Below are 144,179 nucleotides of genomic sequence, written 5' to 3'. Positions count from 1 at the left end.
TGACACCTGAGATGTCATGTTACAATTGTAGTGAGCCAGCCTAATGGCTAATGCATTCTATTGATGACAGAAAAAAAACCTCTCTCTGTGTTAATCACCAACATATGTTGTAATCAATTATCTCAATAAATATGTACCAAAATAGTAGGTTGTGTAAAAAAACAAGTACGCCTACCTAATTTGTAGCTGATTCGTTTCTAATAAGAATAATATGTTCTTAATTGAATGGACATCCATTTCAAATGGTTGAATTGATAGACCTCTTTAAATTGAGGTGCACTCAAGGGCACTCAAAGAGAAGACTGGCATTTTTACCTCCTTGGTTTTTAAAATAGATGAAACTGTACAAGTTAGGTCCTGCATGGATATAGAGTCATTTTCTACCCAAAACACAGTGTTTTCAATGATATGATGGAAGTGATTAGTGTGGTTTGTGAGAACCAGGCCCAATATGGAGTAGAGCTACATGAGGGGTTGAATAAGGCTCAATAGTAAGGTACAGAAAGACCCTGAAGTTTGCTTTTTAAAGTCTGTGTTGTGCTTTTTCATCTGCCATGGCAACGCCTTGCATCACAATGATGATGTCATGAAGGATATTGTTCACGAAATGATAAGAACAGCCAAAATCGATTCATTTGAACTTGGTCGCTTTTCCAGTAGCCAACTTTTTACTAGTAATTCAGATAGGCCTATTGCCTAAACATATCTGGATCAGGATTCTCACTTGATTAATTGTAAGTAGCTGGGAAGAAAACGTGTGCACATTGTAAAGAGATGCATTATTATTTGGTTAGCAACACCCACTTACTACAACGTTGTGTATTTTCCAGAGTTATTGTTAGCTAAGAGGAAGACATGGAGGGTTCAACGCTGACACAGAGGAGGGGTGAGTGTCGGTTGGAGGAAAGGGCGATCTAGACAGACTACGTGATGGAGCTGGGAGCCAGGTTGGCTCTGGTTTTGCAGATCCAGAAGGATCAGGAGAAGAAGATGAAGAGGATTTGGTTCAAGACGAGGAAAATGCCAAGACTGATTGAGGAGGTAACAAGACCAACTTTGACAAAGTCGACAAGAGTTCTGTTTAACAATATTAATTAAAGCAAATATAAGTTATTGTAAGGGCAAAATGTTCCATATGCCATGGAATGTAAGCTAACAATGTTTTGTCCTTATTTCTTTTTGTATTAGGCTACACCATGGCAATGCTTATAACTGTTCTTGTCTAAATGTGTTGTATCGTGTCTGTCTGTTTCAGTGAATTTATGTCCTCAGTTCTTATGGTTGTCTGGTCATAAAAAATAAACAACCGTTCTATCATAGACGCTCATATCAGGATTATGTGGTTGTCTCACCTAGCTACCTTAAGTTGAATGCACTAACTAACTATAAGTCGTTCTGGATAAAAGCGTCTGATAAATGGCTAAAATGTCAAATGTTATGCTGGGTGTGGGGCATGTATTTTTACACTTAGCTGGCCCATTGGCTAGGGGACCAAGGGTTGGGACAGACTGGTGCAGAGCATCTTAGAGGACACTATATATATATATATATATATATATGTGATGTATAAGTAAGTAGTGCTGACTCATACAGTATGTATGTATGTACTGAATGTGATCACTTTCATCATGTCTGTTTCTTTTCTCATGCAGAATGTGTGAGATGTGAGCAACTGTCCTCTCACTGAGTTCATGGCTCCCTGTATTGACTCCCTCCCACCACTGGCTTTCACCAATCAGAGGCCTATACCTACCATGTTGCATCCCCCCTCTCCATTTGCCATACGCGCTCAGGATCCACAGCGGTTCATTGTATTTTCATACTTTGTCCCTGAAACCTGCCAGTCTGCTGAATGCCCAGTTGCCACAGAGGCCACTGCAGACGTATCTACAGGTATACGAGAGGACCTATGGACAGATATACATCTTTCCTCAATGCTGCATCGATACCTGCCACACTTCTTTGACGAAGACTCCATGCAGCCACATCAGGCAGTAGAGGGCACCACTGAGGTCTCAGTTGCTCCAGTGGCAATATCTAATGTTGAGGAAGAGGACAGATTCTATCATTACTCCCTCCCACCCCTGGCTCAGCGGTTCATTGGCAATTCATTCAATTTCCTCGAAACCTCTAAGCCTGCTGTTTCAACCACAGAGTGCCCAGTTGCCACAGAGACCACTGCTACCACAGCCACTGTCAAGGGAGAGAATCGATGGGCAGCTAGAAGTCTTCCTTCAGTGCTGCCTACATGCCTGCCAACAGTCTTTGACGATGACTTCATGCCATCAGAGCAGACAGTAGAGGATACCTATGAGGTCTCAGTTGCTACAGAGACCACTGCAGGCACAGCTACTGTTGATTTTGGAGTGTACAGATCAGCAGCTAAATGCCCTGTCCCAATGCTGCCTCCAAGTCTGCCACTTGTCTTTGAAGTTGACTACAAACTGCCAGGGGAGGCAGTAGAGGACACCACCAAGTGTCCAGTTATCAGTGAAACAAACAATGATGTGTCCACTCACCTCAAAGAGGACATGGCAGCTGATCAAAGCCCTCCTGACCCTGCAGCACTGCCTCCAAGCTCGCCATGTATCCGAGACTCTGACCACAAACTGACAGAGGAGACAAAAGAGGATGCCACCGAGTCCTCCGTTACCACAGCGATCACTGCAGGCACATCCATTGTCCAGGGAGAGAACCTGTTGGGTGATAAAAGCCCGGCTCCAATGCTGCCTTCAAAGTTGCCACACATTCTAGACAATGGCCACAAGCAGCCAGAGGAGGCAGTAGAGGACACCACCAAGAGTCAAGTGTCCAGGGAAGCGGCCGTTTCCGTCTCCACTGTCCACACTCTGCCAGGGGAGGCAGTAGAGGACACCAACAAGTGTCCAGTTGCCAGGGAAGCAGCCGTTTCTGTGTCCACTGTCCACACGGAGGAGTGTTTGGCTGATAAAGGTCCTCCTGCACCTGCAACACTGCCTCTAATCCTGACCTGCACCCACAACAATGACCACAAACCGCTATGGAAGACAGTTGAGTGCACTACAAAGTGCTCAGTCGACACAGAGGCAACTGTTGCTATTTACACCTGGGATGATAAAAGTCCTCCAGGTCTGCAATGCATTCACAACAACAATGACCACAAGCAGCCAGAGGAGACAGTTGAGGACACCACATAGTGCTCAGTTAACACAGAGGCAAGTGCAGTTGCATCCACTGTCAAGAGAGAGGAGCTGATGAGTGATAAAAGCCCTGTCCTAGCACTTCCTCCAAGCCTGGCATGCATCCATGACAAGGACCACAAGCAGCCAGAGCAGAAAGGGAAGGGCACTAGTGAAGAGGTGGATCGCTGCCCTCATGCTCACCAGCTGGTCCCAGATGCTAACTTAACTCTGGCAACCCCTCTGCTCTGCATGGCCACTAAGACGCCGGTTAGAGTGAGAGCCTCCATATGCAGGTCAGAGGATGAGGAACCCAGGCCCTGGACGCTGAAAAAGGCAAAGGTAGGGGTCCTATTTTACACTTCTACTCTACAGGGTTGGGGGTCTGTTCCATTTCAATTCAAAGCATTGAATTAAGTACTTCCTGAATTGACTGGAATTGAAATTGAATTGACCCCAACCCTGCTAATCTATGCTCATAGTATAAAACATCACCCCTTACTAGGGTTAACATTTGTATTACGTTTGGTGTGGACCCAGGAAGAACATCTATGGCTATTACAAAATCGGTTTGGGATACAAATAAACAAGTTACCTCAATTACTGTCCTCTAAATTGTGTGCCCCATGAGGCCATCAATGTATGTTGATCACTCAAATGTGTATTGAATGTGCCACATTGGAACAATATTACATCTAGAGTCAATGTCTTCCTGTTAGGATTATTGGACAGGCATTGACATTGAGAGTGAAGAGAGGAGCGTCAAGGAGGAGGTGAGCCCGAGGGAGGGTTTGAAGAGTGAGGCGGACCGTGCCCATTCCAAGAGCTCCAATGGGACGGTTTCATCAGAGAGAGCAGAGACCATCCTGGGAAGAGTGGGCTTTCTGGCCATGAACCTCAAGCAGAAAGTCACATTTTTAAAGATGGAGGAAAAAGAGAAAAATAAGGAACTGAATAAGAAGTTGAAAGATGACGAGAAAGAGAGAAAGGTCTCTTGCCTCGAGGTTGTCGGGAGAGGTTGTGTTTTCTCTAGCAGGAGATAAGCTGGCTTCTTATATGTTCTTGAGTAAAGCTTAAACCATGTATTTAGATTGTATGTAGGTATTGTAGTCAGGTATTATAGGTAGTTTACTTAGGTAGTTATTGTAGGTTATTGTAGGTAATTATTGTAGGTAAGTATTCTATTCGGTGGACCCCGGCGAAGCACGAGTGCTAGCTAACCCACCACTTGGACCAACAAAGCTAGCTAGCTAGTGGGTAGCTACTGGTAACTTTTAGCAACTGTGGTTAGTTGTTTCCAATGTTATTTCACGCTTAAGAGTACCTGTAATTGAGCCAGCTAGCTACCGACCATTCAGCTGTTCTTCTAACCTCATTATCCGAGGCATTAACGTTAGATGGTTGGTGGCTGCTGTACTTAATTACAGCTACTGATTGCAGCCTGCCACCCAGTTAGCTGGCAAAATATGATTAGACAAATAATAATATTTATTTGAATGATACAGTATGTTACTAAATTGAAATTAAAATGAAATGTTTTTGTAATTATAACATTTTACGAAATGTAAAAAGAAAAGTTTAAAAAATAATAATAATAACAAAAGCAAGGTAAAAAGAAAAGGAAACCGATCCAGATTCCTATTACCAGTGTAAAAACAAAGGGGGGAGGTGTCAATGTAAATAGTCCGGGTGGCCATTTGATTAATTGTTCAGCAGTCTTATGAATTGGGGATAGAAGCTGTTAAGGGGCCTTTTGGACCTAGACTTGGCACTCTGGTACCGCTTGCTGTGCGGTAGCAGAGAGAACAGTCTATGACTTGGGTGACTGGAGTCTTTGTCAATTTTTTGGGCCTCCCTCTTACACCTCCAAGTATATAGGTCCTGGATGGCAGGAAGCTTGGCTCCAGTGATGTACTGGGCCGTACGCACTACCCTCTGTAGCGCCTTACGGTCGGATGCCGAGCAGTTGCCATACCAGGCGGTGATGCAACTGGTCAGGAAGCTCTCGATGGTGCAGCTGTAGAACTTTTTGAGGATCTTGGGACCAATGCCAAATCTTTTCAGTCTCCTGAGGTGGAAAAGGCGTTGTCGTGCCCTCTTCCCGACTGTCTTGGTGTGTTTGAACCATGATAGTTTATTGGTGATGTGGACACCAAGGAACTTGAAACTCTCGACCTGCTCCACTACAGCCCCGTCGATGTGAATGGGGCGTGTTCCCAGTCCCTGTCCCTGAAAATCCTCCCCGGAGCATGATGCTGCCACCACCATGCTTCACCGTAGGGATGGTGCCAGGTTTCCTCCAAACGTGATCTCATCCCAGGTAAGAGGGGGAGTGGCAGCAGCAGCAGGTTCTCCCCATGTGAGCTGAGTCCAGTGGACCAGTCCTGTATCCCCCCACCCAGACAGCGACAGTGGTCTAAACCATGGCTAGCTATCCACAATCTGGCTCGACTAAACAAGGTTTACCAAGAGGGAAGGAGGGAGAGGAAGGTAGAGGAAGAGAAAGAGGGAGGAGAGGAAGGAGGAAAGGGAGAATATGACTGTAAGAAGGACTGTAAGACTGTAAGAAGGAAAGGAGGGAGAAGGCCGAGCAAGAGGAAGAGGAAGAGGTGGAAGATAACAAGGAGAGTTGATCTGTCCATCACTACCATAAGGAGATCTCTTCTGGGGCCTCTTGTTCTCTCCTCTTTCCCACAGAGGAGCACCTTTCGCAGGCAGCCCAGAGCAGACTCTCCGCTGAGAGAAGGCTAGCCCCTGGAGGTTTCACCTTGGATTTATACAGAGAACCCCCCAGTACTCAAACTGCTTTACATTGTAGAGGGTGATCTAATCTCATTGGAGGCGACCCAATGACCCAGAAATGCTCCATGGACAGACTTCCTCCCTGCTCCCCGTCTCGCTGGCAGGGGGCTCGTAGGAACACCCTCCCTTCCTTGACTCCAACAACACCCCTTCTTCACCTGCCCCCCTTATCATGTTATGAGTCTCACCTACAGGTCCCGCCCCCTGGCCTACCTGTTGCAGGTGTAAGTATGGTGTGTCGGACACAGCTGTCCTCCCCCTCCTCCCCCTCCTTCCCTCTTTCTCCCACCCCCCATCTCTCGCGCTCTCTCCTCCTCCCCCTCTCTTCCCTTTAAAGCAATAGTTTAAACCTACACACTTCCTTAAACCTAAAATAAGTCAAGAAGTAATTTTGTGTGGAAGTCAAACATTTGTTCAGAACGACAAAATCGAGACCTTTACATAGCCCATCTCTCATTGTCTATAGGAGTGATGTACACTGGTCAAATTGCCCAAATGTTAATTTAGACATTCACAAATTTGACAGATTTTGACTCTCACTAATGTCATGAAATGTTTGGCAAAGTAGTAAAGAAGGTTGTATTATACTTTTCTTGTGTACTAGATCATATGGTTTGGAAAGTGTTTTTTTTCTCAGACATAAATGAACAATTCCAGGTGAAAGCTAAAGGTCGTAGCTTCCTGGGGGGAGGGACACCACTACATTAATAAAATATTTCCCTCTTGCTAGATTGATGACTAAAGCCCTAGTGAAACAGTGCAAAATGGTTGTCAGCTCAACTGGTTAAATACAAGACCTGTTCATTGTGAAATGTATGTGTTCAAGTCTAATAATTTTGCTCTATATATTTTCTACTCTGTATGTAATTTTATCTGTTTAAGCTGTTTGGATTGTTAATTGATATAACACAGGGCACCATTGAAAAAGAGACACTGGTCTCAATTGGGATTCCCTGTAAAAATAAAGAGGAATATGATAGAGGGAATATGATAGCGAGTATTATGATGGAGTGGAATATGATGGAGAGAAATATAATAGAGAGAATATGATGGAGGGAATATGATAGAGGAATTTGATGGAGGGGAATATGATAGAGAATGAATGGAGGAATGTGTGACGCTCTTGAGCAACAAAGGTTGTCTGTTTGGTTATATCAACTGGAAAGACACGGATAAGAAAATGTTCAAACATAATTTTAAACAATACTTTTCTATAGTCAGCTGATATTGATTTCTTTATTTAATTATTTATTAAACTTAAATGCTAAACATCAATGACACCTACTCTTCAATTACATTTTTTGGGCCTATATAATTACACATCCAGCTAATTTTATCCCTCTATGAGCATGCGTACCGTAAAGATACCGTAAGGATCACTCGACTGCAACAGCTCTCGTTGATTTAATCGATCAATGGCTCAGATCACTTGACCAAGATAAACTTGTGGATGAGCTGCTTCTTGATTTTAGTGCTGCAGTTGACCTTGTTGATCATATGGCTAATAGCTGAGGCCATTGAAGAGAGATGTTTTCTTGAACCCTCATTTCTTTTTTGGAACTTTGTTACTGAGGTGACATAGACTATGGAAGACTTGTTTTACTGTAGTAAGGTAGCCTATGTATTTCATTGATGATGATGATGATGATGATGAAAAATATTGGCATTAGTGGTAGGCTGAGATCGAACAAACAACCTAAGTAAGCCTGGCTGCTATTTATGATATCTAAAACATATAGACTTTTAATTAGGCAAAACACATGTCGTTTGAATGGTCAACCATTTTACATGAGTTACAGCATTTTATTTTAATAAAAAATTAGGTTATATGGATTCATTGTATATATTAGGTATGACTGTGCTGCATAGGTACAAAAAATCTAAAATAAATAAACTAAATTGTGCCAGCATTTGATAACACATGAAAGCTGCTGTGGGTAACCATGGCAATGGGGACTCCATTGTGACATCACAAGATTCCGATTCTGGAAGGTTACCTGTTGCACAGACAAACTGAACAGTGCAAAGAGACTGATTCAACTAACCACTGACAAATTATTAATGTCCTATTTCATTAGTGAGAGAACACACTGCTTACTTCAGAGGTAGGTTGTAATATAACTTATTGTGAATGTGTTTCAGTAGTATAACTTATTTTCAAATTACTTGTGAATGAATGTGACATTTTAAGTAGACCTAACATGACTAGTGAAACTGTTGAAGAGAGATAGTTTGCTTGAGTCCTCTTTTTGTGAGAAAATGCTTCATCCTGACACCTGAGATGTCATGTTACAATTGTAGTGAGCCAGCCTAATGGCTAATGCATTCTATTGATGACAGAAAAAAAACCTCTCTCTGTGTTAATCACCAACATATGTTGTAATCAATTATCTCAATAAATATGTACCAAAAGAGTAGGTTGTGTAAAAAAACAAGTACGCCTACCTAATTTGTAGCTGATTCATTTCTAATAAGAATAATATGTTCTTAATTGAATGGACATCCATTTCAAATGGTTGAATTGATAGACCTCTTTAAATTGAGGTGCACTCAAGGGCACTCAAAGAGAAGACTGGCATTTTTACCTCCTTGGTTTTTAAAATAGATGAAACTGTACAAGTTAGGTCCTGCATGGATATAGAGTCATTTTCTACCCAAAACACAGTGTTTTCAATGATATGATGGAAGTGATTAGTGTGGTTTGTGAGAACCAGGCCCAATATGGAGTAGAGCTACATGAGGGGTTGAATAAGGCTCAATAGTAAGGTACAGAAAGACCCTGAAGTTTGCTTTTTAAAGTCTGTGTTGTGCTTTTTCATCTGCCATGGCAACGCCTTGCATCACAATGATGATGTCATGAAGGATATTGTTCACGAAATGATAAGAACAGCCAAAATCGATTCATTTGAACTTGGTCGCTTTTCCAGTAGCCAACTTTTTACTAGTAATTCAGATAGGCCTATTGCCTAAACATATCTGGATCAGGATTCTCACTTGATTAATTGTAAGTAGCTGGGAAGAAAACGTGTGCACATTGTAAAGAGATGCATTATTATTTGGTTAGCAACACCCACTTACTACAATGTTGTGTATTTTCCAGAGTTATTGTTAGCTAAGAGGAAGACATGGAGGGTTCAACGCTGACACAGAGGAGGGGTGAGTGTCGGTTGGAGGAAAGGGCGATCTAGACAGACTACGTGATGGAGCTGGGAGCCAGGTTGGCTCTGGTTTTGCAGAATCAGAAGGATCAGGAGAAGAAGATGAAGAGGATTTGGTTCAAGACGAGGAAAATGCCAAGACTGATTGAGGAGGTAACAAGACCAACTTTGACAAAGTCGACAAGAGTTCTGTTTAACAATATTAAATTAAAGCAAATATAAGTTATTGTAAGGGCAAAATGTTCCATATGCCATGGAATGTAAGCTAACAATGTTTTGTCCTTATTTCTTTTTGTATTAGGCTACACCATGGCAATGCTTATAACTGTTCTTGTCTAAATGTGTTGTATCGTGTCTGTCTGTTTCAGTGAATTTATGTCCTCAGTTCTTATGGTTGTCTGGTCATAAAAAATAAACAACCGTTCTATCATAGACGCTCATATCAGGATTATGTGGTTGTCTCACCTAGCTACCTTAAGTTGAATGCACTAACTAACTATAAGTCGTTCTGGATAAAAGCGTCTGATAAATGGCTAAAATGTCAAATGTTATGCTGGGTGTGGGGCATGTATTTTTACACTTAGCTGGCCCATTGGCTAGGGGACCAAGGGTTGGGACAGACTGGTGCAGAGCATCTTAGAGGACACTATATATATATATATATATATATATATATATATATATATATATATATATATATATATATATATATATATGATGTATAAGTAAGTAGTGCTGACTCATACAGTATGTATGTATGTACTGAATGTGATCACTTTCATCACGTCTGTTTCTTTTCTCACGCAGAATGTGTGAGATGTGAGCAACTGTCCTCTCACTGAGTTCATGGCTCCCTGTATTGACTCCCTCCCACCACTGGCTTTCACCAATCAGAGGCCTATACCTACCATGTTGCATCCCCCCTCTCCATTTGCCATACGCGCTCAGGATGCACAGCGGTTCATTGTATTTTCATACTTTGTCCCTGAAACCTGCCAGTCTGCTGAATGCCCAGTTGCCACAGAGGCCACTGCAGATGTATCTACAGGTATACGAGAGGACCTATGGACAGATATATATCTTTCCTCAATGCTGCATCGATACCTGCCACACTTCTTTGACGAAGACTCCATGCAGCCACATCAGGCAGTAGAGGGCACCACTGAGGTCTCAGTTGCTCCAGTGGCAATATCTAATGTTGAGGAAGAGGACAGATTCTATCATTACTCCCTCCCACCCCTGGCTCAGCGGTTCATTGGCAATTCATTCAATTTCCTCGAAACCTCTAAGCCTGCTGTTTCAGCCACAGAGTGCCCAGTTGCCACAGAGACCACTGCTACCTGACAGCCACTGTCAAGGGAGAGAATCGATGGGCAGCTAGAAGTCTTCCTTCAGTGCTGCCTACATGCCTGCCAACAGTCTTTGACGATGACTTCATGCCATCAGAGCAGACAGTAGAGGATACCTATGAGGTCTCAGTTGCTACAGAGACCACTGCAGGCACAGCTACTGTTGATTTTGGAGTGTACAGATCAGCAGCTAAATGCCCTGTCCCAATGCTGCCTCCAAGTCTGCCACTTGTCTTTGAAGTTGACTACAAACTGCCAGGGGAGGCAGTAGAGGACACCACCAAGTGTCCAGTTATCAGTGAAACAAACAATGATGTGTCCACTCACCTCAAAGAGGACATGGCAGCTGATCAAAGCCCTCCTGAGCCTGCAGCACTGCCTCCAAGCTCACCATGTATCCGAGACTCTGACCACAAACTGACAGAGGAGACAAAAGAGGATGCCACCGAGTCCTCCGTTACCACAGCGATCACTGCAGGCACATCCATTGTCCAGGGAGAGAACCTGTTGGGTGATAAAAGCCCGGCTCCAATGCTGCCTTCAAAGTTGCCACACATTCTAGACAATGGCCACAAGCAGCCAGAGGAGGCAGTAGAGGACACCACCAAGAGTCAAGTGTCCAGGGAAGCGGCCGTTTCCGTCTCCACTGTCCACACTCTGCCAGGGGAGGCAGTAGAGGACACCAACAAGTGTCCAGTTGCCAGGGAAGCAGCCGTTTCTGTGTCCACTGTCCACACAGAGGAGTGTTTGGCTGATAAAAGTCCTCCTGCACCTGCAACACTGCCTCTAATCCTGACCTGCACCCACAACAATGACCACAAACCGCTATGGAAGACAGTTGAGTGCACTACAAAGTGCTCAGTCGACACAGAGGAAACTGTTGCTATTTACACCTGGGATGATAAAAGTCCTCCAGGTCTGCAATGCATTCACAACAACAATGACCACAAGCAGCCAGAGGAGACAGTTGAGGACACCACATAGTGCTCAGTTAACACAGAGGCAAGTGCAGTTGCATCCACTGTCAAGAGAGAGGAACTGATGAGTGATAAAAGCCCTGTCCTAGCACTTCCTCCAAGCCTGGCATGCATCCATGACAAGGACCACAAGCAGCCAGAGCAGAAAGGGAAGGGCACTAGTGAAGAGGTGGATCGCTGCCCTCATGCTCACCAGCTGGTCCCAGATGCTAACTTAACTCTGGCAACCCCTCTGCTCTGCATGGCCACTAAGACGCCTGTTAGAGTGAGAGCCTCCATATGCAGGTCAGAGGATGAGGAACCCAGGCCCTGGACGCTGAAAAAGGCAAAGGTAGGTGTCCTATTTTACACTTCTACTCTACAGGGTTGGGGGTCTGTTCCATTTCAATTCAAAGCATTGAATTAAGTACTTCCTGAATTGACTGGAATTGAAATTGAATTGACCCCAACCCTGCTAATCTATGCTCATAGTATAAAACATCACCCCTTACTAGGGTTAACATTTGTATTACGTTTGGTGTGGACCCAGGAAGAACATCTATGGCTATTACAAAATCGGTTTGGGATACAAATAAACAAGTTACCTCAATTACTGTCCTCTAAATTGTGTGCCCCATGAGGCCATCAATGTATGTTGATCACTCAAATGTGTATTGAATGTGCCACATTGGAACAATATTACATCTAGAGTCAATGTCTTCCTGTTAGGATTATTGGACAGGCATTGACATTGAGAGTGAAGAGAGGAGCGTCAAGGAGGAGGTGAGCCCGAGGGAGGGTTTGAAGAGTGAGGCGGACCGTGCCCATTCCAAGAGCTCCAATGGGACGGTTTCATCAGAGAGAGCAGAGACCATCCTGGGAAGAGTGGGCTTTCTGGCCATGAACCTCAAGCAGAAAGTCACATTTTTAAAGATGGAGGAAAAAGAGAAAAATAAGGAACTGAATAAGAAGTTGAAAGATGACGAGAAAGAGAGAAAGGTCTCTTGCCTCGAGGTTGTCGGGAGAGGTTGTGTTTTCTCTAGCAGGAGATAAGCTGGCTTCTTATATATTGTTGAGTAAAGCTTAAACCATGTATTTAGATTGTATGTAGGTATTGTAGTCAGGTATTATAGGTAGTTTACTTAGGTAGTTATTGTAGGTTATTGTAGGTAATTATTGTAGGTAAGTATTCTATTCGGTGGACCCCGGCGAAGCACGAGTGCTAGCTAACCCACCACTTGGACCAACAAAGCTAGCTAGCTAGTGGATAGCTACTGGTAACTTTTAGCAACTGTGGTTAGTTGTTTCCAATGTTATTTCACGCTTAAGAGTACCTGTAATTGAGCCAGCTAGCTACCGACCATTCAGCTGTTCTTCTAACCTCATTATCCGAGGCATTAACGTTAGATGGTTGGTGGCTGCTGTACTTAATTACAGCTACTGATTGCAGCCTGCCACCCAGTTAGCTGGCAAAATATGATTAGACAAATAATAATATTTATTTGAATGATACAGTATGTTACTAAATTGAAATTAAAATGAAATGTTTTTGTAATTATAACATTTTACGAAATGTAAAAAGAAAACTTTAAAAAATAATAATAATAACAAAAGCAAGGTAAAAAGAAAAGGAAACCGATCCAGATTCCTATTACCAGTGTAAAAACAAAGGGGGGAGGTGTCAATGTAAATAGTCCGGGTGGCCATTTGATTAATTGTTCAGCAGTCTTATGAATTGGGGATAGAAGCTGTTAAGGAGCCTTTTGGACCGAGACTTGGCACTCTGGTACCGCTTGCTGTGCGGTAGCAGAGAGAACAGTCTATGACTTGGGTGACTGGAGTCTTTGTCAATTTTTTGGGCCTCCCTCTTACACCTCCAAGTATATAGGTCCTGGATGGCAGGAAGCTTGGCTCCAGTGATGTACTGGGCCGTACGCACTACCCTCTGTAGCGCCTTACGGTCGGATGCCGAGCAGTTGCCATACCAGGCGGTGATGCAACTGGTCAGGAAGCTCTCGATGGTGCAGCTGTAGAACTTTTTGAGGATCTTGGGACCAATGCCAAATCTTTTCAGTCTCCTGAGGTGGAAAAGGCGTTGTCGTGCCCTCTTCACGACTGTCTTGGTGTGTTTGAACCATGATAGTTTGTTGGTGATGTGGACACCAAGGAACTTGAAACTCTCGACCTGCTCCACTACAGCCCCGTCGATGTGAATGGGGCGTGTTCCCAGTCCCTGTCCCTGAAAATCCTCCCCGGAGCATGATGCTGCCACCACCATGCTTCACCGTAGGGATGGTGCCAGGTTTCCTCCAAACGTGATCTCATCCCAGGTAAGAGGGGGAGTGGCAGCAGCAGCAGGTTCTCCCCATGTGAGCTGAGTCCAGTGGACCAGTCCTGTATCCCCCCACCCAGACAGCGACAGTGGTCTAAACCATGGCTAGCTATCCACAATCTGGCTCGACTAAACAAGGTTTACCAAGAGGGAAGGAGGGAGAGGAAGGTAGAGGAAGAGAAAGAGGGAGGAGAGGAAGGAGGAAAGGGAGAAAATGACTGTAAGAAGGACTGTAAGACTGTAAGAAGGAAAGGAGGGAGAAGGCCGAGCAAGAGGAAGAGGAAGAGGTGGAAGATAACAAGGAGAGTTGATCTGTCCATCACTACCATAAGGAGATCTCTTCTGGGGCCTCTTGTTCTCTCCTCTTTCCCACAGAGGAGCACCTTTCGCAGGCAGCCCAGAGCAGACTCTCCGCTGAGAGAAGGCTAGCCCCTGGAGGTTTCACCTTGGATTTATACAGAGAACCCCCCAGTACTCAAACTACTTTACATTGTAGAGGGTGATCAAATCTCATGGAGGCGACCCAATAACCCAGAAATGCTCCATGGACAGACTTCCTCCCTGCTCCCCGTCTCGCTGGCAGGGGGCTCGTAGGAACACCCTCCCTTCCTTGACTCCAGCAACACCCCTTCTTCACCTGCCCCCCTTATCATGTTATGAGTCTCACCTACAGGTCCCGCCCCCTGGCCTACCTGTTGCAGGTGTAAGTATGGTGTGTCGGACACAGCTGCCCTCCACCTCCTCCCCCTCCTCCCCCTCCTCCCCCTCCTTCCCTCTTTCTCCCACTCCCCCCATCTCTAGCGCTCTCTCCTCCTCCCCCTCTCTTCCCTTTAAAGCAATAGTTTAAACCTACACACTTCCTTAAACCTAAAATAAGTCAAGAAGTAATTTTGTGTGGAAGTCAAACATTTGTTCAGAACGACAAAATCGAGACCTTTACATAGCCCATCTCTCATTGTCTATAGGAGTGATGTACACTGGTCAAATTGCCCAAATGTTAATTTAGACATTCACAAATTTTACAGATTTTGACTCTCACTAATGTCATGAAATGTTTGGCAAAGTAGTAAAGAAGGTTGTATTATACTTTTCTTGTGTACTAGATCATATGGTTTGGAAAGTGTTTTTTTTCTCAGACATAAATGAACAATTCCAGGTGAAAGCTAAAGGTCGTAGCTTCCTGGGGGGAGGGACACCACTACATTAATAAAATATTTCCCTCTTGCTAGATTGATGACTAAAGCCCTAGTGAAACAGTGCAAAATGGTTGTCAGCTCAACTGGTTAAATACAAGACCTGTTCATTGTGAAATGTATGTGTTCAAGTCTAATAATTTTGCTCTATATATTTTCTACTCTGTATGTAATTTTATCTGTTTAAGCTGTTTGGATTGTTAATTGATATAACACAGGGCACCATTGAAAAAGAGACACTGGTCTCAATTGGGATTCCCTGTAAAAATAAAGAGGAATATGATAGAGGGAATATGATAGCGAGTATTATGATGGAGTGGAATATGATGGAGAGAAATATAATAGAGAGAATATGATGGAGGGAATATGATAGAGGAATTTGATGGAGGGGAATATGATAGAGAATGAATGGAGGAATGTGTGACGCTCTTGAGCAACAAAGGTTGTCTGTTTGGTTATATCAACTGGAAAGACACGGATAAGAAAATGTTCAAACATAATTTTAAACAATACTTTTCTATAGTCAGCTGATATTGATTTCTTTATTTAATTATTTATTAAACTTAAATGCTAAACATCAATGACACCTACTCTTCAATTACATTTTTTGGGCCTATATAATTACACATCCAGCTAATTTTATCCCTCTATGAGCATGCGTACCGTAAAGATACCGTAAGGATCACTCGACTGCAACAGCTCTCGTTGATTTAATCGATCAATGGCTCAGATCACTTGACCAAGATAAACTTGTGGATGAGCTGCTTCTTGATTTTAGTGCTGCAGTTGACCTTGTTGATCATATGGCTAATAGCTGAGGCCATTGAAGAGAGATGTTTTCTTGAACCCTCATTTCTTTTTTGGAACTTTGTTACTGAGGTGACATAGACTATGGAAGACTTGTTTTACTGTAGTAAGGTAGCCTATGTATTTCATTGATGATGATGATGATGATGATGATGAAAAATATTGGCATTAGTGGTAGGCTGAGATCGAACAAACAACCTAAGTAAGCCTGGCTGCTATTTATGATATCTAAAACATATAGACTTTTAATTAGGCAAAACACATGTCGTTTGAATGGTCAACCATTTTACATGAGTTACAGCATTTTATTTTAATAAAAAATTAGGTTATATGGATTCATTGTATATATTAGGTATGACTGTGCTGCATAGGTACAAAAAATCTAAAATAAATAAACTAAATTGTGCCAGCATTTGATAACACATGAAAGCTGCTGTGGGTAACCATGGCAATGGGGACTCCATTGTGACATCACAAGAGTCCGATTCTGGAAGGTTACCTGTTGCACAGACAAACTGAACAGTGCAAAGAGACTGATTCAACTAACCACTGACAAATTATTAATGTCCTATTTCATTAGTGAGAGAACACACTGCTTACTTCAGAGGTAGGTTGTAATATAACTTATTGTGAATGTGTTTCAGTAGTATAACTTATTTTCAAATTACTTGTGAATGAATGTGACATTTTAAGTAGACCTAACATAACTAGTGAAACTGTTGAAGAGAGATAGTTTGCTTGAGTCCTCTTTTTGTGAGAAAATGCTTCATCCTGACACCTGAGATGTCATGTTACAATTGTAGTGAGCCAGCCTAATGGCTAATGCATTCTATTGATGACAGAAAAAAAAACCTCTCTCTGTGTTAATCACCAACATATGTTGTAATCAATTATCTCAATAAATATGTACCAAAAGAGTAGGTTGTGTAAAAAAACAAGTACGCCTACCTAATTTGTAGCTGATTCATTTCTAATAAGAATAATATGTTCTTAATTGAATGGACATCCATTTCAAATGGTTGAATTGATAGACCTCTTTAAATTGAGGTGCACTCAAGGGCACTCAAAGAGAAGACTGGCATTTTTACCTCCTTGGTTTTTAAAATAGATGAAACTGTACAAGTTAGGTCCTGCATGGATATAGAGTCATTTTCTACCCAAAACACAGTGTTTTCAATGATATGATGGAAGTGATTAGTGTGGTTTGTGAGAACCAGGCCCAATATGGAGTAGAGCTACATGAGGGGTTGAATAAGGCTCAATAGTAAGGTACAGAAAGACCCTGAAGTTTGCTTTTTAAAGTCTGTGTTGTGCTTTTTCATCTGCCATGGCAACGCCTTGCATCACAATGATGATGTCATGAAGGATATTGTTCACGAAATGATAAGAACAGCCAAAATCGATTCATTTGAACTTGGTCGCTTTTCCAGTAGCCAACTTTTTACTAGTAATTCAGATAGGCCTATTGCCTAAACATATCTGGATCAGGATTCTCACTTGATTAATTGTAAGTAGCTGGGAAGAAAACGTGTGCACATTGTAAAGAGGTGCATTATTATTTGGTTAGCAACACCCACTTACTACAACGTTGTGTATTTTCCAGAGTTATTGTTAGCTAAGAGGAAGACATGGAGGGTTCAACGCTGACACAGAGGAGGGGTGAGTGTCGGTTGGAGGAAAGGGCGATCTAGACAGACTACGTGATGGAGCTGGGAGCCAGGTTGGCTCTGGTTTTGCAGATCCAGAAGGATCAGGAGAAGAAGATGAAGAGGATTTGGTTCAAGACGAGGAAAATGCCAAGACTGATTGAGGAGGTAACAAGACCAACTTTGACAAAGTCGACAAGAGTTCTGTTTAACAATATTAATTAAAGCAAATATAAGTTATTGTAAGGGCAAAATGTTCCATATGCCATGGAATGTAAGCTAACAATGTCTTGTCCTTATTTCTTTTTGTATTAGGCTACACCATGGCAATGCTTATAACTGTTCTTGTCTAAATGTGTTGTATCGTGTCTGTCTGTTTCAGTGAATTTATGTCCTCAGTTCTTATGGTTGTCTGGTCATAAAAAATAAACAACCGTTCTATCATAGACACTCATATCAGGATTATGTGGTTGTCTCACCTAGCTACCTTAAGTTGAATGCACTAACTAACTATAAGTCATTCTGTATAAAAGCGTCTGATAAATGGCTAAAATGTCAAATGTTATGCTGGGTGTGGGGCATGTATTTTTACACTTAGCTGGCCCATTGGCTAGGGGACCAAGGGTTGGGACAGACTGGTGCAGAGCATCTTAGAGGACACTATATATATATATATATATATATATATATATATATATATATATATATATATATATATATATATATATATATATATATATATATATATATATATATATGATGTATAAGTAAGTAGTGCTGACTCATACAGTATGTATGTATGTACTGAATGTGATCACTTTCATCATGTCTGTTTCTTTTCTCACGCAGAATGTGTGAGATGTGAGCAACTGTCCTCTCACTGAGTTCATGGCTCCCTGTATTGACTCCCTCCCACCACTGGCTTTCACCAATCAGAGGCCTATACCTACCATGTTGCATCCCCCCTCTCCATTTGCCATACGCGCTCAGGATGCACAGCGGTTCATTGTATTTTCATACTTTGTCCCTGAAACCTGCCAGTCTGCTGAATGCCCAGTTGCCACAGAGGCCACTGCAGATGTATCTACAGGTATACGAGAGGACCTATGGACAGATATACATCTTTCCTCAATGCTGCATCGATTCCTGCCACACTTCTTTGACGAAGACTCCATGCAGCTGTCGTATATGATGAGTGGTGGCAATTATTGCTGTCAACAAAAAGTCCGCTATGCTGCATCGTGTTAGAGGCTTTTATTAAAATCACGAATTTACAGCATAGGTACAGACTCGCGATGTCCGGAGAACGGCTCCCCAGATTGCTATGGCCGTTCTGCCGTCTCATCGTTTAACCCCTATTTATAAACAATGCAAAAAGAGGGGCGACTCCCTCTTCTGGCCAATCACCAGTCTCCCCTGGGGCATCACCCTCCCAACGCTACATTTGAACTAAGATCATAAAACAACATTCTTTGTTCCTCCAAAACATTTAACAAAGGCATAATCTTCAGATACGATATTCCCCCCTTTCGAGACGAAATAAACGTCTCGAAAACAAACAGAATAAGATTATGACTATTAACCATTTATCTTATTGAGTATCTTTAACAGTAAACCAAACACATTCTCCTCTAGAGTGTAAATACCTTTCTATGAAATACCTGTTTATGAAGTGTGAATACATTACTATGACATATGAAGAAATCTCTATGGAGTGTAAGAGCGAAAAACTGTCCAGCAGCCATCCATCCATATCAATCAAGACAGTAAAATTCTCTCACGGTCCCTCTGCCCCAGGCAACCACCGTCGGTACTCCAGATAACCTCATAACTCATGTAAATGCATTTGAAAGTATGATGCAACTAAATACACATGTAAACAAAATCCTATCCATAAACATCCATTGTACGGCTGGTCAACCCATAGGACCGTACAAGTGGAACTCTCCCTGCCTAGACCTTCTGTCCCTAAACATTCACCGAAATAAACAAAAACATCTAAGATCCTTACATGTATTCAATAACATCAAACATCATTCTACAAAATTAATCCCTGAGGCTATTACACAATTATGTATTACACATGTCTATATTTCATTGCCGACACTGGAATGTAGTCCACTACACTTCATCTCCCCGTAGTCTCCTCTTCCAATGGACTTGTTGATGATGGAATCAGCCACACCCTCCTTGTTTCATCTCCTCCAGTCATATTGTCCCTTCATATTGTCTTTGTCTGAATATTCCAATCTCCCCATGTTCTCCCAAATGCCTCTGGAATGAAAAGAAAAGAAACGACCAAACAGTATCTTTTGCAAAACAGCCACTTTCAAATTAAACCTCAATTTCACCTAAGAATTTAAAAAATGATATATAAATGATGTATGAATCACATAAACCTATCCCCCCCTTGATTCATAAAATCATTCTAAAATTATACTAAAATCACCCTAAAAAATGTTTTCCTTGAAACAATAAAAATAAAATGATCAAATAATCAAAAAGGATATTTATCCATCAGTAGGCCACTTGTCCCTCTTCGTCCAGATCCGGAACAGTCAACAATGGCATCTGAGTGTTGCCTCCAGGCACCACTTCTCCAACCTATCTCAATCTCATAACTTTCTCAAAAGTCAGTAACATATTACACAGTGCTGTCAAAGCTGTGATTAAAATGTAACCCATCACTGCCCCCTACTGGCCTAACTGATCTTGCAACCAAATGCATCCCTGATATTTTCCAAATGTTACACCCTACCATGGAAAACGTCCCCTTCTCCCTTAGACTTAAAGACTATTAAATGTCACCATATCTCTCTTTACCCAATTTCTAAACCTAACTTCAGATTGCTCTGTGTTGGTATCACTCCTCTTTTAATGGTAAAAGCCTCATATGGAAGCTTCAACATTGACATGTAACAACATCCTATCCCTCCATAGGGTCAGAATATACTCTATCATCACAAACCCACCAAATATCTCTAAAATTCCCCATAGTCACATTGTCAGTCAAAAGCTAATCATTTAACCATCCAAGTCCTGCTTTTCTACTACCTGGTACATAAAAAGTAACCTATATTCCCATAAACATACCCCTACCTCATATGTTTTATTAGAACAACAACAACTTTTATCCTCACTGGTTCACCTGAATACTTCAGGTTTCCACTGTTACCTGACTTTACTTTCCATCTAACAATTCCCATAGGGTAATCCCTTTACCCAAGAACACTTAAACCCTACTGTTCTGACAACTACATTATTTTATCTGTCAATGACTGTTGCCGATACCACAGTTATGACAAAGCATAAGACTTACCCACACCTGATAGAGGCCGCGCGACCGTCTAACACGTCTTGGGCTGGCATCCCCAACAGACATCAACCCTCAAGATTCCTCACTGACCTTACAGAATGAGTTAATCTATCTCTAATTTTCACAACAGAGGAACGAGCAGTACTGATCAGATACCCCCCCCCCCCCCCTCTGTCATCAAAATCAAAAGACCCCATCCTGCAGCTTCCATGATGAATCTATATTCTCCATTTCAGATTAATCTATATTGTTTCTATCTGCTCTCCTATTTTAACCCCATTCGTACCATAACCTCCTGAGTCCCTCTTGCTACCTCTAATTTCAGAACAGTTGTTGTCGGTGTCATCCTTCCTACATTTGCTATTACCATCGTATCATTAATCCCTTCCCAAAGTTACCATTAACGTTGTTGATTTAGTTGATGAATTAAAACCCTTAATTCCCTCTAGTGGGAAACTACCAACATCCTATTCGATTATTCCCTGTTGGAGTGACTACTGTAATAAACTTATCCTTAACTCCCTCTGTGACTGTGGAACGTTCTACAGACTTCAAATCTTCCATTATAAGCGTCACTTTACGAATTACATAGCCCTTTAACCAATAATTCTTAACCGGAACAAATTTCTATGCTTTCACTAGATAAGTACACATATTTTCCCTGATCTTCTCTCTCTCTCTCTCTGTGAAAGAAACGTCATCATCCTAAATGGCATATTATTATTATTATTCTAACCCTAATAACAGTATTTTCCCCCTATAATTGGTGCTGGACCCTTATAATCAACCTAGTTTTCCCCTAAGCTCTGAACTCTTTCCTTGTACTTCCATCCATCACCACTAGTGTCACTTTTTCCCCCTTTCAGTTCTACCTCTAAACCTTAAACCTTTTGATTATAACAAAAGGTACCCACAATTACCTTGATCTTCCTATTCTAAAGTGTCATTCATCATTGTTCTCTCTCTCTCTCTCACTACTAACTTTGAAACTTAGCTTACTGTCTTAGAGTCCCTTCAACCTAGCCTACTCCTAACTTATTTTAATCTAATCTTTTCTCTCATAACATTTAAAACCTTTTCCCCTGATTTATTGACAAAATCTCTTACCACCAAATTTGTAGAATATGTGATTGGGAAAGTTCCCCACCTGCTTCTGACTCATTACACACAGACTTGGCAAACGTCTAAACACCTTTTAGCCTAGCCTGAAATCTCTTAGTGTAAGAATGTAACCCAGAATAAACAGTCACCCCTTTTAACTTTGTAGATGTTTAACCTCTTTAGGCTGAACCCAGATAAGTTTTCCCCTATTCACTATCCCTTCTAATGGTCGGTTGTTTCAACTGTTAGCTATTTTCTCTTCTTCTCTAATCGATGCTCTCAGCAATGCACCCCCCCTCATCTCTTCTAGAACAGGTGATCTTCACTTTCTCCTTCATCTTCTTCATCTCTGTTGTTTTCTCCTGTTCTTGGGATTCTCTCAGCAGTTTTCTTGGTCCTGTTCCTTCTCGTCGTTGACATATCAGTATTCTTCAACCTTAGTTCCAAGTTCTGTCCTCGAAATATCATCTTCCATCATCTTCTTACTAGTGAGCTCTTCTTGACCTCAATGTGTTCTTCTCCTTCCATTCTTGAATTCTTCATCCAATCGTGTTACTTCTTATTCGATTTATCCAGGCATGATAAGCAATCTGCCTATATCTCCATTTCTTCTTTGCTCTTGTACCCTTCTTTCTTCAACCTTCATCAGAGATCAAGTCTCCAGTATCCTTCTTTCCTCTCTTGCCACTTCCTTCTGATCACAGAGTCACCTCCACCCATGGCCTCTCATCAATCACTCTCATCTTCATCATCCTCATCTCCTTAAGTTCCCAGACATCCCGGTTTTCCTTCCTTCTGGAGTTTTGAATTCATCTTCATCGTCGTTTCTGCTCGTATTCGTCTTCATCTCTGATGCCATAATCACCATGCTAGATGATCACTGAAAGCTTCCTTCTCGTAAGGTGGGTGTCTTTCTGCTGAATCCGTATGTGAGAAAGGTGTACTAACATCTGCCATTTGTCTTTCTAACACTACTCTCTAATCCTACTTAGATTAAAAAATGACTATTTTAATCAATTTTCCCCTATATCAAGCCTTTTATATTCCTTTATTGTGAACTATGTTATTCTAGACTGTATAGCCTAAGGCTTACCCCCTTAAATTATTAATATAACCCTAAACAACTCCAAATAAATTCAAATAAATCAATTAAAAATCATGAATAATTAAAACCAATTTTTATTCCTATGTCACCCATTTATCAATTAGTGTTGGCTATCTTACCACAACCCATCAACTGCAAGTAAATGCAAGTTAGTCATCTTCAGACTAAAATACCCATAAACAAAGCCTTCTAACCTTACAACCCTTCAATACTCCAATTCCCATAACCCCTTGCTCTATTAGCTCTAATTATCTTAAATTGACAGAACAATCCTCAATCCATCCTTGATTCCCAACACATCTGTAATCAAACCCCAGTGATACACAGAGCCACCAAAATACAATTTTTAATGAAATAGTATTTGCCAAGCCTATGTAAAATTGTCATAACATCACATATTCTGTTAGGATGATTTTGTGTACTAGCCTGATCCGATCCTCTCGTCTGCCTCGTCACACCTTGTTCGTGACGCACACGTCAGCCCCTTCTCTCTCTCTCCTCTCGTTCCATGTTCCTCTCATATTTCACAAAAACATAGAAACACACACGATTTCAGTAGTTAATGCAATCACTGAGTATTTCCAACCATTCAATATTCATTCGTTCTACATTATTCACTCTAAGACTAAACTCAGAACTAAATAGATCGCTCAAAAACATTTTTTTATTTTAATCCGTCTTTTAATTATTTAATTCAATTTATTATAATCCGCTACCATATATCTAATTTATAAATTCAATAGGCTACAAAACAAGTTTCATCTTTAACCAATCGCAGTTTAAACTAGAATCATCGTGTTAAAATTTCTCCTCTGTCTATTTTCCTTGCAGGGTAACGCCAAATGGGACCTATGACCTGTACCCCACCATTTTGTTTTGTAGGCTTAGCTCACCCTCATTTCGTAGTTTTTAGCCCCGTAAAATCAACACGTGTCCTAATCTCGTGTCATAAACTCCCCCTTTCTGTAGGGTAGTATCGCAAAATTAAACACATGCCCATACATTTATTAAATAGATCGCTCCAAAACATTTCATTTAATTTTAATCGTCTTTTAATTTAATTAATTATACTCCGTCAACATATATTTGATTTATAACTTTACTACATCTCGCCAAATAGTTTCACGTTCGAACAACAGCCGTTTAACACCTAGGAGATTTTTCCCAAAATCTCTCTATTCTGTGACTATTGTCCCTTCCGACCCCCCACATGGGACCTATGACCCTTACCCATAATGCCGTGCTTTGTAGGCTTAGCACATAACCACATGTTGTAGTTTTAGCCCTGTAAAATCATGCGCATGCGCACATCCAATCAAAAACACGTTTTCACCTCCACTAAACGGATAACAGTCCAGCTGTACCTTCCGTTCCCCTCCTAGTCAAACAACATTTAACAGCGCTCACAAAACATACAACCTGACTTACAGACAGTGACAAGTTTAAGAGACTTTAACCCATCGCAATGGAATCTCTAAGGATATCCGTTAGCATGTAGCACGCAACACAATTAGCATGTAGCATTAGCATTTAGCTTAGCTAAGGTACACTGTGACACAAAACACAATTAGCATGTAGCATTAGCATTTAGCCACGATGTACCACGTGACCCGTAACAATCCAGCCTTAGCCTTAGCCTCCAGCTAACTGCGGCCTACTAGCTATACAAATCAATATCCTGCACCGTGGCCCAATCATTGTCCATTCTTATCAATATCTCCACCTAACTTTATGCTGCCGTAAGTTCTGGATAATCATAGAGAGGTTACCCCATGCATTACAATTCGTCAACCATACGATGAGTATATAACATGCATATAATCCGTCCAGCTTAATAATTCCCAGAATTAACCCTACACCACCTAACGCGTTGCAAGGATTTTATGGCCCATTCATAAAGAATCGCCTCCTCGAGGTCTTTTCCAGATTCACGGTGCCCTAACTATGCAGACATCTTCCAACATTTATTCTCTACCAATCCATTGTCACCCGTTACCAATGAAATATACACTTTTAATACTTAAATCCTACCGTTTAATGCTCTACATTCCAATTAACTGCCGTTTTTGATGGAATAAATTTTAGCAGACTCCAGTCGACCGCAATAACACCACCGAGGCCAGGTCATATGGAACATCTCTTCATTGTACACAAGTCATATCCAATCTAACCAACTCCGAAGCGGTAAGAACACTCACCCTTCTTTTCGGCCATGCTTCAGAGAGAGTTAGGCCGGCGGTTGACTGAAACAAGGAAGAGACGCAAACCCCGCCCCACGTTGGGCGCCATTATGTCGTATATGATGAGTGGTGGCAATTATTGCTGTCAACAAAAAGTCCGCTATGCTGCATCGTGTTAGAGGCTTTTATTAAAATCACGAATTTACAGCATAGGTACAGACTCGCGATGTCCGGAGAACGGCTCCCCAGATTGCTATGGCCGTTCTGCCGTCTCATCGTTTAACCCCTATTTATAAACAATGCAAAAAGAGGGGCGACTCCCTCTTCTGGCCAATCACCAGTCTCCCCTGGGGCATCACCCTCCCAACGCTACATTTGAACTAAGATCATAAAACAACATTCTTTGTTCCTCCAAAACATTTAACAAAGGCATAATCTTCAGATACGATACAGCCACATCAGGCAGTAGAGGGCACCACTGAGGTCTCAGTTGCTCCAGTGGCAATATCTAATGTTGAGGAAGAGGACAGATTCTATCATTACTCCCTCCCACCCCTGGCTCAGCGGTTCATTGGCAATTCATTAAATTTCCTCGAAACATCTAAGCCTGCTGTTTCAGCCACAGAGTGCCCAGTTGCCACAGAGACCACTGCTACCACAGCCACTGTCAAGGGAGAGAATCGATGGGCAGCTAGAAGTCTTCCTTCAGTGCTGCCTACATGCCTGCCAACAGTCTTTGACGATGACTTCATGCCATCAGAGCAGACAGTAGAGGATACCTATGAGGTCTCAGTTGCTACAGAGACCACTGCAGGCACAGCTACTGTTGATTTTGGAGTGTACAGATCAGCAGCTAAATGCCCTGTCCCAATGCTGCCTCCAAGTCTGCCACTTGTCTTTGAAGTTGACTACAAACTGCCAGGGGAGGCAGTAGAGGACACCACCAAGTGTCCAGTTATCAGTGAAACAAACAATGATGTGTCCACTCACCTCAAAGAGGACATGGCAGCTGATCAAAGCCCTCCTGACCCTGCAGCACTGCCTCCAAGCTCACCATGTATCCGAGACTCTGACCACAAACTGACAGAGGAGACAAAAGAGGATGCCACCGAGTCCTCTGTTACCACAGCGATCACTGCAGGCACATCCATTGTCCAGGGAGAGAACCTGTTGGGTGATAAAAGCCCGGCTCCAATGCTGCCTTCAAAGTTGCCACACATTCTAGACAATGGCCACAAGCAGCCAGAGGAGGCAGTAGAGGACACCACCAAGAGTCAAGTGTCCAGGGAAGCGGCCGTTTCCGTCTCCACTGTCCACACTCTGCCAGGGGAGGCAGTAGAGGACACCAACAAGTGTCCAGTTGCCAGGGAAGCAGCCGTTTCTGTGTCCACTGTCCACACAGAGGAGTGTTTGGCTGATAAAAGTCCTCCTGCACCTGCAACACTGCCTCTAATCCTGACCTGCACCCACAACAATGACCACAAACCGCTATGGAAGACAGTTGAGTGCACTACAAAGTGCTCAGTCGACACAGAGGAAACTGTTGCTATTTACACCTGGGATGATAAAAGTCCTCCAGGTCTGCAATGCATTCACAACAACAATGACCACAAGCAGCCAGAGGAGACAGTTGAGGACACCACATAGTGCTCAGTTAACACAGAGGCAAGTGCAGTTGCATCCACTGTCAAGAGAGAGGAACTGATGAGTGATAAAAGCCCTGTCCTAGCACTTCCTCCAAGCCTGGCATGCATCCATGACAAGGACCACAAGCAGCCAGAGCAGAAAGGGAAGGGCACTAGTGAAGAGGTGGATCGCTGCCCTCATGCTCACCAGCTGGTCCCAGATGCTAACTTAACTCTGGCAACCCCTCTGCTCTGCATGGCCACTAAGACGCCTGTTAGAGTGAGAGCCTCCATATGCAGGTCAGAGGATGAGGAACCCAGGCCCTGGACGCTGAAAAAGGCAAAGGTAGGTGTCCTATTTTACACTTCTACTCTACAGGGTTGGGGGTCTGTTCCATTTCAATTCAAAGCATTGAATTAAGTACTTCCTGAATTGACTGGAATTGAAATTGAATTGACCCCAACCCTGCTAATCTATGCTCATAGTATAAAACATCACCCCTTACTAGGGTTAACATTTGTATTACGTTTGGTGTGGACCCAGGAAGAACATCTATGGCTATTACAAAATCGGTTTGGGATACAAATAAACAAGTTACCTCAATTACTGTCCTCTAAATTGTGTGCCCCATGAGGCCATCAATGTATGTTGATCACTCAAATGTGTATTGAATGTGCCACATTGGAACAATATTACATCTAGAGTCAATGTCTTCCTGTTAGGATTATTGGACAGGCATTGACATTGAGAGTGAAGAGAGGAGCGTCAAGGAGGAGGTGAGCCCGAGGGAGGGTTTGAAGAGTGAGGCGGACCGTGCCCATTCCAAGAGCTCCAATGGGACGGTTTCATCAGAGAGAGCAGAGACCATCCTGGGAAGAGTGGGCTTTCTGGCCATGAACCTCAAGCAGAAAGTCACATTTTTAAAGATGGAGGAAAAAGAGAAAAATAAGGAACTGAATAAGAAGTTGAAAGATGACGAGAAAGAGAGAAAGGTCTCTTGCCTCGAGGTTGTCGGGAGAGGTTGTGTTTTCTCTAGCAGGAGATAAGCTGGCTTCTTATATGTTGTTGAGTAAAGCTTAAACCATGTATTTAGATTGTATGTAGGTATTGTAGTCAGGTATTATAGGTAGTTTACTTAGGTAGTTATTGTAGGTTATTGTAGGTAATTATTGTAGGTAAGTATTCTATTCGGTGGACCCCGGCGAAGCACGAGTGCTAGCTAACCCACCACTTGGACCAACAAAGCTAGCTAGCTAGTAACTGCTACTGGTAACTTTTAGCAACTGTGGTTAGTTGTTTCCAATGTTATTTCACGCTTAAGAGTACCTGTAATTGAGCCAGCTAGCTACCGACCATTCAGCTGTTCTTCTAACCTCATTATCCGAGGCATTAACGTTAGATGGTTGGTGGCTGCTGTACTTAATTACAGCTACTGATTGCAGCCTGCCACCCAGTTAGCTGGCAAAATATGATTAGACAAATAATAATATTTATTTGAATGATACAGTATGTTACTAAATTGAAATTAAAATGAAATGTTTTTGTAATTATAACATTTTACGAAATGTAAAAAGAAAACTTTAAAAAATAATAATAATAACAAAAGCAAGGTAAAAAGAAAAGGAAACCGATCCAGATTCCTATTACCAGTGTAAAAACAAAGGGGGGAGGTGTCAATGTAAATAGTCCGGGTGGCCATTTGATTAATTGTTTAGCAGTCTTATGAATTGGGGATAGAAGCTGTTAAGGGGCCTTTTGGACCTAGACTTGGCACTCTGGTACCGCTTGCTGTGCGGTAGCAGAGAGAACAGTCTATGACTTGGGTGACTGGAGTCTTTGTCAATTTTTTGGGCCTCCCTCTTACACCTCCAAGTATATAGGTCCTGGATGGCAGGAAGCTTGGCTCCAGTGATGTACTGGGCCGTACGCACTACCCTCTGTAGCGCCTTACGGTCGGATGCCGAGCAGTTGCCATACCAGGCGGTGATGCAACTGGTCAGGAAGCTCTCGATGGTGCAGCTGTATAACTTTTTGAGGATCTTGGGACCAATGCCAAATCTTTTCAGTCTCCTGAGGTGGAAAAGGCGTTGTCGTGCCCTCTTCCCGACTGTCTTGGTGTGTTTGAACCATGATAGTTTGTTGGTGATGTGGACACCAAGGAACTTGAAACTCTCGACCTGCTCCACTACAGCCCCGTCGATGTGAATGGGGCGTGTTCCCAGTCCCTGTCCCTGAAAATCCTCCCCGGAGTATGATGCTGCCACCACCATGCTTCACCGTAGGGATGGTGCCAGGTTTCCTCCAAACGTGATCTCATCCCAGGTAAGAGGGGGAGTGGCAGCAGCAGCAGGTTCTCCCCATGTGAGCTGAGTCCAGTGGACCAGTCCTGTATCCCCCCACCCAGACAGCGACAGTGGTCTAAACCATGGCTAGCTATCCACAATCTGGCTCGACTAAACAAGGTTTACCAAGAGGGAAGGAGGGAGAGGAAGGTAGAGGAAGAGAAAGAGGGAGGAGAGGAAGGAGGAAAGGGAGAAAATGACTGTAAGAAGGACTGTAAGACTGTAAGAAGGAAAGGAGGGAGAAGGCCGAGCAACAGGAAGAGGAAGAGGTGGAAGATAACAAGGAGAGTTGATCTGTCCATCACTACCATAAGGAGATCTCTTCTGGGGCCTCTTGTTCTCTCCTCTTTCCCACAGAGGAGCACCTTTCGCAGGCAGCCCAGAGCAGACTCTCCGCTGAGAGAAGGCTAGCCCCTGGAGGTTTCACCTTGGATTTATACAGAGAACCCCCCAGTACTCAAACTGCTTTACATTGTAGAGGGTGATCTAATCTCATTGGAGGCGACCCAATGACCCAGAAATGCTCCATGGACAGACTTCCTCCCTGCTCCCCGTCTCGCTGGCAGGGGGCTCGTAGGAACACCCTCCCTTCCTTGACTCCAGCAACACCCCTTCTTCACCTGCCCCCCTTATCATGTTATGAGTCTCACCTACAGGTCCCGCCCCCTGGCCTACCTGTTGCAGGTGTAAGTATGGTGTGTCGGACACAGCTGCCCTCCACCTCCTCCCCCTCCTCCCCCTCCTTCCCTCTTTCTCCCACTCCGCCCATCTCTCGCGCTCTCTCCTCCTCCCCCTCTCTTCCCTTTAAAGCAATAGTTTAAACCTACACACTTCCTTAAACCTAAAATAAGTCAAGAAGTAATTTTGTGTGGAAGTCAAACATTTGTTCAGAACGACAAAATCGAGACCTTTACATAGCCCATCTCTCATTGTCTATAGGAGTGATGTACACTGGTCAAATTGCCCAAATGTTAATTTAGACATTCACAAATTTTACAGATTTTGACTCTCACTAATGTCATGAAATGTTTGGCAAAGTAGTAAAGAAGGTTGTATTATACTTTTCTTGTGTACTAGATCATTTGGTTTGGAAAGTGTTTTTTTTCTCAGACATAAATGAACAATTCCAGGTGAAAGCTAAAGGTCGTAGCTTCCTGGGGGGAGGGACACCACTACATTAATAAAATATTTCCCTCTTGCTAGATTGATGACTAAAGCCCTAGTGAAACAGTGCAAAATGGTTGTCAGCTCAACTGGTTAAATACAAGACCTGTTCATTGTGAAATGTATGTGTTCAAGTCTAATAATTTTGCTCTATATATTTTCTACTCTGTATGTAATTTTATCTGTTTAAGCTGTTTGGATTGTTAATTGATATAACACAGGGCACCATTGAAAAAGAGACACTGGTCTCAATTGGGATTCCCTGTAAAAATAAAGAGGAATATGATAGAGGGAATATGATAGTGAGTATTATGATGGAGTGGAATATGATGGAGAGAAATATAATAGAGAGAATATGATGGAGGGAATATGATAGAGGAATTTGATGGAGGGGAATATGATAGAGAATGAATGGAGGAATGTGTGACGCTCTTGAGCAACAAAGGTTGTCTGTTTGGGTATGTCAACTGGAAAGACACGGATAAGAAAATGTTCAAACATAATTTTAAACAATACTTTTCTATAGTCAGCTGATATTGATTTCTTTATTTAATTATTTATTAAACTTAAATGCTAAACATCAATGACACCTACTCTTCAATTACATTTTTTGGGCCTATATAATTACACATCCAGCTAATTTTATCCCTCTATGAGCATGCGTACCGTAAAGATACCGTAAGGATCACTCGACTGCAACAGCTCTCGTTGATTTAATCGATCAATGGCTCAGATCACTTGACCAAGATAAACTTGTGGATGAGCTGCTTCTTGATTTTAGTGCTGCAGTTGACCTTGTTGATCATATGGCTAATAGCTGAGGCCATTGAAGAGAGATGTTTTCTTGAACCCTCATTTCTTTTTTGGAACTTTGTTACTGAGGTGACATAGACTATGGAAGACTTGTTTTACTGTAGTAAGGTAGCCTATGTATTTCATTGATGATGATGATGATGAAAAATATTGGCATTAGTGGTAGGCTGAGATCGAACAAACAACCTAAGTAAGCCTGGCTGCTATTTATGATATCTAAAACATATAGACTTTTAATTAGGCAAAACACATGTCGTTTGAATGGTCAACCATTTTACATGAGTTACAGCATTTTATTTTAATAAAAAATTAGGTTATATGGATTCATTGTATATATTAGGTATGACTGTGCTGCATAGGTACAAAAAATCTAAAATAAATAAACTAAATTGTGCCAGCATTTGATAACACATGAAAGCTGCTGTGGGTAACCATGGCAATGGGGACTCCATTGTGACATCACAAGATTCCGATTCTGGAAGGTTACCTGTTGCACAGACAAACTGAACAGTGCAAAGAGACTGATTCAACTAACCACTGACAAATTATTAATGTCCTATTTCATTAGTGAGAGAACACACTGCTTACTTCAGAGGTAGTTTGTAATATAACTTATTGTGAATGTGTTTCAGTAGTATAACTTATTTTCAAATTACTTGTGTATGAATGTGACATTTTAAGTAGACCTAACATGACTAGTGAAACTGTTGAAGAGAGATAGTTTGCTTGAGTCCTCTTTTTGTGAGAAAATGCTTCATCCTGACACCTGAGATGTCATGTTACAATTGTAGTGAGCCAGCCTAATGGCTAATGCATTCTATTGATGACAGAAAAAAAACCTCTCTCTGTGTTAATCACCAACATATGTTGTAATCAATTATCTCAATAAATATGTACCAAAAGAGTAGGTTGTGTAAAAAAACAAGTACGCCTACCTAATTTGTAGCTGATTCATTTCTAATAAGAATAATATGTTCTTAATTGAATGGACATCCATTTCAAATGGTTGAATTGATAGACCTCTTTAAATTGAGGTGCACTCAAGGGCACTCAAAGAGAAGACTGGCATTTTTACCTCCTTGGTTTTTAAAATAGATGAAACTGTACAAGTTAGGTCCTGCATGGATATAGAGTCATTTTCTACCCAAAACACAGTGTTTTCAATGATATGATGGAAGTGATTAGTGTGGTTTGTGAGAACCAGGCCCAATATGGAGTAGAGCTACATGAGGGGTTGAATAAGGCTCAATAGTAAGGTACAGAAAGACCCTGAAGTTTGCTTTTTAAAGTCTGTGTTGTGCTTTTTCATCTGCCATGGCAACGCCTTGCATCACAATGATGATGTCATGAAGGATATTGTTCACGAAATGATAAGAACAGCCAAAATCGATTCATTTGAACTTGGTCGCTTTTCCAGTAGCCAACTTTTTACTAGTAATTCAGATAGGCCTATTGCCTAAACATATCTGGATCAGGATTCTCACTTGATTAATTGTAAGTAGCTGGGAAGAAAACGTGTGCACATTGTAAAGAGATGCATTATTATTTGGTTAGCAACACCCACTTACTACAACGTTGTGTATTTTCCAGAGTTATTGTTAGCTAAGAGGAAGACATGGAGGGTTCAACGCTGACACAGAGGAGGGGTGAGTGTCGGTTGGAGGAAAGGGCGATCTAGACAGACTACGTGATGGAGCTGGGAGCCAGGTTGGCTCTGGTTTTGCAGATCCAGAAGGATCAGGAGAAGAAGATGAAGAGGATTTGGTTCAAGACGAGGAAAATGCCAAGACTGATTGAGGAGGTAACAAGACCAACTTTGACAAAGTCGACAAGAGTTCTGTTTAACAATATTAATTAAAGCAAATATAAGTTATTGTAAGGGCAAAATGTTCCATATGCCATGGAATGTAAGCTAACAATGTTTTGTCCTTATTTCTTTTTGTATTAGGCTACACCATGGCAATGCTTATAACTGTTCTTGTCTAAATGTGTTGTATCGTGTCTGTCTGTTTCAGTGAATTTATGTCCTCAGTTCTTATGGTTGTCTGGTCATAAAAAATAAACAACCGTTCTATCATAGACGCTCATATCAGGATTATGTGGTTGTCTCACCTAGCTACCTTAAGTTGAATGCACTAACTAACTATAAGTCGTTCTGGATAAAAGCGTCTGATAAATGGCTAAAATGTCAAATGTTATGCTGGGTGTGGGGCATGTATTTTTACACTTAGCTGGCCCATTGGCTAGGGGACCAAGGGTTGGGACAGACTGGTGCAGAGCATCTTAGAGGACACTATATATATATATATATATGTGATGTATAAGTAAGTAGTGCTGACTCATACAGTATGTATGTATGTATGTACTGAATGTGATCACTTTCATTATGTCTGTTTCTTTTCTCACGCAGAATGTGTGAGATGTGAGCAACTGTCCTCTCACTGAGTTCATGGCTCCCTGTATTGACTCCCTCCCACCACTGGCTTTCACCAATCAGAGGCCTATACCTACCATGTTGCATCCCCCCTCTCCATTTGCCATACGCGCTCAGGATGCACAGCGGTTCATTGTATTTTCATACTTTGTCCCTGAAACCTGCCAGTCTGCTGAATGCCCAGTTGCCACAGAGGCCACTGCAGATGTATCTACAGGTATACGAGAGGACCTATGGACAGATATACATCTTTCCTCAATGCTGCATCGATACCTGCCACACTTCTTTGACGAAGACTCCAGGCAGCCACATCAGGCAGTAGAGGGCACCACTGAGGTCTCAGTTGCTCCAGTGGCAATATCTAATGTTGAGGAAGAGGACAGATTCTATTACTCCCTCCCACCCCTGGCTCAGCGGTTCATTGGCAATTCATTCAATTTCCTCGAAACCTCTAAGCCTGCTGTTTCAGCCACAGAGTGCCCAGTTGCCACAGAGACCACTGCTACCACAGCCACTGTCAAGGGAGAGAATCGATGGGCAGCTAGAAGTCTTCCTTCAGTGCTGCCTACATGCCTGCCAACAGTCTTTGACGATGACTTCATGCCATCAGAGCAGACAGTAGAGGATACCTATGAGGTCTCAGTTGCTACAGAGACCACTGCAGGCACAGCTACTGTTGATTTTGGAGTGTACAGATCAGCAGCTAAATGCCCTGTCCCAATGCTGCCTCCAAGTCTGCCACTTGTCTTTGAAGTTGACTACAAACTGCCAGGGGAGGCAGTAGAGGACACCACCAAGTGTCCAGTTATCAGTGAAACAAACAATGATGTGTCCACTCACCTCAAAGAGGACATGGCAGCTGATCAAAGCCCTCCTGACCCTGCAGCACTGCCTCCAAGCTCGCCATGTATCCGAGACTCTGACCACAAACTGACAGAGGAGACAAAAGAGGATGCCACCGAGTCCTCCGTTACCACAGCGATCACTGCAGGCACATCCATTGTCCAGGGAGAGAACCTGTTGGGTGATAAAAGCCAGGCTCCAATGCTGCCTTCAAAGTTGCCACACATTCTAGACAATGGCCACAAGCAGCCAGAGGAGGCAGTAGAGGACACCACCAAGAGTCAAGTGTCCAGGGAAGCGGCCGTTTCCGTCTCCACTGTCCACACTCTGCCAGGGGAGGCAGTAGAGGACACGAACAAGTGTCCAGTTGCCAGGGAAGCAGCCGTTTCTGTGTCCACTGTCCACACGGAGGAGTGTTTGGCTGAAAAAAGTCCTCCTGCACCTGCAACACTGCCTCTAATCCTGACCTGCACCCACAACAATGACCACAAACCGCTATGGAAGACAGTTGAGTGCACTACAAAGTGCTCAGTCGACACAGAGGCAACTGTTGCTATTTACACCTGGGATGATAAAAGTCCTCCAGGTCTGCAATGCATTCACAACAACAATGACCACAAGCAGCCAGAGGAGACAGTTGAGGACACCACATAGTGCTCAGTTAACACAGAGGCAAGTGCAGTTGCATCCACTGTCAAGAGAGAGGAACTGATGAGTGATAAAAGCCCTGTCCTAGCACTTCCTCCAAGCCTGGCATGCATCCATGACAAGGACCACAAGCAGCCAGAGCAGAAAGGGAAGGGCACTAGTGAAGAGGTGGATCGCTGCCCTCATGCTCACCAGCTGGTCCCAGATGCTAACTTAACTCTGGCAACCCCTCTGCTCTGCATGGCCACTAAGACGCCTGTTAGAGTGAGAGCCTCCATATGCAGGTCAGAGGATGAGGAACCCAGGCCCTGGACGCTGAAAAAGGCAAAGGTAGGTGTCCTATTTTACACTTCTACTCTACAGGGTTGGGGGTCTGTTCCATTTCAATTCAAAGCATTGAATTAAGTACTTCCTGAATTGACTGGAATTGAAATTGAATTGACCCCAACCCTGCTAATCTATGCTCATAGTATAAAACATCACCCCTTACTAGGGTTAACATTTGTATTACGTTTGGTGTGGACCCAGGAAGAACATCTATGGCTATTACAAAATCGGTTTGGGATACAAATAAACAAGTTACCTCAATTACTGTCCTCTAAATTGTGTGCCCCATGAGGCCATCAATGTATGTTGATCACTCAAATGTGTATTGAATGTGCCACATTGGAACAATATTACATCTAGAGTCAATGTCTTCCTGTTAGGATTATTGGACAGGCATTGACATTGAGAGTGAAGAGAGGAGCGTCAAGGAGGAGGTGAGCCCGAGGGAGGGTTTGAAGAGTGAGGCGGACCGTGCCCATTCCAAGAGCTCCAATGGGACGGTTTCATCAGAGAGAGCAGAGACCATCCTGGGAAGAGTGGGCTTTCTGGCCATGAACCTCAAGCAGAAAGTCATATTTTTAAAGATGGAGGAAAAAGAGAAAAATAAGGAACTGAATAAGAAGTTGAAAGATGACGAGAAAGAGAGAAAGGTCTCTTGCCTCGAGGTTGTCGGGAGAGGTTGTGTTTTCTCTAGCAGGAGATAAGCTGGCTTCTTATATGTTGTTGAGTAAAGCTTAAACCATGTATTTAGATTGTATGTAGGTATTGTAGTCAGGTATTATAGGTAGTTTACTTAGGTAGTTATTGTAGGTTATTGTAGGTAATTATTGTAGGTAAGTATTCTATTCGGTGGACCCCGGCGAAGCACGAGTGCTAGCTAACCCACCACTTGGACCAACAAAGCTAGCTAGCTAGTAACTGCTACTGGTAACTTTTAGCAACTGTGGTTAGTTGTTTCCAATGTTATTTCACGCTTAAGAGTACCTGTAATTGAGCCAGCTAGCTACCGACCATTCAGCTGTTCTTCTAACCTCATTATCCGAGGCATTAACGTTAGATGGTTGGTGGCTGCTGTACTTAATTACAGCTACTGATTGCAGCCTGCCACCCAGTTAGCTGGCAAAATATGATTAGACAAATAATAATATTTATTTGAATGATACAGTATGTTACTAAATTGAAATTAAAATGAAATGTTTTTGTAATTATAACATTTTACGAAATGTAAAAAGAAAACTTTAAAAAATAATAATAATAACAAAAGCAAGGTAAAAAGAAAAGGAAACCGATCCAGATTCCTATTACCAGTGTAAAAACAAAGGGGGGAGGTGTCAATGTAAATAGTCCGGGTGGCCATTTGATTAATTGTTTAGCAGTCTTATGAATTGGGGATAGAAGCTGTTAAGGGGCCTTTTGGACCTAGACTTGGCACTCTGGTACCGCTTGCTGTGCGGTAGCAGAGAGAACAGTCTATGACTTGGGTGACTGGAGTCTTTGTCAATTTTTTGGGCCTCCCTCTTACACCTCCAAGTATATAGGTCCTGGATGGCAGGAAGCTTGGCTCCAGTGATGTACTGGGCCGTACGCACTACCCTCTGTAGCGCCTTACGGTCGGATGCCGAGCAGTTGCCATACCAGGCGGTGATGCAACTGGTCAGGAAGCTCTCGATGGTGCAGCTGTATAACTTTTTGAGGATCTTGGGACCAATGCCAAATCTTTTCAGTCTCCTGAGGTGGAAAAGGCGTTGTCGTGCCCTCTTCCCGACTGTCTTGGTGTGTTTGAACCATGATAGTTTGTTGGTGATGTGGACACCAAGGAACTTGAAACTCTCGACCTGCTCCACTACAGCCCCGTCGATGTGAATGGGGCGTGTTCCCAGTCCCTGTCCCTGAAAATCCTCCCCGGAGCATGATGCTGCCACCACCATGCTTCACCGTAGGGATGGTGCCAGGTTTCCTCCAAACGTGATCTCATCCCAGGTAAGAGGGGGAGTGGCAGCAGCAGCAGGTACTCCCCATGTGAGCTGAGTCCAGTGGACCAGTCCTGTATCCCCCCACCCAGACAGCGACAGTGGTCTAAACCATGGCTAGCTATCCACAATCTGGCTCGACTAAACAAGGTTTACCAAGAGGGAAGGAGGGAGAGGAAGGTAGTGGAAGAGAAAGAGGGAGGAGAGGAAGGAGGAAAGGGAGAAAATGACTGTAAGACTGTAAGAAGGAAAGGAGGGAGAAGGCCGAGCAAGAGGAAGAGGAAGAGGTGGAAGATAACAAGGAGAGTTGATCTGTCCATCACTACCATAAGGAGATCTCTTCTGGGGCCTCTTGTTCTCTCCTCTTTCCCACAGAGGAGCACCTTTCGCAGGCAGCCCAGAGCAGACTCTCCGCTGAGAGAAGGCTAGCCCCTGGAGGTTTCACCTTGGATTTATACAGAGAACCCCCCAGTACTCAAACTGCTTTACATTGTAGAGGGTGATCTAATCTCATTGGAGGTGACCCAATGACCCAGAAATGCTCCATGGACAGACTTCCTCCCTGCTCCCCGTCTCGCTGGCAGGGGGCTCGTAGGAACACCCTCCCTTCCTTGACTCCAGCAACACCCCTTCTTCACCTGCCCCCCTTATCATGTTATGAGTCTCACCTACAGGTCCCGCCCCCTGGCCTACCTGTTGCAGGTGTAAGTATGGTGTGTCGGACACAGCTGCCCTCCACCTCCTCCCCCTCCTCCCCCTCCTCCCCCTCCTTCCCTCTTTCTCCCACTCCCCCCATCTCTCGCGCTCTCTCCTCCTCCCCCTCTCTTCCCTTTAAAGCAATAGTTTAAACCTACACACTTCCTTAAACCTAAAATAAGTCAAGAAGTAATTTTGTGTGGAAGTCAAACATTTGTTCAGAACGACAAAATCGAGACCTTTACATAGCCCATCTCTCATTGTCTATAGGAGTGATGTACACTGGTCAAATTGCCCAAATGTTAATTTAGACATTCACAAATTTTACAGATTTTGACTCTCACTAATGTCATGAAATGTTTGGCAAAGTAGTAAAGAAGGTTGTATTATACTTTTCTTGTGTACTAGATCATTTGGTTTGGAAAGTGTTTTTTTTCTCAGACATAAATGAACAATTCCAGGTGAAAGCTAAAGGTCGTAGCTTCCTGGGGGGAGGGACACCACTACATTAATAAAATATTTCCCTCTTGCTAGATTGATGACTAAAGCCCTAGTGAAACAGTGCAAAATGGTTGTCAGCTCAACTGGTTAAATACAAGACCTGTTCATTGTGAAATGTATGTGTTCAAGTCTAATAATTTTGCTCTATATATTTTCTACTCTGTATGTAATTTTATCTGTTTAAGCTGTTTGGATTGTTAATTGATATAACACAGGGCACCATTGAAAAAGAGACACTGGTCTCAATTGGGATTCCCTGTAAAAATAAAGAGGAATATGATAGAGGGAATATGATAGCGAGTATTATGATGGAGTGGAATATGATGGAGAGAAATATAATAGAGAGAATATGATGGAGGGAATATGATAGAGGAATTTGATGGAGGGGAATATGATAGAGAATGAATGGAGGAATGTGTGACGATCTTGAGCAACAAAGGTTGTCTGTTTGGTTATGTCAACTGGAAAGACACGGATAAGAAAATGTTCAAACATAATTTTAAACAATACTTTTCTATAGTCTGCTGATATTGATTTCTTTATTTAATTATTTATTAAACTTAAATGCTAAACATCAATGACACCTACTCTTCAATTACATTTTTTGGGCCTATATAATTACACATCCAGCTAATTTTATCCCTCTATGAGCATGCGTACCGTAAAGATACCGTAAGGATCACTCGACTGCAACAGCTCTCGTTGATTTAATCGATCAATGGCTCAGATCACTTGACCAAGATAAACTTGTGGATGAGCTGCTTCTTGATTTTAGTGCTGCAGTTGACCTTGTTGATCATATGGCTAATAGCTGAGGCCATTGAAGAGAGATGTTTTCTTGAACCCTCATTTCTTTTTTGGAACTTTGTTACTGAGGTGACATAGACTATGGAAGACTTGTTTTACTGTAGTAAGGTAGCCTATGTATTTCATTGATGATGATGATGATGAAAAATATTGGCATTAGTGGTAGGCTGAGATCGAACAAACAACCTAAGTAAGCCTGGCTGCTATTTATGATATCTAAAACATATAGACTTTTAATTAGGCAAAACACATGTCGTTTGAATGGTCAACCATTTTACATGAGTTACAGCATTTTATTTTAATAAAAAATTAGGTTATATGGATTCATTGTATATATTAGGTATGACTGTGCTGCATAGGTACAAAAAAATCTAAAATAAATAAACTAAATTGTGCCAGCATTTGATAACACATGAAAGCTGCTGTGGGTAACCATGGCAATGGGGACTCCATTGTGACATCACAAGATTCCGATTCTGGAAGGTTACCTGTTGCACAGACAAACTGAACAGTGCAAAGAGACTGATTCAACTAACCACTGACAAATTATTAATGTCCTATTTCATTAGTGAGAGAACACACTGCTTACTTCAGAGGTAGTTTGTAATATAACTTATTGTGAATGTGTTTCAGTAGTATAACTTATTTTCAAATTACTTGTGTATGAATGTGACATTTTAAGTAGACCTAACATGACTAGTGAAACTGTTGAAGAGAGATAGTTTGCTTGAGTCCTCTTTTTGTGAGAAAATGCTTCATCCTGACACCTGAGATGTCATGTTACAATTGTAGTGAGCCAGCCTAATGGCTAATGCATTCTATTGATGACAGAAAAAAAACCTCTCTCTGTGTTAATCACCAACATATGTTGTAATCAATTATCTCAATAAATATGTACCAAAAGAGTAGGTTGTGTAAAAAAACAAGTACGCCTACCTAATTTGTAGCTGATTCATTTCTAATAAGAATAATATGTTCTTAATTGAATGGACATCCATTTCAAATGGTTGAATTGATAGACCTCTTTAAATTGAGGTGCACTCAAGGGCACTCAAAGAGAAGACTGGCATTTTTACCTCCTTGGTTTTTAAAATAGATGAAACTGTACAAGTTAGGTCCTGCATGGATATAGAGTCATTTTCTACCCAAAACACAGTGTTTTCAATGATATGATGGAAGTGATTAGTGTGGTTTGTGAGAACCAGGCCCAATATGGAGTAGAGCTACATGAGGGGTTGAATAAGGCTCAATAGTAAGGTACAGAAAGACCCTGAAGTTTGCTTTTTAAAGTCTGTGTTGTGCTTTTTCATCTGCCATGGCAACGCCTTGCATCACAATGATGATGTCATGAAGGATATTGTTCACGAAATGATAAGAACAGCCAAAATCGATTCATTTGAACTTGGTTGCTTTTCCAGTAGCCAACTTTTTACTAGTAATTCAGATAGGCCTATTGCCTAAACATATCTGGATCAGGATTCTCACTTGATTAATTGTAAGTAGCTGGGAAGAAAACGTGTGCACATTGTAAAGAGATGCATTATTATTTGGTTAGCAACACCCACTTACTACAACGTTGTGTATTTTCCAGAGTTATTGTTAGCTAAGAGGAAGACATGGAGGGTTCAACGCTGACACAGAGGAGGGGTGAGTGTCGGTTGGAGGAAAGGGCGATCTAGACAGACTACGTGATGGAGCTGGGAGCCAGGTTGGCTCTGGTTTTGCAGATCCAGAAGGATCAGGAGAAGAAGATGAAGAGGATTTGGTTCAAGACGAGGAAAATGCCAAGACTGATTGAGGAGGTAACAAGACCAACTTTGACAAAGTCGACAAGAGTTCTGTTTAACAATATTAATTAAAGCAAATATAAGTTATTGTAAGGGCAAAATGTTCCATATGCCATGGAATGTAAGCTAACAATGTTTTGTCCTTATTTCTTTTTGTATTAGGCTACACCATGGCAATGCTTATAACTGTTCTTGTCTAAATGTGTTGTATCGTGTCTGTCTGTTTCAGTGAATTTATGTCCTCAGTTCTTATGGTTGTCTGGTCATAAAAAATAAACAACCGTTCTATCATAGACACTCATATCAGGATTATGTGGTTGTCTCACCTAGCTACCTTAAGTTGAATGCACTAACTAACTATAAGTCATTCTGGATAAAAGCGTCTGATAAATGGCTAAAATGTCAAATGTTATGCTGGGTGTGGGGCATGTATTTTTACACTTAGCTGGCCCATTGGCTAGGGGACCAAGGGTTGGGACAGACTGGTGCAGAGCATCTTAGAGGACACTATATATATATATATATATATATATATATATATATATATATATATATATATGTGATGTATAAGTAAGTAGTGCTGACTCATACAGTATGTATGTATGTACTGAATGTGATCACTTTCATTATGTCTGTTTCTTTTCTCACGCAGAATGTGTGAGATGTGAGCAACTGTCCTCTCACTGAGTTCATGGCTCCCTGTATTGACTCCCTCCCACCACTGGCTTTCACCAATCAGAGGCCTATACCTACCATGTTGCATCCCCCCTCTCCATTTGCCATACGCGCTCAGGATGCACAGCGGTTCATTGTATTTTCATACTTTGTCCCTGAAACCTGCCAGTCTGCTGAATGCCCAGTTGCCACAGAGGCCACTGCAGATGTATCTACAGGTATACGAGAGGACCTATGGACAGATATACATCTTTCCTCAATGCTGCATCGATACCTGCCACACTTCTTTGACGAAGACTCCATGCAGCCACATCAGGCAGTAGAGGGCACCACTGAGGTCTCAGTTGCTCCAGTGGCAATATGTAATGTTGAGGAAGAGGACAGATTCTATTACTCCCTCCCACCCCTGGCTCAGCGGTTCATTGGCAATTCATTCAATTTCCTCGAAACCTCTAAGCCTGCTGTTTCAGCCACAGAGTGCCCAGTTGCCACAGAGACCACTGCTACCACAGCCACTGTCAAGGGAGAGAATCGATGGGCAGCTAGAAGTCTTCCTTCAGTGCTGCCTACATGCCTGCCAACAGTCTTTGACGATGACTTCATGCCATCAGAGCAGACAGTAGAGGATACCTATGAGGTCTCAGTTGCTACAGAGACCACTGCAGGCACAGCTACTGTTGATTTTGGAGTGTACAGATCAGCAGCTAAATGCCCTGTCCCAATGCTGCCTCCAAGTCTGCCACTTGTCTTTGAAGTTGACTACAAACTGCCAGGGGAGGCAGTAGAGGACACCACCAAGTGTCCAGTTATCAGTGAAACAAACAATGATGTGTCCACTCACCTCAAAGAGGACATGGCAGCTGATCAAAGCCCTCCTGACCCTGCAGCACTGCCTCCAAGCTCGCCATGTATCCGAGACTCTGACCACAAACTGACAGAGGAGACAAAAGAGGATGCCACCGAGTCCTCCGTTACCACAGCGATCACTGCAGGCACATCCATTGTCCAGGGAGAGAACCTGTTGGGTGATAAAAGCCAGGCTCCAATGCTGCCTTCAAAGTTGCCACACATTCTAGACAATGGCCACAAGCAGCCAGAGGAGGCAGTAGAGGACACCACCAAGAGTCAAGTGTCCAGGGAAGCGGCCGTTTCCGTCTCCACTGTCCACACTCTGCCAGGGGAGGCAGTAGAGGACACGAACAAGTGTCCAGTTGCCAGGGAAGCAGCCGTTTCTGTGTCCACTGTCCACACGGAGGAGTGTTTGGCTGAAAAAAGTCCTCCTGCACCTGCAACACTGCCTCTAATCCTGACCTGCACCCACAACAATGACCACAAACCGCTATGGAAGACAGTTGAGTGCACTACAAAGTGCTCAGTCGACACAGAGGCAACTGTTGCTATTTACACCTGGGATGATAAAAGTCCTCCAGGTCTGCAATGCATTCACAAAAACAATGACCACAAGCAGCCAGAGGAGACAGTTGAGGACACCACATAGTGCTCAGTTAACACAGAGGCAAGTGCAGTTGCATCCACTGTCAAGAGAGAGGAACTGATGAGTGATAAAAGCCCTGTCCTAGCACTTCCTCCAAGCCTGGCATGCATCCATGACAAGGACCACAAGCAGCCAGAGCAGAAAGGGAAGGGCACTAGTGAAGAGGTGGATCGCTGCCCTCATGCTCACCAGCTGGTCCCAGATGCTAACTTAACTCTGGCAACCCCTCTGCTCTGCATGGCCACTAAGACGCCTGTTAGAGTGAGAGCCTCCATATGCAGGTCAGAGGATGAGGAACCCAGGCCCTGGACGCTGAAAAAGGCAAAGGTAGGTGTCCTATTTTACACTTCTACTCTACAGGGTTGGGGGTCTGTTCCATTTCAATTCAAAGCATTGAATTAAGTACTTCCTGAATTGACTGGAATTGAAATTGAATTGACCCCAACCCTGCTAATCTATGCTCATAGTATAAAACATCACCCCTTACTAGGGTTAACATTTGTATTACGTTTGGTGTGGACCCAGGAAGAACATCTATGGCTATTACAAAATCGGTTTGGGATACAAATAAACAAGTTACCTCAATTACTGTCCTCTAAATTGTGTGCCCCATGAGGCCATCAATGTATGTTGATCACTCAAATGTGTATTGAATGTGCCACATTGGAACAATATTACATCTAGAGTCAATGTCTTCCTGTTAGGATTATTGGACAGGCATTGACATTGAGAGTGAAGAGAGGAGCGTCAAGGAGGAGGTGAGCCCGAGGGAGGGTTTGAAGAGTGAGGCGGACCGTGCCCATTCCAAGAGCTCCAATGGGACGGTTTCATCAGAGAGAGCAGAGACCATCCTGGGAAGAGTGGGCTTTCTGGCCATGAACCTCAAGCAGAAAGTCACATTTTTAAAGATGGAGGAAAAAGAGAAAAATAAGGAACTGAATAAGAAGTTGAAAGATGACGAGAAAGAGAGAAAGGTCTCTTGCCTCGAGGTTGTCGGGAGAGGTTGTGTTTTCTCTAGCAGGAGATAAGCTGGCTTCTTATATGTTGTTGAGTAAAGCTTAAACCATGTATTTAGATTGTATGTAGGTATTGTAGTCAGGTATTATAGGTAGTTTACTTAGGTAGTTATTGTAGGTTATTGTAGGTAATTATTGTAGGTAAGTATTCTATTCGGTGGACCCCGGCGAAGCACGAGTGCTAGCTAACCCACCACTTGGACCAACAAAGCTAGCTAGCTAGTGGGTAGCTACTGGTAACTTTTAGCAACTGTGGTTAGTTGTTTCCAATGTTATTTCACGCTTAAGAGTACCTGTAATTGAGCCAGCTAGCTACCGACCATTCAGCTGTTCTTCTAACCTCATTATCCGAGGCATTAACGTTAGATGGTTGGTGGCTGCTGTACTTAATTACAGCTACTGATTGCAGCCTGCCACCCAGTTAGCTGGCAAAATATGATTAGACAAATAATAATATTTATTTGAATGATACAGTATGTTACTAAATTGAAATTAAAATGAAAAGTTTTTGTAATTATAACATTTTACGAAATGTAAAAAGAAAACTTTAAAAAATAATAATAATAACAAAAGCAAGGTAAAAAGAAAAGGAAACCGATCCAGATTTCTATTACCAGTGTAAAAACAAAGGGGGGAGGTGTCAATGTAAATAGTCCGGGTGGCCATTTGATTAATTGTTCAGCAGTCTTATGAATTGGGGATAGAAGCTGTTAAGGAGCCTTTTGGACCTAGACTTGGCACTCTGGTACCGCTTGCTGTGCGGTAGCAGAGAGAACAGTCTATGACTTGGGTGACTGGAGTCTTTGTCAATTTTTTGGGCCTCCCTCTTACACCTCCAAGTATATAGGTCCTGGATGGCAGGAAGCTTGGCTCCAGTGATGTACTGGGCCGTACGCACTACCCTCTGTAGCGCCTTACGGTCGGATGCCGAGCAGTTGCCATACTAGGCGGTGATGCAATTGGTCAGGAAGCTCTCGATGGTGCAGCTGTAGAACTTTTTGAGGATCTTGGGACCAATGCCAAATCTTTTCAGTCTCCTGAGGTGGAAAAGGCGTTGTCGTGCCCTCTTCACGACTGTCTTGGTGTGTTTGAACCATGATAGTTTGTTGGTGATGTGGACACCAAGGAACTTGAAACTCTCGACCTGCTCCACTACAGCCCCGTTGATGTGAATGGGGCGTGTTCCCAGTCCCTGTCCCTGAAAATCCTCCCCGGAGCATGATGCTGCCACCACCATGCTTCACCGTAGGGATGGTGCCAGGTTTCCTCCAAACGTGATCTCATCCCAGGTAAGAGGGGGAGTGGCAGCAGCAGCAGGTTCTCCCCATGTGAGCTGAGTCCAGTGGACCAGTCCTGTATACCCCCACCCAGACAGCGACAGTGGTCTAAACCATGGCTAGCTATCCACAATCTGGCTCGACTAAACAAGGTTTACCAAGAGGGAAGGAGGGAGAGGAAGGTAGAGGAAGACAAAGAGGGAGGAGAGGAAGGAGGAAAGGGAGAAAATGACTGTAAGACTGTAAGAAGGAAAGGAGGGAGAAGGCCGAGCAAGAGGAAGAGGAAGAGGTGGAAGATAACAAGGAGAGTTGATCTGTCCATCACTACCATAAGGAGATCTCTTCTGGGGCCTCTTGTTCTCTCCTCTTTCCCACAGAGGAGCACCTTTCGCAGGCAGCCCAGAGCAGACTCTCCGCTGAGAGAAGGCTAGCCCCTGGAGGTTTCACCTTGGATTTATACAGAGAACCCCCCAGTACTCAAACTGCTTTACATTGTAGAGGGTGATCTAATCTCATTGGAGGCGACCCAATGACCCAGAAATGCTCCATGGACAGACTTCCTCCCTGCTCCCCGTCTCGCTGGCAGGGGGCTCGTAGGAACACCCTCCCTTCCTTGACTCCAGCAACACCCCTTCTTCACCTGCCCCCCTTATCATGTTATGAGTCTCACCTACAGGTCCCGCCCCCTGGCCTACCTGTTGCAGGTGTAAGTATGGTGTGTCGGACACAGCTGCCCTCCTCCCCCTCCTTCCGTCTTTCTCCTACTCCCCCCATCTCTCGCGCTCTCTCCTCCTCCCCCTCTCTTCCCTTTAAAGCAATAGTTTAAACCTACACACTTCCTTAAACCTAAAATAAGTCAAGAAGTAATTTTGTGTGGAAGTCAAACATTTGTTCAGAACGACAAAATCGAGACCTTTACATAGCCCATCTCTCATTGTCTATAGGAGTGATGTACACTGGTCAAATTGCCCAAATGTTAATTTAGACATTCACAAATTTTACAGATTTTGACTCTCACTAATGTCATGAAATGTTTGGCAAAGTAGTAAAGAAGGTTGTATTATACTTTTCTTGTGTTCTAGATCATATGGTTTGGAAAGTGTTTTTTTTTCTCAGACATAAATGAACAATTCCAGGTGAAAGCTAAAGGTCGTAGCTTCCTGGGGGGAGGGACACCACTACATTAATAAAATATTTCCCTCTTGCTAGATTGATGACTAAAGCCCTAGTGAAACAGTGCAAAATGGTTGTCAGCTCAACTGGTTAAATACAAGACCTGTTCATTGTGAAATGTATGTGTTCAAGTCTAATAATTTTGCTCTATATATTTTCTACTCTGTATGTAATTTTATCTGTTTAAGCTGTTTGGATTGTTAATTGATATAACACAGGGCACCATTGAAAAAGAGACACTGGTCTCAATTGGGATTCCCTGTAAAAATAAAGAGGAATATGATAGAGGGAATATGATAGCGAGTATTATGATGGAGTGGAATATGATGGAGAGAAATATAATAGAGAGAATATGATGGAGGGAATATGATAGAGGAATTTGATGGAGGGGAATATGATAGAGAATGAATGGAGGAATGTGTGACGCTCTTGAGCAACAAAGGTTGTCTGTTTGGTTATATCAACTGGAAAGACACGGATAAGAAAATGTTCAAACATAATTTTAAACAATACTTTTCTATAGTCAGCTGATATTGATTTCTTTATTTAATTATTTATTAAACTTAAATGCTAAACATCAATGACACCTACTCTTCAATTACATTTTTTGGGCCTATATAATTACACATCCAGCTAATTTTATCCCTCTATGAGCATGCGTACCGTAAAGATACCGTAAGGATCACTCGACTGCAACAGCTCTCGTTGATTTAATCGATCAATGGCTCAGATCACTTGACCAAGATAAACTTGTGGATGAGCTGCTTCTTGATTTTAGTGCTGCAGTTGACCTTGTTGATCATATGGCTAATAGCTGAGGCCATTGAAGAGAGATGTTTTCTTGAACCCTCATTTCTTTTTTGGAACTTTGTTACTGAGGTGACATAGACTATGGAAGACTTGTTTTACTGTAGTAAGGTAGCCTATGTATTTCATTGATGATGATGATGATGATGATGATGATGATGATGAAAAATATTGGCATTAGTGGTAGGCTGAGATCGAACAAACAACCTAAGTAAGCCTGGCTGCTATTTATGATATCTAAAACATATAGACTTTTAATTAGGCAAAACACATGTCGTTTGAATGGTCAACCATTTTACATGAGTTACAGCATTTTTATTTTAATAAAAAATTAGGTTATATGGATTCATTGTATATATTAGGTATGACTGTGCTGCATAGGTACAAAAAATCTAAAATAAATAAACTAAATTGTGCCAGCATTTGATAACACATGAAAGCTGCTGTGGGTAACCATGGCAATGGGGACTCCATTGTGACATCACAAGATTCCGATTCTGGAAGGTTACCTGTTGCACAGACAAACTGAACAGTGCAAAGAGACTGATTCAACTAACCACTGACAAATTATTAATGTCCTATTTCATTAGTGAGAGAACACACTGCTTACTTCAGAGGTAGGTTGTAATATAACTTATTGTGAATGTGTTTCAGTAGTATAACTTATTTTCAAATTACTTGTGTATGAATGTGACATTTTAAGTAGACCTAACATGACTAGTGAAACTGTTGAAGAGAGATAGTTTGCTTGAGTCCTCTTTTTGTGAGAAAATGCTTCATCCTGACACCTGAGATGTCATGCCACGGTGGATAGCTGTTTCCAATGTTATTCACGCTTAAGAGTACCTGTAATTAAGCCAGCTAGCTTTCTACCATTTCAGCCGTTTTTCTAACTTCATTATCTGAGGCATCAGCGTTAGGTAGTTAGTACCTACTGTACTTAATTACACCTACTGATTGCAGAAGACAAATATCAGCTGGCGTCGGGTAAGTTTGGCTTTGTACATAGCTTGGGCTTTGTCGAGTAAGGCTTAATTATGTATTTAGAACGTAGTTGGTTATTGTAAGTAGGCATCGCGGGCTGTTGTGGATAGTTATTGTAGGTTAGCATTATATTCGGCTATGCCGGGGATTAGCACGAAGCTAGCCAGCTAGCTAGCCGTGTCTCATACAAAGTCAACACAGTAGCCAATCACGACTAGCTAACTGTACCGCAGCAGCTAAATACAATATATTTGTACTAGCTAGCCAACGTTTAATTATTGCTGCGTTATGATAGGAACTAGACACAGACACGAATTATCTGTTTAGCGTGTTAAAACACTATCGGTCGTTTGTTGTTACCAAGTATTGGTGCTAAACTGTGTGTTATTGGATGCTAGCATGCTTGTTGGCTAAAGCGTCATAGCTAGGCACCGTGGGCTGTTGTGGGTGGCTATTGTAGGTAGCACGTAGCTAGCTAGCCGTTTTCCAAACAAAGTCAACACAGTAGCCATTGCTAGTTAGCCAACATGACCAGCCAACTGTACTGTAGCTGCTAAATACAATATATTTGTGCTAGCTAGCCAACGTAATTCGTTAACACACAAATTATCTGTTTAGTGTGTTAGCTCACTACTGTTAGTTTGTTGTAACCAAGTATTGGTGCTAAACTGTGTGTTATTGGATGCTAGCATGCTGGTCAGCCATGGTGCCATTTGTGCTAAACTGTGTGTTATTGGATGCTTTCATGCTAGTCAGCAATGGTGCCATTGGTGCTAAACTGTGTGTTATTGGATGCTAGCATGCTAGTCAGCCATGGTGTCATATTTAGCTAGCTGAACAAAGCAAGTTGAGTCTATTCCTTGAAACATTGAACTGCTGTAGTTCACAACAATTCTAATTTCTAAAAGTGGAAGTTGGGAGAGTTTTTATCTGGATGGTTCAGTGAAACAATTATAGTTTCTGAGGTGTAAGTTTTGGCGAGGGAGGCCCTACTCACTCCTTTTCCTGATGTTTAATTCATTTCATTCCGATCTCCTCTGCATTATTGTAGCCATTTGCTACAGCCTGTCAACTATGCCTCTGCCTATCCCTGTTCTCTCCTGTCCGCACAGGCCACACAAACGCCTCACACCGCGTGGCTGCTGCCTCTAACCTGGTGGTCCCTGCACGCACCCCACACCTGGAGTTCCAGGTCTCAGGCAGCCTCTGGAACTGCCGTTCTGCTGCCAACAAAGCTGACTTCATCCCAGCCTATGCTAACCTCCATTCCCTCGACTTCCTGGCGCTGACGGAAACATGGATTACCACTGAAAACACTGCTACTCCTACTGCTCTCTCCTCGTCTGACCATGTGTTCTCGCATACCCCGAGAGCATCTGGTCAGAGGGGTGGTGGCACAGGAATCCTCATCTCTCCCAAGTGGACATTCTAAATTTTTCCCCTAACCCATCTGTCTATCTCCTCATTTGAATTCCATGCTGTCACAGTCACTAGCCCATCTAAGCTTAATATCCTTGTCATCTATCGCCCTCCAGGTTCCCTTGGAGAGTTCATCAATGAGCTTGACGCCTTGATAAGCTCCTTTCCTGAGGATGGCTCACCCCTCACAGTTTTGGGGGATTTCAACCTCCCTACGTCTACATTTGACTCATTTCTCTCTGCCTCCTTCTTTCCACTCCTCTCCTCTTTTGACCTCACCCTCTCACCGTCCCTCCCTACTCACAAGGCAGGCAATACGCTTGACCTCATCTTTACTAGATGCTGCTCTTCTACTAATCTCACTGCAACTCCCCTCCATGTCTCCGACCACTACTTTGTGTCCTTTTCTCTCTCGCTCTCCTCCAACACTACTCACTCTGCCCCTACACAGATGGTAATGCGCCGCCGCAACCTTCGCTCTCTCTCTCCCACTACTCTCTCCTCTTCCATCCTATCATCACTTCCCTCTGCTCAATCCTTCTCCCTCCAATCTCCTGATTCTGCCTCCTCAACCCTCCTCTCCTCCCTTTCTGCATCCTTTGACTCTCTGTGTCCCCTATCCTCCCGGCCGGCTCGGTCCTCCCCTCCAGCTCCGTGGCTTGATGACTCATTGCGAGCTCACAGAACAGAGCTCCGGGCAGCGGAGCGGAAATGGAAGAAAACTAAACTCCCTGCCGACCTGGCATCTTTTCACTCCCTCCTCTCTACATTTTCTTCATCTGTTTCTGCTGCTAAGGCACTTTCTACCACTCTAAATTCCAAGCATCTGCCTCTAACCCTAGGAAGCTCTTTGCCACATTCTCCTCCCTGCTGAATCCCCCCCCCCCTCCCCCCCTCCTCTCTCTCGGTGGATGACTTCGTCAACCACTTTGAAAAGAAGGTTGACGACATCCGATCCTCGTTTGTTAAGTCTAATGACACTGCTGGTCCTACTCACACTGCCCTACCCTATGCTTTGACTTCTTTCTCCCCTCTCTCTCCAGATAAAATCCTGCGACTTGTGACTGCAGGCCGCCCAACAACCTGCCCGCTTGACCCCATCCCCTCCTCTCTTCTCCAGACCATCTCCGGTGACCTTCTCCCCTACCTCACCTCGCTGATCAACTCATCCTTGACCGCTGGCTATGTCCCTTCCGTCTTCAAGAGAGCGAGAGTTGCACCCCTTCTCAAAAAACCAACACTCGATCCCACTGACGTCAACAACTACAGACCAGTATCCCTTCTTTCTTTTCTTTCCAAAACTATTGAGCGTGCCGTCTTTAGCCAACTCTCTTGCTATCTCTCTCAGAATGACCTTCTTGATCCAAACCAGTCAGGTTTCAGGACTGGTCATTCAACTGAGACTGCTCTTCTCTGTGTCACGGAGGCTCTCCGCACTGCTAAAGCTAACTCTCTCTCCTCTGCTCTTGTCCTTCTAGACCTGTCTGCTGCCTTTGATACTGTGAACCATCAGATCCTCCTCTCCACCCTCTCCGAGCTGGGCATCTCCGGCGCGGCTCACTCCTGGATTGCGTCCTACCTGACCGGTCGCTCCTACCAAGTGGCGTGGCGAGAAGCTGTCTCCGCACCACGTGCTCTCACCACTGGTGTCCCCCAGGGCTCAGTTCTAGGCCCTCTCCTATTCTCCCTATACACCAAGTCACTTGGCTCTGTCATATCCTCACATGGCCTCTCCTATCATTGCTACGCTGACGATACACAACTAATCTTCTCCTTTCCCCCTTCTGATAACCAGGTGGCGAATCGCATCTCTGCATGTCTGGCAGACATATCAGTATGGATGTCGGATCACCACCTCAAGCTGAACCCTGGCAAGACGGAGCTGCTCTTCCTCCCGGGGAAGGACTGCCCGTTCCATGACCTCGCCATCACGATTGACAACTCCGTTGTGTCCTCCTCCCAGAGTGCGAAGAGCCTTGGCGTGACCCTGGACAACACCCTGTCGTTCTCCGCTAACATCAAGGCGGTGACCCGATCCTGCAGATCCACGCTCTACAACATTCGGAGAGTACGACCCTGCCTTACACAGGAAGCGGCACAGGTCCTAATCCAGGCACTTGTCATCTCCCGTCTGGATTACTGCAACTCGCTGTTGGCTGGGCTCCCTGCCTGTGCTATTAAACCCCTACAACTCATCCAGAATGCCGCCGCCCGTCTGGTGTTCAACCTTCCCAAGTTCTCTCACGTCACCCCCCTCCTCCGCACACTCCACTGGCTTCCAGTTGAAGCTCGCATCCGTTACAAGACCATGGTGCTTGCTTATGGAGCAGTGAGGGGAACGGCACCGCCGTACCTTCAGGCTCTGATCAGTCCCTACACCCAAACGAGGGCATTGCGTTCATCCACCTCTGGCCTGCTGGCTCCCCTTCCTCTGCGGAAGCATAGCTCCCGCTCAGCCCAGTCAAAACTGTTCGCTGCTCTGGCACCCCAATGGTGGAACAAGCTCCCTCACGACGCCAGGACAGCGGAGTCACTCACCACCTTCCGGAGACATTTGAAACCCCACCTCTTTAAGGAATACCTGGGATAGGATAATGTAATCCTTCTACCCCCCGTACCCCAACCCACCCCCCCCCCCCCCCCCCCCCCCCAAAAAAAAAAAAAAAATTTAAAAAAAAAAATTTAAAAAAAAAAAAATTGTAAAGTGGTTATCACACTAGCTATAGGGTGAATGCACCAATTTGTAAGTCACTCTGGATAAGAGCGTCTGCTAAATGGGGTAAATGTGCCCTTGAGCAAGGCACTTAACCCTAATTGCTCCTGTAAGTCGCTCTGGATAAGAGCGTCTGCTAAATGACTAAAATCTAAAATGTAAATGTAATGTTACAATTGTAGTGAGCCAGCCTAATGGCTAATGCATTCTATTGATGACAGAAAAAAAACCTCTCTCTGTGTTAATCACCAACATATGTTGTAATCAATTATCTCAATAAATATGTACCAAAAGAGTAGGTTGTGTAAAAAAACAAGTACGCCTACCTAATTTGTAGCTGATTCATTTCTAATAAGAATAATATGTTCTTAATTGAATGGACATCCATTTCAAATGGTTGAATTGATAGACCTCTTTAAATTGAGGTGCACTCAAGGGCACTCAAAGAGAAAACTGGCATTTTTACCTCCTTGGTTTTTAAAATAGATGAAACTGTACAAGTTAGGTCCTGCATGGATATAGAGTCATTTTCTACCCAAAACACAGTGTTTTCAATGATATGATGGAAGTGATTAGTGTGGTTTGTGAGAACCAGGCCCAAATATGGAGTAGAGCTACATGAGGGGTTGAATAAGGCTCAATAGTAAGGTACAGAAAGACCCTGAAGTTTGCATTTTAAAGTCTGTGTTGTGCTTTTTCATCTGCCATGGCAACGCCTTGCATCACAATGATGATGTCATGAAGGATATTGTTCACGAAATGATAAGAACAGCCAAAATCGATTCATTTGAACTTGGTCGCTTTTCCAGTAGCCAACTTTTTACTAGTAATTCAGATAGGCCTATTGCCTAAACATATCTGGATCAGGATTCTCACTTGCTTAATTGTAAGTAGCTGGGAAGAAAACGTGTGCACATTGTAAAGAGATGCATTATTATTTGGTTAGCAACACCCACTTACTACAACGTTGTGTATTTTCCAGAGTTATTGTTAGCTAAGAGGAAGACATGGAGGGTTCAACGCTGACACAGAGGAGGGGTGAGTGTCGGTTGGAGGAAAGGGCGATCTAGACAGAGTACGTGATGGAGCTGGGAGCCAGGTTGGCTCTGGTTTTGCAGATCCAGAAGGATCAGGAGAAGAAGATGAAGAGGATTTGGTTCAAGTCGAGGAAAATGCCAAGACTGATTGAGGAGGTAACAAGACCAACTTTGACAAAGTCGACAAGAGTTCTGTTTAACAATATTAATTAAAGCAAATATAAGTTATTGTAAGGGCAAAATGTTCCATATGCCATGGAATGTAAGCTAACAATGTTTTGTCCTTATTTCTTTTTGTATTAGGCTACACCATGGCAATGCTTATAACTGTTCTTGTCTAAATGTGTTGTATCGTGTCTGTCTGTTTCAGTGAATTTATGTCCTCAGTTCTTATGGTTGTCTGGTCATAAAAAATAAACAACCGTTCTATCATAGACGCTCATATCAGGATTATGTGGTTGTCTCACCTAGCTACCTTAAGTTGAATGCACTAACTAACTATAAGTCGTTCTGGATAAAAGCGTCTGATAAATGGCTAAAATGTAAAATGTTATGCTGGGTGTGGGGCATGTATTTTTACACTTAGCTGGCCCATTGGCTAGGGGACCAAGGGTTGGGACAGACTGGTGCAGAGCATCTTAGAGGACACTATATATATATATATATATATATATATATATATATATATATATATATATATATATATATATATGTGATGTATAAGTAAGTAGTGCTGACTCATACAGTATGTATGTATGTACTGAATGTGATCACTTTCATCATGTCTGTTTCTTTTCTCACGCAGAATGTGTGAGATGTGAGCAACTGTCCTCTCACTGAGTTCATGGCTCCCTGTATTGACTCCCTCCCACCACTGGCTTTCACCAATCAGAGGCCTATACCTACCATGTTGCATCCCCCCTCTCCATTTGCCATACGCGCTCAGGATGCACAGCGGTTCATTGTATTTTCATACTTTGTCCCTGAAACCTGCCAGTCTGCTGAATGCCCAGTTGCCACAGAGGCCACTGCAGATGTATCTACAGGTATACGAGAGGACCTATGGACAGATATACATCTTTCCTCAATGCTGCATCGATACCTGCCACACTTCTTTGACGAAGACTCCATGCAGCCACATCAGGCAGTAGAGGGCACCACTGAGGTCTCAGTTGCTCCAGTGGCAATATCTAATGTTGAGGAAGAGGACAGATTCTATCATTACTCCCTCCCACCCCTGGCTCAGCGGTTCATTGGCAATTCATTCAATTTCCTCGAAACCTATAAGCCTGCTGTTTCAGCCACAGAGTGCCCAGTTGCCACAGAGACCACTGCTACCACAGCCACTGTCAAGGGAGAGAATCGATGGGCAGCTAGAAGTTTTTTTATTTTTTTATTTTTTTATTTAACCTTTATTTAACCAGGTAAGCCAGTTGAGAACAGGTTCTCATTTACAACTGCGACCTGGCCAAGATAAAGCAAAGTAGTGCAATAAAAACAACACAGAGTTACATATGGGGTAAAAAAAACAAAGTCAGAAATACAACAGAAAATATATATACAGTGTGTGCAAATGTAGCAAGTTATGGAGGTAAGGCAATAAATAGGCTATAGTGCAGAATAATTACAATAGTATTAACACTGGAATGCTAGATGTGCAAGAGATGATGTGCAAATAGAGATACTGGGGTGCAAAAGAGCAAAATAAATAACAATATAGGGATGAGGTAGTTGGGTGGGCTAATTTCAGATGGGCTGTGTACAGGTGCAGTGATCGGTAAGGTGCTCTGACAACTGATGCTTAAAGTTATTGAGGGAGATAAGAGTCTCCAGCTTCAGAGATTTTTGCAATTCGTTCCAGTCATTGGCAGCAGAGAACTGGAAGGAATGGCGGCCAAAGGAGGTGTTGGCTTTGGGAATGACCAGTGAGATATACCTGCTGGAGCGCAGACTACGGGTTGGTGCTGCTATGGTGACCAATGAGCTAAGATAAGGCGGGGATTTGCCTAGCAGTGATTTATAGATGGCCTGGAGCCAGTGGGTTTGACGACGAACATGTAGTGAGGACCAGCCAACAAGAGCGTACAGGTCACAGTGGTGGGTAGTGTATGGGGCTTTGGAGACAAAACGGATGGCACTGTGATAGACTACATCCAATTTGCTGAGTAGAGTGTTGGAGGCTATTTTGTAAATGACATCGCCGAAGTCAAGGATCGGTAGGATAGTCAGTTTTACGAGGGCATGTTTGGCAGCATGAGTGAAGGAGGCTTTGTTGCGAAATAGGAAGCCAATTCTAGATTTAACTTTGGATTGGAGATTCTTTATGTGAGTCTGGAAGTTGAGTTTACAGTCTAACCAGACACCTAGATATTTGTAGTTGTCCACATACTCTAGGTCAGACCCGTCGAGAGTGGTGATTCTAGTCGGGTGGGCGGGTGCTAGCAGCGTTCGATTGAAAAGCATGCATTTAGTTTTACTAGTGTTTAAGAGCAGTTGAAGGCTACTGAAGGATTGTTGTATGGCATTGAAGCTCGTTTGGAGGTTTGTTAACACAGTGTCCAATGAAGGGCCAGATGTATACAAAATGGTGTCGTCTGCGTAGAGGTGGATCTGAGAGTCACCAGCAGCAAGAGCGACATCATTGATATACACAGAGAAAAGTGTCGGCCCAAGAATTGAACCCTGTGGCACCCCCATAGAGACTGCCATAGGTCCAGACAACAGGCCCTCCGATTTGACACACTGAACTCTAACTGAGAAGTAGTTGGTGAACCAGGCGAGGCAGTCATTTGAGAAACCAAGGCTATTTAGTCTGCCAATAAGAATGCGGTGGTTGACAGTGTCGAAAGCCTTGGCCAGGTCGATGAAGACGGCTGCACAGTACTGTCTATTATCAATCGTGGTTATAATATCGTTTAGGACCTTGAGCGTGGCTGAAGTGCACCCGTGACCAGCTCGGAAACCGGATTGCATAACGGAGAAGGTACGGTGGTATTCGAAATGGTCGATGATCTGTTTGTTAACTTGGCTTTCGAATACTTTCGAAAGGCAGGGCAGGATGGATATAGGTCTGTAGCAGTTTGGATCTAGAGTGTCACCCCCTTTGAAGAGGGGGATGACCGCGGCAGCTTTCCAATCTCTGGGGATCTCAGACGTTATGAAAGAGAGGTTGAAGAGACTAGTAATAGGGGTTGCGACAATTTCGGCGGCTAGTTTTAGAAAGAAAGGGTCCAGATTGTCTAGCCCAGCTGATTTGTAGGGGTCCAGATTTTGCAGCGCTTTCAAAACATCAGCTGTCTGAATTTGTGTGAAGGAGAAGCGGGGGGGGCATGGGCAAGTTGCAGCAGAGGGTGCAGAGTTGGTGGCCGGGTTAGTGGTAGCCAGATGGAAAGCATGGCCAGCTGTAGCAAAATGCTTGTTGAAATTCTCGATTATTGTAGATTTATCGGTGGTGATAGTGTTTCCTAGCCTCAGTGCAGTGGGCAGCTGGGAGGAAGTGCTCTTATTCTCCATGGACTTTACAGTGTCCCAAAACTTTTTGGAGTTAGTGCTACAGGATGCAAATTTCTGTTTGAAAAAGTTAGCCTTTGCTTTCCTGACTGCTTGTGTATATTGGTTCCTAACTTCCCTGAAAAGTTGCATATCGCGGGGGCTATTTGATGCTAATGCTGTACGCCACAGGATGTTTTTGTGCTGGTCAAGGGCAGTCAAGTCTGAGGAGAACCAGGGGCTATATCGGTTCTTAGTTCTGTATTTTTTGAATGGGGCATGTTTATTTAACCCTCCCGTTGTCCTAGGGTCAAAATGACCCGCCACTGTGTTGAACCAACTTTATTTAATTTGTATATTTTTGGGATCATTTGTGAGGAGGCAGTGAGACTTTAAAGAAAGTACCACTGCCTCCTTCTCACAAATGATCCAAAAAATATAAAAATTAAATAAAGTTGGTTCAACACAGTGGCGGGTCATTTTGACCATAGGACAACGGGAGGGTTAAGATTGAGAGGAAATTACTTTTAAGGAACAACCAGGCATCCTCTACTGACGGAATGAGATCTATATCCATCCAGGATACCTGGGCCAGGTCAATTAGGAAGGCCTCCTCGCTAAAGTGTTTTAGGGAGCGTTTGACAGTGATGAGGGGTGGTCGTTTGACCGCGGACCCGTTACGGACGCAGGCAATAAGGCAGTGATCGCTGAGATCCTGGTTGAAGACAGCTGAGGTGTATTTAGAGGGTATGTTAGTCAGGATGATATCTATGAGGGTACCCATGTTTAAGGATTTAGGGTTGTACCTGGTAGGTTCGTTGATAATTTGCGTGAGGTTGAGGGCATCTAGCTTGGATTGTAGGATGGCTGGGGTATTAAGCATATCCCAATTTAGGTCACCAAGCAGTACAAACTCAGAGGATAAATGGGGGGCAATCAATTCACATATGGTGTCCAGGGCACAGCTGGGGGCTGAGGGGGGTCTGTAGCAAGCGGCAACAGTGAGAGACTTATTTCTGGAAAGGTGGATTTTTAGAAGTAGAAGCTCAAACTGTTTGGGCACAGACCTGGATAGTATGATAGAGCTCTGCAGGCTATCTCTACAGTAGATTGCAACTCCACCCCCTTTGGCAGTTCTATCTAGACGGAAAATGTTATAGTTGGGGATGGAAATTTCAGAATTTTTGGTGGCCTTCCTGAGCCAGGATTCAGACACTGCTAGAACATCAGGGTTGGCAGAGTGTGCTAACGCAGTGAATAACTCAAACTTAGGAAGTAGACTTCTGATATTTATGTGCAAGAAACCAAGACTTTTGCGATTACAGAAGTCATCAAATGAAAGCTCCTGGGGAGTAGGAGTGATACTGGGGGCTACAGGGCCTGGGTTAGCCTCTACATCACCAGAGGAACAGAGGAGGACTAGAATAAGGATACGGCTAAAGGCTTTAAGAACTGGTCTTCTAGTGCGTTGGGTACATAGAATAAAGGGGGCAGATTTCCGGGTGTTATAGAAAAGATTCAGGGCATTATGTACAGACAAGGATATGGAAGGATATGAGTAAAGTGGAGGTAAACCTAAGCGTTGGGTAACAATGAAAGAGATAGTATCTCTAGAGGCATCAATTGAGTCGGTCTCTGAGTGTATGGGTGGAGGAACAAAGGAGCTAACTAAGGCAGATTTAGCTAGGCTGGGGGGTCTACAGAGATATAGTACAATTAGAAATAACCGAAACAACAATAAACTAACCATGTTTGGGCTGAGGCTAAACATAAGCAGGATGTAGTACCTAAAAAAGGAACAGTCCAGCAGATATCAGCTGTATAGCTGAGTTATCATAAGGTCCGGTGGTGAAGCGCTAGTGAGTAAGAGGCCACGGCTAGCGTGTGCTACGTCCGTTTTGTTGTAGCCAGCTGGTAGCGATGAATCCGGAGTTAAAGATCCAGTGATTCATTAATTCCGGCGGAAAAACTGATATGTTCTGGGTCGATAACGCGCTGTGCAGACTGGCCGAATATCCGGTGATGAATGTCCAGTGATTAAAAATTAAACCCGCGGAAAAAAATCCAATATTCTAGGTGAAGCACCGCTAGCTGTGGATAATAGCAAGTAGCTAGTTCAGTAGCTAGGTCAGTTTAGTGAGTAAGAGGCCACGGATAACGTGTGCTAACGGGCCAGGGCTAGCAGATGGATGGAATCTTCGTGGTTAACGTCGTAACCACATCAGACGATTTCGTCGGCAGACCAGTCGTGTAGGATCGGCGGGGCTCCGTGTCAACACTGGGTGGTCCCGTCCGGTTGATAGCGAGGTAGATAGCCGGGAGATGGGCCTAGCTCGGGATGATTAGCCAGACCACAGCGTCCGTTTTGTTGTAGCCAGCTGGTAGCGACGAATCCGGAGTTAAAGGTCCGGTGAATCAGTGATTCCGGCGGAAAAACTGATATGTTCTGGGTCGATAACGCGCTGTGCAGACTGGCCGAATATCCGGTGATTAATGTCCAGCGATTAAAATTAATCCATCGGAAAAAAAATCCAATGATCTGGGAGAAACACCGCTAGCTGTGGCTAATAGCAAGTAGCTAGTTAGCTGGCTAGCTAGTTTCAACTGTAGATTCTAGATAAAAAGGTAAGTCAATAATAGAATCCGTTCCACATTGAGTGAGGCGGGTTGCAGGAAAGTATATTTTGTAGAAGGATGAAAAGTCTGATAGGGAAATATGTACGAAAAATACAAAAAAACAGGGTATTTACAGGCTATTTACAGACAAACGACAGAAACAGGACTGCACTACCTCGCCATCTTGGAAACACCTTCCTTCAGTGCTGCCTACATGCCTGCCAACAGTCTTTGACGATGACTTCATGCCATCAGAGCAGACAGTAGAGGATACCTATGAGGTCTCAGTTGCTACAGAGACCACTGCAGGCACAGCTACTGTTGATTTTGGAGTGTACAGATCAGCAGCTAAATGCCCTGTCCCAATGCTGCCTCCAAGTCTGCCACTTGTCTTTGAAGTTGACTACAAACTGCCAGGGGAGGCAGTAGAGGACACCACCAAGTGTCCAGTTATCAGTGAAACAAACAATGATGTGTCCACTCACCTCAAAGAGGACATGGCAGCTGATCAAAGCCCTCCTGACCCTGCAGCACTGCCTCCAAGCTCGCCATGTATCCGAGACTCTGACCACAAACTGACAGAGGAGACAAAAGAGGATGCCACCGAGTCCTCCGTTACCACAGCGATCACTGCAGGCACATCCATTGTCCAGGGAGAGAACCTGTTGGGTGATAAAAGCCCGGCTCCAATGCTGCCTTCAAAGTTGCCACACATTCTAGACAATGGCCACAAGCAGCCAGAGGAGGCAGTAGAGGACACCACCAAGAGTCAAGTGTCCAGGGAAGCGGCCGTTTCCGTCTCCACTGTCCACACTCTGCCAGGGGAGGCAGTAGAGGACACCAACAAGTGTCCAGTTGCCAGGGAAGCAGCCGTTTCTGTGTCCACTGTCCACACGGAGGAGTGTTTGGCTGAAAAAAGTCCTCCTGCACCTGCAACACTGCCTCTAATCCTGACCTGCACCCACAACAATGACCACAAACCGCTATGGAAGACAGTTGAGTGCACTACAAAGTGCTCAGTCGACACAGAGGCAACTGTTGCTATTTACACCTGGGATGATAAAAGTCCTCCAGGTCTGCAATGCATTCACAACAACAATGACCACAAGCAGCCAGAGGAGACAGTTGAGGACACCACATAGTGCTCAGTTAACACAGAGGCAAGTGCAGTTGCATCCACTGTCAAGAGAGAGGAACTGATGAGTGATAAAAGCCCTGTCCTAGCACTTCCTCCAAGCCTGGCATGCATCCATGACAAGGACCACAAGCAGCCAGAGCAGAAAGGGAAGGGCACTAGTGAAGAGGTGGATCGCTGCCCTCATGCTCACCAGCTGGTCCCAGATGCTAACTTAACTCTGGCAACCCCTCTGCTCTGCATGGCCACTAAGACGCCTGTTAGAGTGAGAGCCTCCATATGCAGGTCAGAGGATGAGGAACCCAGGCCCTGGACGCTGAAAAAGGCAAAGGTAGGTGTCCTATTTTACACTTCTACTCTACAGGGTTGGGGGTCTGTTCCATTTCAATTCAAAGCATTGAATTAAGTACTTCCTGAATTGACTGGAATTGAAATTGAATTGACCCCAACCCTGCTAATCTATGCTCATAGTATAAAACATCACCCCTTACTAGGGTTAACATTTGTATTACGTTTGGTGTGGACCCAGGAAGAACATCTATGGCTATTACAAAATCGGTTTGGGATACAAATAAACAAGTTACCTCAATTACTGTCCTCTAAATTGTGTGCCCCATGAGGCCATCAATGTATGTTGATCACTCAAATGTGTATTGAATGTGCCACATTGGAACAATATTACATCTAGAGTCAATGTCTTCCTGTTAGGATTATTGGACAGGCATTGACATTGAGAGTGAAGAGAGGAGCGTCAAGGAGGAGGTGAGCCCGAGGGAGGGTTTGAAGAGTGAGGCGGACCGTGCCCATTCCAAGAGCTCCAATGGGACGGTTTCATCAGAGAGAGCAGAGACCATCCTGGGAAGAGTGGGCTTTCTGGCCATGAACCTCAAGCAGAAAGTCACATTTTTAAAGATGGAGGAAAAAGAGAAAAATAAGGAACTGAATAAGAAGTTGAAAGATGACGAGAAAGAGAGAAAGGTCTCTTGCCTCGAGGTTGTCGGGAGAGGTTGTGTTTTCTCTAGCAGGAGATAAGCTGGCTTCTTATATGTTGTTGAGTAAAGCTTAAACCATGTATTTAGATTGTATGTAGGTATTGTAGTCAGGTATTATAGGCAGTGGCGGTTTTACACGGAGGCCGGGGGAGGCCCGTGCCTCCCTGGAAATGTCCCTGGCCACCCCTGTGGCCCCCCCGTGCTGACCAAATAAAAAATTATGAATTTATAACTATTTTACACGCGAGCGCCAAAAGCGGAACTAATGCAACGCTCTACACGGCAACGTTCTACACGGGTAAATTAGAGTGGCGCACCCAAAAACTGTATCCTGCCATCTGCCTGCCTGCCACGTGTGGTGCTGCTTCGGTGAATGAGAGCTCAGCAACTACTATTTGTGAGAGGAGCTACGATTTGCAGGAGTCGAAGGTAAGCAAAACGATTTAATATCATAAGTGACTTGTTGTTCTTGCACATAGCCTACATGTTCCTTTTGTTCCTCACACATAAATCAAATCAAGTTTTTAAATGTCTGGTCTCGATTTGTTTAGAAATGTAATCATATCTAAGCAAACTCATCGAAGCAGAAGCAAATATCCAAATGTTAGTAGGCTATCCTTGCTAGGTCTACACAATGTTGTGATGTTAACCACGTAACTTCATCCGTCTTGGCTGTTGCATCGCGATAACAAATACATTTTTAGTAAAGTAATCAACAGGTTATCTGCCAGTGTTAAGTAGGGAGGGATGGTTAGGTAACAAAATGTAATGCATGCCCCTACATTTTTTCTTCTTCTAATAGTTATCATGAAACGAGGAAGGGACATAAAGTAATTTTTTGCCCCAGCAAACAAAAAAGTGAGAGAAACAAATCGAGGTTTTGAGAAAGTTGAGGAAGAGGGAGAGCCAGCATGTGATGAAAGTGAGGGGTCTGACAAAGAGAGGGAAATTCCAGAGGGTGAGGAGGATGAAGAAGAGGGTGAGGAGAATGAAGAAGAGGGTGAGGAGAATGAAGAAGAGGGTGAGAAGCATGAAGAAGAAAGCATACAGGGACAGAGAGATGAACAGCCAGAGGGACAGCAAGTGGATCCATGTGGATCAAGTACTGCACCATCAGGTTTGTGATGAGGAAGGTTCTTACTATTTGCAAAGCAATGCAATTACAATGTAATGGTAGGCCTGCTGGGTGTCCTTAAAATGCTGCTTTCTGCTGTTAATTCTTTTTTGTGTCAATATGGCTCTGTTTTTTTTTTAAGTAAATACTTTGCCTACATTTTGAAATACATGCAGATATACAGTAAATAAATGTTGTAGTTGTGCCCTATGTTTACTGTCCATCTTCTTCAGATATCAGCAAGTCTAAGTATGACGTACCAGTACAGCCGAACTTGAAGATATTCCCAACCACACTGATGGGGGACAGAAGACGAAGCTTCAGACCAAACTGGTACACTACTCATCCATGGCTTGAGTATTCTGTAATGACGGACTCTACATGTTGCTATGCATGTAGACATTTTAGCACACCAAATGCCCCAGACACCGTTTTTGTTTCAACACCTGGTTTTACAAACTGGAAAAAGGCAACTATGAGAAATGCAGGGTTTTCACTACATGCAAAGTCTGAACGACACAAGTGTGCAATGATCGCATGGAGGGATTATCAAAGAGCTGTTAGAACTGACGCAACACTAACAGATCTCCTTGACAAAGAACACACTAAACAAGTACAAGAAAATCAGGCATACATTAAAACAGTTGGGGAAGTGCTGTTGCTTACAGCTACACAAAACATAGCACAAAGAGGACATGATGAATCTGAAGGGTCCACTAACAAAGGAAACTTTAGGGAAATTCTTAACACAGTTGCTAACCACGACCAACTTGTTAAGAGAAGAATAACTTCCATTCACAATGCAAAGTACACAAGCAAGATCATCCAGAATGAGGTTTTGGGTTGTTTGGCAGAAATGGTTCGGTCTGAAATCATAGAAGAAGTGAAGAAAAGTGAGGTTTTTAGCGTCATGGCAGATGAAACAAAGGATATTTCAAAAAAAGAACAGATGTCCTTCACACTCAGGTACTATTACAATGGGGCCATTAAGGAGAGTTTTCTCCATTTTGAATCTGCAGAGAGGTTAGATGCAGCAGGGCTTACTGGAAAAATAGTACACTTACTGGAACGTTATGGCCTGGACTACAAAAATAACCTCGTAGGCCAAGCGTACGATGGCGCTGCCGTTATGAGCGGTAAGCATTCAGGGGTTCAGGCAAGGATCAAAGAACAGGCTAAATTTGCCTTCTACGTCCATTGTAGTGCTCATTGTCTGAATTTAGTGTTAGTTGATGTAGTCAAAAGTGTCCCAGAAACGGAGGAGTTTTTTTCTTTGTTACAGAGTCTTTATATGTTTACTTCTTCCTCATATGTGCACCCAAAATGGCTGTCTCTCCAAAGAGAAATGTATGGCAGAACCAGAGAGCTGCAACGTTTAAGCGACACACGTTGGTCATGCCGATTTCTAGCCCTACGTAATATCATGGACACTCTACCTGCCCTTAAACGACTACTGCAAGAGATTGCTCAAGAACGTCATGGTGAAAGAACTGTTGAGGCCCGAGGTCTTCTTGCTCAAATTGACCTAGAATTTGTTGTGCATCTTGTTACTCTGCGTAAGTTGTTTGGGGAGACAAAGCTATTGTCTGACATGTTACAGTCACAAACTGTTGATCTGTCAAGTGCTGTTGACTTAGTAAATGCTTTAGTCCTGACATTGAAAGACCACAGGCAGGAGTCTTTCTTTGAGTTGTGGGATGAAGCATTGAATATTTGTGAGCAGTGTGATTCTGCAACAAGGTCAGTGGCGAAACGTCAGAAAATGCTGAGCTCTAGACTCAGTGGCTACTGCACGCTAAGCACTGTTGGTCAGAGGGAGGTAGAACGTGACAAAGATATGTTTCTCACATCATTTTTCTATCCTGTAATTGACAGCATGCTCAATGAGTTGAACAGACGTTTCTCCAATACAAACTGTGAGCTCATGAGAAGCATACAGTCTCTCAGTCCCCAGAGTGATACCTTTTTAAAGGAGAGCAATGTTTTTTCATTTGGCCGTTTGTATAATGCAGACATTGATGATTTAGGGCATGAGCTCCATCAATTTAAGAGAGTTTTGGACAGAAAAATACAGAGTGGTGAAGTCAAAAAGCCATGCAGTACAGTTGAGCTGGTTTGTTTTATTGAGCCATACATGGAAGTTTTCTTTGAGCTCTTTAGACTGTGCAAGATTGCTGTAACCCTTCCTGTAAGCTCAGCCTCTTGCGAACGCAGTTTCTCCACACTGAAACTGATAAAAACCTTCCTGCGGTCCACCACTAGTGATGAGAGACTCAGTGATCTTGGTGTCCTGAGCATAGAGTCCAGAAGGGCCAAGGCTCTGGATCTTGATGTATTTGTGGACCGTTTTGCCAGACAGCACAACCGCCGTATCCTGTTGCTGTAGTGTATCTATATGATATATACGCTAGTAGCGTATGAGTGCCGCTGTGAGGAAAAAGAGATATAATGAACAATAAAACAACAAGCTTGAGCTTCTTAAGACACAGTGGGTTTATCTGTTCTCAATACCACCGGTAAAATGAATGGAGTTAGTCTGGTGCCCATATGAAGTTACGTGTGTAGACAAAGAGTCTGGTGTCCATATGAAGTTACATGTGTAGACAGAGACAGTCTGGTGTCCATATGAAGTTAGATGTGTAGACAAAGAGTCTGGTGTCCATATGAAGTTACATGTGTAGACAGAGACAGTCTGGTGTCCACATGAAGTTACATGTGTAGACAAAGAGTCTGGTGTCCATATGAAGTTACATGTGTAGACAGAGACAGTCTGGTGTCCATATGAAGTTAGATGTGTAGACAAAGACAGTCTGGTGTCCACATGAAGTTACATGTGTAGACAAAGAGTCTGGTGTCCATATGAAGTTACATGTGTAGACAGAGACAGTCTGGTGTCCATATGAAGTTACATGTGTAGACAGAGACAGTCTGGTGTCCATATGAAGTTAGATGTGTAGACAAAGAGTCTGGTGTCCATATGAAGTTACATGTGTAGACAGAGACAGTCTGGTGCCCATATGAAGTTACATGTGTAGACAAAGAGTCTGGTGTCCATATGAAGTTACATGTGTAAACAGAGACGGTCTGGGGTCCATATGAAGTTACATGTGTAGACAAAGACAGTCTGGTGTCCATATGAAGTTACATGTGTCTACTTAGATGAACCCACCGTGTCTTAAGAAGCTGAAGCTTGTTTTATTTTTAATTTTACATCATCTATCTTTTTTTCCTCACAGTACCAGTAGTTCCACACACTACTAGAGTGTATGTATGTTTGTATGTATGTATATATATCCCATCAATCCTCTCTCAAGAGGTTTTCAAAAACTCATGTCTCAAGACCTGCTTCTGTTGGTTCCCCTCTCCTGCCTGTAACTTTCCATCCACATCCCCAAAGTTTTGTGGCCCATTATGACATCACTCCATTAAGTGATTGCTGCATGTACTGCTCTAAGGAAACACTTCTCTCTCTCTCTCTCTCTCTCTCTCGATAGATAGATAGAGTTTATGATTTTATTCTTTTGAATTATCTCTGCCAAACATCTATGTACTACAAATCTTCAAGCTCCACAGATGTTTTATGGCATCCACTAAACCTCTTTAGATATTTGTAAATTATACAGTGTGATACCTTTCAACGAAAGTTTATTTTATTTTTTACCAACTATGATTTTTCCTTTTGAAAACAAGCAAAGCAAGAAAAAAAAGAAACAAAATCACTCCAATCATTGCACACTTGCAGGTCCAGCTTTGACATGATGATCTAACTAACACTAATATTGTAACTAATATTGTAACTGAAATATGTATGATCCTATGATGAGCGATTGCTTACTTCCCTTTCACTCTTAAAAAATTACTGGAAAAAAATGTGTATAAAAAGGTATATGTAGTATATGTTTGTTTAGTGAGCATTCATGCTGTCATTTTTTCCTAATGTGAACTATGGTGGAAATGTGCTGTCCTAAATGGACTTGCCCATATATGTTGTAAAGCCTTTTTTTGTACACCTGCTCATCAACTGACAGTGAAGTACACAAAGACACAGACACACACACACACACACACAGACACCTGTAATATTCTTGTTTTCATGTTGTTGCTGATATCCATCAGTGTTGTTCATATTGCTACATTGTGTTGACATGATTGTTGCTTTTAAACGAATGTTAATGTTTATTGTCTGCATCCTATTGGACTACTGGATGTTAATGTGTAACACGTTTCCCTGTTTATGTGCTTTAGCAATACTGTATGTCAATATGGTCATGCTAGTAAAGCCTCTTTGAATTGAATTTCTTTTCTGATTTGGTTTATTTTACCTAAATGGATACAGGGTAGTGTGTTTTGTTTATAAATCACTCAGAAAGTTTTCTTTCTTAAAACAAAATGTGGAATCAACTGTCCACAGTAGTGGGGCTTCCATAAATAGGAAATGGCACATTGTTGTACCCTTTGTTGTATCCTGGAGTTTTGTTCACATTGAATATGAACCCTGTATTTGTACCCTGTACTTTTTAATTTTTTTCATTTTTTTTGTTTTTTTTTTCATTTTTATGGCACTATCTCTCTTGCATCTGCACTCTTGTACAAAATACGTGTTTATAATAAATGTCATATGATTTTAAAGTAAAATAAAGTTTATAATCTTTGAATATCATGTGTTGCCAGTTTTTTTATGTGTGCCCCCCTGATTAAACACTGGCCCCTCCTTGGCCCCCCTAGTAAAATGTGTCTAGAACCGCCACTGATTATAGGTAGTTTACTTAGGTAGTTATTGTAGGTTATTGTAGGTAATTATTGTAGGTAAGTATTCTATTCGGTGGACCCCGGCGAAGCACGAGTGCTAGCTAACCCACCACTTGGACCAACAAAGCTAGCTAGCTAGTGGGTAGCTACTGGTAACTTTTAGCAACTGTGGTTAGTTGTTTCCAATGTTATTTCACGCTTAAGAGTACCTGTAATTGAGCCAGCTAGCTACCGACCATTCAGCTGTTCTTCTAACCTCATTATCCGAGGCATTAACGTTAGATGGTTGGTGGCTGCTGTACTTAATTACAGCTACTGATTGCAGCTTGCCACCCAGTTAGCTGGCAAAATATGATTAGACAAATAATAATATTTATTTGAATGATACAGTATGTTACTAAATTGAAATTAAAATGAAATGTTTTTGTAATTATAACATTTTACGAAATGTAAAAAGAAAACTTTAAAAAATAATAATAATAACAAAAGCAAGGTAAAAAGAAAAGGAAACCGATCCAGATTCCTATTACCAGTGTAAAAACAAAGGGGGGAGGTGTCAATGTAAATAGTCCGGGTGGCCATTTGATTAATTGTTCAGCAGTCTTATGAATTGGGGATAGAAGCTGTTAAGGGGCCTTTTGGACCTAGACTTGGCACTCTGGTACCGCTTGCTGTGCGGTAGCAGAGAGAACAGTCTATGACTTGGGTGACTGGAGTCTTTGTCAATTTTTTGGGCCTCCCTCTTACACCTCCAAGTATATAGGTCCTGGATGGCAGGAAGCTTGGCTCCAGTGATGTACTGGGCCGTACGCACTACCCTCTGTAGCGCCTTACGGTCGGATGCCGAGCAGTTGCCATACCAGGCGGTGATGCAACTGGTCAGGAAGCTCTCGATGGTGCAGCTGTAGAACTTTTTGAGGATCTTGGGACCAATGCCAAATCTTTTCAGTCTCCTGTGGTGGAAAAGGCGTTGTCGTGCCCTCTTCACGACTGTCTTGGTGTGTTTGAACCATGATAGTTTGTTGGTGATGTGGACACCAAGGAACTTGAAACTCTCGACCTGCTCCACTACAGCCCCGTCGATGTGAATGGGGCGTGTTCCCAGTCCCTGTCCCTGAAAATCCTCCCCGGAGCATGATGCTGCCACCACCATGCTTCACCGTAGGGATGGTGCCAGGTTTCCTCCAAACGTGATCTCATCCCAGGTAAGAGGGGGAGTGGCAGCAGCAGCAGGTTCTCCCCATGTGAGCTGAGTCCAGTGGACCAGTCCTGTATCCCCCCACCCAGACAGCGACAGTGGTCTAAACCATGGCTAGCTATCCACAATCTGGCTCGACTAAACAAGGTTTACCAAGAGGGAAGGAGGGGGAGGAAGGTAGAGGAAGAGAAAGAGGGAGGAGAGGAAGGAGGAAAGGGAGAAAATGACTGTGAGAAGGACTGTAAGACTGTAAGAAGGAAAGGAGGGAGAAGGCCGAGCAAGAGGAAGAGGAAGAGGTGGAAGATAACAAGGAGAGTTGATCTGTCCATCACTACCATAAGGAGATCTCTTCTGGGGCCTCTTGTTCTCTCCTCTTTCCCACAGAGGAGCACCTTTCGCAGGCAGCCCAGAGCAGACTCTCCGCTGAGAGAAGGCTAGCCCCTGGAGGTTTCACCTTGGATTTATACAGAGAACCCCCCAGTACTCAAACTGCTTTACATTGTAGAGGGTGATCTAATCTCATTGGAGGCGACCCAATGACCCAGAAATGCTCCATGGACAGACTTCCTCCCTGCTCCCCGTCTCGCTGGCAGGGGGCTCGTAGGAACACCCTCCCTTCCTTGACTCCAGCAACACCCCTTCTTCACCTGTCCCCCTTATCATGCTATGAGTCTCACCTACAGGTCCCGCCCCCTGGCCTACCTGTTGCAGGTGTAAGTATGGTGTGTCGGACACAGCTGCCCTCCACCTCCTCCCCCTCCTCCCCCTCCTTCCCTCTTTCTCCCACTCCCCCCATCTCTCGCGCTCTCTCCTCCTCCCCCTCTCTTCCCTTTAAAGCAATAGTTTAAACCTACACACTTCCTTAAACCTAAAATAAGTCAAGAAGTAATTTTGTGTGGAAGTCAAACATTTGTTCAGAACGACAAAATCGAGACCTTTACATAGCCCATCTCTCATTGTCTATAGGAGTGATGTACACTGGTCAAATTGCCCAAATGTTAATTTAGACATTCACAAATTTTACAGATTTTGACTCTCACTAATGTCATGAAATGTTTGGCAAAGTAGTAAAGAAGGTTGTATTATACTTTTCTTGTGTACTAGATCATATGGTTTGGAAAGTGTTTTTTTTCTCAGACATAAATGAACAATTCCAGGTGAAAGCTAAAGGTCGTAGCTTCCTGGGGGGAGGGACACCACTACATTAATAAAATATTTCCCTCTTGCTAGATTGATGACTAAAGCCCTAGTGAAACAGTGCAAAATGGTTGTCAGCTCAACTGGTTAAATACAAGACCTGTTCATTGTGAAATGTATGTGTTCAAGTCTAATAATTTTGCTCTATATATTTTCTACTCTGTATGTAATTTTATCTGTTTAAGCTGTTTGGATTGTTAATTGATATAACACAGGGCACCATTGAAAAAGAGACACTGGTCTCAATTGGGATTCCCTGTAAAAATAAAGAGGAATATGATAGAGGGAATATGATAGCGAGTATTATGATGGAGTGGAATATGATGGAGAGAAATATAATAGAGAGAATATGATGGAGGGAATATGATAGAGGAATTTGATGGAGGGGAATATGATAGAGAATGAATGGAGGAATGTGTGACGCTCTTGAGCAACAAAGGTTGTCTGTTTGGTTATATCAACTGGAAAGACACGGATAAGAAAATGTTCAAACATAATTTTAAACAATACTTTTCTATAGTCAGCTGATATTGATTTCTTTATTTAATTATTTATTAAACTTACCTACTCTTCAATTAAATTTTTTGGGCCTATATAATTACACATCCAGCTAATTTTATCCCTCTATGAGCATGCGTACCGTAAAGATACCGTAAGGATCACTCGACTGCAACAGCTCTCGTTGATTTAATCGATCAATGGCTCAGATCACTTGACCAAGATAAACTTGTGGATGAGCTGCTTCTTGATTTTAGTGCTGCAGTTGACCTTGTTGATCATATGGCTAATAGCTGAGGCCATTGAAGAGAGAGGTTTTCTTGAACCCTCATTTCTTTTTTGGAACTTTGTTACTGAGGTGACATAGACTATGGAAGACTTGTTTTACTGTAGTAAGGTAGCCTATGTATTTCATTGATGATGATGATGATGATGATGATGAAAAATATTGGCATTAGTGGTAGGCTGAGATCGAACAAACAACCTAAGTAAGCCTGGCTGCTATTTATGATATCTAAAACATATAGACTTTTAATTAGGCAAAACACATGTCGTTTGAATGGTCAACCATTTTACATGAGTTACAGCATTTTATTTTAATAAAAAATTAGGTTATATGGATTCATTGTATATATTAGGTATGACTGTGCTGCATAGGTACAAAAAATCTAAAATAAATAAACTAAATTGTGCCAGCATTTGATAACACATGAAAGCTGCTGTGGGTAACCATGGCAATGGGGACTCCATTGTGACATCACAAGATTCCGATTCTGGAAGGTTACCTGTTGCACAGACAAACTGAACAGTGCAAAGAGACTGATTCAACTAACCACTGACAAATTATTAATGTCCTATTTCATTAGTGAGAGAACACACTGCTTACTTCAGAGGTAGGTTGTAATATAACTTATTGTGAATGTGTTTCAGTAGTATAACTTATTTTCAAATTACTTGTGTATGAATGTGACATTTTAAGTAGACCTAACATGACTAGTGAAACTGTTGAAGAGAGATAGTTTGCTTGAGTCCTCTTTTTGTGAGAAAATGCTTCATCCTGACACCTGAGATGTCATGCCACGGTGGATAGCTGTTTCCAATGTTATTCACGCTTAAGAGTACCTGTAATTAAGCCAGCTAGCTTTCTACCATTTCAGCCGTTTTTCTAACTTCATTATCTGAGGCATCAGCGTTAGGTAGTTAGTACCTACTGTACTTAATTACACCTACTGATTGCAGAAGACAAATATCAGCTGGCGTCGGGTAAGTTTGGCTTTGTACATAGCTTGGGCTTTGTCGAGTAAGGCTTAATTATGTATTTAGAACGTAGTTGGTTATTGTAAGTAGGCATCGCGGGCTGTTGTGGATAGTTATTGTAGGTTAGCATTATATTCGGCTATGCCGGGGATTAGCACGAAGCTAGCCAGCTAGCTAGCCGTGTCTCATACAAAGTCAACACAGTAGCCAATCACGACTAGCTAACTGTACCGCAGCAGCTAAATACAATATATTTGTACTAGCTAGCCAACGTTTAATTATTGCTGCGTTATGATAGGAACTAGATACAGACACGAATTATCTGTTTAGCGTGTTAAAACACTATCGGTCGTTTGTTGTTACCAAGTATTGGTGCTAAACTGTGTGTTATTGGATGCTAGCATGCTTGTTGGCTAAAGCGTCATAGCTAGGCACCGTGGGCTGTTGTGGGTGGCTATTGTAGGTAGCACGTAGCTAGCTAGCCGTTTTCCAAACAAAGTCAACACAGTAGCCATTGCTAGTTAGCCAACATGACCAGCCAACTGTACTGTAGCTGCTAAATACAATATATTTGTGCTAGCTAGCCAACGTAATTCGTTAACACACAAATTATCTGTTTAGTGTGTTAGCTCACTACTGTTAGTTTGTTGTAACCAAGTATTGGTGCTAAACTGTGTGTTATTGGATGCTAGCATGCTGGTCAGCCATGGTGCCATTTGTGCTAAACTGTGTGTTATTGGATGCTAGCATGCTAGTCAGCAATGGTGCCATTGGTGCTAAACTGTGTGTTATTGGATGCTAGCATGCTAGTCAGCCATGGTGTCATATTTAGCTAGCTGAACAAAGAAAGTTGAGTCTATTCCTTGAAACATTGAACTGCTGTAGTTCACAACAATTCTAATTTCTAAAAGTGGAAGTTGGGAGAGTTTTTATCTGGATGGTTCAGTGAAACAATTATAGTTTCTGAGGTGTAAGTTTTGGCGAGGGAGGCCCTACTCACTCCTTTTCCTGATGTTTAATTCATTTCATTCCGATCTCCTCTGCATTATTGTAGCCATTTGCTACAGCCTGTCAACTATGCCTCTGCCTATCCCTGTTCTCTCCTCTCCGCACAGGCCACACAAACGCCTCACACCGCGTGGCTGCTGCCTCTAACCTGGTGGTCCCTGCACGCACCCCACACCTGGAGTTCCAGGTCTCAGGCAGCCTCTGGAACTGCCGTTCTGCTGCCAACAAAGCTGACTTCATCCCAGCCTATGCTAACCTCCATTCCCTCGACTTCCTGGCGCTGACGGAAACATGGATTACCACTGAAAACACTGCTACTCCTACTGCTCTCTCCTCGTCTAACCATGTGTTCTCGCATACCCCGAGAGCATCTGGTCAGAGGGGTGGTGGCACAGGAATCCTCATCTCTCCCAAGTGGACATTCTAAATTTTTCCCCTAACCCATCTATCTATCTCCTCATTTGAATTCCATGCTGTCACAGTCACTAGCCCATCTAAGCTTAATATCCTTGTCATCTATCGCCCTCCAGGTTCCCTTGGAGAGTTCATCAATGAGCTTGACGCCTTGATAAGCTCCTTTCCTGAGGATGGCTCACCCCTCACAGTTTTGGGGGATTTCAACCTCCCTACGTCTACATTTGACTCATTTCTCTCTGCCTCCTTCTTTCCACTCCTCTCCTCTTTTGACCTCACCCTCTCACCGTCCCTCCCTACTCACAAGGCAGGCAATACGCTTGACCTCATCTTTACTAGATGCTGCTCTTCTACTAATCTCACTGCAACTCCCCTCCATGTCTCCGACCACTACTTTGTGTCCTTTTCTCTCTCGCTCTCCTCCAACACTACTCACTCTGCCCCTACACAGATGGTAATGCGCCGCCGCAACCTTCGCTCTCTCTCTCCCACTACTCTCTCCTCTTCCATCCTATCATCACTTCCCTCTGCTCAATCCTTCTCCCTCCAATCTCCTGATTCTGCCTCCTCAACCCTCCTCTCCTCTATTTCTGCATCCTTTGACTCTCTGTGTCCCCTATCCTCCCGGCCGGCTCGGTCCTCCCCTCCAGCTCCGTGGCTTGATGACTCATTGCGAGCTCACAGAACAGAGCTCCGGGCAGCGGAGCGGAAATGGAAGAAAACTAAACTCCCTGCCGACCTGGCATCTTTTCACTCCCTCCTCTCTACATTTTCTTCATCTGTTTCTGCTGCTAAGGCACTTTCTACCACTCTAAATTCCAAGCATCTGCCTCTAACCCTAGGAAGCTCTTTGCCACATTCTCCTCCCTGCTGAATCCCCCCCCCCCCCCTCCCCCCCTCCTCTCTCTCGGTGGATGACTTCGTCAACCACTTTGAAAAGAAGGTTGACGACATCCGATCCTCGTTTGTTAAGTCTAATGACACTGCTGGTCCTACTCACACTGCCCTACCCTATGCTTTGACTTCTTTCTCCCCTCTCTCTCCAGATAAAATCCTGCGACTTGTGACTGCAGGCCGCCCAACAACCTGCCCGCTTGACCCCATCCCCTCCTCTCTTCTCCAGACCATCTCCGGTGACCTTCTCCCCTACCTCACCTCGCTGATCAACTCATCCTTGACCGCTGGCTATGTCCCTTCCGTCTTCAAGAGAGCGAGAGTTGTACCCCTTCTCAAAAAACCAACACTCGATCCCACTGACGTCAACAACTACAGACCAGTATCCCTTCTTTCTTTTCTTTCCAAAACTATTGAGCGTGCCGTCTTTAGCCAACTCTCTTGCTATCTCTCTCAGAATGACCTTCTTGATCCAAACCAGTCAGGTTTCAGGACTGGTCATTCAACTGAGACTGCTCTTCTCTGTGTCACGGAGGCTCTCCGCACTGCTAAAGCTAACTCTCTCTCCTCTGCTCTTGTCCTTCTAGACCTGTCTGCTGCCTTTGATACTGTGAACCATCAGATCCTCCTCTCCACCCTCTCCGAGCTGGGCATCTCCGGCGCGGCTCACTCCTGGATTGCGTCCTCCCTGACCGGTCGCTCCTACCAAGTGGCGTGGCGAGAAGCTGTCTCCGCACCACGTGCTCTCACCACTGGTGTCCCCCAGGGCTCAGTTCTAGGCCCTCTCCTATTCTCCCTATACACCAAGTCACTTGGCTCTGTCATATCCTCACATGGCCTCTCCTATCATTGCTACGCTGACGATACACAACTAATCTTCTCCTTTCCCCCTTCTGATAACCAGGTGGCGAATCGCATCTCTGCATGTCTGGCAGACATATCAGTATGGATGTCGGATCACCACCTCAAGCTGAACCCTGGCAAGACGGAGCTGCTCTTCCTCCCGGGGAAGGACTGCCCGTTCCATGACCTCGCCATCACGATTGACAACTCCGTTGTGTCCTCCTCCCAGAGTGCGAAGAGCCTTGGCGTGACCCTGGACAACACCCTGTCGTTCTCCGCTAACATCAAGGCGGTGACCCGATCCTGCAGATCCACGCTCTACAACATTCGGAGAGTACGACCCTGCCTTACACAGGAAGCGGCACAGGTCCTAATCCAGGCACTTGTCATCTCCCGTCTGGATTACTGCAACTCGCTGTTGGCTGGGCTCCCTGCCTGTGCTATTAAACCCCTACAACTCATCCAGAATGCCGCCGCCCGTCTGGTGTTCAACCTTCCCAAGTTCTCTCACGTCACCCCCCTCCTCCGCACACTCCACTGGCTTCCAGTTGAAGCTCGCATCCGTTACAAGACCATGGTGCTTGCTTATGGAGCAGTGAGGGGAACGGCACCGCCGTACCTTCAGGCTCTGATCAGTCCCTACACCCAAACGAGGGCATTGCGTTCATCCACCTCTGGCCTGCTGGCTCCCCTTCCTCTGCGGAAGCATAGCTCCCGCTCAGCCCAGTCAAAACTGTTCGCTGCTCTGGCACCCCAATGGTGGAACAAGCTCCCTCACGACGCCAGGACAGCGGAGTCACTCACCACCTTCCGGAGACATTTGAAACCCCACCTCTTTAAGGAATACCTGGGATAGGATAATGTAATCCTTCTACCCCCCGTACCCCAACCCACCCCCCCCAAAAAAAAAAGAACAAAAAAAAAAGAGAAAAAAAAAAGAAAAAAGAAAATTGTAAAGTGGTTATCCCACTAGCTATAGGGTGAATGCACCAATTTGTAAGTCACTCTGGATAAGAGCGTCTGCTAAATGGGGTAAATGTGCCCTTGAGCAAGGCACTTAACCCTAATTGCTCCTGTAAGTCGCTCTGGATAAGAGCGTCTGCTAAATGACTAAAATGTAAAATGTAAATGTAATGTTACAATTGTAGTGAGCCAGCCTAATGGCTAATGCATTCTATTGATGACAGAAAAAAAACCTCTCTCTGTGTTAATCACCAACATATGTTGTAATCAATTATCTCAATAAATATGTACCAAAAGAGTAGGTTGTGTAAAAAAACAAGTACGCCTACCTAATTTGTAGCTGATTCATTTCTAATAAGAATAATATGTTCTTAATTGAATGGACATCCATTTCAAATGGTTGAATTGATAGACCTCTTTAAATTGAGGTGCACTCAAGGGCACTCAAAGAGAAGACTGGCATTTTTACCTCCTTGGTTTTTAAAATAGATGAAACTGTACAAGTTAGGTCCTGCATGGATATAGAGTAATTTTCTACCCAAAACACAGTGTTTTCAATGATATGATGGAAGTGATTAGTGTGGTTTGTGAGAACCAGGCCCAATATGGAGTAGAGCTACATGAGGGGTTGAATAAGGCTCAATAGTAAGGTACAGAAAGACCCTGAAGTTTGCTTTTTAAAGTCTGTGTTGTGCTTTTTCATCTGCCATGGCAACGCCTTGCATCACAATGATGATGTCATGAAGGATATTGTTCACGAAATGATAAGAACAGCCAAAATCGATTCATTTGAACTTGGTCGCTTTTCCAGTAGCCAACTTTTTACTAGTAATTCAGATAGGCCTATTGCCTAAAAATATATGGATCAGGATTCTCACTTGCTTAATTGTAAGTAGCTGGGAAGAAAACGTGTGCACATTGTAAAGATATGCATTATTATTTGGTTAGCAACACCCACTTACTACAACGTTGTGTATTTTCCAGAGTTATTGTTAGCTAAGAGGAAGACATGGAGGGTTCAACGCTGACACAGAGGAGGGGTGAGTGTCGGTTGGAGGAAAGGGCGATCTAGACAGACTACGTGATGGAGCTGGGAGCCAGGTTGGCTCTGGTTTTGCAGATCCAGAAGGATCAGGAGAAGAAGATGAAGAGGATTTGGTTCAAGTCGAGGAAAATGCCAAGACTGATTGAGGAGGTAACAAGACCAACTTTGACAAAGTCGACAAGAGTTCTGTTTAACAATATTAATTAAAGCAAATATAAGTTATTGTAAGGGCAAAATGTTCCATATGCCATGGAATGTAAGCTTACAATGTTTTGTCCTTATTTCTTTTTGTATTAGGCTACACCATGGCAATGCTTATAACTGTTCTTGTCTAAATGTGTTGTATCGTGTCTGTCTGTTTCAGTGAATTTATGTCCTCAGTTCTTATGGTTGTCTGGTCATAAAAAATAAACAACCGTTCTATCATAGACGCTCATATCAGGATTATGTGGTTGTCTCACCTAGCTACCTTAAGTTGAATGCACTAACTAACTATAAGTCGTTCTGGGTAAAAGCGTCTGATAAATGGCTAAAATGTCAAATGTTATGCTGGGTGTGGGGCATGTATTTTTACACTTAGCTGGCCCATTGGCTAGGGGACCAAGGGTTGGGACAGACTGGTGCAGAGCATCTTAGAGAACACTATATATATATATATATATGTGTGATGTATAAGTAAGTAGTGCTGACTCATACAGTATGTATGTATGTACAGAATGTGATCACTTTCATCATGTCTGTTTCTTTTCTCACGCAGAATGTGTGAGATGTGAGCAACTGTCCTCTCACTGAGTTCATGGCTCCCTGTATTGACTCCCTCCCACCACTGGCTTTCACCAATCAGAGGCCTATACCTACCATGTTGCATCCCCCCTCTCCATTTGCCATACGCGCTCAGGATGCACAGCGGTTCATTGTATTTTCATACTTTGTCCCTGAAACCTGCCAGTCTGCTGAATGCCCAGTTGCCACAGAGGCCACTGCAGATGTATCTACAGGTATACGAGAGGACCTATGGACAGATATACATCTTTCCTCAATGCTGCATCGATACCTGCCACACTTCTTTGACGAAGACTCCATGCAGCCACATCAGGCAGTAGAGGGCACCACTGAGGTCTCAGTTGCTCCAGTGGCAATATCTAATGTTGAGGAAGAGGAAAGATTCTATCATTACTCCCTCCCACCCCTGGCTCAGCGGTTCATTGGCAATTCATTCAATTTCCTCGAAACCTCTAAGCCTGCTGTTTCAGCCACAGAGTGCCCAGTTGCCACAGAGACCACTGCTACCACAGCCATTGTCAAGGGAGAGAATCGATGGGCAGCTAGAAGTCTTCCTTCAGTGCTGCCTACATGCCTGCCAACAGTCTTTGACGATGACTTCATGCCATCAGAGCAGACAGTAGAGGATACCTATGAGGTCTCAGTTGCTACAGAGACCACTGCAGGCACAGCTACTGTTGATTTTGGAGTGTACAGATCAGCAGCTAAATGCCCGGTCCCAATGCTGCCTCCAAGTCTGCCACTTGTCTTTGAAGTTGACTACAAACTGCCAGGGGAGGCAGTAGAGGACACCACCAAGTGTCCAGTTATCAGTGAAACAAACAATGATGTGTCCACTCACCTCAAAGAGGACATGGCAGCTGATCAAAGCCCTCCTGACCCTGCAGCACTGCCTCCAAGCTCGCCATGTATCCGAGACTCTGACCACAAACTGACAGAGGAGACAAAAGAGGATGCCACCGAGTCCTCCGTTACCACAGCGATCACTGCAGGCACATCCATTGTCCAGGGAGAGAACCTGTTGGGTGATAAAAGCCCGGCTCCAATGCTGCCTTCAAAGTTGCCACACATTCTAGACAATGGCCACAAGCAGCCAGAGGAGGCAGTAGAGGACACCACCAAGAGTCAAGTGTCCAGGGAAGCGGCCGTTTCCGTCTCCACTGTCCACACTCTGCCAGGGGAGGCAGTAGAGGACACCAACAAGTGTCCAGTTGCCAGGGAAGCAGCCGTTTCTGTGTCCACTGTCCACACGGAGGAGTGTTTGGCTGATAAAAGTCCTCCTGCACCTGCAACACTGCCTCTAATCCTGACCTGCACCCACAACAATGACCACAAACCGCTATGGAAGACAGTTGAGTGCACTACAAAGTGCTCAGTCGACACAGAGGCAACTGTTGCTATTTACACCTGGGATGATAAAAGTCCTCCAGGTCTGCAATGCATTCACAACAACAATGACCACAAGCAGCCAGAGGAGACAGTTGAGGACACCACATAGTGCTCAGTTAACACAGAGGCAAGTGCAGTTGCATCCACTGTCAAGAGAGAGGAACTGATGAGTGATAAAAGCCCTGTCCTAGCACTTCCTCCAAGCCTGGCATGCATCCATGACAAGGACCACAAGCAGCCAGAGCAGAAAGGGAAGGGCACTAGTGAAGAGGTGGATCGCTGCCCTCATGCTCACCAGCTGGTCCCAGATGCTAACTTAACTCTGGCAACCCCTCTGCTCTGCATGGCCACTAAGACGCCTGTTAGAGTGAGAGCCTCCATATGCAGGTCAGAGGATGAGGAACCCAGGCCCTGGACGCTGAAAAAGGCAAAGGTAGGTGTCCTATTTTACACTTCTACTCTACAGGGTTGGGGGTCTGTTCCATTTCAATTCAAAGCATTGAATTAAGTACTTCCTGAATTGACTGGAATTGAAATTGAATTGACCCCAACCCTGCTAATCTATGCTCATAGTATAAAACATCACCCCTTACTAGGGTTAACATTTGTATTACGTTTGGTGTGGACCCAGGAAGAACATCTATGGCTATTACAAAATCGGTTTGGGATACAAATAAACAAGTTACCTCAATTACTGTCCTCTAAATTGTGTGCCCCATGAGGCCATCAATGCATGTTGATCACTCAAATGTGTATTGAATGTGCCACATTGGAACAATATTACATCTAGAGTCAATGTCTTCCTGTTAGGATTATTGGACAGGCATTGACATTGAGAGTGAAGAGAGGAGCGTCAAGGAGGAGGTGAGCCCGAGGGAGGGTTTGAAGAGTGAGGCGGACCGTGCCCATTCCAAGAGCTCCAATGGGACGGTTTCATCAGAGAGAGCAGAGACCATCCTGGGAAGAGTGGGCTTTCTGGCCATGAACCTCAAGCAGAAAGTCACATTTTTAAAGATGGAGGAAAAAGAGAAAAATAAGGAACTGAATAAGAAGTTGAAAGATGACGAGAAAGAGAGAAAGGTCTCTTGCCTCGAGGTTGTCGGGAGAGGTTGTGTTTTCTCTAGCAGGAGATAAGCTGGCTTCTTATATGTTGTTGAGTAAAGCTTAAACCATGTATTTAGATTGTATGTAGGTATTGTAGTCAGGTATTATAGGTAGTTTACTTAGGTAGTTATTGTAGGTTATTGTAGGTAATTATTGTAGGTAAGTATTCTATTCGGTGGACCCCGGCGAAGCACGAGTGCTAGCTAACCCACCACTTGGACCAACAAAGCTAGCTAGCTAGTGGGTAGCTACTGGTAACTTTTAGCAACTGTGGTTAGTTGTTTCCAATGTTATTTCACGCTTAAGAGTACCTGTAATTGAGCCAGCTAGCTACCGACCATTCAGCTGTTCTTCTAACCTCATTATCCGAGGCATTAACGTTAGATGGTTGGTGGCTGCTGTACTTAATTACAGCTACTGATTGCAGCCTGCCACCCAGTTAGCTGGCAAAATATGATTAGACAAATAATAATATTTATTTGAATGATACAGTATGTTACTAAATTGAAATTAAAATGAAATGTTTTTGTAATTATAACATTTTACGAAATGTAAAAAGAAAACTTTAAAAAATAATAATAATAACAAAAGCAAGGTAAAAAGAAAAGGAAACCGATCCAGATTCCTATTACCAGTGTAAAAACAAAGGGGGGAGGTGTCAATGTAAATAGTCCGGGTGGCCATTTGATTAATTGTTCAGCAGTCTTATGAATTGGGGATAGAAGCTGTTAAGGGGCCTTTTGGACCTAGACTTGGCACTCTGGTACCGCTTGCTGTGCGGTAGCAGAGAGAACAGTCTATGACTTGGGTGACTGGAGTCTTTGTCAATTTTTTGGGCCTCCCTCTTACACCTCCAAGTATATAGGTCCTGGATGGCAGGAAGCTTGTCTCCAGTGATGTACTGGGCCGTACGCACTACCCTCTGTAGCGCCTTACGGTCGGATGCCGAGCAGTTGCCATACCAGGCGGTGATGCAACTGGTCAGGAAGCTCTCGATGGTGCAGCTGTATAACTTTTTGAGGATCTTGGGACCAATGCCAAATCTTTTCAGTCTCCTGAGGTGGAAAAGGCGTTGTCGTGCCCTCTTCCCGACTGTCTTGGTGTGTTTAAACCATGATAGTTTGTTGGTGATGTGGACACCAAGGAACTTGAAACTCTCGACCTGCTCCACTACAGCCCCGTCGATGTGAATGGGGCGTGTTCCCAGTCCCTGTCCCTGATAATCCTCCCTGGAGCATGATGCTGCCACCACCATGCTTCACTGTAGGGATGGTGCCAGGTTTCCTCCAAACGTGATCTCATCCCAGGTAAGAAGGGGAGTGGCAGCAGCAGCAGGTTCTCCCCATGTGAGCTGAGTCCAGTGGACCAGTCCTGTATCCCCCCACCCAGACAGCGACAGTGGTCTAAACCATGGCTAGCTATCCACAATCTGGCTCGACTAAACAAGGTTTACCAAGAGGGAAGGAGGGAGAGGAAGGTAGAGGAAGAGAAAGAGGGAGGAGAGGAAGGAGGAAAGGGAGAAAATGACTGTAAGAAGGACTGTAAGACTGTAAGAAGGAAAGGAGGGAGAAGGCCGAGCAAGAGGAAGAGGAAGAGGTGGAAGATAACAAGGAGAGTTGATCTGTCCATCACTACCATAAGGAGATCTCTTCTGGGGCCTCTTGTTCTCTCCTCTTTCCCACAGAGGAGCACCTTTCGCAGGCAGCCCAGAGCAGACTCTCCGCTGAGAGAAGGCTAGCCCCTGGAGGTTTCACCTTGGATTTATACAGAGAACCCCCCAGTACTCAAACTGCTTTACATTGTAGAGGGTGATCTAATCTCAGTGGAGGCGACCCAATGACCCAGAAATGCTCCATGGACAGACTTCCTCCCTGCTCCCCGTCTCGCTGGCAGGGGGCTCGTAGGAACACCCTCCCTTCCTTGACTCCAGCAACACCCCTTCTTCACCTGCCCCCCTTATCATGTTATGAGTCTCACCTACAGGTCCCGCCCCCTGGCCTACCTGTTGCAGGTGTAAGTATGGTGTGTCGGACACAGCTGTCCTCCCCCTCCTCCCCCTCCTTCCCTCTTTCTCCCACTCCCCCCATCTCTCGCGCTCTCTCCTCCTCCCCCTCTCTTCCCTTTAAAGCAATAGTTTAAACCTACACACTTCCTTAAACCTAAAATAAGTCAAGAAGTAATTTTGTGTGGAAGTCAAACATTTGTTCAGAACGACAAAATCGAGACCTTTACATAGCCCATCTCTCATTGTCTATAGGAGTGATGTACACTGGTCAAATTGCCCAAATGTTAATTTAGACATTCACAAATTTTACAGATTTTGACTCTCACTAATGTCATGAAATGTTTGGCAAAGTAGTAAAGAAGGTTGTATTATACTTTTCTTGTGTACTAGATCATATGGTTTGGAAAGTGTTTTTTTTCTCAGACATAAATGAACAATTCCAGGTGAAAGCTAAAGGTCGTAGCTTCCTGGGGGGAGGGACACCACTACATTAATAAAATATTTCCCTCTTGCTAGATTGATGACTAAAGCCCTAGTGAAACAGTGCAAAATGGTTGTCAGCTCAACTGGTTAAATACAAGACCTGTTCGTTGTGAAATGTATGTGTTCAAGTCTAATAATTTTGCTCTATATATTTTCTACTCTGTATGTAATTTTATCTGTTTAAGCTGTTTGGATTGTTAATTGATATAACACAGGGCACCATTGAAAAAGAGACACTGGTCTCAATTGGGATTCCCTGTAAAAATAAAGAGGAATATGATAGAGGGAATATGATAGCGAGTATTATGATGGAGTAGAATATGATGGAGAGAAATATAATAGAGAGAATATGATGGAGGGAATATGATAGAGGAATTTGATGGAGGGGAATATGATAGAGAATGAATGGAGGAATGTGTGACGCTCTTGAGCAACAAAGGTTGTCTGTTTGGTTATATCAACTGGAAAGACACGGATAAGAAAATGTTCAAACATAATTTTAAACAATACTTTTCTATAGTCAGCTGATATTGATTTCTTTATTTAATTATTTATTAAACTTAAATGCTAAACATCAATGACACCTACTCTTCAATTACATTTTTTGGGCCTATATAATTACACATCCAGCTAATTTTATCCCTCTATGAGCATGCGTACCGTAAAGATACCGTAAGGATCACTCGACTGCAACAGCTCTCGTTGATTTAATCGATCAATGGCTCAGATCACTTGACCAAGATAAACTTGTGGATGAGCTGCTTCTTGATTTTAGTGCTGCAGTTGACCTTGTTGATCATATGGCTAATAGCTGAGGCCATTGAAGAGAGATGTTTTCTTGAACCCTCATTTATTTTTTGGAACTTTGTTACTGAGGTGACATAGACTATGGAAGACTTGTTTTACTGTAGTAAGGTAGCCTATGTATTTCATTGATGATGATGATGATGATGATGATGATGAAAAATATTGGCATTAGTGGTAGGCTGAGATCGAACAAACAACCTAAGTAAGCCTGGCTGCTATTTATGATATCTAAAACATATAGACTTTTAATTAGGCAAAACACATGTCGTTTGAATGGTCAACCATTTTACATGAGTTACAGCATTTTATTTTAATAAAAAATTAGGTTATATGGATTCATTGTATATATTAGGTATGACTGTGCTGCATAGGTACAAAAAATCTAAAATAAATAAACGAAATTGTGCCAGCATTTGATAACACATGAAAGCTGCTGTGGGTATCCATGGCAATGGGGACTCCATTGTGACATCACAAGATTCCGATTCTGGAAGGTTACCTGTTGCACAGACAAACTGAACAGTGCAAAGAGACTGATTCAACTAACCACTGACAAATTATTAATGTCCTATTTCATTAGTGAGAGAACACACTGCTTACTTCAGAGGTAGGTTGTAATATAACTTATTGTGAATGTGTTTCAGTAGTATAACTTATTTTCAAATTACTTGTGTATGAATGTGACATTTTAAGTAGACCTAACATGACTAGTGAAACTGTTGAAGAGAGATAGTTTGCTTGAGTCCTCTTTTTGTGAGAAAATGCTTCATCCTGACACCTGAGATGTCATGCCACGGTGGATAGCTGTTTCCAATGTTATTCACGCTTAAGAGTACCTGTAATTAAGCCAGCTAGCTTTCTACCATTTCAGCCGTTTTTCTAACTTCATTATCTGAGGCATCAGCGTTAGGTAGTTAGTACCTACTGTACTTAATTACACCTACTGATTGCAGAAGACAAATATCAGCTGGCGTCGGGTAAGTTTGGCTTTGTACATAGCTTGGGCTTTGTCGAGTAAGGCTTAATTATGTATTTAGAACGTAGTTGGTTATTGTAAGTAGGCATCGCGGGCTGTTGTGGATAGTTATTGTAGGTTAGCATTATATTCGGCTATGCCGGGGATTAGCACGAAGCTAGCCAGCTAGCTAGCCGTGTCTCATACAAAGTCAACACAGTAGCCAATCACGACTAGCTAACTGTACCGCAGCAGCTAAATACAATATATTTGTACTAGCTAGCCAACGTTTAATTATTGCTGCGTTATGATAGGAACTAGACACAGACACAAATTATCTGTTTAGCGTGTTAAAACACTATCGGTCGTTTGTTGTTACCAAGTATTGGTGCTAAACTGTGTGTTATTGGATGCTAGCATGCTTGTTGGCTAAAGCGTCATAGCAAGGCACCGTGGGCTGTTGTGGGTGGCTATTGTAGGTAGCACGTAGCTACCTAGCCGTTTTCCAAACAAAGTCAACACAGTAGCCATTGCTAGTTAGCCAACATGACCAGCCAACTGTACTGTAGCTGCTGTTGGGTTTTATTTTTCTCATAATTGGATCTGTATGTGATGGATAGCTTGGAAGGAATGCATTAATGAGGAGCACTGTACTGATATGGATTGTTTCACATAACAGGGTGGGGAACATTGGGGGTAGGACAGATAAGACTTATGCGAACACTCTCTCTTTGTGTCTGTGAAACTGTCCTTGAACATGGCTACAGTGGATTTGTGTATTTTCAGGTGCTGACTCCGCAGGTTATTATCATAGCAACTATGCCTGGTAACAAATGGAACAGATTGGCTGAAATGGAGTCTGGAAAACACTCAGTCCTTTGCTCTGGTTGGCCAACAGAAGAGGTGGAGGCTTTCTGTCAGAGTATTTGAGAATAATTATTGTTTACAGATTCTTAGTTCTAAGAGTGCCCTGCGTGGTATCTCGGTGGACCCGTATATACGAACCTTCATACTTATCATACATACATTTTGCATATAATAAATTAAACTTGGATTGAAGATCTCTTGATTCTTATTCCAATACCAGATTTGAATTACGCAATTTCTAACACTGCTAAATACAATATATTTGTGCTAGCTAGCCAACGTAATTCGTTAACACACAAATGATCTGTTTAGTGTGTTAGCTCACTACTGTTAGTTTGTTGTAACCAAGTATTGGTGCTAAACTGTGTGTTATTGGATGCTAGCATGCTGGTCAGCCATGGTGCCATTTGTGCTAAACTGTGTGTTATTGGATGCTAGCATGCTAGTCAGCAATGGTGCCATTGGTGCTAAACTGTGTGTTATTGGATGCTAGCATGCTAGTCAGCCATGGTGTCATATTTAGCTAGCTGAACAAAGCAAGTTGAGTCTATTCCTTGAAACATTGAACTGCTGTAGTTCACAACAATTCTAATTTCTAAAAGTGGAAGTTGGGAGAGTTTTTATCTGGATGGTTCAGTGAAACAATTATAGTTTCTGAGGTGTAAGTTTTGGCGAGGGAGGCCCTACTCACTCCTTTTCCTGATGTTTAATTCATTTCATTCCGATCTCCTCTGCATTATTGTAGCCATTTGCTACAGCCTGTCAACTATGCCTCTGCCTATCCCTGTTCTCTCCTCTCCGCACAGGCCACACAAACGCCTCACACCGCGTGGCTGCTGCCTCTAACCTGGTGGTCCCTGCACGCACCCCACACCTGGAGTTCCAGGTCTCAGGCAGCCTCTGGAACTGCCGTTCTGCTGCCAACAAAGCTGACTTCATCCCAGCCTATGCTAACCTCCATTCCCTCGACTTCCTGGCGCTGACGGAAACATGGATTACCACTGAAAAGAAAACACTGCTACTCCTACTGCTCTCTCCTCGTCTGACCATGTGTTCTCGCATACCCCGAGAGCATCTGGTCAGAGGGGTGGTGGCACAGGAATCCTCATCTCTCCCAAGTGGACATTCTCAATTTTTCCCCTAACCCATCTGTCTATCTCCTCATTTGAATTCCATGCTGTCACAGTCACTAGCCCATCTAAGCTTAATATCCTTGTCATCTATCGCCCTCCAGGTTCCCTTGGAGAGTTCATCAATGAGCTTGACGCCTTGATAAGCTCCTTTCCTGAGGATGGCTCACCCCTCACAGTTTTGGGGGATTTCAACCTCCCTACGTCTACATTTGACTCATTTCTCTCTGCCTCCTTCTTTCCACTCCTCTCCTCTTTTGACCTCACCCTCTCACCGTCCCTCCCTACTCACAAGGCAGGCAATACGCTTGACCTCATCTTTACTAGATGCTGCTCTTCTACTAATCTCACTGCAACTCCCCTCCATGTCTCCGACCACTACTTTGTGTCCTTTTCTCTCTCGCTCTCCTCCAACACTACTCACTCTGCCCCTACACAGATGGTAATGCGCCGCCGCAACCTTCGCTCTCTCTCTCCCACTACTCTCTCCTCTTCCATCCTATCATCACTTCCCTCTGCTCAATCCTTCTCCCTCCAATCTCCTGATTCTGCCTCCTCAACCCTCCTCTCCTCCCTTTCTGCATCCTTTGACTCTCTGTGTCCCCTATCCTCCCGGCCGGCTCGGTCCTCCCCTCCAGCTCCGTGGCTTGATGACTCATTGCGAGCTCACAGAACAGAGCTCCGGGCAGCGGAGCGGAAATGGAAGAAAACTAAACTCCCTGCCGACCTGGCATCTTTTCACTCCCTCCTCTCTACATTTTCTTCATCTGTTTCTGCTGCTAAGGCACTTTCTACCACTCTAAATTCCAAGCATCTGCCTCTAACCCTAGGAAGCTCTTTGCCACATTCTCCTCCCTGCTGAATCCCCCCCCCCCCTCCCCCCCTCCTCTCTCTCGGTGGATGACTTCGTCAACCACTTTGAAAAGAAGGTTGACGACATCCGATCCTCGTTTGTTAAGTCTAATGACACTGCTGGTCCTACTCACACTGCCCTACCCTATGCTTTGACTTCTTTCTCCCCTCTCTCTCCAGATAAAATCCTGCGACTTGTGACTGCAGGCCGCCCAACAACCTGCCCGCTTGACCCCATCCCCTCCTCTCTTCTCCAGACCATCTCCGGTGACCTTCTCCCCTACCTCACCTCGCTGATCAACTCATCCTTGACCGCTGGCTATGTCCCTTCCGTCTTCAAGAGAGCGAGAGTTGCACCCCTTCTCAAAAAACCAACACTCGATCCCACTGACGTCAACAACTACAGACCAGTATCCCTTCTTTCTTTTCTTTCCAAAACTATTGAGCGTGCCGTCTTTAGCCAACTCTCTTGCTATCTCTCTCAGAATGACCTTCTTGATCCAAACCAGTCAGGTTTCAGGACTGGTCATTCAACTGAGACTGCTCTTCTCTGTGTCACGGAGGCTCTCCGCACTGCTAAAGCTAACTCTCTCTCCTCTGCTCTTGTCCTTCTAGACCTGTCTGCTGCCTTTGATACTGTGAACCATCAGATCCTCCTCTCCACCCTCTCCGAGCTGGGCATCTCCGGCGCGGCTCACTCCTGGATTGCGTCCTACCTGACCGGTCGCTCCTACCAAGTGGCGTGGCGAGAAGCTGTCTCCGCACCACGTGCTCTCACCACTGGTGTCCCCCAGGGCTCAGTTCTAGGCCCTCTCCTATTCTCCCTATACACCAAGTCACTTGGCTCTGTCATATCCTCACATGGCCTCTCCTATCATTGCTACGCTGACGATACACAACTAATCTTCTCCTTTCCCCCTTCTGATAACCAGGTGGCGAATCGCATCTCTGCATGTCTGGCAGACATATCAGTATGGATGTCGGATCACCACCTCAAGCTGAACCCTGGCAAGACGGAGCTGCTCTTCCTCCCGGGGAAGGACTGCCCGTTCCATGACCTCGCCATCACGATTGACAACTCCGTTGTGTCCTCCTCCCAGAGTGCGAAGAGCCTTGGCGTGACCCTGGACAACACCCTGTCGTTCTCCGCTAACATCAAGGCGGTGACCCGATCCTGCAGATCCACGCTCTACAACATTCGGAGAGTACGACCCTGCCTTACACAGGAAGCGGCACAGGTCCTAATCCAGGCACTTGTCATCTCCCGTCTGGATTACTGCAACTCGCTGTTGGCTGGGCTCCCTGCCTGTGCTATTAAACCCCTACAACTCATCCAGAATGCCGCCGCCCGTCTGGTGTTCAACCTTCCCAAGTTCTCTCACGTCACCCCCCTCCTCCGCACACTCCACTGGCTTCCAGTTGAAGCTCGCATCCGTTACAAGACCATGGTGCTTGCTTATGGAGCAGTGAGGGGAACGGCACCGCCGTACCTTCAGGCTCTGATCAGTCCCTACACCCAAACGAGGGCATTGCGTTCATCCACCTCTGGCCTGCTGGCTCCCCTTCCTCTGCGGAAGCATAGCTCCCGCTCAGCCCAGTCAAAACTGTTCGCTGCTCTGGCACCCCAATGGTGGAACAAGCTCCCTCACGACGCCAGGACAGCGGAGTCACTCACCACCTTCCGGAGACATTTGAAACCCCACCTCTTTAAGGAATACCTGGGATAGGATAATGTAATCCTTCTACCCCCCGTACCCCAACCCACCCCCCCCAAAAAAAAAATAAAAAAAAAAATAGAGAAAATAAAAAGAAAAAAGAAAATTGTAAAGTGGTTATCCCACTAGCTATAGGGTGAATGCACCAATTTGTAAGTCACTCTGGATAAGAGCGTCTGCTAAATGGGGTAAATGTGCCCTTGAGCAAGGCACTTAACCCTAATTGCTCCTTTAAGTCGCTCTGGATAAGAGCGTCTGCTAAATGACTAAAATCTAAAATGTAAATGTGATGTTACAATTGTAGTGAGCCAGCCTAATGGCTAATGCATTCTATTGATGATAGAAAAAAAACCTCTCTCTGTGTTAATCACCAACATATGTTAATAATATAATAATAATATATATGTTGTAATCAATTATCTCAATAAATATGTACCAAAAGAGTAGGTTGTGTAAAAAAACAAGTACGCCTACCTAATTTGTAGCTGATTCATTTCTAATAAGAATAATATGTTCTTAATTGAATGGACATCCATTTCAAATGGTTGAATTGATAGACCTCTTTAAATTGAGGTGCACTCAAGGGCACTCAAAGAGAAGACTGGCATTTTTACCTCCTTGGTTTTTAAAATAGATGAAACTGTACAAGTTAGGTCCTGCATGGATATAGAGTCATTTTCTACCCAAAACACAGTGTTTTCAATGATATGATGGAAGTGATTAGTGTGGTTTGTGAGAACCAGGCCCAATATGGAGTAGAGCTACATGAGGGGTTGAATAAGGCTCAATGGTAAGGTACAGAAAGACCCTGAAGTTTGCTTTTTAAAGTCTGTGTTGTGCTTTTTCATCTGCCATGGCAACGCCTTGCATCACAATGATGATGTCATGAAGGATATTGTTCACGAAATGATAAGAACAGCCAAAATCGATTCATTTGAACTTGGTCGCTTTTCCAGTAGCCAACTTTTTACTAGTAATTCAGATAGGCCTATTGCCTAAACATATCTGGATCAGGATTCTCACTTGCTTAATTGTAAGTAGCTGGGAAGAAAACGTGTGCACATTGTAAAGAGATGCATTATTATTTGGTTAGCAACACCCACTTACTACAACGTTGTGTATTTTCCAGAGTTATTGTTAGCTAAGAGGAAGACATGGAGGGTTCAACGCTGACACAGAGGAGGGGTGAGTGTCGGTTGGAGGAAAGGGCGATCTAGACAGACTACGTGATGGAGCTGGGAGCCAGGTTGGCTCTGGTTTTGCAGATCCAGAAGGATCAGGAGAAGAAGATGAAGAGGATTTGGTTCAAGTCGAGGAAAATGCCAAGACTGATTGAGGAGGTAACAAGACCAACTTTGACAAAGTCGACAAGAGTTCTGTTTAACAATATTAATTAAAGCAAATATAAGTTATTGTAAGGGCAAAATGTTCCATATGCCATGGAATGTAAGCTAACAATGTTTTGTCCTTATTTCTTTTTGTATTAGGCTACACCATGGCAATGCTTATAACTGTTCTTGTCTAAATGTGTTGTATCGTGTCTGTCTGTTTCAGTGAATTTATGTCCTCAGTTCTTATGGTTGTCTGGTCATAAAAAAATAAACAACCGTTCTATCATAGACGCTCATATCAGGATTATGTGGTTGTCTCACCTAGCTACCTTAAGTTGAATGCACTAACTAACTATAAGTCGTTCTGGGTAAAAGCGTCTGATAAATGGCTAAAATGTCAAATGTTATGCTGGGTGTGGGGCATGTATTTTTACACTTAGCTGGCCCATTGGCTAGGGGACCAAGGGTTGGGACAGACTGGTGCAGAGCATCTTAGAGGACACTATATATATATATATATATATATATATATATATATATATGTGATGTATAAGTAAGTAGTGCTGACTCATACAGTATGTATGTATGTACTGAATGTGATCACTTTCATCATGTCTGTTTCTTTTCTCACGCAGAATGTGTGAGATGTGAGCAACTGTCCTCTCACTGAGTTCATGGCTCCCTGTATTGACTCCCTCCCACCACTGGCTTTCACCAATCAGAGGCCTATACCTACCATGTTGCATCCCCCCTCTCCATTTGCCATACGCTCTCAGGATGCACAGCGGTTCATTGTATTTTCATACTTTGTCCCTGAAACCTGCCAGTCTGCTGAATGCCCAGTTGCCACAGAGGCCACTGCAGATGTATCTACAGGTATACGAGAGGACCTATGGACAGATATACATCTTTCCTCAATGCTGCATCGATACCTGCCACACTTCTTTGACGAAGACTCTATGCAGCCACATCAGGCAGTAGAGGGCACCACTGAGGTCTCAGTTGCTCCAGTGGCAATATCTAATGTTGAGGAAGAGGACAGATTCTATCATTACTCCCTCCCACCCCTGGCTCAGCGGTTCATTGGCAATTCATTCAATTTCCTCGAAACCTCTAAGCCTGCTGTTTCAGCCACAGAGTGCCCAGTTGCCACAGAGACCACTGCTACCACAGCCACTGTCAAGGGAGAGAATCGATGGGCAGCTAGAAGTCTTCCTTCAGTGCTGCCTACATGCCTGCCAACAGTCTTTGACGATGACTTCATGCCATCAGAGTAGACAGTAGAGGATACCTATGAGGTCTCAGTTGCTACAGAGACCACTGCAGGCACAGCTACTGTTGATTTTGGAGTGTACTTATCAGCAGCTAAATGCCCTGTCCCAATGCTGCCCCCAAGTCTGCCACTTGTCTTTGAAGTTGACTACAAACTGCCAGGGGAGGCAGTAGAGGACACCACCAAGTGTCCAGTTATCAGTGAAACAAACAATGATGTGTCCACTCACCTCAAAGAGGACATGGCAGCTGATCAAAGCCCTCCTGACCCTGCAGCACTGCCTCCAAGCTCACCATGTATCCGAGACTCTGACCACAAACTGACAGAGGAGACAAAAGAGGATGCCACCGAGTCCTCCGTTACCACAGCGATCACTGCAGGCACATACATTGTCCAGGGAGAGAACCTGTTGGGTGATAAAAGCCCGGCTCCAATGCTGCCTTCAAAGTTGCCACACATTCTAGACAATGGCCACAAGCAGCCAGAGGAGGCAGTAGAGGACACCACCAAGAGTCAAGTGTCCAGGGAAGCGGCCGTTTCCGTCTCGACTGTCCACACTCTGCCAGGGGAGGCAGTAGAGGACACCAACAAGTGTCCAGTTGCCAGGGAAGCAGCCGTTTCTGTGTCCACTGTACACACAGAGGAGTGTTTGGCTGATAAAAGTCCTCCTGCACCTGCAACACTGCCTCTAATCCTGACCTGCACCCACAACAATGACCACAAACCGCTATGGAAGACAGTTGAGTGCACTACAAAGTGCTCAGTCGACACAGAGGAAACTGTTGCTATTTACACCTGGGATGATAAAAGTCCTCCAGGTCTGCAATGCATTCACAACAACAATGACCACAAGCAGCCAGAGGAGACAGTTGAGGACACCACATAGTGCTCAGTTAACACAGAGGCAAGTGCAGTTGCATCCACTGTCAAGAGAGAGGACCTGATGAGTGATAAAAGCCCTGTCCTAGCACTTCCTCCAAGCCTGGCATGCATCCATGACAAGGACCACAAGCAGCCAGAGCAGAAAGGGAAGGGCACTAGTGAAGAGGTGGATCGCTGCCCTCATGCTCACCAGCTGGTCCCAGATGCTAACTTAACTCTGGCAACCCCTCTGCTCTGCATGGCCACTAAGACGCCTGTTAGAGTGAGAGCCTCCATATGCAGGTCAGAGGATGAGGAACCCAGGCCCTGGACGCTGAAAAAGGCAAAGGTAGGTGTCCTATTTTACACTTCTACTCTACAGGGTTGGGGGTCTGTTCCATTTCAATTCAAAGCATTGAATTAAGTACTTCCTGAATTGACTGGAATTGAAATTGAATTGACCCCAACCCTGCTAATCTATGCTCATAGTATAAAACATCACCCCTTACTAGGGTTAACATTTGTATTACGTTTGGTGTGGACCCAGGAAGAACATCTATGGCTATTACAAAATCGGTTTGGGATACAAATAAACAAGTTACCTCAATTACTGTCCTCTAAATTGTTTGCCCCATGAGGCCATCAATGTATGTTGATCACTCAAATGTGTATTGAATGTGCCACATTGGAACAATATTACATCTAGAGTCAATGTCTTCCTGTTAGGATTATTGGACAGGCATTGACATTGAGAGTGAAGAGAGGAGCGTCAAGGAGGAGGTGAGCCCGAGGGAGGGTTTGAAGAGTGAGGCGGACCGTGCCCATTCCAAGAGCTCCAATGGGACGGTTTCATCAGAGAGAGCAGAGACCATCCTGGGAAGAGTGGGCTTTCTGACCATGAACCTCAAGCAGAAAGTCACATTTTTAAAGATGGAGGAAAAAGAGAAAAATAAGGAACTGAATAAGAAGTTGAAAGAGAGAAAGGTCTCTTGCCTCGAGGTTGTCGGGAGAGGTTGTGTTTTCTCTAGCAGGAGATAAGCTGGCTTCTTATATGTTCTTGAGTAAAGCTTAAACCATGTATTTAGATTGTATGTAGGTATTGTAGTCAGGTATTATAGGTAGTTTACTTAGGTAGTTATTGTAGGTTATTGTAGGTAATTATTGTAGGTAAGTATTCTATTCGGTGGACCCCGGCGAAGCACGAGTGCTAGCTAACCCACCACTTGGACCAACAAAGCTAGCTAGCTAGTGGGTAGCTACTGGTAACTTTTAGCAACTGTGGTTAGTTGTTTCCAATGTTATTTCACGCTTAAGAGTACCTGTAATTGAGCCAGCTAGCTACCGACCATTCAGCTGTTCTTCTAACCTCATTATCCGAGGCATTAACGTTAGATGGTTGGTGGCTGCTGTACTTAATTACAGCTACTGATTGCAGCCTGCCACCCAGTTAGCTGGCAAAATATGATTAGACAAATAATAATATTTATTTGAATGATACAGTATGTTACTAAATTGAAATTAAAATGAAATGTTTTTGTAATTATAACATTTTACGAAATGTAAAAAGAAAACTTTAAAAAATAATAATAATAACAAAAGCAAGGTAAAAAGAAAAGGAAACCGATCCAGATTCCTATTACCAGTGTAAAAACAAAGGGGGGAGGTGTCAATGTAAATAGTCCGGGTGGCCATTTGATTAATTGTTCAGCAGTCTTATGAATTGGGGATAGAAGCTGTTAAGGGGCCTTTTGGACCTAGACTTGGCACTCTGGTACCGCTTGCTGTGCGGTAGCAGAGAGAACAGTCTTTGACTTGGGTGACTGGAGTCTTTGTCAATTTTTTGGGCCTCCCTCTTACACCTCCAAGTATATAGGTCCTGGATGGCAGGAAGCTTGGCTCCAGTGATGTACTGGGCCGTACGCACTACCCTCTGTAGCGCCTTACGGTCGGATGCCGAGCAGTTGCCATACCAGGCGGTGATGCAACTGGTCAGGAAGCTCTCGATGGTGCAGCTGTAGAACTTTTTGAGGATCTTGGGACCAATGCCAAATCTTTTAAGTCTCCTGTGGTGGAAAAGGCGTTGTCGTGCCCTCTTCACGACTGTCTTGGTGTGTTTGAACCATGATAGTTTGTTGGTGATGTGGACACCAAGGAACTTGAAACTCTCGACCTGCTCCACTACAGCCCCGTCGATGTGAATGGGGCGTGTTCCCAGTCCCTGTCCCTGAAAATCCTCCCCGGAGCATGATGCTGCCACCACCATGCTTCACCGTAGGGATGGTGCCAGGTTTCCTCCAAACGTGATCTCATCCCAGGTAAGAGGGGGAGTGGCAGCAGCAGCAGGTTCTCCCCATGTGAGCTGAGTCCAGTGGACCAGTCCTGTATCCCCCCACCCAGACAGCGACAGTGGTCTAAACCATGGCTAGCTATCCACAATCTGGCTCGACTAAACAAGGTTTACCAAGAGGGAAGGAGGGAGAGGAAGGTAGAGGAAGAGAAAGAGGGAGGAGAGGAAGGAGGAAAGGGAGAAAATGACTGTAAGAAGGACTGTAAGACTGTAAGAAGGAAAGGAGGGAGAAGGCCGAGCAAGAGGAAGAGGAAGAGGTGGAAGATAACAAGGAGAGTTGATCTGTCCATCACTACCATAAGGAGATCTCTTCTGGGGCCTCTTGTTCTCTCCTCTTTCCCACAGAGGAGCACCTTTCGCAAGGCAGCCCAGAGCAGACTCTCCGCTGAGAGAAGGCTAGCCCCTGGAGGTTTCACCTTGGATTTATACAGAGAACCCCCCAGTACTCAAACTGCTTTACATTGTAGAGGGTGATCTAATCTCATTGGAGGCGACCCAATGACCCAGAAATGCTCCATGGACAGACTTCCTCCCTGCTCCCCGTCTCGCTGGCAGGGTGCTCGTAGGAACACCCTCCCTTCCTTGACTCCAGCAACACCCCTTCTTCACCTGCCCCCCTTATCATGTTATGAGTCTCACCTACAGGTCCCGCCCCCTGGCCTACCTGTTGCAGGTGTAAGTATGGTGTGTCGGACACAGCTGCCCTCCACCTCCTCCCCCTCCTTCCCTCTTTCTCCCACTCCCCCCATCTCTCGCGCTCTCTCCTCCTCACCCTCTCTTCCCTTTAAAGCAATAGTTTAAACCTACACACTTCCTTAAACCTAAAATAAGTCAAGAAGTAATTTTGTGTGGAAGTCAAACATTTGTTCAGAACGACAAAATCGAGACCTTTACATAGCCCATCTCTCATTGTCTATAGGAGTGATGTACACTGGTCAAATTGCCCAAATGTTAATTTAGACATTCACAAATTTTACAGATTTTGACTCTCACTAATGTCATGAAATGTTTGGCAAAGTAGTAAAGAAGGTTGTATTATACTTTTCTTGTGTACTAGATCATATGGTTTGGAAAGTGTTTTTTTTCTCAGACATAAATGAACAATTCCAGGTGAAAGCTAAAGGTCGTAGCTTCCTGGGGGGAGGGACACCACTACATTAATAAAATATTTCCCTCTTGCTAGATTGATGACTAAAGCCCTAGTGAAACAGTGCAAAATGGTTGTCAGCTCAACTGGTTAAATACAAGACCTGTTCATTGTGAAATGTATGTGTTCAAGTCTAATAATTTTGCTCTATATATTTTCTACTCTGTATGTAATTTTATCTGTTTAAGCTGTTTGGATTGTTAATTGATATAACACAGGGCACCATTGAAAAAGAGACACTGGTCTCAATTGGGATTCCCTGTAAAAATAAAGAGGAATATGATAGAGGGAATATGATAGCGAGTATTATGATGGAGTGGAATATGATGGAGAGAAATATAATAGAGAGAATATGATGGAGGGAATATGATAGAGGAATTTGATGGAGGGGAATATGATAGAGAATGAATGGAGGAATGTGTGACGCTCTTGAGCAACAAAGGTTGTCTGTTTGGTTATATCAACTGGAAAGACACGGATAAGAAAATGTTCAAACATAATTTTAAACAATACTTTTCTATAGTCAGCTGATATTGATTTCTTTATTTAATTATTTATTAAACTTAAATGCTAAACATCAATGACACCTACTCTTCAATTACATTTTTTGGGCCTATATAATTACACATCCAGCTAATTTTATCCCTCTATGAGCATGCGTACCGTAAAGATACCGTAAGGATCACTCGACTGCAACAGCTCTCGTTGATTTAATCGATCAATGGCTCAGATCACTTGACCAAGATAAACTTGTGGATGAGCTGCTTCTTGATTTTAGTGCTGCAGTTGACCTTGTTGATCATATGGCTAATAGCTGAGGCCATTGAAGAGAGATGTTTTCTTGAACCCTCATTTCTTTTTTGGAACTTTGTTACTGAGGTGACATAGACTATGGAAGAATTGTTTTACTGTAGTAAGGTAGCCTATGTATTTCATTGATGATGATGATGATGATGATGAAAAATATTGGCATTAGTGGTAGGCTGAGATCGAACAAACAACCTAAGTAAGCCTGGCTGCTATTTATGATATCTAAAACATATAGACTTTTAATTAGGCAAAACACAGGTCGTTTGAATGGTCAACCATTTTACATGAGTTACAGCATTTTATTTTAATAAAAAATTTGGTTATATGGATTCATTGTATATATTAGGTATGACTGTGCTGCATAGGTACAAAAAATCTAAAATAAATAAACGAAATTGTGCCAGCATTTGATAACACATGAAAGCTGCTGTGGGTAACCATGGCAATGGGGACTCCATTGTGACATCACAAGATTCCGATTCTGGAAGGTTACCTGTTGCACAGACAAACTGAACAGTGCAAAGAGACTGATTCAACTAACCACTGACAAATTATTAATGTCCTATTTCATTAGTGAGAGAACACACTGCTTACTTCAGAGGTAGGTTGTAATATAACTTATTGTGAATGTGTTTCAGTAGTATAACTTATTTTCAAATTACTTGTGAATGAATGTGACATTTTAAGTAGACCTAACATGACTAGTGAAACTGTTGAAGAGAGATAGTTTGCTTGAGTCCTCTTTTTGTGAGAAAATGCTTCATCCTGACACCTGAGATGTCATGTTACAATTGTAGTGAGCCAGCCTAATGGCTAATGCATTCTATTGATGACAGAAAAAAAACCTCTCTCTTTGTTAATCACCAACATATGTTGTAATCAATTATCTCAATAAATATGTACCAAAAGAGTAGGTTGTGTAAAAAAACAAGTACGCCTACCTAATTTGTAGCTGATTCATTTCATTTCTAATAAGAATAATATGTTCTTAATTGAATGGACATCCATTTCAAATGGTTGAATTGATAGACCTCTTTAAATTGAGGTGCACTCAAGGGCACTCAAAGAGAAGACTGGCATTTTTACCTCCTTGGTTTTTAAAATAGATGAAACTGTACAAGTTAGGTCCTGCATGGATATAGAGTCATTTTCTACCCAAAACACAGTGTTTTCAATGATATGATGGAAGTGATTAGTGTGGTTTGTGAGAACCAGGCCCAATATGGAGTAGAGCTACATGAGGGGTTGAATAAGGCTCAATAGTAAGGTACAGAAAGACCCTGAAGTTTGCTTTTTAAAGTCTGTGTTGTGCTTTTTCATCTGCCATGGCAACGCCTTGCATCACAATGATGATATCATGAAGGATATTGTTCACGAAATGATAAGAACAGCCAAAATCGATTCATTTGAACTTGGTCGCTTTTCCAGTAGCCAACTTTTTACTAGTAATTCAGATAGGCCTATTGCCTAAACATATCTGGATCAGGATTCTCACTTGATTAATTGTAAGTAGCTGGGAAGAAAACGTGTGCACATTGTAAAGAGATGCATTATTATTTGGTTAGCAACACCCACTTACTACAACGTTGTGTATTTTCCAGAGTTATTGTTAGCTAAGAGGAAGACATGGAGGGTTCAACGCTGACACAGAGGAGGTGTGAGTGTCGGTTGGAGGAAAGGGCGATCTAGACAGACTACGTGATGGAGCTGGGAGCCAGGTTGGCTCTGGTTTTGCAGAATCAGAAGGATCAGGAGAAGAAGATGAAGAGGATTTGGTTCAAGACGAGGAAAATGCCAAGACTGATTGAGGAGGTAACAAGACCAACTTTGACAAAGTCGACAAGAGTTCTGTTTAACAATATTAAATTAAAGCAAATATAAGTTATTGTAAGGGCAAAATGTTCCATATGCCATGGAATGTAAGCTAACAATGTTTTGTCCTTATTTCTTTTTGTATTAGGCTACACCATGGCAATGCTTATAACTGTTCTTGTCTAAATGTGTTGTATCGTGTCTGTCTGTTTCAGTGAATTTATGTCCTCAGTTCTTATGGTTGTCTGGTCATAAAAAATAAACAACCGTTCTATCATAGACGCTCATATCAGGATTATGTGGTTGTCTCACCTAGCTACCTGTCACGGTTTCGGCCGAGACTGCTCCTCCTCCTGGTTCGGGCAGGCATCGGCGTTCGCCGTCCCCGGAGTACTAGCTGCCACCGTTGGATGTTTCATGTGTGATTGCTTTGGTCTGTTCTGTACACCTGTGTCTGTTTGTGTGCTGATTGCGTGTCCTATAAGTTCCCTGTTTTGTAGTGTTTAGATTGTGTGTTGTTGTTCGCCTGTCGTTGTGCTGCGTGTTTTGTTTCTTGTTTGTTGTTTTTGTGTTTTACGCATGGTGCGTAAATGCTCGCCTCTGATTATTTTTTGAGGAAGTTTGTTTACCGTTTCCTTTTGGATTTCTAAGTAAACTCTGTTGGACTGAGCCTCGGTGTCCTGCGCCTGACTTCCACACCACTTACACCTCACCTCATGACAGAACAACACACCATGATGGAGTCAGCAGGAGCAGTGGCGGCACCCAGGTCGTTGGAGGAGAGGATCAGCGACCAAGACATCATGATCCAGCGACTTGGGTCCGCCATGAATGAGGTGTCCAACATGCTGAGCCGTTTGATGACTAGGGAGGAGCCCACGCCTTCGCACACCATCCCATCACCAACGGCCAGTCCTCCTCTCTCAACACCGGAACCCAGTGCTATTCGACTCTCGCTCCCGAGGGCATATGACGGTTCTGCAGCCGGGTGTCAGGGATTTCTGCTGCAGGTGGAACTGTACCTGGCTACTATACACCCGGCGCCCTCGGGATACGAGAGCGTCTCCGCCCTCATCTCCTGTTTATCCGGCAAGGCGTTGGAATGGGCCAACGCCGAATGGAGGGGAATAGACGCCGCAACAATCACCTACGCGGAGTTCTCCCGCCGCTTCAGGACTGTCTTTGATCATCCACCGGAGGGTAGAGCGGCGGGAGAGCGTCTGTTCCACCTCCGACAGGGGAAGAGGAGCGCCCAGGACTTCGCACTGGAGTTTCGGACACTAGCAGCGGATGCGGGGTGGAATGAGAGGACCCTCATCGACCACTACAGGTGCACCCTACAAGAGGACGTTCGTCGTGAGCTGGCCTGCAGGGACACCAACTTGTCATTCGACCAGTTGGTGGACATTTCCATCCGTCTAGACACCCTGCTGGCTACCCGCGGACGTCCTGAGTGGGGGTCGTCCATTTCGCCCTCCAGCACCTCCGAGCCGATTCCTATGGAGCTCGGGGGTGCTGGCGCTAGAGAGAGGAGAAGAGGGAACCCGAGGGGAGCCATCCCCTGCACCACCTGCGGTCGTGGAGGGTACACCGCGGCCAGGTGCAGGGGAGGGTCTCTTGGGAGAGGTGACAACAGGCCACGCACTGGGGAGTCATTTCAGGTGAGTAGGCGCCCCACTTACCCAGAGCTTTCTGTTGGTCACATGAGTATTCCTGTGAGATTTCCACAGGTGGCACCTCATTCCCAGCATAAGGCGCTAGTCGATTCAGGCGCAGCTGGGAACTTTATTGATCGAACATTTTGGTATAGGTTAGGAATTCCCCTTCGGCCGGTAGAAACTCCATTCCCTGTCCACACATTAGACAGCCGGCCGTTGGGGTCGGGTCTGATCAGGGATGTCACAGCACCGCTAACAATGACGACGCAGGGGGGTCATGAGGAGAGTATTCAGTTTTATCTGATTGACTCTCCTGCGTACCCAGTGGTGTTGGGCCTTCCCTGGTTAAGTACCCATGATCCTACCATAGCGTGGTAACAGAGGGCTCTTATGGAGTGGTCTGCCCAGTGTGTAGGGAGATGTCTAGGTGTTTCCGTAGGGGCGACCTCGGTAGAGAGTCCGAACCAAGTGCCCGCACTGCGCATTCCCCCTGAGTATGAGGATTTAGCACTCGTGTTTAGCAAATCAAGGGCAGCACGGCTACCTCCTCATAGACAGGGGGACTGTGCGATAAATCTCCAGACAGGAGCAGCTTTTCCCCGGAGTCATGTGTATCCCCTGTCTCAAGAGGAGACAGCGGCTATGGAAACTTACATAGCCGAGTCCTTGGCACAGGGATACATACGACCCTCTACTTCCCCGGTCTCCTCGAGTTTCTTCTTTGTGAAGAAGAAGGACGGGGGATTGCGCCCGTGTATTGATTACCGTAGTCTCAATCAGATCACAGTGAAATACAGTTACCCACTTCCTCTGATTGCGACGATGACGGAGTCATTACGCGGAGCGCGGTTCTTCACAAAGTTGGATCTTAGGAGCGCGTACAATCTGGTGCGCATTAGGGAGGGGGATGAATGGAAGACAGCATTTAGCACCACCTCGGGTCATTACGAGTATCTCGTCATGCCATACGGGTTAATGAATGCTCCTTCAGTCTTCCAATCCTTTGTTGACGAGATTTTCCGGGACATGCATGGGCAGGGGGTGGTAGTGTACATCAACGACATCCTGGTGTACTCTTCCACCCGAGCCGAGCATGTAGCCCAGGTGCGCCGAGTGTTGAGAAGACTGCTGGAGCATGACTTGTATGTCAAGGCAGAGAAATGCCTGTTCTTCCAGGAGTCCGTCTCCTTTTTGGGTTATCGGTTGTCCGCATCTGGTGTGGAGATAGAGGTAGACCGGGTATCGGCCGTGCGTAATTGGCAAACCCCAACTACTGTAAAAGAGGTGCAGCGGTTCTTGGGTTTTGCTAATTACTACCGGAGGTTTATTCGGGGTTTTGGACAGGTTGCAGCTCCCATTACATCTCTGCTAAAGGGGGGTCCGGTTCATCTGCATTGGTCGGCTGAGGCGGACAGGGCATTTGTCAAACTGAAAGACCTGTTCACCTCGGCTCCGGTGCTGGCACATCCGGATCCCTCTTTACCCTTCCAAGTTGAGGTGGACGCGTCCGAGACCGGTATTGGGGCAGTTCTTTCACAACGGTCCGGCACGCCACCTAAGCTCCGCCCCTGTGCGTTCTACTCGAAGAAGCTCAGCTCGGCGGAGCGCAATTATGATGTTGGGGATAGGGAGCTGTTAGCCGTAGTCCAGGCCCTAAAGGTGTGGAGGCATTGGCTTGAGGGGGCTCAACACCCTTTCCTCATTTTGACAGATCACCGTAACCTGGAGTACATCCGGGCAGCTAGGAGATTGAACCCTCGTCAGGCAAGGTGGAACATGTTCCTAACCCGTTTTGTTTTTAAGATCACATACATCCCAGGGTCCCAGAATGGTAAGGCAGACGCTCTGTCCCGGCGGTATGACTCAGAGGAGAGGTCCAACGAGCCTATTTCCATATTGCCGGAGTCTTGTTTGGTGGCTCCGGTGGTATGGGAGGTCGATGCGGAAATCGAGCGGGCACTACGTACCGACCCTACTCCCCCCGAGTGTCCTGTGGGGCGGACGTACGTCCCGCGCGAGGTTCGTGATCGACTTATTTATTGGGCTCATACATCACCCTCCTCTGGACATCCGGGTATTGGCCGGACAGTGCACTGTCTTAGCATGAAATACTGGTGGCCCACGTTAGCTAGGGATGTGAGGGTTTATGTCTCCTCCTGCTCGGTATGTGCCCAGTGTAAGGCGCCTAGACATTTGCCCAGGGGTAAGCTACATCCCCTGCCCGTTCCACAACGACCATGGTCCCACCTATCGGTGGATTTCGTAACCGATCTTCCCCCCTCCCAGGGGAATACCACCATTTTGGTCGTTGTGGATCGGTTTTCTAAAGCCTGTCGTCTCCTTCCTATGCCGGGTCTCCCTTCTGCCCTACAAACCGCTGAGGCCCTATTCACCCATGTGTTCCGGCACTATGGGGTCCCCGAGGATATTGTGTCTGACCGAGGTCCCCAGTTCACCTCCAGAGTCTGGGGGGCGTTTATGGAACGGTTGGGGGTCTCGGTAAGCCTTACCTCGGGGTACCACCCAGAGAGCAATGGGCAGGTGGAACGTGTCAACCAGGATGTGGGTAGGTTTTTGAGATCCTATTGCCGGGACCAGCCGGAGGAGTGGTCTAGGTTCCTTCCCTGGGCAGAGATAGCCCAGAACTCTCTCCGCCACTCCTCCACCAATTTAACACCTTTCCAATGTGTTCTAGGTTATCATCCGGTCCTGGCACCGTGGCACGAGAGCCAGATCGAGGCCCCTGCGGTGGACGATTGGATTCGGCGCTCGGAGGAGACGTGGGACGCTGCCCATGTCCATCTGCAGCGTGCCATACGTCAACAAAAGGCGAGCGCCGACCGCCACCGCAGTGAGGGACCGGTGTACGCACCGGGAGATCGAGTCTGGCTCTCGACTCGAAACATGCCCCTCCGCCTGCCCTGCCGGAAGCTGGGTCGGCGGTTTGTGGGGCCCTTCAAAGTCCTGAGAAGATTGAACGAGGTGTGTTACAGGTTACAACTGCCTATAGAGTATAAAAATATTAACCCCTCGTTCCATGTGTCTCTTCTCAGGCCGGTGGTAGCTGGCCCACTCCAAGAGGAAGAGATAGGAGAGACCCCTCCGCCCCCTTTGGACATCGAGGGGGCCCCGGCGTACAGGGTCCGGACGATCTTGGACTCAAGGCGCCGGATGAGTGGTCTCCAGTATCTCGTGGAGTGGGAGGGGTACGGTCCGGAGGAACGGTGCTGGGTGCCCAGGAGGGACATACTCGATCCATCCCTCCTGACTGAGTTTCACCATGGGCATCCCACGCGCCCGGGTCCGCGTCCTCCTGGCCGTCCCCGAGGCCGGGGTCGGCGCACGGCTGGAGCCGCGCGTCAAGGGGGGGGTACTGTCACGGTTTCGGCCGAGACTGCTCCTCCTCCTGGTTCGGGCAGGCATCGGCGTTCGCCGTCCCCGGAGTACTAGCTGCCACCGTTGGATGTTTCATGTGTGATTGCTTTGGTCTGTTCTGTACACCTGTGTCTGTTTGTGTGCTGATTGCGTGTCCTATAAGTTCCCTGTTTTGTAGAGTTTAGATTGTGTGTTGTTGTTCGCCTGTCGTTGTGCTGCGTGTTTTGTTTCTTGTTTGTTGTTTTTGTGTTTTACGCATGGTGCGTAAATACTCGCCTCTGATTATTTTTTGAGGAAGTTTGTTTACCGTTTCCTTTTGGATTTCTAAGTAAACTCTGTTGGACTGAGCCTCGGTGTCCTGCGCCTGACTTCCACACCACTTACACCTCACCTCATGACACTACCTTAAGTTGAATGCACTAACTAACTATAAGTCGTTCTGGATAAAAGCGTCTGATAAACGGCTAAAATGTCAAATGTTATGCTGGGTGTGGGGCATGTATTTTTACACTTAGCTGGCCCATTGGCTAGGGGACAAAGGGTTGGGACAGACTGGTGCAGAGCATCTTAGAGGACACTATATATATATATATATATATATATATATATATGATGTATAAGTAAGTAGTGCTGACTCATACAGTATGTATGTATGTACTGAATGTGATCACTTATATCATGTCTGTTTCTTTTCTCACGCAGAATGTGTGAGATGTGAGCAACTGTCCTCTCACTGAGTTCATGGCTCCCTGTATTGACTCCCTCCCACCACTGGCTTTCACCAATCAGAGGCCTATACCTACCATGTTGCATCCCCCCTCTCCATTTGCCATACGCGCTCAGGATGCACAGCGGTTCATTGTATTTTCATACTTTGTCCCTGAAACCTGCCAGTCTGCTTAATGCCCAGTTGCCACAGAGGCCACTGCAGATGTATCTACAGGTATACGAGAGGACCTATGGACAGATATACATCTTTCCTCAATGCTGCATCGATACCTGCCACACTTCTTTGACGAAGACTCCATGCAGCCACATCAGGCAGTAGAGGGCACCACTGAGGTCTCAGTTGCTCCAGTGGCAATATCTAATGTTGAGGAAGAGGACAGATTCTATCATTACTCCCTCCCACCCCTGGCTCAGCGGTTCATTGGCAATTCATTCAATTTCCTCGAAACCTCTAAGCCTGCTGTTTCAGCCACAGAGTGCCCAGTTGCCACAGAGACCACTGCTACCACAGCCACTGTCAAGGGAGAGAATCGATGGGCAGCTAGAAGTCTTCCTTCAGTGCTGCCTACATGCCTGCCAACAGTCTTTGACGATGACTTCATGCCATCAGAGCAGACAGTAGAGGATACCTATGAGGTCTCAGTTGCTACAGAGACCACTGCAGGCACAGCTACTGTTGATTTTGGAGTGTACAGATCAGCAGCTAAATGCCCTGTCCCAATGCTGCCTCCAAGTCTGCCACTTGTCTTTGAAGTTGACTACAAACTGCCAGGGGAGGCAGTAGAGGACACCACCAAGTGTCCAGTTATCAGTGAAACAAACAATGATGTGTCCACTCACCTCAAAGAGGACATGGCAGCTGATCAAAGCCCTCCTGACCCTGCAGCACTGCCTCCAAGCTCGCCATGTATCCGAGACTCTGACCACAAACTGACAGAGGAGACAAAAGAGGATGCCACCGAGTCCTCCGTTACCACAGCGATCACTGCAGGCACATCCATTGTCCAGGGAGAGAACCTGTTGGGTGATAAAAGCCCGGCTCCAATGCTGCCTTCAAAGTTGCCACACATTCTAGACAATGGCCACAAGCAGCCAGAGGAGGCAGTAGAGGACACCACCAAGAGTCAAGTGTCCAGGGAAGCGGCCGTTTCCGTCTCCACTGTCCACACTCTGCCAGGGGAGGCAGTAGAGGACACCAACAAGTGTCCAGTTGCCAGGGAAGCAGCCGTTTCTGTGTCCACTGTCCACACGGAGGAGTGTTTGGCTGAAAAAAGTCCTCCTGCACCTGCAACACTGCCTCTAATCCTGACCTGCACCCACAACAATGACCACAAACCGCTATGGAAGACAGTTGAGTGCACTACAAAGTGCTCAGTCGACACAGAGGCAACTGTTGCTATTTACACCTGGGATGATAAAAGTCCTCCAGGTCTGCAATGCATTCACAACAACAATGACCACAAGCAGCCAGAGGAGACAGTTGAGGACACCACATAGTGCTCAGTTAACACAGAGGCAAGTGCAGTTGCATCCACTGTCAAGAGAGAGGAACTGATGAGTGATAAAAGCCCTGTCCTAGCACTTCCTCCAAGCCTGGCATGCATCCATGACAAGGACCACAAGCAGCCAGAGCAGAAAGGGAAGGGCACTAGTGAAGAGGTGGATCGCTGCCCTCATGCTCACCAGCTGGTCCCAGATGCTAACTTAACTCTGGCAACCCCTCTGCTCTGCATGGCCACTAAGACGCCTGTTAGAGTGAGAGCCTCCATATGCAGGTCAGAGGATGAGGAACCCAGGCCCTGGACGCTGAAAAAGGCAAAGGTAGGTGTCCTATTTTACACTTCTACTCTACAGGGTTGGGGGTCTGTTCCATTTCAATTCAAAGCATTAAATTAAGTACTTCCTGAATTGACTGGAATTGAAATTGAATTGACCCCAACCCTGCTAATCTATGCTCATAGTATAAAACATCACCCCTTACTAGGGTTAACATTTGTATTACGTTTGGTGTGGACCCAGGAGGAACATCTATGGCTATTACAAAATCGGTTTGGGATACAAATAAACAAGTTACCTCAATTACTGTCCTCTAAATTGTGTGCCCCATGAGGCCATCAATGTATGTTGATCACTCAAATGTGTATTGAATGTGCCACATTGGAACAATATTACATCTAGAGTCAATGTCATCCTGTTAGGATTATTGGACAGGCATTGACATTGAGAGTGAAGAGAGGAGCGTCAAGGAGGAGGTGAGCCCGAGGGAGGGTTTGAAGAGTGAGGCGGACCGTGCCCATTCCAAGAGCTCCAATGGGACGGTTTCATCAGAGAGAGCAGAGACCATCCTGGGAAGAGTGGGCTTTCTGGCCATGAACCTCAAGCAGAAAGTCACATTTTTAAAGATGGAGGAAAAAGAGAAAAATAAGGAACTGAATAAGAAGTTGAAAGATGACGAGAAAGAGAGAAAGGTCTCTTGCCTCGAGGTTGTCGGGAGAGGTTGTGTTTTCTCTAGCAGGAGATAAGCTGGCTTCTTATATGTTGTTGAGTAAAGCTTAAACCATGTATTTAGATTGTATGTAGGTATTGTAGTCAGGTATTATAGGTAGTTTACTTAGGTAGTTATTGTAGGTTATTGTAGGTAATTATTGTAGGTAAGTATTCTATTCGGTGGACCCCGGCGAAGCACGAGTGCTAGCTAACCCACCACTTGGACCAACAAAGCTAGCTAGCTAGTGGGTAGCTACTGGTAACTTTTAGCAACTGTGGTTAGTTGTTTCCAATGTTATTTAATGCTTAAGAGTACCTGTAATTGAGCCAGCTAGCTACCGACCATTCAGCTGTTCTTCTAACCTCATTATCCGAGGCATTAACGTTAGATGGTTGGTGGCTGCTGTACTTAATTACAGCTACTGATTGCAGCCTGCCACCCAGTTAGCTGGCAAAATATGATTAGACAAATAATAATATTTATTTGAATGATACAGTATGTTACTAAATTGAAATTAAAATGAAATGTTTTTGTAATTATAACATTTTACGAAATGTAAAAAGAAAACTTTAAAAAATAATAATAATAACAAAAGCAAGGTAAAAAGAAAAGGAAACCGATCCAGATTCCTATTACCAGTGTAAAAACAAAGGGGGGAGGTGTCAATGTAAATAGTCCGGGTGGCCATTTGATTAATTGTTCAGCAGTCTTATGAATTGGGGATAGAAGCTGTTAAGGAGCCTTTTGGACCTAGACTTGGCACTCTGGTACTGCTTGCTGTGCGGTAGCAGAGAGAACAGTCTATGACTTGGGTGACTGGAGTCTTTGTCAATTTTTTGGGCCTCCCTCTTACACCTCCAAGTATATAGGTCCTGGATGGCAGGAAGTTTGGCTCCAGTGATGTACTGGGCCGTACGCACTACCCTCTGTAGCGCCTTACGGTCGGATGCCGAGCAGTTGCCATACCAGGCGGTGATGCAACTGGTCAGGAAGCTCTCGATGGTGCAGCTGTAGAACTTTTTGAGGATCTTGGGACCAATGCCAAATCTTTTCAGTCTCCTGAGGTGGAAAAGGCGTTGTCGTGCCCTCTTCACGACTGTCTTGGTGTGTTTGAACCATGATAGTTTGTTGGTGATGTGGACACCAAGGAACTTGAAACTCTCGACCTGCTCCACTACAGCCCCGTCGATGTAAATGGGGCGTGTTCCCAGTCCCTGTCCCTGAAAATCCTCCCCGGAGCATGATGCTGCCACCACCATGCTTCACCGTAGGGATGGTGCCAGGTTTCCTCCAAACGTGATCTCATCCCAGGTAAGAGGGGGAGTGGCAGCAGCAGCAGGTTCTCCCCATGTGAGCTGAGTCCAGTGGACCAGTCCTGTATCCCCCCACCCAGACAGCGACAGTGGTCTAAACCATGGCTAGCTATCCACAATCTGGCTCGACTAAACAAGGTTTACCAAGAGGGAAGGAGGGAGAGGAAGGTAGAGGAAGAGAAAGAGGGAGGAGAGGAAGGAGGAAAGGGAGAAAATGACTGTAAGAAGGACTGTAAGACTGTAAGAAGGAAAGGAGGGAGAAGGCCGAGCAAGAGGAAGAGGAAGAGGTGGAAGATAACAAGGAGAGTTGATCTGTCCATCACTACCATAAGGAGATCTCTTCTGGGGCCTCTTGTTCTCTCCTCTTTCCCACAGAGGAGCACCTTTCGCAGGCAGCCCAGAGCAGACTCTCCGCTGAGAGAAGGCTAGCCCCTGGAGGTTTCACCTTGGATTTATACAGAGAACCCCCCAGTACTCAAACTGCTTTACATTGTAGAGGGTGATCTAATCTCATTGGAGGCGACCCAATGACCCAGAAATGCTCCATGGACAGACTTCCTCCCTGCTCCCCGTCTCGCTGGCAGGGGGCTCGTACGAACACCCTCCCTTCCTTGACTCCAGCAACACCCCTTCTTCACCTGCCCCCCTTATCATGTTATGAGTCTCACCTACAGGTCCCGCCCCCTGGCCTACCTGTTGCAGGTGTAAGTATGGTGTGTCGGACACAGCTGCCCTCCACCTCCTCCCCCTCCTTCCCTCTTTCTCCCACTCCCCCCATCTCTCGCGCTCTCTCCTCCTCCCCCTCTCTTCCCTTTAAAGCAATAGTTTAAACCTACACACTTCCTTAAACCTAAAATAAGTCAAGAAGTAATTTTGTGTGGAAGTCAAACATTTGTTCAGAACGACAAAATCGAGACCTTTACATAGCCCATCTCTCATTGTCTATAGGAGTGATGTACACTGGTCAAATTGCCCAAATGTTAATTTAGACATTCACAAATTTTACAGATTTTGACTCTCACTAATGTCATGAAATGTTTGGCAAAGTAGTAAAGAAGGTTGTATTATACTTTTCTTGTGTACTAGATCATATGGTTTGGAAAGTGTTTTTTTTCTCAGACATAAATGAACAATTCCAGGTGAAAGCTAAAGGTCGTAGCTTCCTGGGGGGAGGGACACCACTACATTAATAAAATATTTCCCTCTTGCTAGATTTATGACTAAAGCCCTAGTGAAACAGTGCAAAATGGTTGTCAGCTCAACTGGTTAAATACAAGACCTGTTCATTGTGAAATGTATGTGTTCAAGTCTAATAATTTTGCTCTATATATTTTCTACTCTGTATGTAATTTTATCTGTTTAAGCTGTTTGGATTGTTAATTGATATAACACAGGGCACCATTGAAAAAGAGACACTGGTCTCAATTGGGATTCCCTGTAAAAATAAAGAGGAATATGATAGAGGGAATATGATAGCGAGTATTATGATGGAGTGGAATATGATGGAGAGAAATATAATAGAGAGAATATGATGGAGGGAATATGATAGAGGAATTTGATGGAGGGGAATATGATAGAGAATGAATGGAGGAATGTGTGACGCTCTTGAGCAACAAAGGTTGTCTGTTTGGTTATATCAACTGGAAAGACACGGATAAGAAAATGTTCAAACATAATTTTAAACAATACTTTTCTATAGTCAGCTGATATTGATTTCTTTATTTAATTATTTATTAAACTTAAATGCTAAACATCAATGACACCTACTCTTCAATTACATTTTTTGGGCCTATATAATTACACATCCAGCTAATTTTATCCCTCTATGAGCATGCGTACCGTAAAGATACCGTAAGGATCACTCGACTGCAACAGCTCTCGTTGATTTAATCGATCAATGGCTCAGATCACTTGACCAAGATAAACTTGTGGATGAGCTGCTTCTTGATTTTAGTGCTGCAGTTGACCTTGTTGATCATATGGCTAATAGCTGAGGCCATTGAAGAGAGATGTTTTCTTGAACCCTCATTTCTTTTTTGGAACTTTGTTACTGAGGTGACATAGACTATGGAAGACTTGTTTTACTGTAGTAAGGTAGCCTATGTATTTCATTGATGATGATGATGATGATGATGATGATGATGAAAAATATTGGCATTAGTGGTAGGCTGAGATCGAACAAACAACCTAAGTAAGCCTGGCTGCTATTTATGATATCTAAAACATATAGACTTTTAATTAGGCAAAACACATGTCGTTTGAATGGTCAACCATTTTACATGAGTTACAGCATTTTATTTTAATAAAAAATGAGGTTATATGGATTCATTGTATATATTAGGTATGACTGTGCTGCATAGGTACAAAAAATCTAAAATAAATAAACGAAATTGTGCCAGCATTTGATAACACATGAAAGCTGCTGTGGGTAACCATGGCAATGGGGACTCCATTGTGACATCACAAGATTCCGATTCTGGAAGGTTACCTGTTGCACAGACAAACTGAACAGTGCAAAGAGACTGATTCAACTAACCACTGACAAATTATTAATGTCCTATTTCATTAGTGAGAGAACACACTGCTTACTTCAGAGGTAGGTTGTAATATAACTTATTGTGAATGTGTTTCAGTAGTATAACTTATTTTCAAATTACTTGTGAATGAATGTGACATTTTAAGTAGACCTAACATGACTAGTGAAACTGTTGAAGAGAGATAGTTTGCTTGAGTCCTCTTTTTGTGAGAAAATGCTTCATCCTGACACCTGAGATGTCATGTTACAATTGTAGTGAGCCAGCCTAATGGCTAATGCATTCTATTGATGACAGAAAAAAAACCTCTCTCTGTGTTAATCACCAACATATGTTGTAATCAATTATCTCAATAAATATGTACCAAAAGAGTAGGTTGTGTAAAAAAACAAGTACGCCTACCTAATTTGTAGCTGATTAATTTCTAATAAGAATAATATGTTCTTAATTGAATGGACATCCATTTCAAATGGTTGAATTGATAGACCTCTTTAAATTGAGGTGCACTCAAGGGCACTCAAAGAGAAGACTGGCATTTTTACCTCCTTGGTTTTTAAAATAGATGAAACTGTACAAGTTAGGTCCTGCATGGATATAGAGTCATTTTCTACCCAAAACACAGTGTTTTCAATGATATGATGGAAGTGATTAGTGTGGTTTGTGAGAACCAGGCCCAATATGGAGTAGAGCTACATGAGGGGTTGAATAAGGCTCAATAGTAAGGTACAGAAAGACCCTGAAGTTTGCTTTTTAAAGTCTGTGTTGTGCTTTTTCATCTGCCATGGCAACGCCTTGCATCACAATGATGATGTCATGAAGGATATTGTTCACGAAATGATAAGAACAGCCAAAATCGATTCATTTGAACTTGGTCGCTTTTCCAGTAGCCAACTTTTTACTAGTAATTCAGATAGGCCTATTGCCTAAACATATCTGGATCAGGATTCTCACTTGCTTAATTGTAAGTAGCTGGGAAGAAAACGTGTGCACATTGTAAAGAGATGCATTATTATTTGGTTAGCAACACCCACTTACTACAACGTTGTGTATTTTCCAGAGTTATTGTTAGCTAAGAGGAAGACATGGAGGGTTCAACATTGACACAGAGGAGGGGTGAGTGTCGGTTGGAGGAAAGGGCGATCTAGACAGACTACGTGATGGAGCTGGGAGCCAGGTTTGCTCTGGTTTTGCAGAATCAGAAGGATCAGGAGAAGAAGATGAAGAGGATTTGGTTCAAGACGAGGAAAATGCCAAGACTGATTGAGGAGGTAACAAGACCAACTTTGACAAAGTCGACAAGAGTTCTGTTTAACAATATTAAATTAAAGCAAATATAAGTTATTGTAAGCGCAAAATGTTCCATATGCCATGGAATGTAAGCTAACAATGTTTTGTCCTTATTTCTTTTTGTATTAGGCTACACCATGGCAATGCTTATAACTGTTCTTGTCTAAATGTGTTGTATCGTGTCTGTCTGTTTCAGTGAATTTATGTCCTCAGTTCTTATGGTTGTCTGGTCATAAAAAATAAACAACCGTTCTATCATAGACGCTCATATCAGGATTATGTGGTTGTCTCACCTAGCTACCTGTCACGGTTTCGGCCGAGACTGCTCCTCCTCCTGGTTCGGGCAGGCATCGGCGTTCGCCGTCCCCGGAGTACTAGCTGCCACCGTTGGATGTTTCATGTGTGATTGCTTTGGTCTGTTCTGTACACCTGTGTCTGTTTGTGTGCTGATTGCGTGTCCTATAAGTTCCCTGTTTTGTAGAGTTTAGATTGTGTGTTGTTGTTCGCCTGTCGTTGTGCTGCGTGTTTTGTTTCTTGTTTGTTGTTTTTGTGTTTTACGCATGGTGCGTAAATGCTCGCCTCTGATTATTTTTTGAGGAAGTTTGTTTACCGTTTCCTTTTGGATTTCTAAGTAAACTCTGTTGGACTGAGCCTCGGTGTCCTGCGCCTGACTTCCACACCACTTACACCTCACCTCATGACAGAACAAAACACCATGATGGAGTCAGCAGGAGCAGTGGCGGCACCCAGGTCGTTGGAGGAGAGGATCAGCGACCAAGACATCATGATCCAGCGACTTGGGTCCGCCATGAATGAGGTGTCCAACATGCTGAGCCGTTTGATGACTAGGGAGGAGCCCACGCCTTCGCACACCATCCCATCACCAACGGCCAGTCCTCCTCTCTCAACACCGGAACCCAGTGCTATTCGACTCTCGCTCCCGAGGGCATATGACGGTTCTGCAGCCGGGTGTCAGGGATTTCTGCTGCAGGTGGAACTGTACCTGGCTACTATACACCCGGCGCCCTCGGGATACGAGAGCGTCTCCGCCCTCATCTCCTGTTTATCCGGCAAGGCGTTGGAATGGGCCAACGCCGAATGGAGGGGAATAGACGCCGCAACCATCACCTACGCGGAGTTCTCCCGCCGCTTCAGGACTGTCTTTGATCATCCACCGGAGGGTAGAGCGGCGGGAGAGCGTCTGTTCCACCTCCGACAGGGGAAGAGGAGCGCCCAGGACTTCGCACTGGAGTTTCGGACACTAGCAGCGGATGCGGGGTGGAATGAGAGGGCCCTCATCGACCACTACAGGTGCACCCTACAAGAGGACGTTCGTCGTGAGCTGGCCTGCAGGGACACCAACTTGTCATTCGACCAGTTGGTGGACATTTCCATCCGTCTAGACACCCTGCTGGCTACCCGCGGACGTCCTGAGTGGGGGTCGTCCATTTCGCCCTCCAGCACCTCCGAGCCGATTCCTATGGAGCTCGGGGGTGCTGGCGCTAGAGAGAGGAGAAGAGGGAACCCGAGGGGAGCCATCCCCTGCACCACCTGCGGTCGTGGAGGGCACACCGCGGCCAGGTGCAGGGGAGGGTCTCTTGGGAGAGGTGACAACAGGCCACGCACTGGGGAGTCATTTCAGGTGAGTAGGCGCCCCACTTACCCAGAGCTTTCTGTTGGTCACATGAGTATTCCTGTGAGATTTCCACAGGTGGCACCTCATTCCCAGCATAAGGCGCTAGTCGATTCAGGCGCAGCTGGGAACTTTATTGATCGAACATTTTGGTATAGGTTAGGAATTCCCCTTCGGCCGGTAGAAACTCCATTCCCTGTCCACACATTAGACAGCCGGCCGTTGGGGTCGGGTCTGATCAGGGATGTCACAGCACCGCTAACAATGACGACGCAGGGGGGTCATGAGGAGAGTATTCAGTTTTATCTGATTGACTCTCCTGCGTACCCAGTGGTGTTGGGCCTTCCCTGGTTAAGTACCCATGATCCTACCATAGCGTGGTAACAGAGGGCTCTTATGGAGTGGTCTGCCCAGTGTGTAGGGAGATGTCTAGGTGTTTCCGTAGGGGCGACCTCGGTAGAGAGTCCGAACCAAGTGCCCGCACTGCGCATTCCCCCTGAGTATGAGGATTTAGCACTCGTGTTTAGCAAATCAAGGGCAGCACGGCTACCTCCTCATAGACAGGGGGACTGTGCGATAAATCTCCAGACAGGAGCAGCTTTTCCCCGGAGTCATGTGTATCCCCTGTCTCAAGAGGAGACAGCGGCTATGGAAACTTACATAGCCGAGTCCTTGGCACAGGGATACATACGACCCTCTACTTCCCCGGTCTCCTCGAGTTTCTTCTTTGTGAAGAAGAAGGACGGGGGATTGCGCCCGTGTATTGATTACCGTAGTCTCAATCAGATCACAGTGAAATACAGTTACCCACTTCCTCTGATTGCGACGATGACGGAGTCATTACGCGGAGCGCGGTTCTTCACAAAGTTGGATCTTAGGAGCGCGTACAATCTGGTGCGCATTAGGGAGGGGGATGAATGGAAGACAGCATTTAGCACCACCTCGGGTCATTACGAGTATCTCGTCATGCCATACGGGTTAATGAATGCTCCTTCAGTCTTCCAATCCTTTGTTGACGAGATTTTCCGGGACATGCATGGGCAGGGGGTGGTAGTGTACATCAACGACATCCTGGTGTACTCTTCCACCCGAGCCGAGCATGTAGCCCAGGTGCGCCGAGTGTTGAGAAGACTGCTGGAGCATGACTTGTATGTCAAGGCAGAGAAATGCCTGTTCTTCCAGGAGTCCGTCTCCTTTTTGGGTTATCGGTTGTCCGCATCTGGTGTGGAGATAGAGGTAGACCGGGTATCGGCCGTGCGTAATTGGCAAACCCCAACTACTGTAAAAGAGGTGCAGCGGTTCTTGGGTTTTGCTAATTACTACCGGAGGTTTATTCGGGGTTTTGGACAGGTTGCAGCTCCCATTACATCTCTGCTAAAGGGGGGTCCGGTTCATCTGCATTGGTCGGCTGAGGCGGACAGGGCATTTGTCAAACTGAAAGACCTGTTCACCTCGGCTCCGGTGCTGGCACATCCGGATCCCTCTTTACCCTTCCAAGTTGAGGTGGACGCGTCCGAGACCGGTATTGGGGCAGTTCTTTCACAACGGTCCGGCACGCCACCTAAGCTCCGCCCCTGTGCGTTCTACTCGAAGAAGCTCAGCTCGGCGGAGCGCAATTATGATGTTGGGGATAGGGAGCTGTTAGCCGTAGTCCAGGCCCTAAAGGTGTGGAGGCATTGGCTTGAGGGGGCTCAACACCCTTTCCTCATTTTGACAGATCACCGTAACCTGGAGTACATCCGGGCAGCTAGGAGATTGAACCCTCGTCAGGCAAGGTGGAACATGTTCCTAACCCGTTTTGTTTTTAAGATCACATACATCCCAGGGTCCCAGAATGGTAAGGCAGACGCTCTGTCCCGGCGGTATGACTCAGAGGAGAGGTCCAACGAGCCTATTTCCATATTGCCGGAGTCTTGTTTGGTGGCTCCGGTGGTATGGGAGGTCGATGCGGAAATCGAGCGGGCACTACGTACCGACCCTACTCCCCCCGAGTGTCCTGTGGGGCGGACGTACGTCCCGCGCGAGGTTCGTGATCGACTTATTTATTGGGCTCATACATCACCCTCCTCTGGACATCCGGGTATTGGCCGGACAGTGCACTGTCTTAGCATGAAATACTGGTGGCCCACGTTAGCTAGGGATGTGAGGGTTTATGTCTCCTCCTGCTCGGTATGTGCCCAGTGTAAGGCGCCTAGACATTTGCCCAGGGGTAAGCTACATCCCCTGCCCGTTCCACAACGACCATGGTCCCACCTATCGGTGGATTTCGTAACCGATCTTCCCCCCTCCCAGGGGAATACCACCATTTTGGTCGTTGTGGATCGGTTTTCTAAAGCCTGTCGTCTCCTTCCTATGCCGGGTCTCCCTTCTGCCCTACAAACCGCTGAGGCCCTATTCACCCATGTGTTCCGGCACTATGGGGTCCCCGAGGATATTGTGTCTGACCGAGGTCCCCAGTTCACCTCCAGAGTCTGGGGGGCGTTTATGGAACGGTTGGGGGTCTCGGTAAGCCTTACCTCGGGGTACCACCCAGAGAGCAATGGGCAGGTGGAACGTGTCAACCAGGATGTGGGTAGGTTTTTGAGATCCTATTGCCGGGACCAGCCGGAGGAGTGGTCTAGGTTCCTTCCCTGGGCAGAGATAGCCCAGAACTCTCTCCGCCACTCCTCCACCAATTTAACACCTTTCCAATGTGTTCTAGGTTATCATCCGGTCCTGGCACCGTGGCACGAGAGCCAGATCGAGGCCCCTGCGGTGGACGATTGGATTCGGCGCTCGGAGGAGACGTGGGACGCTGCCCATGTCCATCTGCAGCGTGCCATACGTCAACAAAAGGCGAGCGCCGACCGCCACCGCAGTGAGGGACCGGTGTACGCACCGGGAGATCGAGTCTGGCTCTCGACTCGAAACATGCCCCTCCGCCTGCCCTGCCGGAAGCTGGGTCGGCGGTTTGTGGGGCCCTTCAAAGTCCTGAGAAGATTGAACGAGGTGTGTTACAGGTTACAACTGCCTATAGAGTATAAAAATATTAACCCCTCGTTCCATGTGTCTCTTCTCAGGCCGGTGGTAGCTGGCCCACTCCAAGAGGAAGAGATAGGAGAGACCCCTCCGCCCCCTTTGGACATCGAGGGGGCCCCGGCGTACAGGGTCCGGACCATCTTGGACTCAAGGCGCCGGATGAGTGGTCTCCAGTATCTCGTGGAGTGGGAGGGGTACGGTCCGGAGGAACGGTGCTGGGTGCCCAGGAGGGACATACTCGATCCATCCCTCCTGACTGAGTTTCACCATGGGCATCCCACGCGCCCGGGTCCGCGTCCTCCTGGCCGTCCCCGAGGCCGGGGTCGGCGAACGGCTGGAGCCGCGCGTCAAGGGGGGGGGTACTGTCACGGTTTCAGCCGAGACTGCTCCTCCTCCTGGTTCGGGCAGGCATCGGCGTTCGCCGTCCCCGGAGTACTAGCTGCCACCGTTGGATGTTTCATGTGTGATTGCTTTGGTCTGTTCTGTACACCTGTGTCTGTTTGTGTGCTGATTGCGTGTCCTATAAGTTCCCTGTTTTGTAGAGTTTAGATTGTGTGTTGTTGTTCGCCTGTCGTTGTGCTGCGTGTTTTGTTTCTTGTTTGTTGTTTTTGTGTTTTACGCATGGTGCGTAAATGCTCGCCTCTGATTATTTTTTGAGGAAGTTTGTTTACCGTTTCCTTTTGGATTTCTAAGTAAACTCTGTTGGACTGAGCCTCGGTGTCCTGCGCCTGAATTCCACACCACTTACACCTCACCTCATGACACTACCTTAAGTTGAATGCACTAACTAACTATAAGTCGTTCTGGATAAAAGCGTCTGATAAACGGCTAAAATGTCAAATGTTATGCTGGGTGTGGGGCATGTATTTTTACACTTAGCTGGCCCATTGGCTAGGGGACAAAGGGTTGGGACAGACTGGTGCAGAGCATCTTAGAGGACACTATATATATATATATATATATATATATGATGTATAAGTAAGTAGTGCTGACTCATACAGTATGTATGTATGTACTGAATGTGATCACTTTCATCATGTCTGTTTCTTTTCTCACGCAGAATGTGTGAGATGTGAGCAACTGTCCTCTCACTGAGTTCATGGCTCCCTGTATTGACTCCCTCCCACCACTGGCTTTCACCAATCAGAGGCCTATACCTACCATGTTGCATCCCCCCTCTCCATTTGCCATACACGCTCAGGATGCACAGCGGTTCATTGTATTTTCATACTTTGTCCCTGAAACCTGCCAGTCTGCTGAATGCCCAGTTGCCACAGAGGCCACTGCAGATGTATCTACAGGTATACGAGAGGACCTATGGACAGATATACATCTTTCCTCAATGCTGCATCGATACCTGCCACACTTCTTTGACGAAGACTCCATGCAGCCACATCAGGCAGTAGAGGGCACCACTGAGGTCTCAGTTGCTCCAGTGGCAATATCTAATGTTGAGGAAGAGGACAGATTCTATCATTACTCCCTCCCACCCCTGGCTCAGCGGTTCATTGGCAATTCATTCAATTTCCTCGAAACCTCTAATCCTGCTGTTTCAGCCACAGAGTGCCCAGTTGCCACAGAGACCACTGCTACCACAGCCACTGTCAAGGGAGAGAATCGATGGGCAAATAGAAGTCTTCCTTCAGTGCTGCCTACATGCCTGCCAACAGTCTTTGACGATGACTTCATGCCATCAGAGCAGACAGTAGAGGATACCTATGAGGTCTCAGTTGCTACAGAGACCACTGCAGGCACAGCTACTGTTGATTTTGGAGTGTACAGATCAGCAGCTAAATGCCCTGTCCCAATGCTGCCTCCAAGTCTGCCACTTGTCTTTGAAGTTGACTACAAACTGCCAGGGGAGGCAGTAGAGGACACCACCAAGTGTCCAGTTATCAGTGAAACAAACAATGATGTGTCCACTCACCTCAAAGAGGACATGGCAGCTGATCAAAGCCCTCCTGACCCTGCAGCACTGCCTCCAAGCTCGCCATGTATCCGAGACTCTGACCACAAACTGACAGAGGAGACAAAAGAGGATGCCACCGAGTCCTCCGTTACCACAGCGATCACTGCAGGCACATCCATTGTCCAGGGAGAGAACCTGTTGGGTGATAAAAGCCCGGCTCCAATGCTGCCTTCAAAGTTGCCACACATTCTAGACAATGGCCACAAGCAGCCAGAGGAGGCAGTAGAGGACACCACCAAGAGTCAAGTGTCCAGGAAAGCGGCCGTTTCTTCTCCTCCAGGTCTGCAATGCATTCACAACAACAATGACCACAAGCAGCCAGAGGAGACAGTTGAGGACACCACATAGTGCTCAGTTAACACAGAGGCAAGTGCAGTTGCATCCACTGTCAAGAGAGAGGAACTGATGAGTGATAAAAGCCCTGTCCTAGCACTTCCTCCAAGCCTGGCATGCATCCATGACAAGGACCACAAGCAGCCAGAGCAGAAAGGGAAGGGCACTAGTGAAGAGGTGGATCGCTGCCCTCATGCTCACCAGCTGGTCCCAGATGCTAACTTAACTCTGGCAACCCCTCTGCTCTGCATGGCCACTAAGACGCCTGTTAGAGTGAGAGCCTCCATATGCAGGTCAGAGGATGAGGAACCCAGGCCCTGGACGCTGAAAAAGGCAAAGGTAGGTGTCCTATTTTACACTTCTACTCTACAGGGTTGGGGGTCTGTTCCATTTCAATTCAAAGCATTGAATTAAGTACTTCCTGAATTGACTGGAATTGAAATTGAATTGACCCCAACCCTGCTAATCTATGCTCATAGTATAAAACATCACCCCTTACTAGGGTTAACATTTGTATTACGTTTGGTGTGGACCCAGGAAGAACATCTATGGCTATTACAAAATCGGTTTGGGATACAAATAAACAAGTTACCTCAATTACTGTCCTCTAAATTGTGTGCCCCATGAGGCCATCAATGTATGTTGATCACTCAAATGTGTATTGAATGTGCCACATTGGAACAATATTACATCTAGAGTCAATGTCTTCCTGTTAGGATTATTGGACAGGCATTGACATTGAGAGTGAAGAGAGGAGCGTCAAGGAGGAGGTGAGCCCGAGGGAGGGTTTGAAGAGTGAGGCGGACCGTGCCCATTCCAAGAGCTCCAATGGGACGGTTTCATCAGAAAGAGCAGAGACCATCCTGGGAAGAGTGGGCTTTCTGGCCATGAACCTCAAGCAGAAAGTCACATTTTTAAAGATGGAGGAAAAAGAGAAAAATAAGGAACTGAATAAGAAGTTGAAAGATGACGAGAAAGAGAGAAAGGTCTCTTGCCTCGAGGTTGTCGGGAGAGGTTGTGTTTTCTCTAGCAGGAGATAAGCTGGCTTCTTATATGTTGTTGAGTAAAGCTTAAACCATGTATTTAGATTGTATGTAGGTATTGTAGTCAGGTATTATAGGTAGTTTACTTAGGTAGTTATTGTAGGTTATTGTAGGTAATTATTGTAGGTAAGTATTCTATTCGGTGGACCCCGGTGAAGCACGAGTGCTAGCTAACCCACCACTTGGACCAACAAAGCTAGCTAGCTAGTGGGTAGCTACTGGTAACTTTTAGCAACTGTGGTTAGTTGTTTCCAATGTTATTTCACACTTAAGAGTACCTGTAATTGAGCCAGCTAGCTACCGACCATTCAGCTGTTCTTCTAACCTCATTATCCGAGGCATTAACGTTAGATGGTTGGTGGCTGCTGTACTTAATTACAGCTACTGATTGCAGCCTGCCACCCAGTTAGCTGGCAAAATATGATTAGACAAATAATAATATTTATTTGAATGATACAGTATGTTACTAAATTGAAATTAAAATGAAATGTTTTTGTAATTATAACATTTTACGAAATGTAAAAAGAAAACTTTAAAAAATAATAATAATAACAAAAGCAAGGTAAAAAGAAAAGGAAACCGATCCAGATTCCTATTACCAGTGTAAAAATAAAGGGGGGAGGTGTCAATGTAAATAGTCCGGGTGGCCATTTGATTAATTGTTCAGCAGTCTTATGAATTGGGGATAGAAGCTGTTAAGGGGCCTTTTGGACCTAGACTTGGCACTCTGGTACCGCTTGCTGTGCGGTAGCAGAGAGAACAGTCTATGACTTGGGTGACTGGAGTCTTTGTCAATTTTTTGGGCCTCCCTCTTACACCTCCAAGTATATAGGTCCTGGATGGCAGGAAGCTTGGCTCCAGTGATGTACTGGGCCGTACGCACTACCCTCTGTAGCGCCTTACGGTCGGATGCCGAGCAGTTGCCATACCAGGCGGTGATGCAACTGGTCAGGAAGCTCTCGATGGTGCAGCTGTAGAACTTTTTGAGGATCTTGGGACCAATGCCAAATCTTTTCAGTCTCCTGAGGTGGAAAAGGCGTTGTCGTGCCCTCTTCCCAACTGTCTTGGTGTGTTTGAACCATGATAGTTTGTTGGTGATGTGGACACCAAGGAACTTGAAACTCTCGACCTGCTCCACTACAGCCCCGTCGATGTGAATGGGGCGTGTTCCCAGTCCCTGTCCCTGAAAATCCTCCCCGGAGCATGATGCTGCCACCACCATGCTTCACCGTAGGGATGGTGCCAGGTTTCCTCCAAACGTGATCTCATCCCAGGTAAGAGGGGGAGTGGCAGCAGCAGCAGGTTCTCCCCATGTGAGCTGAGTCCAGTGGACCAGTCCTGTATCCCCCCACCCAGACAGCGACAGTGGTCTAAACCATGGCTAGCTATCCACAATCTGGCTCGACTAAACAAGGTTTACCAAGAGGGAAGGAGGGAGAGGAAGGTAGAGGAAGAGAAAGAGGGAGGAGAGGAAGGAGGAAAGGGAGAAAATGACTGTAAGAAGGACTGTAAGACTGTAAGAAGGAAAGGAGGGAGAAGGCCGAGCAAGAGGAAGAGGAAGAGGTGGAAGATAACAAGGAGAGTTGATCTGTCCATCACTACCATAAGGAGATCTCTTCTGGGGCCTCTTGTTCTCTCCTCTTTCCCACAGAGGAGCACCTTTCGCAGGCAGCCCAGAGCAGACTCTCCGCTGAGAGAAGGCTAGCCCCTGGAGGTTTCACCTTGGATTTATACAGAGAACCCCCCAGTACTCAAACTGCTTTACATTGTAGAGGGTGATCTAATCTCATTGGAGGCGACCCAATGACCCAGAAATGCTCCATGGACAGACTTCCTCCCTGCTCCCCGTCTCGCTGGCAGGGGGCTCGTAGGAACACCCTCCCTTCCTTGACTCCAGCAACACCCCTTCTTCACCTGCCCCCCTTATCATGTTATGAGTCTCACCTACAGGTCCCGCCCCCTGGCCTACCTGTTGTAGGTGTAAGTATGGTGTGTCGGACACAGCTGCCCTCCACCTCCTCCCCCTCCTCCCCCTCCTTCCCTCTTTCTCCCACTCCCCCCATCTCTCGCGCTCTCTCCTCCTCCCCCTCTCTTCCCTTTAAAGCAATAGTTTAAACCTACACACTTCCTTAAACCTAAAAAAAGTCAAGAAGTAATTTTGTGTGGAAGTCAAACATTTGTTCAGAACGACAAAATCGAGACCTTTACATAGCCCATCTCTCATTGTCTATAGGAGTGATGTACACTGGTCAAATTGCCCAAATGTTAATTTAGACATTCACAAATTTTACAGATTTTGACTCTCACTAATGTCATGAAATGTTTGGCAAAGTAGGAAAGAAGGTTGTATTATACTTTTCTTGTGTACTAGATCATATGGTTTGGAAAGTGTTTTTTTTCTCAGACATAAATGAACAATTCCAGGTGAAAGCTAAAGGTCGTAGCTTCCTGGGGGGAGGGACACCACTACATTAATAAAATATTTCCCTCTTGCTAGATTGATGACTAAAGCCCTAGTGAAACAGTGCAAAATGGTTGTCAGCTCAACTGGTTAAATACAAGACCTGTTCATTGTGAAATGTATGTGTTCAAGTCTAATAATTTTGCTCTATATATTTTCTACTCTGTATGTAATTTTATCTGTTTAAGCTGTTTGGATTGTTAATTGATATAACACAGGGCACCATTGAAAAAGAGACACTGGTCTCAATTGGGATTCCCTGTATAAATAAAGAGGAATATGATAGAGGGAATATGATAGCGAGTATTATGATGGAGTGGAATATGATGGAGAGAAATATAATAGAGAGAATATGATGGAGGGAATATGATAGAGGAATTTGATGGAGGGGAATATGATAGAGAATGAATGGAGGAATGTGTGACGCTCTTGAGCAACAAAGGTTGTCTGTTTGGTTATATCAACTGGAAAGACACGGATAAGAAAATGTTCAAACATAATTTTAAACAATACTTTTCTATAGTCAGCTGATATTGATTTCTTTATTTAATTATTTATTAAACTTAAATGCTAAACATCAATGACACCTACTCTTCAATTACATTTTTTGGGCCTATATAATTACACATCCAGCTAATTTTATCCCTCTATGAGCATGCGTACCGTAAAGATACCGTAAGGATCACTCGACTGCAACAGCTCTCGTTGATTTAATCGATCAATGGCTCAGATCACTTGACCAAGATAAACTTGTGGATGAGCTGCTTCTTGATTTTAGTGCTGCAGTTGACCTTGTTGATCATATGGCTAATAGCTGAGGCCATTGAAGAGAGATGTTTTCTTGAACCCTCATTTCTTTTTTGGAACTTTGTTACTGAGGTGACATAGACTATGGAAGACTTGTTTTACTGTAGTAAGGTAGCCTATGTATTTCATTGATGATGATGATGATGATGATGATGATGAAAAATATTGGCATTAGTGGTAGGCTGAGATCGAACAAACAACCTAAGTAAGCCTGGCTGCTATTTATGATATCTAAAACATATAGACTTTTAATTAGGCAAAACACATGTCGTTTGAATGGTCAACCATTTTACATGAGTTACAGCATTTTATTTTAATAAAAAATTAGGTTATATGGATTCATTGTATATATTAGGTATGACTGTGCTGCATAGGTACAAAAAATCTCAAATAAATAAACTAAATTGTGCCAGCATTTGATAACACATGAAAGCTGCTGTGGGTAACCATGGCAATGGGGACTCCATTGTGACATCACAAGAGTCCGATTCTGGAAGGTTACCTGTTGCACAGACAAACTGAACAGTGCAAAGAGACTGATTCAACTAACCACTGACAAATTATTAATGTCCTATTTCATTAGTGAGAGAACACACTGCTTACTTCAGAGGTAGGTTGTAATATAACTTATTGTGAATGTGTTTCAGTAGTATAACTTATTTTCAAATTACTTGTGTATGAATGTGACATTTTAAGTAGACCTAACATGACTAGTGAAACTGTTGAAGAGAGATAGTTTGCTTGAGTCCTCTTTTTGTGAGAAAATGCTTCATCCTGACACCTGAGATGTCATGTTACAATTGTAGTGAGCCAGCCTAATGGCTAATGCATTCTATTGATGACAGAAAAAAAACCTCTCTCTGTGTTAATCACCAACATATGTTGTAATCAATTATCTCAATAAATATGTACCAAAAGAGTAGGTTGTGTAAAAAAACAAGTACGCCTACCTAATTTGTAGCTGATTAATTTCTAATAAGAATAATATGTTCTTAATTGAATGGACATCCATTTCAAATGGTTGAATTGATAGACCTCTTTAAATTGAGGTGCACTCAAGGGCACTCAAAGAGAAGACTGGCATTTTTACCTCCTTGGTTTTTAAAATAGATGAAACTGTACAAGTTAGGTCCTGCATGGATATAGAGTCATTTTCTACCCAAAACACAGTGTTTTCAATGATATGATGGAAGTGATTAGTGTGGTTTGTGAGAACCAGGCCCAATATGGAGTAGAGCTACATGAGGGGTTGAATAAGGCTCAATAGTAAGGTACAGAAAGACCCTGAAGTTTGCTTTTTAAAGTCTGTGTTGTGCTTTTTCATCTGCCATGGCAACGCCTTGCATCACAATGATGATGTCATGAAGGATATTGTTCACGAAATGATAAGAACAGCCAAAATCGATTCATTTGAACTTGGTCGCTTTTCCAGTAGCCAACTTTTTACTAGTAATTCAGATAGGCCTATTGCCTAAACATATCTGGATCAGGATTCTCACTTGATTAATTGTAAGTAGCTGGGAAGAAAACGTGTGCACATTGTAAAGAGATGCATTATTATTTGGTTAGCAACACCCACTTACTACAACGTTGTGTATTTTCCAGAGTTATTGTTAGCTAAGAGGAAGACATGGAGGGTTCAACGCTGACACAGAGGAGGGGTGAGTGTCGGTTGGAGGAAAGGGCGATCTAGACAGACTACGTGATGGAGCTGGGAGCCAGGTTGGCTCTGGTTTTGCAGATCCAGAAGGATCAGGAGAAGAAGATGAAGAGGATTTGGTTCAAGACGAGGAAAATGCCAAGACTGATTGAGGAGGTAACAAGACCAACTTTGACAAAGTCGACAAGAGTTCTGTTTAACAATATTAATTAAAGCAAATATAAGTTATTGTAAGGGCAAAATGTTCCATATGCCATGGAATGTAAGCTAACAATGTTTTGTCCTTATTTCTTTTTGTATTAGGCTACACCATGGCAATGCTTATAACTGTTCTTGTCTAAATGTGTTGTATCGTGTCTGTCTGTTTCAGTGAATTTATGTCCTCAGTTCTTATGGTTGTCTGGTCATAAAAAATAAACAATCGTTCTATCATAGACGCTCATATCAGGATTATGTGGTTGTCTCACCTAGCTACCTTAAGTTGAATGCACTAACTAACTATAAGTCATTCTGGATAAAAGCGTCTGATAAATGGCTAAAATGTCAAATGTTATGCTGGGTGTGGGGCATGTATTTTTACACTTAGCTGGCCCATTGGCTAGGGGACCAAGGGTTGGGACAGACTGGTGCAGAGCATCTTAGAGGACACTATATATATATATATATATATATATATATATATATATATATATATATATATATATATATATATATATATATATATGATGTATAAGTAAGTAGTGCTGACTCATACAGTATGTATGTATGTACTGAATGTGATCACTTTCATCATGTCTGTTTCTTTTCTCACGCAGAATGTGTGAGATGTGAGCAACTGTCCTCTCACTGAGTTCATGGCTCCCTGTATTGACTCCCTCCCACCACTGGCTTTCACCAATCAGAGGCCTATACCTACCATGTTGCATCCCCCCTCTCCATTTGCCATACACGCTCAGGATGCACAGCGGTTCATTGTATTTTCATACTTTGTCCCTGAAACCTGCCAGTCTGCTGAATGCCCAGTTGCCACAGAGGCCACTGCAGATGTATCTACAGGTATACGAGAGGACCTATGGACAGATATACATCTTTCCTCAATGCTGCATCGATACCTGCCACACTTCTTTGACGAAGACTCCATGCAGCCACATCAGGCAGTAGAGGGCACCACTGAGGTCTCAGTTGCTCCAGTGGCAATATCTAATGTTGAGGAAGAGGACAGATTCTATCATTACTCCCTCCCAACCCTTGGCTCAGCGGTTCATTGGCAATTCATTCAATTTCTTCGAAACCTCTAAGCCTGCTGTTTCAGCCACAGAGTGCCCAGTTGCCACAGAGACCACTGCTACCACAGCCACTGTCAAGGGAGAGAATCGATGGGCAGCTAGAAGTCTTCCTTCAGTGCTGCCTACATGCCTGCCAACAGTCTTTGACGATGACTTCATGCCATCAGAGCAGACAGTAGAGGATACCTATGAGGTCTCAGTTGCTACAGAGACCACTGCAGGCACAGCTACTGTTGATTTTGGAGTGTACAGATCAGCAGCTAAATGCCCTGTCCCAATGCTGCCTCCAAGTCTGCCACTTGTCTTTGAAGTTGACTACAAACTGCCAGGGGAGGCAGTAGAGGACACCACCAAGTGTCCAGTTATCAGTGAAACAAACAATGATGTGTCCACTCACCTCAAAGAGGACATGGCAGCTGATCAAAGCCCTCCTGACCCTGCAGCACTGCCTCCAAGCTCGCCATGTATCCGAGACTCTGACCACAAACTGACAGAGGAGACAAAAGAGGATGCCACCGAATCCTCCGTTACCACAGCGATCACTGCAGGCACATCCATTGTCCAGGGAGAGAACCTGTTGGGTGATAAAAGCCCGGCTCCAATGCTGCCTTCAAAGTTGCCACACATTCTAGACAATGGCCACAAGCAGCCAGAGGAGGCAGTAGAGGACACCACCAAGAGTCAAGTGTCCAGGGAAGCGGCCGTTTCCGTCTCCACTGTCCACACTCTGCCAGGGGAGGCAGTAGAGGACACCAACAAGTGTCCAGTTGCCAGGGAAGCAGCCGTTTCTGTGTCCACTGTCCACACGGAGGAGTGTTTGGCTGATAAAAGTCCTCCTGCACCTGCAACACTGCCTCTAATCCTGACCTGCACCCACAACAATGACCACAAACCGCTATGGAAGACAGTTGAGTGCACTACAAAGTGCTCAGTCGACACAGAGGCAACTGTTGCTATTTACACCTGGGATGATAAAAGTCCTCCAGGTCTGCAATGCATTCACAACAACAATGACCACAAGCAGCCAGAGGAGACAGTTGATGACACCACATAGTGCTCAGTTAACACAGAGGCAAGTGCAGTTGCATCCACTGTCAAGAGAGAGGAACTGATGAGTGATAAAAGCCCTGTCCTAGCACTTCCTCCAAGCCTGGCATGCATCCATGACAAGGACCACAAGCAGCCAGAGCAGAAAGGGAAGGGCACTAGTGAAGAGGTGGATCGCTGCCCTCATGCTCACCAGCTGGTCCCAGATGCTAACTTAACTCTGGCAACCCCTCTGCTCTGCATGGCCACTAAGACGCCTGTTAGAGTGAGAGCCTCCATATGCAGGTCAGAGGATGAGGAACCCAGGCCCTGGACGCTGAAAAAGGCAAAGGTAGGTGTCCTATTTTACACTTCTACTCTACAGGGTTGGGGGTCTGTTCCATTTCAATTCAAAGCATTGAATTAAGTACTTCCTGAATTGACTGGAATTGAAATTGAATTGACCCCAACCCTGCTAATCTATGCTCATAGTATAAAACATCACCCCTTACTAGGGTTAACATTTGTATTACGTTTGGTGTGGACCCAGGAAGAACATCTATGGCTATTACAAAATCGGTTTGGGATACAAATAAACAAGTTACCTCATTTACTGTCCTCTAAATTGTGTGCCCCATGAGGCCATCAATGTATGTTGATCACTCAAATGTGTATTGAATGTGCCACATTGGAACAATATTACATCTAGAGTCAATGTCTTCCTGTTAGGATTATTGGACAGGCATTGACATTGAGAGTGAAGAGAGGAGCGTCAAGGAGGAGGTGAGCCCGAGGGAGGGTTTGAAGAGTGAGGCGGACCGTGCCCATTCCAAGAGCTCCAATGGGACGGTTTCATCAGAGAGAGCAGAGACCATCCTGGGAAGAGTGGGCTTTCTGGCCATGAACCTCAAGCAGAAAGTCACATTTTTAAAGATGGAGGAAAAAGAGAAAAATAAGGAACTGAATAAGAAGTTGAAAGATGACGAGAAAGAGAGAAAGGTCTCTTGCCTCGAGGTTGTCGGGAGAGGTTGTGTTTTCTCTAGCAGGAGATAAGCTGGCTTCTTATATGTTGTTGAGTAAAGCTTAAACCATGTATTTAGATTGTATGTAGGTATTGTAGTCAGGTATTATAGGTAGTTTACTTAGGTAGTTATTGTAGGTTATTGTAGGTAATTATTGTAGGTAAGTATTCTATTCGGTGGACCCCGGCGAAGCACGAGTGCTAGCTAACCCACCACTTGGACCAACAAAGCTAGCTAGCTAGTGGGTAGCTACTGGTAACTTTTAGCAACTGTGGTTAGTTGTTTCCAATGTTATTTCACGCTTAAGAGTACCTGTAATTGAGCCAGCTAGCTACCGACCATTCAGCTGTTCTTCTAACCTTATTATCCGAGGCATTAACGTTAGATGGTTGGTGGCTGCTGTACTTAATTACAGCTACTGATTGCAGCCTGCCACCCAGTTAGCTGGCAAAATATGATTAGACAAATAATAATATTTATTTGAATGATACAGTATGTTACTAAATTGAAATTAAAATGAAATGTTTTTGTAATTATAACATTTTACGAAATGTAAAAAGAAAACTTTAAAAAATAATAATAATAACAAAAGCAAGGTAAAAAGAAAAGGAAACCGATCCAGATTCCTATTACCAGTGTAAAAACAAAGGGGGGAGGTGTCAATGTAAATAGTCCGGGTGGCCATTTGATTAATTGTTCAGCAGTCTTATGAATTGGGGATAGAAGCTGTTAAGGAGCCTTTTGGACCTAGACTTGGCACTCTGGTACCGCTTGCTGTGCGGTAGCAGAGAGAACAGTCTATGACTTGGGTGACTGGAGTCTTTGTCAATTTTTTGGGCCTCCCTCTTACACCTCCAAGTATATAGGTCCTGGATGGCAGGAAGCTTGGCTCCAGTGATGTACTGGGCCGTACGCACTACCCTCTGTAGCGCCTTACGGTCGGATGCCGAGCAGTTGCCATACCAGGCGGTGATGCAACTGGTCAGGAAGCTCTCGATGGTGCAGCTGTAGAACTTTTTGAGGATCTTGGGACCAATGCCAAATCTTTTCAGTCTCCTGAGGTGGAAAAGGCGTTGTCGTGCCCTCTTCACGACTGTCTTGGTGTGTTTGAACCATGATAGTTTGTTGGTGATGTGGACACCAAGGAACTTGAAACTCTCGACCTGCTCCACTACAGCCCCGTCGATGTGAATGGGGCGTGTTCCCAGTCCCTGTCCCTGAAAATCCTCCCCGGAGCATGATGCTGCCACCACCATGCTTCACCGTAGGGATGGTGCCAGGTTTCCTCCAAACGTGATCTCATCCCAGGTAAGAGGGGGAGTGGCAGCAGCAGCAGGTTCTCCCCATGTGAGCTGAGTCCAGTGGACCAGTCCTGTATCCCCCCACCCAGACAGCGACAGTGGTCTAAACCATGGCTAGCTATCCACAATCTGGCTCGACTAAACAAGGTTTACCAAGAGGGAAGGAGGGAGAGGAAGGTAGAGGAAGAGAAAGAGGGAGGAGAGGAAGGAGGAAAGGGAGAAAATGACTGTAAGAAGGACTGTAAGACTGTAAGAAGGAAAGGAGGGAGAAGGCCGAGCAAGAGGAAGAGGAAGAGGTGGAAGATAACAAGGAGAGTTGATCTGTCCATCACTACCATAAGGAGATCTCTTCTGGGGCCTCTTGTTCTCTCCTCTTTCCCACAGAGGAGCACCTTTCGCAGGCAGCCCAGAGCAGACTCTCCGCTGAGAGAAGGCTAGCCCCTGGAGGTTTCACCTTGGATTTATACAGAGAACCCCCCAGTACTCAAACTGCTTTACATTGTAGAGGGTGATCTAATCTCATTGGAGGCGACCCAATGACCCAGAAATGCTCCATGGACAGACTTCCTCCCTGCTCCCCGTCTCGCTGGCAGGGGGCTCGTAGGAACACCCTCCCTTCCTTGACTCCAGCAACACCCCTTCTTCACCTGCCCCCCTTATCATGTTATGAGTCTCACCTACAGGTCCCGCCCCCTGGCCTACCTGTTGCAGGTGTAAGTATGGTGTGTCGGACACAGCTGCCCTCCACCTCCTCCCCCTCCTCCCCCTCCTTCCCTCTTTCTCCCACTCCCCCCATCTCTCGCGCTCTCTCCTCCTCCCCCTCTCTTCCCTTTAAAGCAATAGTTTAAACCTACACACTTCCTTAAACCTAAAAAAAGTCAAGAAGTAATTTTGTGTGGAAGTCAAACATTTGTTCAGAACGACAAAATCGAGACCTTTACATAGCCCATCTCTCATTGTCTATAGGAGTGATGTACACTGGTCAAATTGCCCAAATGTTAATTTAGACATTCACAAATTTTACAGATTTTGACTCTCACTAATGTCATGAAATGTTTGGCAAAGTAGTAAAGAAGGTTGTATTATACTTTTCTTGTGTACTAGATCATGGTGTAGCCTCACAGAAGGCAGCTAGCTATATGGGGTGACTGGCTATCACATGGTGACTGGTTCAAGCCCCACTCCAGCTGTTAACAGCTACATTGGTGTCAGAAGTGGGATAATCTTAGTCCATCACCTTTATGTGAATTCTGCTCCACAGGGGACCATGGTCTTTTTCAGCATGTGCTATAATGCCCGGGGGTGGTTGAATTCTGGGGGAAAGTCAGTGATATAATCTCTGTATTTATAGACCAAATATTGTCATTACATCCAATAGTGATGTTGCTTTGTGACGAAAGGTCGCTGGTTCTAATCCCCGAGCCGACTAGGTGTCGATGTGCCCTTGAGCAAGGGGCTTAACCCTAATTGCTCCTGTAAGTCGCTCTGGATAAGAGCGTCTGCTAAATGACTAATTATTATTATTATTAATTATTATTATTATCATATGGTTTGGAAAGTGTTTTTTTTCTCAGACATAAATGAACAATTCCAGGTGAAAGCTAAAGGTCGTAGCTTCCTGGGGGGAGGGACACCACTACATTAATAAAATATTTCCCTCTTGCTAGATTGATGACTAAAGCCCTAGTGAAACAGTGCAAAATGGTTGTCAGCTCAACTGGTTAAATACAAGACCTGTTCATTGTGAAATGTATGTGTTCAAGTCTAATAATTTTGCTCTATATATTTTCTACTCTGTATGTAATTTTATCTGTTTAAGCTGTTTGGATTGTTAATTGATATAACACAGGGCACCATTGAAAAAGAGACACTGGTCTCAATTGGGATTCCCTGTATAAATAAAGAGGAATATGATAGAGGGAATATGATAGCGAGTATTATGATGGAGTGGAATATGATGGAGAGAAATATAATAGAGAGAATATGATGGAGGGAATATGATAGAGGAATTTGATGGAGGGGAATATGATAGAGAATGAATGGAGGAATGTGTGATGCTCTTGAGCAACAAAGATTGTCTGTTTGGTTATATCAACTGGAAAGACACGGATAAGAAAATGTTCAAACATAATTTTAAACAATACTTTTCTATAGTCAGCTGATATTGATTTCTTTATTTAATTATTTATTAAACTTAAATGCTAAACATCAATGACACCTACTCTTCAATTACATTTTTTGGGCCTATATAATTACACATCCAGCTAATTTTATCCCTCTATGAGCATGCGTACCGTAAAGATACCGTAAGGATCACTCGACTGCAACAGCTCTCGTTGATTTAATCGATCAATGGCTCAGATCACTTGACCAAGATAAACTTGTGGATGAGCTGCTTCTTGATTTTAGTGCTGCAGTTGACCTTGTTGATCATATGGCTAATAGCTGAGGCCATTGAAGAGAGATGTTTTCTTGAACCCTCATTTCTTTTTTGGAACTTTGTTACTGAGGTGACATAGACTATGGAAGACTTGTTTTACTGTAGTAAGGTAGCCTATGTATTTCATTGATGATGATGATGATGATGATGATGAAAAATATTGGCATTAGTGGTAGGCTGAGATCGAACAAACAACCTAAGTAAGCCTGGCTGCTATTTATGATATCTAAAACATATAGACTTTTAATTAGGCAAAACACATGTCGTTTGAATGGTCAACCATTTTACATGAGTTACAGCATTTTATTTTAATAAAAAATTAGGTTATATGGATTCATTGTATATATTAGGTATGACTGTGCTGCATAGGTACAAAAAATCTAAAATAAATAAACTAAATTGTGCCAGCATTTGATAACACATGAAAGCTGCTGTGGGTAACCATGGCAATGGGGACTCCATTGTGACATCACAAGAGTCCGATTCTGGAAGGTTACCTGTTGCACAGACAAACTGAACAGTGCAAAGAGACTGATTCAACTAACCACTGACAAATTATTAATGTCCTATTTCATTAGTGAGAGAACACACTGCTTACTTCAGAGGTAGGTTGTAATATAACTTATTGTGAATGTGTTTCAGTAGTATAACTTATTTTCAAATTACTTGTGTATGAATGTGACATTTTAAGTAGACCTAACATGACTAGTGAAACTGTTGAAGAGAGATAGTTTGCTTGAGTCCTCTTTTTGTGAGAAAATGCTTCATCCTGACACCTGAGATGTCATGTTACAATTGTAGTGAGCCAGCCTAATGGCTAATGCATTCTATTGATGACAGAAAAAAAACCTCTCTCTGTGTTAATCACCAACATATGTTGTAATCAATTATCTCAATAAATATGTACCAAAAGAGTAGGTTGTGTAAAAAAACAAGTACGCCTACCTAATTTGTAGCTGATTAATTTCTAATAAGAATAATATGTTCTTAATTGAATGGACATCCATTTCAAATGGTTGAATTGATAGACCTCTTTAAATTGAGGTGCACTCAAGGGCACTCAAAGAGAAGACTGGCATTTTTACCTCCTTGGTTTTTAAAATAGATGAAACTGTACAAGTTAGGTCCTGCATGGATATAGAGTCATTTTCTACCCAAAACACAGTGTTTTCAATGATATGATGGAAGTGATTAGTGTGGTTTGTGAGAACCAGGCCCAATATGGAGTAGAGCTACATGAGGGGTTGAATAAGGCTCAATAGTAAGGTACAGAAAGACCCTGAAGTTTGCTTTTTAAAGTCTGTGTTGTGCTTTTTCATCTGCCATGGCAACGCCTTGCATCACAATGATGATGTCATGAAGGATATTGTTCACGAAATGATAAGAACAGCCAAAATCGATTCATTTGAACTTGGTCGCTTTTCCAGTAGCCAACTTTTTACTAGTAATTCAGATAGGCCTATTGCCTAAACATATCTGGATCAGGATTCTCACTTGATTAATTGTAAGTAGCTGGGAAGAAAACGTGTGCACATTGTAAAGAGATGCCTTATTATTTGGTTAGCAACACCCACTTACTACAACGTTGTGTATTTTCCAGAGTTATTGTTAGCTAAGAGGAAGACATGGAGGGTTCAACGCTGACACAGAGGAGGGGTGAGTGTCGGTTGGAGGAAAGGGCGATCTAGACAGACTACGTGATGGAGCTGGGAGCCAGGTTGGCTCTGGTTTTGCAGATCCAGAAGGATCAGGAGAAGAAGATGAAGAGGATTTGGTTCAAGACGAGGAAAATGCCAAGACTGATTGAGGAGGTAACAAGACCAACTTTGACAAAGTCGACAAGAGTTCTGTTTAACAATATTAATTAAAGCAAATATAAGTTATTGTAAGGGCAAAATGTTCCATATGCCATGGAATGTAAGCTAACAATGTTTTGTCCTTATTTCTTTTTGTATTAGGCTACACCATGGCAATGCTTATAACTGTTCTTGTCTAAATGTGTTGTATCGTGTCTGTCTGTTTCAGTGAATTTATGTCCTCAGTTCTTATGGTTGTCTGGTCATAAAAAATAAACAACCGTTCTATCATAGACGCTCATATCAGGATTATGTGGTTGTCTCACCTAGCTACCTTAAGTTGAATGCACTAACTAACTATAAGTCATTCTGGATAAAAGCGTCTGATAAATGGCTAAAATGTCAAATGTTATGCTGGGTGTGGGGCATGTATTTTTACACTTAGCTGGCCCATTGGCTAGGGGACCAAGGGTTGGGACAGACTGGTGCAGAGCATCTTAGAGGACACTATATATATATATATATATATATATATATATATATATATATATATATGATGTATAAGTAAGTAGTGCTGACTCATACAGTATGTATGTATGTACTGAATGTGATCACTTTCATCATGTCTGTTTCTTTTCTCACGCAGAATGTGTGAGATGTGAGCAACTGTCCTCTCACTGAGTTCATGGCTCCCTGTATTGACTCCCTCCCACCACTGGCTTTCACCAATCAGAGGCCTATACCTACCATGTTGCATCCCCCCTCTCCATTTGCCATACACGCTCAGGATGCACAGCGGTTCATTGTATTTTCATACTTTGTCCCTGAAACCTGCCAGTCTGCTGAATGCCCAGTTGCCACAGAGGCCACTGCAGATGTATCTACAGGTATACGAGAGGACCTATGGACAGATATACATCTTTCCTCAATGCTGCATCGATACCTGCCACACTTCTTTGACGAAGACTCCATGCAGCCACATCAGGCAGTAGAGGGCACCACTGAGGTCTCAGTTGCTCCAGTGGCAATATCTAATGTTGAGGAAGAGGACAGATTCTATCATTACTCCCTCCCAACCCTTGGCTCAGCGGTTCATTGGCAATTCATTCAATTTCTTCGAAACCTCTAAGCCTGCTGTTTCAGCCACAGAGTGCCCAGTTGCCACAGAGACCACTGCTACCACAGCCACTGTCAAGGGAGAGAATCGATGGGCAGCTAGAAGTCTTCATTCAGTGCTGCCTACATGCCTGCCAACAGTCTTTGACGATGACTTCATGCCATCAGAGCAGACAGTAGAGGATACCTATGAGGTCTCAGTTGCTACAGAGACCACTGCAGGCACAGCTACTGTTGATTTTGGAGTGTACAGATCAGCAGCTAAATGCCCTGTCCCAATGCTGCCTCCAAGTCTGCCACTTGTCTTTGAAGTTGACTACAAACTGCCAGGGGAGGCAGTAGAGGACACCACCAAGTGTCCAGTTATCAGTGAAACAAATAATGATGTGTCCACTCACCTCAAAGAGGACATGGCAGCTGATCAAAGCCCTCCTGACCCTGCAGCACTGCCTCCAAGCTCGCCATGTATCCGAGACTCTGACCACAAACTGACAGAGGAGACAAAAGAGGATGCCACCGAATCCTCCGTTACCACAGCGATCACTGCAGGCACATCCATTGTCCAGGGAGAGAACCTGTTGGGTGATAAAAGCCTGGCTCCAATGCTGCCTTCAAAGTTGCCACACATTCTAGACAATGGCCACAAGCAGCCAGAGGAGGCAGTAGAGGACACCACCAAGAGTCAAGTGTCCAGGGAAGCGGCCGTTTCCGTCTCCACTGTCCACACTCTGCCAGGGGAGGCAGTAGAGGACACCAACAAGTGTCCAGTTGCCAGGGAAGCAGCCGTTTCTGTGTCCACTGTCCACACGGAGGAGTGTTTGGCTGATAAAAGTCCTCCTGCACCTGCAACACTGCCTCTAATCCTGACCTGCACCCACAACAATGACCACAAACCGCTATGGAAGACAGTTGAGTGCACTACAAAGTGCTCAGTCGACACAGAGGCAACTGTTGCTATTTACACCTGGGATGATAAAAGTCCTCCAGGTCTGCAATGCATTCACAACAACAATGACCACAAGCAGCCAGAGGAGACAGTTGAGGACACCACATAGTGCTCAGTTAACACAGAGGCAAGTGCAGTTGCATCCACTGTCAAGAGAGAGGAACTGATGAGTGATAAAAGCCCTGTCCTAGCACTTCCTCCAAGCCTGGCATGCATCCATGACAAGGACCACAAGCAGCCAGAGCAGAAAGGGAAGGGCACTAGTGAAGAGGTGGATCGCTGCCCTCATGCTCACCAGCTGGTCCCAGATGCTAACTTAACTCTGGCAACCCCTCTGCTCTGCATGGCCACTAAGACGCCTGTTAGAGTGAGAGCCTCCATATGCAGGTCAGAGGATGAGGAACCCAGGCCCTGGACGCTGAAAAAGGCAAAGGTAGGTGTCCTATTTTACACTTCTACTCTACAGGGTTGGGGGTCTGTTCCATTTCAATTCAAAGCATTGAATTAAGTACTTCCTGAATTGACTGGAATTGAAATTGAATTGACCCCAACCCTGCTAATCTATGCTCATAGTATAAAACATCACCCCTTACTAGGGTTAACATTTGTATTACGTTTGGTGTGGACCCAGGAAGAACATCTATGGCTATTACAAAATCGGTTTGGGATACAAATAAACAAGTTACCTCAATTACTGTCCTCTAAATTGTGTGCCCCATGAGGCCATCAATGTATGTTGATCACTCAAATGTGTATTGAATGTGCCACATTGGAACAATATTACATCTAGAGTCAATGTCTTCCTGTTAGGATTATTGGACAGGCATTGACATTGAGAGTGAAGAGAGGAGCGTCAAGGAGGAGGTGAGCCCGAGTGAGGGTTTGAAGAGTGAGGCGGACCGTGCCCATTCCAAGAGCTCCAATGGGACGGTTTCATCAGAGAGAGCAGAGACCATCCTGGGAAGAGTGGGCTTTCTGGCCATGAACCTCAAGCAGAAAGTCACATTTTTAAAGATGGAGGAAAAAGAGAAAAATAAGGAACTGAATAAGAAGTTGAAAGATGACGAGAAAGAGAGAAAGGTCTCTTGCCTCGAGGTTGTCGGGAGAGGTTGTGTTTTCTCTAGCAGGAGATAAGCTGGCTTCTTATATGTTGTTGAGTAAAGCTTAAACCATGTATTTAGATTGTATGTAGGTATTGTAGTCAGGTATTATAGGTAGTTTACTTAGGTAGTTATTGTAGGTTATTGTAGGTAATTATTGTAGGTAAGTATTCTATTCGGTGGACCCCGGCGAAGCACGAGTGCTAGCTAACCCACCACTTGGACCAACAAAGCTAGCTAGCTAGTGGGTAGCTACTGGTAACTTTTAGCAACTGTGGTTAGTTGTTTCCAATGTTATTTCACGCTTAAGAGTACCTGTAATTGAGCCAGCTAGCTACCGACCATTCAGCTGTTCTTCTAACCTCATTATCCGAGGCATTAACGTTAGATGGTTGGTGGCTGCTGTACTTAATTACAGCTACTGATTGCAGCCTGCCACCCAGTTAGCTGGCAAAATATGATTAGACAAATAATAATATTTATTTGAATGATACAGTATGTTACTAAATTGAAATTAAAATGAAATGTTTTTGTAATTATAACATTTTACGAAATGTAAAAAGAAAACTTTAAAAAATAATAATAATAACAAAAGCAAGGTAAAAAGAAAAGGAAACCGATCCAGATTCCTACTACCAGTGTAAAAACAAAGGGGGGAGGTGTCAATGTAAATAGTCCGGGTGGCCATTTGATTAATTGTTCAGCAGTCTTATGAATTGGGGATAGAAGCTGTTAAGGAGCCTTTTGGACCTAGACTTGGCACTCTGGTACCGCTTGCTGTGCGGTAGCAGAGAGAACAGTCTATGACTTGGGTGACTGGAGTCTTTGTCAATTTTTTGGGCCTCCCTCTTACACCTCCAAGTATATAGGTCCTGGATGGCAGGAAGCTTGGCTCCAGTGATGTACTGGGCCGTACTCACCACCCTCTGTAGCGCCTTACGGTCGGATGCCGAGCAGTTGCCATACCAGGCGGTGATGCAACTGGTCAGGAAGCTCTCGATGGTGCAGCTGTAGAACTTTTTGAGGATCTTGGGACCAATGCCAAATCTTTTCAGTCTCCTGAGGTGGAAAAGGCGTTGTCGTGCCCTCTTCACGACTGTCTTGGTGTGTTTGAACCATGATAGTTTGTTGGTGATGTGGACACCAAGGAACTTGAAACTCTCGACCTGCTCCACTACAGCCCCGTCGATGTGAATGGGGCGTGTTCCCAGTCCCTGTCCCTGAAAATCCTCCCCGGAGCATGATGCTGCCACCACCATGCTTCACCGTAGGGATGGTGCCAGGTTTCCTCCAAACGTGATCTCATCCCAGGTAAGAGGGGGAGTGGCAGCAGCAGCAGGTTCTCCCCATGTGAGCTGAGTCCAGTGGACCAGTCCTGTATCCCCCCACCCAGACAGCGACAGTGGTCTAAACCATGGCTAGCTATCCACAATCTGGCTCGACTAAACAAGGTTTACCAAGAGGGAAGGAGGGAGAGGAAGGTAGAGGAAGAGAAAGAGGGAGGAGAGGAAGGAGGAAAGGGAGAAAATGACTGTAAGAAGGACTGTAAGACTGTAAGAAGGAAAGGAGGGAGAAGGCTGAGCAAGAGGAAGAGGAAGAGGTGGAAGATAACAAGGAGAGTTGATCTGTCCATCACTACCATAAGGAGATCTCTTCTGGGGCCTCTTGTTCTCTCCTCTTTCCCACAGAGGAGCACCTTTCGCAGGCAGCCCAGAGCAGACTCTCCGCTGAGAGAAGGCTAGCCCCTGGAGGTTTCACCTTGGATTTATACAGAGAACACCCCAGTACTCAAACTGCTTTACATTGTAGAGGGTGATCTAATCTCATTGGAGGCGACCCAATGACCCAGAAATGCTCCATGGACAGACTTCCTCCCTGCTCCCCGTCTCGCTGGCAGGGGGCTCGTAGGAACACCCTCCCTTCCTTGACTCCAGCAACACCCCTTCTTCACCTGCCCCCTTTATCATGTTATGAGTCTCACCTACAGGTCCCGCCCCCTGGCCTACCTGTTGCAGGTGTAAGTATGGTGTGTCGGACACAGCTGCCCTCCACCTCCTCCCCCTCCTCCCCCTCCTTCCCTCTTTCTCCCACTCCCCCCATCTCTCGCGCTCTCTCCTCCTCCCCCTCTCTTCCCTTTAAAGCAATAGTTTAAACCTACACACTTCCTTAAACCTAAAATAAGTCAAGAAGTAATTTTGTGTGGAAGTCAAACATTTGTTCAGAACGACAAAATCGAGACCTTTACATAGCCCATCTCTCATTGTCTATAGGAGTGATGTACACTGGTCAAATTGCCCAAATGTTAATTTAGACATTCACAAATTTTACAGATTTTGACTCTCACTAATGTCATGAAATGTTTGGCAAAGTAGTAAAGAAGGTTGTATTATACTTTTCTTGTGTACTAGATCATATGGTTTGGAAAGTGTTTTTTTTCTCAGACATAAATGAACAATTCCAGGTGAAAGCTAAAGGTCGTAGCTTCCTGGGGGGAGGGACACCACTACATTAATAAAATATTTCCCTCTTGCTAGATTGATGACTAAAGCCCTAGTGAAACAGTGCAAAATGGTTGTCAGCTCAACTGGTTAAATACAAGACCTGTTCATTGTGAAATGTATGTGTTCAAGTCTAATAATTTTGCTCTATATATTTTCTACTCTGTATGTAATTTTATCTGTTTAAGCTGTTTGGATTGTTAATTGATATAACACAGGGCACCATTGAAAAAGAGACACTGGTCTCAATTGGGATTCCCTGTAAAAATAAAGAGGAATATGATAGAGGGAATATGATAGCGAGTATTATGATGGAGTGGAATATGATGGAGAGAAATATAATAGAGAGAATATGATGGAGGGAATATGATAGAGGAATTTGATGGAGGGGAATATGATAGAGAATGAATGGAGGAATGTGTGACGCTCTTGAGCAACAAAGGTTGTCTGTTTGGTTATATCAACTGGAAAGACACGGATAAGAAAATGTTCAAACATAATTTTAAACAATACTTTTCTATAGTCAGCTGATATTGATTTCTTTATTTAATTATTTATTAAACTTAAATGCTAAACATCAATGACACCTACTCTTCAATTACATTTTTTGGGCCTATATAATTACACATCCAGCTAATTTTATCCCTCTATGAGCATGCGTACCGTAAAGATACCGTAAGGATCACTCGACTGCAACAGCTCTCGTTGATTTAATCGATCAATGGCTCAGATCACTTGACCAAGATAAACTTGTGGATGAGCTGCTTCTTGATTTTAGTGCTGCAGTTGACCTTGTTGATCATATGGCTAATAGCTGAGGCCATTGAAGAGAGATGTTTTCTTGAACCCTCATTTCTTTTTTGGAACTTTGTTACTGAGGTGACATAGACTATGGAAGACTTGTTTTACTGTAGTAAGGTAGCCTATGTATTTCATTGATGATGATGATGATGATGAAAAATATTGGCATTAGTGGTAGGCTGAGATCGAACAAACAACCTAAGTAAGCCTGGCTGCTATTTATGATATCTAAAACATATAGACTTTTAATTAGGCAAAACACATGTCGTTTGAATGGTCAACCATTTTACATGAGTTACAGCATTTTATTTTAATAAAAAATTAGGTTATATGGATTCATTGTATATATTAGGTATGACTGTGCTGCATAGGTACAAAAAATCTAAAATAAATAAACTAAATTGTGCCAGCATTTGATAACACATGAAAGCTGCTGTGGGTAACCATGGCAATGGGGACTCCATTGTGACATCACAAGATTCCGATTCTGGAAGGTTACCTGTTGCACAGACAAACTGAACAGTGCAAAGAGACTGATTCAACTAACCACTGACAAATTGTTAATGTCCTATTTCATTAGTGAGAGAACACACTGCTTACTTCAGAGGTAGGTTGTAATATAACTTATTGTGAATGTGTTTCAGTAGTATAACTTATTTTCAAATTACTTGTGAATGAATGTGACATTTTAAGTAGACCTAACATGACTAGTGAAACTGTTGAAGAGAGATAGTTTGCTTGAGTCCTCTTTTTGTGAGAAAATGCTTCATCCTGACACCTGAGATGTCATGCCACGGTGGATAGCTGTTTCCAATGTTATTCACGCTTAAGAGTACCTGTAATTAAGCCAGCTAGCTTTCTACCATTTCAGCCGTTTTTCTAACTTCATTATCTGAGGCATCAGCGTTAGGTAGTTAGTACCTACTGTACTTAATTACACCTACTGATTGCAGAAGACAAATATCAGCTGACGTCGGGTAAGTTTGGCTTTGTACATAGCTTGGGCTTTGTCGAGTAAGGCTGAATTATGTATTTAGAACGTAGTTGGTTATTGTAAGTAGGCATCGCGGGCTGTTGTGGATAGTTATTGTAGGTTAGCATTATATTCGGCTATGCCGGGGATTAGCACGAAGCTAGCCAGCTAGCTAGCCGTGTCTCATACAAAGTCAACACAGTAGCCAATCACGACTAGCTAACTGTACCGCAGCAGCTAAATACAATATATTTGTACTAGCTAGCCAACGTTTAATTATTGCTGCGTTATGATAGGAACTAGACACAGACACGAATTATCTGTTTAGCGTGTTAAAACACTATCGGTCGTTTGTTGTTACCAAGTATTGGTGCTAAACTGTGTGTTATTGGATGCTAGCATGCTTGTTGGCTAAAGCGTCATAGCTAGGCACCGTGGGCTGTTGTGGGTGGCTATTGTAGGTAGCACGTAGCTAGCTAGCCGTTTTCCAAACAAAGTCAACACAGTAGCCATTGCTAGTTAGCCAACATGACCAGCCAACTGTACTGTAGCTGCTAAATACAATATATTTGTGCTAGCTAGCCAACGTAATTCGTTAACACACAAATTATCTGTTTAGTGTGTTAGCTCACTACTGTTAGTTTGTTGTAACCAAGTATTGGTGCTAAACTGTGTGTTATTGGATGCTAGCATGCTGGTCAGCCATGGTGCCATTTGTGCTAAACTGTGTGTTATTGGATGCTAGCATGCTAGTCAGCAATGGTGCCATTGGTGCTAAACTGTGTGTTATTGGATGCTAGCATGCTAGTCAGCCATGGTGTCATATTTAGCTAGCTGAACAAAGCAAGTTGAGTCTATTCCTTGAAACATTGAACTGCTGTAGTTCACAACAATTCTAATTTCTAAAAGTGGAAGTTGGGAGAGTTTTTATCTGGATGGTTCAGTGAAACAATTATAGTTTCTGAGGTGTAAGTTTTGGCGAGGGAGGCCCTACTCACTCCTTTTCCTGATGTTTAATTCATTTCATTCCGATCTCCTCTGCATTATTGTAGCCATTTGCTACAGCCTGTCAACTATGCCTCTGCCTATCCCTGTTCTCTCCTCTCCGCACAGGCCACACAAACGCCTCACACCGCGTGGCTGCTGCCTCTAACCTGGTGGTCCCTGCACGCACCCCACACCTGGAGTTCCAGGTCTCAGGCAGCCTCTGGAACTGCCGTTCTGCTGCCAACAAAGCTGACTTCATCCCAGCCTATGCTAACCTCCATTCCCTCGACTTCCTGGCGCTGACGGAAACATGGATTACCACTGAAAACACTGCTACTCCTACTGCTCTCTCCTCGTCTGACCATGTGTTCTCGCATACCCCGAGAGCATCTGGTCAGAGGGGTGGTGGCACAGGAATCCTCATCTCTCCCAAGTGGACATTCTCAATTTTTTCCCCTAACCCATCTGTCTATCTACTCATTTGAATTCCATGCTGTCACAGTCACTAGCCCATCTAAGCTTAATATCCTTGTCATCTATCGCCCTCCAGGTTCCCTTGGAGAGTTCATCAATGAGCTTGACGCCTTGATAAGCTCCTTTCCTGAGGATGGCTCACCCCTCACAGTTTTGGGGGATTTCAACCTCCCTACGTCTACATTTGACTCATTTCTCTCTGCCTCCTTCTATCCACTCCTCTCCTCTTTTGACCTCACCCTCTCACCGTCCCTCCCTACTCACAAGGCAGGCAATACGCTTGACCTCATCTTTACTAGATGCTGCTCTTCTACTAATCTCACTGCAACTCCCCTCCATGTCTCCGACCACTACTTTGTGTCCTTTTCTCTCTCGCTCTCCTCCAACACTACTCACTCTGCCCCTACACAGATGGTAATGTGCCGCCGCAACCTTCGCTCTCTCTCTCCCACTACTCTCTCCTCTTCCATCCTATCATCACTTCCCTCTGCTCAATCCTTCTCCCTCCAATCTCCTGATTCTGCCTCCTCAACCCTCCTCTCCTCCCTTTCTGCATCCTTTGACTCTCTGTGTCCCCTATCCTCCCGGCCGGCTCGGTCCTCCCCTCCAGCTCCGTGGCTTGATGACTCATTGCGAGCTCACAGAACAGAGCTCCGGGCAGCGGAGCGGAAATGGAAGAAAACTAAACTCCCTGCCGACCTGGCATCTTTTCACTCCCTCCTCTCTACATTTTCTTCATCTGTTTCTGCTGCTAAGGCACTTTCTACCACTCTAAATTCCAAGCATCTGCCTCTAACCCTAGGAAGCTCTTTGCCACATTCTCCTCCCTGCTGAATCCCCACCCCCCCTCCCCCCCTCCCCTCTCTCGGTGGATGACTTCGTCAACCACTTTGAAAAGAAGGTTGACGACATCCGATCCTCGTTTGTTAAGTCTAATGACACTGCTGGTCCTACTCACACTGCCCTACCCTATGCTTTGACTTCTTTCTCCCCTCTCTCTCCAGATAAAATCCTGCGACTTGTGACTGCAGGCCGCCCAACAACCTGCCCGCTTGACCCCATCCCCTCCTCTCTTCTCCAGACCATCTCCGGTGACCTTCTCCCCTACCTCACCTCGCTGATCAACTCATCCTTGACCGCTGGCTATGTCACTTCCGTCTTCAAGAGAGCGAGAGTTGCACCCCTTCTCAAAAAACCAACACTCGATCCCACTGACGTCAACAACTACAGACCAGTATCCCTTCTTTCTTTTCTTTCCAAAACTATTGAGCGTGCCGTCTTTAGCCAACTCTCTTGCTATCTCTCTGAATGACCTTCTTGATCCAAACCAGTCAGGTTTCAGGACTGGTCATTCAACTGAGACTG

Source organism: Coregonus lavaretus, assembly GCF_964263955.1.
Source record: "Coregonus lavaretus genome assembly, chromosome: 35".
NCBI classification, from domain to species: Eukaryota; Metazoa; Chordata; class Actinopteri; order Salmoniformes; family Salmonidae; genus Coregonus; species Coregonus lavaretus.
This window is presented reverse-complemented; position numbering follows the sequence as displayed.